Source organism: Anoplopoma fimbria, chromosome 7, assembly GCF_027596085.1.
Source record: "Anoplopoma fimbria isolate UVic2021 breed Golden Eagle Sablefish chromosome 7, Afim_UVic_2022, whole genome shotgun sequence".
Taxonomy (NCBI): Eukaryota; Metazoa; Chordata; class Actinopteri; order Perciformes; family Anoplopomatidae; genus Anoplopoma; species Anoplopoma fimbria.
The window spans coordinates 14873148-15016738 of NC_072455.1; the positions used below are offsets into that span (position 1 = coordinate 14873148).

Genomic DNA, 143591 nt, shown 5'->3' on the forward strand with positions numbered 1-143591 from the left:
ATGAATAAATTATCAAATGTAGCAAAATTACATTGTTACAGGCTTGGGCAAAGCAGATATATATGCAATCACTTCTTTGATTGCATACATCTCGTTCTTATTTCCACAACAATGTTAAAAGTCGTGAACACACCAGGCATAAAAGGAAATTAAATCTTTATACCATACTCGATTGGTGGGTGACAGCATCAGAAGGCTCATTAATTTAGCACTGTAATAAATTATTCGTTTTAAAACAAGTCAAAAACAGTCCCCTCGAAATCATAGCATCAACTTTAATAGAACACATCACCTGACACATTTTAGTGCAGAATTAAAAATTCTTAGAAATATATTTAAAATCAATTTTTGGTGCCAGAACTCAAAAAAATGAAAATTCAACTAGAAGACTACCAATTTACAATATTAGCAAAAAGACCAATATGTACATGTCAGAGGCCATTCACTGAAATAAATTACATCGCAGTGTGAACCAAGCCATTTGAGGATTAATGCTTCCTCCTAGTTACAAGCCTCTTGTGAAACAAAATTGTACTGCAGATGAGGAAGAAACTGCAGTAAACAACAATTATGGGAACACTATATCCGAATCCTGTAAAAACTCCCTGCCTCATTAGTAGCGGCCATGATGGCCATATTGACCGTATCGCAGTTGTGTGTACGGAGCATAGTGATGTCTGGCACGTCGGCTCCTCATCACGTTCTGTTGATGGTGCTTGTTGTTGGGCGGCCTGTAGTCGAACCCTGCAGAACATACAGGACATGTTAATAGGCTCTAGAGAAGACATGGCAGCTCAAAGACAATTCAACTAACTAGAACAGAAGATCTGCAGATGCATTGGTCTTAAAAACACTTGCCATGTCTGAGGTGGGGTGGTAGGCAATATGCATATGGCTGCGGGATGTTCATGAAACCAAAAGGCGGGTAATCAGGGTAGAACTCCTCTCTGTAGCCATTATAATATCTCCTTGATGGGTGTCGCTCTGTGAAAGGGAGACAAGCGAGGTTGGGGTGGCATAAGAGACAGACACTTTGCGATTATCCTGTTTTTTTAAATTACTTCTACTGCACAAGAAACTGACATTTAATTGTTGATGCCTTAGATGACTGAGACATGTTCTGCAATCACAGTGCATTATAAAGGGTCTACAATATCTTAATGTGTCATTAGTTTGAATATTAATATTGAAGTAGTTTTAGCAGTACTTTGAACACAATCAAAGAACACAGCAAATCCTTTCTCGTTGTAGATGTTGGAGGTCTTACCCATGTTGGAAAAATTGTTGGTGGGAGGATGGTAGCGGTTCTTAGGAGTACGTACTGCTCGATGTACTCCTGAAAAAACAGTATTACATACATCAGCAAACAGATACGAAGATTAGCTGAAGGAAGCGCTTTGTTTACAAGATACAAGACACTAACATTGAGGTTTTTCTCTAGACTGTAGTTTTACCAACATGTATCCAGGTTCTCTGAAGATTAAAGAAAAGCCCAATTTATGTTCTAGTAATATATGCTATTTAATCTGTTAAATTTATTTAATCCCAAAATAAAAACAAATAGAGATCAAAATCAACATTTAACAGGGAATATCAAATACCACTGGGCAACATTTACTGTCCACCATTGTAATTTGAACATGGATATAAAACATTTTTTTAATTGTTAGTTAAACAACTGATTGTATACTTCAAAGCTATAATAAAAAAGATACATTCCACAAGTAATAGGATGCCATATGCAAATCACATTTCCTTTCTCCATTTGACTGTAGATGACAGTCATCTTGATGGACAATAGAAATAATCCAAATCACATCATCATAATAATAATCTGTTTTACCTTTAGGTTTGGAACTTCCATTGGCTGGCAGCTGAGCAACCTCAGTATGCTCTAAAGAAATAAAAAAAAAATAAGGAACATGTCAACATAATGAAATCAAATATATATATTCTTTAAAAAAATAAAAGAAAAAAAAATAATCACAGGCTCACAGCTGTATGCCTAAACCACATCCTCTCTTAAAGATTTACTTGTCTGTCTGTGTGTCTGTGTGTCTGTGTGTGGAAAGTATTCCTCCTCACCCACACCAGACAGTGGACTGGGCATAATAACACCCCAGGCCTGTGCAGAGTGCTCCAACAGCAGAGAGGTTATCTTGCGGTGGGCAAGGGCGTTCCAGTGGACTCCGTCCCCCATACGATGTTGCAGGGAAAAGCGAAACTGGAAGTGGAAGTCCAACACGTCCATCCCATAGGCATCAGCCAGAGTACCGCTAAAGAAGTTGGCGTCAATCACATCGTAACGCAGCTGAGAAGCCTTGTGCTCAATCTGAGGTGGGGTGAGGGAGAAGAGGACACATTTTTAAGGCTGAAAAAGCAGTCAAGAAATAAGCTTCTTATCCTCCATCAGACAGTGTGGAGAAAAAAAAATAACCAAACTAGTTTTAAACATTACTATGGTCTCCTGTGTTCAGTTTTGGTAATGCAACTCACTTTGGTGATTTGTTTGAACTCCACAGGCACCTGTTCAAATTATAAAAGTCTTCTGCTGTCTGTCTGTTGTGAACTGATGAACTACATTTATAATCATTCCAGTTTCACTATAAAATGACTGTGGGCATGCAGTATGATCCTGCTGTGGATGGAGACAAATAAAATACACATTGTAATTTTCTTGGTCCAGTTTGTCCAACTGTCATACTGCTATTGACAGGACAGCTGGTTCGGAGGACAGGCGATGTGGATTGAATGAATGTATGCCTAAGTAGTCTTTACACACCACTGGTGTCTCGTATTGTTAATTCCCAGGATGGTGTAAAATGAAATACAACATGTTTTGACAGACTGTGCGCCAATTTGACACCACAAGGTACAATTTCCATGTCTACTTATGATGCAGGTGTTTGGCGATGATGTACCTCGGGCACCAGGAAACCACCTCTGATCGTCTTTCCTAAGGGCATGGTGAGGTTCCATATGACCAGTGTTTCCTTCGGCAGAATCTCCCTAATCTCAGCGAAAAATGTGTGTAGGTTCTCTTTGTAGTTTTCTAGCGAACTGGAATTGTATCTACGAAACCCAACACAGATACAGAAGGACAAAAGAGAGGACAAAATCACTATGCAAACTAATCAAGAGAGATTCAGTGACACCATAAATGAGAGAAAAGGTCAGGCAAAACCTTTTACATTTGAGCTGGGCAGCGCTTTGTCTTCCGCCACTGCTGTCTCACAATCACATTATTATGCACCAAATCTGATCACTTAAATGTTGCAGTGACTTAGAAAGTATTGAGTCAGTGGAAAAAACACTGCTACACAGTAGTAGAGAGCTCTTCCCTCTCGGTTAGATAAAGAAGCAAGGAAGGGAGACATTAATACTGAAGACTTCAACCTTTTGGAAATGTAAATAGTTGTGGCCTATCAAAACACACATCTTCACCCCACAAATTGGCTCAGTAAAAAATGTGGTTGTATATGACGGGAGGAGTTAGCTAGGTGAATAATTTTGTACGTGATTAAATAAATGCATGTATATCTCTCGAGGTCCAGATTTGAGTCTTCAAAAATGATAGTTAATAAAAAAAAAATACTCAAAAACCTATTTTGCAGTATATTCCAAACATCTGAGCAGACAGCAGCTAACACAGGATAAGATAATAAAATTATCTTATACTTTTTTTCCACTATGCTATTAAGTAATCTGATCTGTATCAACATCTCCTGGTAAACAGGTGGAATTGCATGAACAGCTCTTGAGCACAGTCACCCCCAACCCCTCTAACCACCTTAAAATTACAGTAAAGTCGCACCTGAATGACCGAATGTTCACTGAACAGATCACCAAGGTAATTAGTTCTACCAGTACTATTACTAGTTACTCCTTCACCTACCCACCTGGAAATATCCCAAACACAGGAGTTGAAGATGATTACATCAGGTTTCAGGTCACGGCGTAGGTCTTGTAAGATGCTCCGCATATAGGAAGAGTAAACTCGAGTGACAAAATAGAAGCGGACCAAATGGTGGGCGGACTGGAACTGGCGTACCTCCCGGTACTCAGTTCCATTATGCATTGGATGAAAAGTACCACCTTCCACCAGGCAGTCTTGTTCAAAATTCTTCTCTCCCTGAACGAGAAAAACATGTGTGAGAAAAACAGGAAAAAAACGATGAGGGGTACACAAGCTACCAGCATGGGGAAAAAGTATGCCCTGGGAACCACTAAATAGTCCAACTATGTTCCAAGTTGTGGCATTGAACTTTCTAGGATCACAGCTTATAATAATAATGACATTAAAATGGCAATCTTAAAGACGTTTCATTAATAATCATTTAACAATTGTCAAAGTCTCTGTCTATTGCCGAAGGAGGTAACATAATGGTGATTAAGCCTATGGCCGACTGATAAAAGTATTGCAATATTTATTACGAACTGGTTGTCTCTGGTGATATTCCCTGGGGAAAATGCTGTATTACAATATGTCTTCACTGTATACACACCAAATATGTAACTATGCACTGAAAATTCCCATTTCATTATTGAATCTCCAAATTTCCAGACTGTGAAACTCTGAGCATTTTTTTTAACTTTTTTCACTCAAATAGTTATTCTAAAAAAATCAACCAGGACTGAAATCTTAAGGATTGCCACTTCAAACAAAACCTCGTAGTTTCATCTTTTAATCAGTATGAACACTTGCCTTGCTCTTCAGTTGTCTTGGGGAGAGATATTTCTCCTTCTGCAATAGAAGAACTAGGTCCTTGTAGACTGACCTCTGAACTACGGGTGAAAGAAGGCGGGCATCAAACATATAGTTACAAATGTAAATGGATTAGAGTCAACATTAAATGGGCTGCAGTAAAAGTTTAAAACACAATTATTACTTTCCATTTTATTTTGAAAATGAGAGTAATGGTTACTACTACTCACTGGAGTCGCCCAGCACCACCACGAACTTGTTGTGGAGCAGCTGGCTGGCCTGCTGGTGGCTCACACACGTCATGATCTCCTGCTCATTCACACCAAACACGCACGCTCAGATAGTGCACGGTCTCAGGTCTCGGGTCACGTGACAAACAAACAAACCAGCGTGACGTTCCTTACCATTGTTGAAATAAGGGTCAAGTTGTAGAAGTAGCGTTATTCAACGGTTGAGGCGAACTAACGCTCGAGGTTCTAAAGCTGACATCAACGTTTTTAGTTCCAGGTTCCAAAACCGCAAAGACTTCACCAACTGATCCCCGGTCACCCGAAACGTTCTAAGTCACTGACGTGCTCCACGCCGCCGTTCATGAGGTTCGACCGCAAGTTTCTCCAATTTGAAAATGAACTTAAATGAAGTTTCCGTTCGCGCCTTGAATCGCAGTCTCGCGAGGCTAACTTGATAAAATTCAATCAATCAATTGAAACGTGGTTTTGTAGTTTGATTGACTTTGCCTGTGTTTATTAATAATGGAATTATAAATTGATACATTTTTAAAAAAAAACATTTGACACATCCTCTTTATAGAAAAATCGATCTGTAAAAAAACGTTTTTTTGTCTTCATATGATTAATTAATAGTTAAATTTCAAATTTTAAATGCTAAAAAAAAGTTTTTATATTTTACTTAGCCCTCCATGCATTGTGAACTGTTTGCACCCTGTTGCCCAAATTCCCTTACTCAAATGATATGCCAAGAGACCAACCAGTCCTGCGGTGGAATAACACAACCTGGTACCAGGTCTCAGTTGGTTAATGGTGTGTTGATTAAACCCAAATAATGGAGATAATCAACAATTTTAATATGATGAAGAACTCCATGTGGTATGTCAAGCACTTTAAATTCCATCTTTCCGAAAGGACAAATTATCAAGATCATCATCTGTTTAACATCTCTCTGGCAGGAGACAATGCCTTTACTAAAAGTTGGCTCGTATATGAAGTCTAAAAATAAAACATTGTGTTACCCTCAATTTTAAAATAGGATTAAGAAACATAATTAAATGGTATAACTTTTTTGAAGAACAATACACAATCATGTAAAGTTCTTTGCTTTGAGTTTATTTGAGAAACAAATATACCCACCAAAATTATACTGAGAAGACACTGTTAATCAGATACATGGTAAAATGTACTGGATTCACTTGGAGATTGAAAGACATGCACATCAAATTTATAAAATCCATAAATAAACTTCAAAGAACAGCATCATATGCATCTCAAAAATGCCTCTTTATTTATTTGCTTTGGGAACTGTTAAAGAACAGGATACATACAGTGAAAGAAAACATCTTCATACAGAAGGCAACCTCTCTGTTAATCTCATACTTCAGAAGTCACTATCATCATCATCATCATCTACCACTATTTGATCTTTTTTCTTCTCTTCCTCTTGCTCCTTCAATTCTTTTTCCTCCTCATCCTCTTCATCTGTGTCATCTTCTTTCTTCGTCTCTCTTCTCTGGTGAAACTCTTGGTATATCCCAGTCAGAGCTTTCGCTGCTTCCAGAGATACTTTCAGATTTCCTATCACCTCCTTGTCTTCATCCACACTCACCACTGGAGGAAAACAGAGACAGAGTGACAGGCCGACTGTTAGAAAACTTTATGTTTAACACATTGCCCTCATGATCGATTTGCTTTAAGAGTCTTGGTATCAAAAGTAAGACACATATACAACACTTACCATCAATTTGTTGGTCGCTGACATCATTTCCAGTGAGGAGCAGTTCCTGCAGGTCCAGAAAGGCATGTCCGACGTCCACACACTCCTCATCGTCGTACATTGGCTCACTGACTACTGTGAACTTTAACCTTGCCACGACACACAGACATAGACAATTTTGATGACATCCATAAATTGCAAAGAAATAAAATGATGTATTTGATCATATTTTAAGTTGTTAAGGTGACACAAGAGACAATAATGACACTACCTGCCCTGGTTTGGATCAGTGCCCTCCAACATGGTGTAAAGATATTGTCTGAGTGGAGCTGACTGTGAACCATCCACGTATATCACTGACAGAGACAAACAAGAGGATTTGGGGGGTTATAAAACAATTAAAACTTTCTTGGACAAATATACTCAAAGCTCACCCACTCTCACCTCGTGTGAAGTTGTAGTAAATCTCCTCTCCCTTTGTGGGTTTGCGGAGGGACATTGGTGTTTCTGTCGTCTCCATCGGGACGCCCAGCAGCCGGTATTCCACATAAACACGCTGCACTGACTTGTCCAGCGCCACGCGTGAGGACGGTTCGAACGACAGGGACAGAATCTCCACTCTCAGCTTGTCACCCTGAAACATAAAACAAAGTCACCTAGTTTTATCATAATATCTGACCTTATATTAGATCCAAAGATATACAGATGACAATAATAACAAAATCCTACTTTTTTCTATTTCATTCATACATTTTCTCTCTCTCACACAGTTACTTCGTTCCTACCTTCCTCATTTTCCGGTTTGGTGTAATGACAATAATGTCGCTTTGTGAGGAACTTGACTCTAAAGACTCTAGAGCTTCATTGTCTTCTGCAGGAGCTGTTTAGACAAAAAACAGAAAGACCTGGATTCATTATGTTTTTAATTTGACTGGCTGGGCTGAAAACAAAAGCTCTGTCAACATACGACAGCTTCATATGGGTTCGAGGTATATTATCAGTAAGTAAATATCTCTAATTTGTAAATGTTTTGAGATCAAATGGGTTCTTATATAAACCTTTTTTTGGATTTTTAAACAATGGCATAATGAGGATTCAAATGAATACAAGAAACAAAATGCAGGTGTGTAGGCCTACAATGTATTCTACATGAATAGTTACCACTCTCACTCCTCTCCTCTTCCTCCTGTTCACCATACATTGACACCTGATCCACAGAGGGAAGGTCCTGAGAAAAAGAAATCTGATATGAGCCCATTCATCAGTCAATTATTTCTAATTACCCGTGTTTCTCATTCCACAAAATTGCATAAACATTTGTTACCAGATATTGTGTTCAGGACTGTTGAGAGAGAGAATGAGCTCCTACCTGAGTCCTGGCATCGCTGGCAGAGCTTGTCCTCGACAGCGTTGTGGGTGAAGATCTTAAAAATGATTAAAATAAAATAATATGAATACAATGATTTAATTAAAATGAAAATCATTTGCACAGGCTGGTATGATTTGATTTTAAATCACTGAAAAACCAGAACCATTTCTAACATTTAGATCTGTTAAAACGTTTTGTAATGGCTGTCTCTACAATGGTTTCTCTTTTTGTCCTTCTACACTAATCCTAAAACTCCTAGAACTCCATCAAGCTCATCAAGTTCTACAAAAACAAGATAAGGAAGGGGATTTTTTATCAAGCAAAAAAAATTGTAACTTACTTTCTTGTCGGCAAATGAGAGGGTGTGGTCAGTCTAGGCTCAGGCGTGAGATGCGGTGTGTCGTGGTAAAGTTCAGGTGACCTCTTGGTGGCTCTCTTCCTGCCATTGGCCAGCAGTTTCACCAAGGTTGGTTGCTTTGGTAGAATGTTATGTGAGCTTTTCTGTTTTACAGCTGGAGGCCGCGGCTGTAAAACAGACGAATACACAAGTAAACAAAATAGTTCCTATGCTTAAATAATGATGAAAACCAACAGTTCAGCTGTAAATTTGCAACTTTTGTTTGTGCTTAAAACCTTACCAAAGCTTTAGTTTCTTTCTGCAGTGCTTTGGTTTCTCTTGGATCAAGTAGCTGAGTCTGCGGTAAAGCCACAGAAGAACAGGCATTAAGCCATGGCACAGGAAACTAGTAATTGAGCATATGATACATTTTAGCATTTACACATTGATTTTTGACGAAATCTCTACCCAAAAGTTATAACATGATGTCAGCAAATTGAACGCTCGTTCGAGGTACATTTACTTTAAAAGAGGGTTAAAGGTGACATTGCTTTTCATCAGTTCATACACTTATTAAACAAATGTTCATGAAATAAACCTGCAGCTCTCCAGAGCATTATCAGTAACTCCCAAATCTTTTCACTCACTAAAATAAATAATATCACCTTACTCTGGGCTTGGCTATAGGCCTCTGTGAAGCTTCAGCCTCCTCTCTCCTCCTCTCCTCCCTCTCAGATATTTCCTTGTCCTGTCTTCCCTGTCTACCCAGCACAGTGTCCACCGATGGTTGGAAGGGGTACTTCCACTTTATCAAGACCCGGACCATGCCTCGGGGTCCACCAGCCGGATCCCTCAGAACATAGTCACCTGGCCAGACAGAGAGAAAAAAAAGATAAAAACACTTCTAAACTGATGATTGGGTAGTTAAGGTTTTAATATGTGATGTAATTATGTGAATATAAGATGTTGGCTTCCACTTTCATCACTTTCATCTTCATGCTTCCTCTAGTTGTAGATGAATAATAATGATGTAATTGTTTTACTCTTCTCTCTCCCTCACCTCTGATCTCCCTGCCAGTAGCCAGGGCTCGCAGTGGGATGGGGGTCTTAGCCAGATATGCTGGCGGTATCTGGTCATCACTGTCATCAAACACATACACCCACAAACTGCTTGACCTGGACAAAAGGAGGAGTTGAATATTGTCAATATTTTTGCAGAGATAGGGATTTTCTAAAGCACTAACTTTTAAAAAACTGAAATATTCAGATCTTTCTCAAGTTCATTTTGATACTCATTAATTTAACCAAGTAGTTAAATTATCTGCTAAAAGAAAAACCCAGAAAGAAAAACCTTAAAAATGTAAGAAAGCTGTGTAACAACAAGCCAATGCCCTCTTCAATATTATCTGAATTTCTAACATATTTTCAACATATATATTCTTTCAACATACCTCAGGTAGTGCAACACATCAGCTGTTACTGCTAGTGGGTAGCTGGTAGTATCACTGAACACCGGGTCAGCGGTGGACTGGACTGTTTGAGAAACGTGAGGTGGCAGGTCGTAAAACCTGTATGTCAGGTAAGCATCAGGAAGAAGTCCAGGCCAGCGAGCATTAAGGCCCACACAACGTTCCAACATAACCACCAACTCATTGGGGATTCCCCCACCGTAGTCATGTAACTCCTGCAAACAGCATTAAAGAAATTTAAATAAATAACTGTTTCCAAAATAACATATACCTAATACACTGGCTAAACCACAGACCTCACTGCGAACAGTTTTCTTCCGGTCTATTCTTTGGTAGAAAGAAGTTTTTGAAAATGTAGAGTCACCGTTCCTCTTTTGAAAAAGTCACAGTATGAAGAGATAACGGCAAAACGATCTCCATGGCTACCCACCACTAAAGGTAAGTGATAAAATATCAACCTATTTTACCTCATGACCAGCATCCTGCCAGCCAAGAGAGATGTGCACAGGACGCCTCTGTGCCGCTGTTCTCCTGTCAGCTCCTCTCTCTGCCACAGTGTCTATGGGCTCTGCAGGATAAAACAGGCGCACCCAGAAGTCCACAACACCAACAAGTGCACCCTCAGAGCCTTGGACGGAGACAGACATACAGACACATTTGAAGACAATTAATTATCAAGTTAATGAATATTACCACACACAGTGCATTATGTCATAAATAAGAGCATTCCAACATAATATGTAAAAGAAAAATTACAGGAAATGTATCTATTAAGGTATAGAAACATAATATCGGCAATCATTGCATGTTAAACTATGTGCAGAAAAAGTAGCATCAAATCCAGTATATTACTTTTTTAAAAATTCCACACTCACCTGAGATATTGACATGACCAACGACGCGCTCCCCTCTTTTCTCCATAGCACCCATGAGGGACATCTGCCCACTTCCATGTGTCAAAAACCTGACCCCTCCTATCGCCTGGTGGAGCTCCACTCTGACCCTTGACCCCTGACCTCCCAGCCTGCCCAGATCTCGGGCTGTTAGAGCGTAGCGTGACGTGAAGCCGTACTCTGGTTGGCTGCCTGACACCAGAGGGGTGGAGTGCACCTCAAAGTCCAAAAGGCTGTAGGTGCAGAAGGTCACAATGTCTTCACGCTGGATGCTGCCCATGGTACGAAGCCCTGCTGGGGTGAAGGTGGCGGCCTGAAGGTGCAAAACAAACAGATTTCAGCCTCATGGGAAACTTGCTCCAAATGACATTGAGTGGAAAAACTAACGTCTGTTTTTTTTTTTTTTTTTTATACCTTAAGGTGGATCTCCAACAGTGACTCCCCAGCTCTCAGCTGAGAAAAGGACATGTCCTCCTCAATGGGCTGTACCACCTCCTGGTCTCCAGCTAGCCAGGTGTACTGCATTGGTATGGTCCGCTTGCAGTTCCTGGGGCTGTATGCTATCTCTTTCAACTGAGCTTTAGAGTACAAGTAGAAAATAAATAGTTTTGAGATTCTGACACTGACTACCCAGATCTTTTTCTCAACAAACTGCAAACACCTCCTGCATGTCAATAAATCAGTGATAGACAGCACAGAAGAAAGTGATTAGTAATTATATTGGGTTATCTTGCCTCTAGTGGTACGAAATTAGTGTTGTTCATACCTTGTAAAGCGTTGATCTGAAGAGCTCTTTTTGATAAAAGTTTGTCTTTCTCTGACATCCACCTCCTGCTCTCCTCCCTCTCTCTGTCCATCTTCAGGTTGACTGTGTTCAACTCTTCCTTGGGAACAAGAGTTTGATCAGAGACCAGTTTAGTTAAAATAGGAGGAGAAACAATGCTGATTACAATTTTGTCTAGTGTACATTTATTTGACAAATGTGTTTACTGTGTATGTGTGTGTACCTGAAGGTCTTTACTGATATGGTGCTCCACCAGTAGAAGGTTTCTTGTTTTCTGCAATTCCAGGATAGTCTCAGCATGCGATGCCTGGATGTTTACCAGCTCACGGGGCAAATCCTCCACCTTCCCATCAGCCCAGAGAAAACCCAGCCCCACCCTGCTCTCCTGCTGCATCCTAAATGCCTGTAATTGGAGGGAAAGAATGCAAAAAGGTTTAAATGCTATTAAGTTTGCTATCAGTTCTAACAGAGGTAAATAAAAATAAAAATGAGTGTGCAAACCTTGATCTGTATAAGAGTTTCACTGAGATCCTCAACGCTCATGTCAAACTCCTGGAAGAGAGAAGAGAGATGATGAAAAGTGTGATTAAAAACAAGACAGCAACAATAAGAGACTGATGCTGTTCAACAGTTTATTATTAAGTCCTTCATCTCTGACCTTTGTGACAGAGTCCAGTCTGTCCTGTAGAGCAGAAATCTGCTTTCTGTACTGGAGAACCTCCTGTTCCAGATGCTCTCTCTTGTCTATCGTCATCACAGAAGAATCTAAATGGCATAACACAGGACACATAAGTAAATAAAAGGGATTGTAAAGTAATGTACTGTTTGCTTTTGGCACTGGAAGAGTTCAGTGCTTCAGGTGTTGGGGTCTAATTTAAATAAAATGAAATAAAATATTTCCTCCTTAACCAACTCCACTCCTTCTCATTGTCAAACTGCAGCAGATGCAGTGCCACCAGTCTGAAACTCCTACCTTTTTCTCGCTCCCACTTCTCCTCCAGTATCTCCTTCTCTCGTCTCAGTTTCTCTTTCTCCAGCTCCAGCCGGCCTCTCTCCCCCCTCTCTGCTTGCAGCATTTCTTCGAGTCTCTGGATGTCCATCCTGCTGATGTGTTCTCCCTGTTCCTCCCTCCTCTGGTTAACTTCTCTATGTTGTTCCACCTTGCCATCCTGATTGCTTTGCACTGATAAAGTACTAGGAAGGAAAATGGTGAATATAATCATACGAGGTGAAACACAAAATGACGTTTAGAAGTAATTCTCATATGTTAGGACTACTGTAAATGTATATGTTTTCATATCGACATAAACCTGTTCTAAAGTCATGTTCTGCTGCTCCTGCAAGGCAACTTGCATTTACTGTGCATCTCAATTTCCAGAGAAGTCAAGGTATGATCCCTCAAACCTCTTGGTTAATGTGCACCATAAGTTCTTAAATAATGTTTTTCAGGGCCTAGAAGACTTTATCTCTCACCTCTCGATTAGAGTGTCATAGTTATCTTTTATTAGATCCCTCTCTCCCTCCAGGTCCGATATACGGTCTTGTAGCTGAAAGAGAGAGAATAATCATATAAAAAAACTGACAACACGTTACATAACATTAAGTCTTTCCTAGTCGGGATTTATACATGCCAGATGAAGTACCTTGTCCAGGGTCTGTAGAGACAGGGTGGAAGTGGTCAGTTGTCCCTCCAGTGCCAGTGCTCTCTGTCTCTCCTGCTTTAGCTGTTCAGTCAGCTCCTCCACTTTCTCCAGCAGAGCTCCCTGGCTTTCCCTCAGTGACCGCTGACGCTGGGGTGAACACATGACACTCAAAATGAATATGAGTTAAGTATCAGACTACTACAGGTATTCATAAAGCTGTTTGTGTAACGGGGCATTTACCTCCTCAAGCTGATTCTCATATGCCTGGAAGGAAAGAAGAAAAGCACATTTGTCTTTTAAGGACCAATGCGATATTAATGTAAATGACTAAAGTACTGATCCCAAATTCTTATGCTACTGTAATAACAAAAAATAAATTATAAATGTATAAACAAATATGGTCATCTAACCTCCTGCAGGTTGTTGAACTTCTCCTGGGTGACTCTCAGAGCAGTGCTCTTGTCTGAAAGCTGCTTTTGAAGACGGATCAGATCCACATTCTCTCTAATAGTTATTCTGACATGGAGACAACAACAGGATTTATTATTTTAATTGACATGGATATTGTATAAGCAGCTGCCAAAAAGAGTTTCAAGTGGTAGAAAGAGCACTGCAATTTCCTGCTTATGTAGTATAAAACAGCTTTCAATCTAGATTGTTTAAGGAAGAATATTGGCAGTAGAGTCAGATTAGGCTCCTCCTCTTGCCTGGCTGAGCATTCAATGTGAATGGCCCAACAGTTCTCCAGTTTCTGAGTATCATTTTGAAATGTATTCAAACCACAACTAATTTATAAATTAATAAATATACAAAAATGTACTTATATTAGTAGTTGTATGTCTGCTGTAGCTACCTTTGTCTGTCAGCCTGTTGTTTCCTTATGTCTCTCACAGTTCCCTCTATCTCTTTCTCCTTCTCTCTCAGCGTGTCTCTGAGCGCCTGGGCAGTGAGCTCCAGCTCTGCAGCCCTCACCTGCTCGGTTACACTGGACCTGTTGGGAGGGTAGAGGGAGGTCAGCATGGAGTCATGAGGAGGTTTGGAAGTAAGGGTGGGATAGAGGAGAAAGAGAGAGTCAGGTAGCAGAATGAAGGGGGGCTGATGATATGATCAGAGGTTAGAAAACATCTGCTCAATGTTCTGTACATCACACACGTACAATCTCTCCATCTCTGCCCTGGTGTCTTCCAACATGGGGCCGTAGCGGGGCGGAGCCGTCTGGGCTGCCCTCCTGACTCCCCCATCCACTTCCATACATTTACCTGACAAGTAGGAGAAGAAGAAGAGAGGGAGGAAGGTCAGAGATGGAAAAGGAAGCAGTAGTTACCCTGGCTTACAATCATGTAAATATATACACACCTTTACTGAGCTTGTATGGCGTGCTTCCCCCAAGGTCCATAATGTGCTGCTTGGCCAGGCTGAGTTTGTTCTGCAGCAACCCTTTCTGGCTCTCCAGCATTGCCACACGGGCTTCAAGCTCCTGTATGGTGTCCTCCATGTCCCTCTCCTTCACACCGCTGGATCCAGGACGAAGCTGACGGAGACGCATCAGTCTGGTAGACATCCTGAGTCAAGGAGGAGGAGTGCAAATCAGCCATATTAAGGGGACTTGTCTTTATCATGTATATCTTTAAATCACATCCTAGAATCAACAGAGACGATTGTAACAGCTACAGTGAGATGGAACATTGATGTGCCCTGTTCTGCCCAAATGTCATGTGTCAGGTACAGTGTCAATGTTTCAGTTACCTGCGTAGCCTCATCTCCTGTGTACGAGTGTGTTGTCTTAGCACACTGTTTTCCTCTTGCAGTCTAAGACACAGGTCCTCCAGGTGCTCTCTGGGATACCTAAACAGGCGCTGAGGATCTGCTGAAGAAAGAGAGCAAGGTAGCCAAAAATAAAAACACTCATTCTGTATGTTTATGAAGAGGCACTTTTGAATGCTTTTGATTGAAAGACCAAAAATCTGAGTTGGATGAACTGAAAGGGTGAATATTATATGGTGGTTTTACCTTTTGTCTTCATGGCATGATGCTTCTTCCATGTCTTCACATCACGTAGAGTATCTGGAGAAAACATACGGATTCAGTCAAGACCGTCTTTGTGTATTTACACAAATATAAACAAATGCACTTCTATTGCAGAATTCAGAAGGACCTTTGACTCAATAAATTCCCTAAACCCATTACTTTCACTTCTACAACTAAATACCCCAACTTAACCTTAACTTAAAGTTACTGTAGCTCAGTGGATATTTGTTGAGAATATACACATTACTGATCCTCAAAAGATAATTTGCTTTGTTGCTCTATGGTAACACTGTCCCATTATCCATGTTGAGTGATATAGACCAGCTTTGTTTTGTTTACAACATTGGCAGAATAATACTTCATATTTATAATGTTAAACCCTTCCAATTTCCACAGGAAATATATGTCATGGGTTGAGGTTGAAACAAGTTATAGCAAAGCAGAGCAAATAAATGTATATTTTCTCATATTGCCAAAAGACAACACACAAACCTGGTACAGTTGGCATCAGTCCCGATCTCATCAGTCCAACATCTCTGACTGGGAGGTCTCCGGCTGTCTCATCCATCCCTGGCGACATCACACCTTTCCACTCAGCTAATCAGAAAGTGCCGGCCTTTGAAACGTCACAGCAGTAAACTTGTCATATTGATATCCACTGCTGATTTGGTGGCCTCCATCCAGGTTAAGTTACATACTGGAGTTTGGACTGAAAAACAGTTATATGAAAGGTTCTTAGGACTGCAGTTAAACAGTGAAACCAAAATTCATTATTGTGACCATAACTTGTTACATTTACATTTGTATAATTATAGGGCCTTAAAAAAACAATCTGTCCTAGTCTTTCATGCAATGTGGGTCTTAACAGGATCCAAGAGATTGGAGGCAGTTCTTTCTATTACACAACTACAGATATACTTAAACCCAGTTAATGGCAAAGGCAGGAAATTAAGGTCTGTATATTTTCTCAGGTGCATATACATTTTTTTAAACGATAAGCACTTTGCTCCTGTGCTTGTTGTCATCCCCAAGCTTCTCTGTTACTTTCCAATTAAGTTATCAGCAAAATACAGCAATGCCTAATTGTGTTTGCTGTTTTAAGGTCTAAATTGCTGCACAGTTAGTGATGAACGCCAGGAAACCTACTGGAAGGACATTGATTTACATTTTGATATTCCTTCCTACAGTAACCAACTTCAACATAGAAAACTACAGTAACAAAATATTTGACTTACCCTTGTCTGTCGGCCATCCAAAGAGGTTTGAGGGGTGCTCTCGCTTTAGTATGGAGTAAAGTGCAACATGTAAGCTCTCTACATGTGTCTCCGCCCTGTGCTTGAATGGTAGCGGTTTTAATCCCTCTTCATCCCTCACTCCTTCCACGACACCTTTTAGCTCTCTCTTTACATACGTTTCCTAATTCCTAAATTCTTTAAGGAACTCACAAGAGTGTTAAATGCAATTACTTGCCGTCACTGTGTGTTCGTGTGCATGCATTTAGTTTAGTGACATACCTGTGAGTGTGCAGTACTCTGTGTGTGCATAATGCTGCCACCAAAGACTGAATCCTGAAGCTGGCTCAGGGCTCCATCTGCCTTGAGGCTAATCCTATCCATGTGCTAATCTGATTAGCAGTTGTCAAACTGTACAATCTAAGAACTGGTCTGAAGTCAGTTTTGAGGTTAGCCTGTGATGACTGAGGATGGTTATTATTGGAGTGAGGCAGGCCTAAGATCTGTGCTGGGCTCAAGTTAAGGGAAGAAGAAAGAGGAGGAGGAGAGGTAAGCACATACAAAAGATGCATCAGTCAACAGTTTATTGGGGGGGGGGGGGACAGAAACACTGTATGTATGATCCATGTGTATATGTTTTTGTTGTAAACAGAACACTTATTCTCTAATTAGAAAAAAAAGTGTTCACATGTACACAGCAGTTTTATACTGTTTAAATTAAAATACCATAACATATGAAAAGACACTAAATATACATTTCACATCATATTGTAATGTCTTCTAAATCCCTGCCTCCATTGATTCCACTAAGTGGGCGGACGATAAGTGGTGATGCGTTGCTGCTGTCGTCACACATATCTGGGTTAAAAAAGGGAAACATGGCCTCAGTGAACTGGAACTGTGTGAAGGAGTAGATGTGTGTCCTGGCATCTGCATTGTAGAAGGACACCGTGCCGTCCTCGTAATCCAGAAACACCCCAACAACCTGGGGCCTCTGAGAGAGACACAGAAGCTCTGCCTGTCCTGCACATGCCCTGTACTCTCTGCCCTTCCTCAAGCAAATAGTCCAATAGCCGTCCTCTGGACTCAGTGTGACCACACCCTTCCTGTTGATTGACTGCCGAGCCACACCCAAGTCCCACGCTGTTTTATCTCCCACGTCTACCTCCCAGTAGTGCCTCCCTGTGGTGAAACCCTGCGTAGCAAGAGAGGCTCAGGTCACTGACACTGTTCATCTCTGAGAGTGAAGCAGAAAGACATACAAGGATAAACACATACAAACCACATCTTTATTTACCTTGGTGGCGAGGACACATGGTGCCATGTCAAAACGCTGTGGTGTGTCCACTAGGTTCTGTTCAACATGTCCATCCCAGATCTGTCTCCCATCCTCTGATAGAACCAGCCAGGGGTTGGCTGTCTTGGGGTCCAGATGAACATCAACTGTTAGACAGACATAGGTATTTGAACTTCATTATCTCCTTTCTCCAAAGATTTAATCATTCTTTGTGTTACAAATTCAGGTAATCTTCAGTTGCATGCCAGTAGGCAGTATCTGTAAGTATCCTGTGGTATGCACTGGAAAAATGATCAAGTAAGAATCATTGTTAATTTGAGCCCTAAACCTTTTCAGATGACTTGTTAATGATATGTCCGATTTCCAGTCCACTATTCTCTAATTATTGTCTTCTCATTGATACAGTATTTTATGGTTTTATTCAAGGTACATTATGTTTTAATTTAGTTGGGAAACAGGTAAAAAGGTATAAGAGAGAGAGAAAGAAAACACTGACATGCTTAACAATGTGAGAGACTATTTTTGTTTTACTGTCTAACTGTACCTGCATACTGCTGCATCTTCTCATGCTCTGTAAGTAAATAAAAACACATGATACAAAATGAAACAAATGCTCATTGATTGATTAAATGTAAGTAGATGTTTTCCTACAAAATGCAGAGATGCTGACGAAAAAATCGTTTTTAGAAGTTGACCTTGAATGGAAAGCTTTTTCAAAGCTGATTGAAGCTGCTGTTCAATGTTGGCCACCTCTCTCCTCACAATCCCAAAACATGTGTCTGCATGGACGATGATGTCAGAGCAGGCTTTAACAGGTGAAGGACAACTCAGAGCTGGAAACCTCTGACAAGTCAAAAAGAGAGAAAAATGCAGAAAAGAGGCCAGAACAAGATGAGATGAGAATAAAGATAAAAGAACTTTACTACAGTCCGTACATTTTTTTGATTACTCTTTGGATCTCTGTTTGTGGGACGTTTAAATATCTTGCTGTGAGACGACTCATCACCTTCAGCAGATCGAAGTGGTCCTCAGTGTAAGAAAGCTGCTCCATTTCATTTCTCTTCCTCTCCAGCTCAGTGATTTCCAGCTCCAGCTCTTTGATGAGCCTCTCTGCCCTCTGCTCTGCTGCTGCCTGCTTTCTCTGGATCACCTCCACCAGCTCTGCCTGACGTCTCTCCAAGGAACGAAACAGAGTGGAGAGGACCTCCGTGCTTTCCACTATGTCCCTCTTTGAGCTTTCCTGAACACATTGAATAATGAAAAAACATTTGACTGTTGAAACTCTCAAAGGGAGAGTGACTTCCTTCTCTGCTCACACCATATCTTTACATGGATAAAAGTTGTTTGCTGCTATATTTATGTTCAGAATGTTAAATACAGCTCCTTTGAGTAGAAGCACTGGCAAAACATAGCACACATAGAAGTAGAACTAGTATAAATACATTGTTTCTGAGCAGAATAATGATACATTAATATAAAGATGTTATGCGATTATTACTGTGGTGGTACCAATTTTCTTTTTGCGATGCACACACTCTTGAAAGTGTTCAGTCTCTTTTCTTACAATCTTATAGATAAGCTGTCCTAACTGTTTTGCAAATGCCCAATTTATCCAACAGGAAACATTCACTGAAGCTGTTCTATGATCTTATGTCAACTTACTTTGCTGAGCTCCACCAAGCGTCTGATCTCCTCCACTTTCTGCAGTCTGTCCTGGATCATCTGCTGAACATCAGCCTCAATCCTTTTTATCTCTGTCTGAACATTAGAACGGGTATTAAAACCAAAAATAAATCAAGGTACTATGTATTTGATGGATTGAAGGCACAATGATAATGAGTAGTTTAGGACCTCACCTTCTTCTCATTACTCTCTCGCTCCACTGGGACGGTGTCATGACAGCGGTGGTCGGTCTCGGTGCACAGCACGCACACACACCTCTGGTCGCTCCTGCAGAACAACTCCAGAAGCCTTTGGTGCCTTTGACACATCCGGTTCTCTAACATTGCAACGGGTTCAATCAGCTTGTGTATCTTCAAGGTGGCAACTCTCAGATGGGGCTCCAGGTGACTCTCACAATATGAGGTCAGACATACAAGGCAGGACTTCAGGGCCTCTGTTTGCTTCCCCACGCACACATCACATAATATGAATTTTCCTGCCGTTGACATCGCGCCGTTCTGCCTTCTTGCTCGGATCTGCTCTGACATTTCCTTGGCAAAGGAGTTTTCACAAAGCTCTGGGCGGCCCTCGAAGGCTGTCTGACATTTGGGACAGCTGACGATATGGCTGTTGTCCCAGTGTGATGTGATACAGGTGAGGCAGAAGCTGTGACCACAGGGGATGGAGACGGGCTCAACGAAAACCTCTAGACAGATGCAACACTTAAACTGCACCTCTGACAGGAGAACGCTGGAGGAGGCCATGCCCTCAGAAAGAGGATCTGTTGACTGATTATGAATACGAAATTAATTATTTACATTCTGAGTCACAGAGGAAAAGTGTTTTGGTGAGATTTACAAACCTCTCAAAAAAAGAAATCTACAAAACATACAGTATAGGCCACAGAATCTTTCAGTGCTTTTGTCCTTATTGTCTTAATCTTAAATGAAGGTACTGTAATAACTTTAATAAACGGAGACATCTTAACTTCTTTATCATTAACTTTTAAGAATTCAAAGCACACTGGCCAAAGTCCAGCTACACGGTCACATGACTCAGCCTCTCTCTAACTCTGTAAATCTAGCTTGAAACATGGATTGAACAGATCAAATCAAATGACTAACATGCAAGTGTTTCAAAGTACCACACTCCCATAATTCACTGCACACCACACCAGGGGATATAGACTAATGGCTTCAAATATAAGTCCCCTTATAGTCCATTTAATCTGCCTGACAAGACAAAAACTGAAACATTCTTGAAATTATTCTATTTGTTTAATCAAATTTTCAACATATACCCATCTGTGATTTTGTCTTGGTCTTACCTTGTAGCTGAAAGTGAAACGTAACCTCTGAGGTAACAAAGGCAAACACTGGCACTGCGGTTGTGAAGCCAAAGTCCTCTCGGGTTTCACTGTTACCACTCCCTCTGGAAAAAAAATTTCCTCTAGAGCTATCAACCACCATGTTGTTCCAGGGTGGGAGGAGTAATGCCGAGATCAGGTGCCTGACTGGGTTTGTATAGAATTCCTTTGTAATTTTTTGTATAATATGTTTGTATTGTATTGTTTTGTATTGGACTGAGCGACAACAAGGAAATACTTGAATAAAGCTCAGTCACATTCATCACTTCACCATTCCAAGGCTCTTTGTTTCAAATGGACAGAAACATACAAGAACAAAAAAATCACACACATTTCACAGATCTGTAACAATAGGGAGACTTTTAATAAAAGATATTCAGGGTATTTTGGGGGAAGTGGAAGTTACCACTATATTTACATGTATGATTCCAGTGAAAAATTTCCAGCGAGAAACATGCTGTCGTCATTTAGAAACCATTTGTACAGAGGAGAACAGAGGACTGATAGAGAGCTTCATCACATTGTGCAACAACAATCACCTGAAGCTAAATATCAGCAAAACCAATGAGCTTGTGGGAGAAAGCAAGATGAACAGGTCCTTGTATCATCCAGAGAGAGGAGGTGATGTGGGTGGACTCATACGTACAATTACCTTGGGGTCCAAATCAATGAACAACTGGACTGGACTCACAATAGTGAAGCCCCCTTCAGAAGGGACAGATCAGAGGACTGGGGACTAAATTAATACCATCTTGGATAATCCTTCTCACCCTCAAGCTGGAGCAGAATGGCAGCTTGTTGCAGAGAGAAGGATGAAGGACAAGATTAAAGCCTGGGAATGTTCCTCCAAACAAAAACAAGATTATTCTTATAACTATTGAAAGACAGCAATTCAGCTTCCTCATAACAACAGTTGAATTACTAGTCCATTACAAAGTAGCAGTTAGATTGGCAGTATAAAATGATAATAGTATGTTTTGTGTCCTAACAGCAAAAATATTATAATATGATGATTAGTGTGTAGTACATGGGGTATAGAACTGTTATGCAGTAATTATATGTATTTTGGATGAGCCATGTCTTAAATTTAAGAAAACTCTCCAAATAGGTCAAACTACATTGCACTGGAATCTGATAAAACAGATTTTTATTTTAATGCGCAAGCAAATAAATTTCGTTTTTATATTTTTTTGCAAAGCAGACTGATTCACCTCCATTCAATATGGTCTTTGTTCCACTGGTCTCATGGCTTCACAGATTGAACCTTCAGGGAAAACTGTGGCGACAATCCGTATTGTTTCAAGAACTAGATTTAAAAACAAAAAACAGGCAGCAAAAAAACACTGTTCATATAGAGCATAATGATTTGTACATTGTTTGAATTAAGTGAATACAAACTAGTCATGAAACAGCAGTTAGTCTCACCTCCATTGTCAAATTCTGCACGTCCAAGTCTGACAGCTGAATGAATGACTTGAATCTGATGTTCAATCCAACAACATAATCTGTTGACACAAAAACATAAAATAAAAAATGTGATGATAAAATGGAAAGTTTTCCATGAATATAACTAAGGTCAAGATCATTTTAAATATAATAACAATTAATTATTTTGATTAAAGAAATTATGGTTACAAAAATGTATGACACACATCAAATGTTTGTACTGTTGCCTTGCTAAACACGTCTGACATATTTTGTGTACACAATAACACTTTAAAAACTTTCCAATCACTTTTAGGTTTTATTTATGGTCTAATGTAAACCCAAAGAAGAGCAGCCTAGTTGCTCTTTTTGGCAACAGTTGAAGTAGATCCAAACACATCATAAAAAAAATTAAAATTAAAATGAAAACAATATATCTGTGATTAAGATATCAATGAAAATCAAATGAAAAAATACTTACAAGCCCCTTTTGTTGTAGGACACAGAGTCAGAGAAGTTTTGGCAAGATGATGTTTGTTTACAAAGAAAGAGGAATACGTTAAGATTAATTGATATTTTGTTTAGAAACCCCTTGAACATCTGATATATTAATTCCTCTATATTAAAATATAATAATTTATTGTCCAAACTTTAGTTTCATGATGTATTTACCGAAAATAAAATGAAACATACTTTACATTTCATACTTTAAAGAACAAGGGAAAAATAAATCACATTTCGTTTCAGCTTTTGTGGCTCCAAACTGATTTTAACAGATGCCACTTGAACTCATAAGGTGGTGGCCAATACTACACTGTAACTAACCCTATTAACCATGAGATAGCCATTAAACCATTACAGTGTTACACTTGCCATTTAAATGCATATTTCATCAGCAGGTATACTGGCATGTGTGAGAACAACAGTGTTACGCCTAGTTAAAAACACATTGATAAAGTGACATGTCTTACCAGTGACTGCAGTAATGTTGACTCCACTGCTTCTGACGCTCTCAAACACAGAGAAGAGAGTGAATGTGTATTTAGTTCCAGCAGTGAGAGATGAGACTGTGTGAGTCACTGGTCCATCTCCATCTGGTGCAGAGATGTTTGTCTCGTTACCATTAAACTGGAGAATAAAGCTGACATTGGTGTTCACTTTATTCCACTGCAGAGTGACACTGGTCTCGTTTTGTCCTGTTGATGTGAAGTTTCCTGCGTTTGGAGGAGCTGGGACAGAAAAAGAGATGGGAATGAATTTCTCAAAAATGTCCATCAATAAAAAAATATTCATGCACCATCTAGCCATTTAAGTTGAAACATTTTGCATCCGTTCTTTAATTGAACACATAGGTCTTCATGATAGAAACAATTATCTTAGATTGATGTTTGCATTGGAAATAATCTTGTTCAGTTAGATGTCACATTTCACACCTAACCAGATCATGTTATGTATTTGACAAGACAGAATAAGTAAATTAATGAAGAACTCAAAAACTCAAAGGACTCTAAGTTGGACTACTTTGAGAAAAATGAGTTTAATATGTTGGCTAATACAGTATATGTTTTAAAATGTAAAAACTGTATAAGTACAAAAGCAGGAAATTTATTGACACAATGGCAGATGGAGCAAATGCATTTTGGTTTTACACTGTAACACTGAAAATAGCGTGATGGTTTAATGAGTTCCAACAGTGCATCTTTTTTAGGTTGTATATCTCACCAGTGACTGCAGTAATGTTGACTCCACTGCTTCTGACGCTCTCAAACACAGAGAAGAGAGTGAATGTGTATTTAGTTCCAGCAGTGAGAGATGAGACTGTGTGAGTCACTGGTCCATCTCCATCTGGTGCAGAGATGTTTGTCTCTGTACCATTAAACTGGAGAATAAAGCTGACATTGGTGTTCACTTTATTCCACTGCAGAGTGACACTGGTCTCGTCTTGTCCTGTTGATGTGAAGTTTCCTGCGTTTGGAGGAGCTGGGACAGAAAAAGAGATGGGAATGAATTTCTCAAAAATGTCCATCAATAAAAAAATATTCATGCACCATCTAGCCATTTAAGTTAAAACAGAAAAAGTCCCATTTTTAATAGAACAAAAGGTCTTCTTGTAGAAACAATTATCTTAGATTGATGTTTGCATTGGAAAGAATGTTGTTTTGTTAGTTGTCACATTTCACATTCAACCAAATATTGTTGTGTATTTGACAAGACAGATTCAGTCAATTAATGAAAACTTAACAATTTTCCAAAAGGACTACTAAGTTGGATTACCTTGGTAAAAAGAAGTTTAATATGCTGGCTAATACAGTATATGTTTTAAAATGTATAAACTGTATAAGTAGAGAAGCATGAAATGTAGTGACACAATGGCGGACAAAGCAAATACATTCTAGTTTAACACTGTCACACTGAAAATAGCGTGATGGCTTAATGAGATCCAACAGTGCATCTTTTTTAGGTTGTATATCTCACCAGTGACTGCAGTAATGTTGACTCCACTGCTTCTGACGCTCTCAAACACAGAGAAGAGAGTGAATGTGTATTTAGTTCCAGCAGTGAGAGATGAGACTGTGTGAGTCACTGGTCCATCTCCATCTGGTGCAGAGATGTTTGTCTCGTTACCATTAAACTGGAGAATAAAGCTGACATTGGTGTTCACTTTATTCCACTGCAGAGTGACACTGGTCTCATCTTGTCCTGTTGATGTGAAGTTTCCTGCGTTTGGAGGAGCTGGGACAGAAAAAGAGATGGGAATGAATTTCTCAAAAATGTCCATCAATAAAAAAATATTCATGCACCATCTAGCCATTTAAGTTGAAACATTTTGCATCCGTTCTTTAATTGAACACATAGGTCTTCATGATAGAAACAATTATCTTAGATTGATGTTTGCATTGGAAATAATCTTGTTCAGTTAGATGTCACATTTCACATTCTAACCAGATCATGTTTGTGTTTGACAAGACAGAATAAGTCAATTAATGAAAACTCAAAACATTTCAAAGGACTCTAAGTTGGATTACCTTGATAAAAAGAAGTTTAATATGTTGGCTAATACAGTATATGTTTTAAAATGTATAAACTGTATAAGTACAAAAGCAGGAAATTTATTGACACAATGGCAGATGTAGCAAATGCATTTTAGTTTTACACTGTCACACTGAAAATAGCATGATGGCTTAATGAGTTCCAACAGTGCATCTTTTTTAGGTTGTATATCTCACCAGTGACTGCAGTAATGTTGACTCCACTGCTTCTGACGCTCTCAAACACAGAGAAGAGAGTGAATGTGTATTTAGTTCCAGCAGTGAGAGATGAGACTGTGTGAGTCACTGGTCCATCTCCATCTGGTGCAGAGATGTTTGTCTCTGTACCATTAAACTGGAGAATAAAGCTGACATCGCTCTTCACTTTATTCCACTGCAGAGTGACACTGGTCTCGTCTTGTCCTGCTGATCTGAAGATTTCTGCGTTTTGAGGAGCTGAAAAAGAAAAGGAGCATTGAAGGATTTTATGAACTCACAACCTCTGGTCGTTAAAATAATTAATTTAGTGTCACCTGAAACTGAATGGCCACAAAGAGAACAGAAAAAGTGCAACAGGGGGTGAGTCGGCAAAAATCTTCTATTTGTAGCATAGACTTGAACAGATATTGATTCTTTTTTGGTGGGCCTTTCTTTTGGTGGCTGAAATCAAATTAGCTGCTGCTCCAGTCCACAGCAATATATTGCATTGCTTCCGTGAGGTAACTCCTGTCTGCTTCTCCAAATGGGAGCTTGCCAACTATCATCTACTGTATGTAATACACTGATTATTGATAAACACCTCACACAATCCCATTTCCAAACACCAAAACTATCCTTTAGAGTTTCATAACTACTGGAAATTACAAGGTTTATTGTGTTGACGATTGTAGTGTTTGATTTGAAATTCATATTCTTTGTAAGTAGAGAAGCAGGACACTTATTGACACAATGGCAGACACAGCAAATACATTATAGTTTAACACTGTCACACTGAAAATAGCGTGACGGCTTAATGAGATCCAAACGTGCATCTTTTTTAGGTTGTATATCTCACCAGTGACTGCAGTAATGTTGACTCCACTGCTTCTGACGCTCTCAAACACAGAGAAGAGAGTGAATGTGTATTTAGTTCCAGCAGTGAGAGATGAAACTGTGTGAGTCACTGGTCCATCTCCATCTGGTGCAGAGATGTTTGTCTCGTTACCATTAAACTGGAGAATAAAGCTGACATTGGTGTTCACTTTATTCCACTGCAGAGTGACACTGGTCTCATCTTGTCCTGTTGATGTGAAGTTTCCTGCGTTTGGAGGAGCTGGGACAGAAAAAGAGATGGGAATGAATTTCTCAAAAATGTCCATCAATAAAAAAATATTCATGCACCATCTAGCCATTTAAGTTGAAACATTTTGCATCCGTTCTTTAATTGAACACATAGGTCTTCATGATAGAAACAATTATCTTAGATTGATGTTTGCATTGGAAATAATCTTGTTCAGTTAGATGTCACATTTCACACCTAACCAGATCATGTTATGTATTTGACAAGACAGATTCAGTCAATTAATGAAGAACTCAAAAACTCAAAGGACTATAAGTTGGACTACTTTGAGAAAAAGAAAGAGTTTAATATGTTGGCTAATACAGTATATGTTTTAAAAATGTATAAACTGTATAAGTACAAAAACAGGACATTTATTGACACAATGGCAGATGTAGCAAATGCATTTTAGTTTTACACTGTCACACTGAAAATAGCGTGATGGTTTACTGAGTTCCAACAGTGCATCTTTTTTAGGTTGTATATCTCACCAGTGACTGCAGTAATGTTGACTCCACTGCTCTTGACGCTCTCATACACAGAGAAGAGAGTGAATGTGTATTTAGTTCCAGCAGTGAGAGATGAGACTGTGTGAGTCACTGGTCCATCTCCATCTGGTGCAGAGATGTTTGTCTCTGTACCATTAAACTGGAGAATAAAGCTGACATCATTGTTCACCTTATTCCACTGAAGAGTGACACTGGTCTCGTTTTTTCCTGTTGATCTGAAGCTTTCTACATTTGGAGGAGCTGAAAAAGGAAAGAAAGATTTTGCTGCTGCTCCTTACCACAGCAGTATATTGCTTTGCTTCCGTGAGGTAACTCCTGTCTGCTTCTCCGAGCTGGGAGCCTGCCAACTATCATCTACTGTAGTTTATACACTGATTATGGATAAGCAATTTACACAATCCTATTTCCAAACACTCAAACTATCCTTTTAAGTGTCATTACTACGAGAAATTAAAAAGTTTATTGTGTTGACGAATACAGTGCTCGATTTGAAATTCCTATTCTTTGTAAGTAGATAAGCAGGACACGTAGTGACACAATGGCAGACAAAGCAAACACATACAGGACATGAGGCAACAAATTGCCCCCCAGACCGTGTTTTACATGTCAGTAGGGATATTCTTAGTTATTTTAGCAGTTTTAATCCTGTATCGCTTACTATTCAACTGAAACCATATCCCGTATGAAATCAACCACGTGCAGCCTTGACTTTATACCAACTAAATTTCTTAAAGAGGTTATTGATACAGTCGGGCCCAGTATTTTATTGATTATTAATAGATCATTAGCAACAGGAACTATTTCATCTACTCTTGGACATACTGATGTCCAACCTCTTTTAAAGAAACCTAATCTTGATCCCTCGGTTCTTAGCAATTTTAGGCCAATTTCTAAACTTCAGTTTTCATCAAAGGTTTTACAGAAGGTGGTTTCAACCCAACATTTAGCTTTTATGTCTTAATAATGTGTTCGAGAAGTTTCAGTCAGGTTTTACAGATTTACACAGTACAGAAACCGCCCTCCTCAAGGTATCTAATGACCTCCTTTTAACAGCTGACAGGGGGGAGAGCTCGATTTTAATCCTTTTAGACCTAAGTGCAGCCTTTGACACGGTAGACCATGCCATTTTAATCAACCGTCTTAAAAACTGGGTTGGCATCAAGGACTCTACACTTATTGACACAATGGCAGACAAAGCAAATACACTTTAGTTTTACACTGTCACACTGAAAATAACATGATGGCTTACTGAGTTCCAAACGTGCATCTTTTTTAGGTTGTATATCTCACCAGTGACTGCAGTAATGTTGACTCCACTGCTTCTGACGCTCTCAAACACAGAGAAGAGAGTGAATGTGTATTTAGTTCCAGCAGTGAGAGGTGAGACTGTGTGAGTCACTGGTCCATCTCCATCTGGTGCAGAGATGTTTGTCTCGTTACCATTAAACTGGAGAATAAAGCTGACATTGTTGTTCACTTTATTCCACTGCAGAGTGACACTGGTCTCATCTTGTCCAATTGATCTGAAACTTTCTGCATTTGGCCTAACTGGGACAAAAGGAACAACTTATAAGACATTGAGTTGTATAACTGAATAGTATGACCTTCAGAGAAGCATTAACCCTATGCAGATAACTTGTAGCTTAGAAGTCTGTGAGCAGCAATAAGATGCATTACCTGTTGTGTAACAGATGAATGGGAAACTGATGGAGAAGTTATTTGCTGACCACCGTCCTAAGTCATTGAACACCGTGGTGACACATCCCTCTAAGCTAGAGTTTGGTTGCCCGTTGGCCCAGTGTCGAAGCAGAGAAGAGCTCCCATCAGACCACAGTTTTTCCCAGTGCAGACCGATCCACACAAAGTCTGCACCTGCCAGAATGGTGATGATGTCATTGTCTGTCTGATTTCGTATACTGAAAGAGAAACACAGAAGCATGATCATCATCATACCTTATGACTCATGACCAGGCTACACATTATTTACAGTTATATAATTAAAGATTAACCTAACTTAGAGGCAAAGCAAAAGAGAAGCAAGAAAAACAAACACAAATGAACAGACACAGGAAGAAAGTGATTAAAAATGGAAAAATGATTGTACTGTACCTAGCTAGATCCACATAATTCTCCCTGCAGAATCTCTGAGCTTCAGTCCAATTTGAAAATGTGTCAACCTTAACAAAGGATGATGTGTCATTTACCGTACCTGGATATATATGGATGAAGAGGAGTTATAACAAAATATCAGGATGAAATCAAAGTCAACACCCTGTTTTTTCATTTATATTTGGATTCAGTGGGATAGAATAATGCTTATGTCACCTCCACATAACAAATACATAGAATGGGCCAGATGTTTCTAGAAATGTTATGTAGTGGATCTATTCGGCTTTCTCTTAAGTCTAAACGCGGTAAGAAAACTCACCGTTGTAGCAGACAAAGTATAGTGGTTCACTGTAGTTAGTGTCTACCCAAGTGCCAAGGAGCAGATTCACAAGCTCCACACAGAACTGTTGCCCTCCGAAATTGTTGGGCTGTTCAAGATACCAGCTTCTAAACTCTGTCTCTCCTTCCGCATAAAAGCTGCCGTCATTCAGGGACCATCTCCAGCCGCTCACCAAGTCATCATGGAGACCTATCCAAGCCTCGCCTGTTCAAAGATGTCCATTCCACATTATAATATTTCATAATTTTATCAATTCGTATTAAGTATATAAAAACACTTTCGAAAACGATTTTTACTTGACTGCTGTTTATGTACGTTCTACACATACTGTATAAACACATGATGAATATGAAACCAATAATGACAACTTGCCTGTGTAGTTTGATGTGGTGCTGATAACGGCACTGATGTCCGCTGTGCTTTCTGTGGTGGCCAGGTCGGTGTAGAGGTCTCTGCAGACGCTCTCAGCTTCCGTCCAGTTCAGTGGCGTGCTCACAAAGAAGTACTGACGAGATTGTGCCGAGACAACATAGACCAGTGCTCCTTAAACAAAGCATATTCAGCTTTTTTAATAAAACTTCAGTACTGCAGTAAATATGAAGAGAAACTACACATGGGATGCTTTAGATGAAATATTTGTAAGCTAACACTCATCTACAAGTTACAAGAAAAGTAAACAAAACAAAAGATGTATTCCTACACTATACCTGTCCAAGTTTCTCATTTATTCATAGTTAAATAGCTGAAAAAAATAATCCTCCCTCCCCACCATTTGTATGTCTACATTCAGGCATGGAAAATAAAATCAATGCCTAACTTCACATTCCAAAAATGACTCACTTTCTGTCAGACAGCTTGAGCTGAATCAAATTTCAGTCTGTCTCAGTGAAAAGGTGTTTACTGTTCATCAATGACGACAAAAAGAGAACCAATTCAAGTACCAACGGAAACTGAACTGATAAGGCACTGGACTCCAGTAAGATTTTTTTAAAAAAGTTATAGTCTATTAATTGACTTTCTTTGTCACTGTACCACAATCTTCATTTCCAACTGTTTGTTTAGCAAAACCTGTAGATGTCTTCCTGGATCTATCTATATTTTTGTCATCCTGATTGTCCATACCGGAATTTTCTTATGTTGGATATTCTGTAGACACAACATTTATTGCATGTTTGTCCATCCTGGAAGAGGGATACCTTCCTTGTTTTTCCTCTTTTTCTCTTGTAACAATTTTTTGGGTAGAGTTTTCCTTATCTTAATCAATGGTCTAATAGAGCGAGTCGTATGCTCTATGAAAAATAAAATAAAACATTTTCTGTACCCTAAAAATGTGTATATAATATAATATATAATTTATATAAATATAAATATATGTATTATCTAAAACAAATGATTAATTAACAAATTAATTAAAATAGCAATTGTCATCATTAATGCAATTTCTACATGACAAGTTTTTTTTTCTCAGTTCAACCCAATGCAGAAATACCTTTATGCAGCACTAAGTGAATACTGCTTAAGTTAAAAAGATAGCCAGAATAATCAAACAAGAGGCACCAACCTGTGAGCACAAAGATGATCAGTCCATAATCCATGAGTTAAATCTTTGAAAAAAACCAAAACATGCATTTGAAGAGCTAAATAATCTTAATCACTCCTTTTAAACTGTGGAGACCAACTCCATTCTTCATTCATTTGAGATACATTTAGATATAGATGCCAAATACATTTCCTTGCAGAATATGGTATAATTTTTGATTCCACTTACCATTTACTCTTTTACCTCTTCAAGCTTGAAATTCCAGTCATTCAAATGCCCCTTTGTTCCCAAGTACTCGTTAGATGTCTATCGGTGCTTGGCTGCTATGCCAAAGACAAACTTGTTTGAGGAAACAGGAAGTAAATGCTAAGCCTGAAAATTTGCTTTGTTCAGGATTTTCTTTAAAATGCACAGATTAAAAGATATGCAGATCTGGCCCAACGTGTCTAGATATGAGTGCTTATCCTTTATATCATGCTACAAAGCACAGAGCGTGTGTCTTATGTAATTAACAATAACTGGTTCTCATGAATATCATACATTTCACAAAAAATACATTAAAGTAACACTTACTTAAGTGAAATGTCTTTCTTTTTACACTTGATGTTGAATAGTACTTAAATATTTCTTGCAAAAACGTCATGTATACGAAAGCTGTACTCTGAATAAAGTAATAATTAACCTACTATTCAATTTCTTAGTTCTATGCTTAGAGGAAGTAATTACCCACAGATACCATGGGATTTTCCCCTGCCCCTCGCTTAAAAGTTAGTGAGGGAAAAGGGGTTTTCCCATGAGACCTTCTGATGTGTAAAAACCGAACATAATTATCATTACTAATCCTCTCTAACTAAAAAGTATTCTTATTTTGACAGATTCTTTAAGATTTATTTTGATATAATAACAGACTTTTTCAGTAACAGTCATTATGGTAACACAAATTGAAACTATGAAGCAATTAGTTTGTTGATCTTGTGGTCCTGAAATGTTACATAATACTTTTTGTTTTATCTATAAATATAAAATATTTCTAATCATGGCATTTTAAATTTGAAAATAGGTCCAACATTTTCAGATGTTTGCACTCTGAGATGAGGTATGAGTTACAGTGCCTCCTTGTGAACTACATGCCCCCTAAAACACTGTGGACTACTTTTATGGAAAACATCCACAAAATATACTTTATTACATTGTACAATACGTCTATGATTCCTGTTCAATATATCATCAACATGTTATTATATTCTGTACATAACTTTTAGGAGCAGCTCTGTATAGGATTCTCCATATTTATATGTTCACAGTTTAATGATATTGTTTTTAGGGTCACACATGATCACCATTACTGTCCAGTGAACACATTTTCTGTTTTGATGCAGACTTTTTTGTGGTTTTATTGGTGCATCGTAATTTGATGTAACATAATGTATGTGTTACTGAGTCCAACATAGTTTGTAACATATCTTTACAGTATATTGTCTCCTTGAAACTGTATCCATCAAGGCAACTGGATGAAAAGTAAATAAAGACCAGAGTGAAACAATTATTAACGTTTTTTCACATTACACAAGACTTGAATGAACTAATGCAGTTTAATGTCTAATACCAACATATATGTGTTGTGTCTGATGCTCTACTGCCTCTTGTGGTTAACCCTGGGTCTGCATTTCCCCCTTTACATTATGGGTACATGCCAAGTCTCTTAAATTGCCTCCTCGATTCCCTCACAACCAATCGAGGAGAGAGGAAACGAGGAAATGTGTTTTAAGAGACATGAGACGTCCTTTCCTCTGTAGCGTCACGTGAAGCGACGTCTGTTTCTGATGACAGCTGATCAGCTGTCAGTCTGCTCTAACAGCTGGAGAGACTTTTGATTTTATGTCTGCACACATGATCACTGTACTAATATTAATAAAGACACAAAGTAATCATCACTGTACTAATATTAATAAAGACACAAAGTAATCATCACTGTACTAATATTAATAATGACACAAAGTAATCATCACTGTACTAATATTAATAATGAAACAAAGTAATCATCACTGTACTAATATTAATAATGACACAAAGTAATCATCACTGTACTAATATTAATAATGAAACAAAGTAATCATCACTGTACTAATATTAATAAAGACACAAAGTAATCATCACTGTACTAATATTAATAATGACACAAAGTAATCATCACTGTACTAAATGTAATAAGCCTGTTAGTTTAACAAATCCATTGAGTATTTATACTGTGTTCTGAGTATTTATACTATGTTCTGTGTATTTATACTGTGTTCTGTGTATTTATACTATGTTCTGTGTATTTATACTATGTTCTGTGTATTTATACTATGTTCTGTGTATTTATACTATGTTCTGTGTATTTATACTGTGTTCTGTGTATTTATACTGTGTTCTGTGTATTTATACTGTGTTCTGTGTATTTATACTGTGTTCTGTGTCCTGCTCATAACTGCAGCGCACCGATTTCTACCGGCGATATGCGTTTGTCTTATTTATGAAATATTAACGTCTGTATGTTTTGAAATTGGGATTGTGATGTCATTATTAAATAATCCAGAATATGATTATGTTTTCTCCTAAACAATGGAATTATTTTATTAGGCTCAATGTTTCGGGGTAAATTGGAATTACATAACTCATCAACCCGACACTCAGGATTTATTAGCCTCATGTGAATGAATGGAAATGAAGATAAATTATGTATAAAGTGTTTCTACTGACAGACAGACAGACTCTCCAACTCTTTAACTCTCTCTAACTTTTTAATCCATTCAGTCTGTGATCTGTCATCACTCTGGTATTAAACTCCATTGATGATAAACTATATCAGATCAGTATGATCGGCTGCAGCGTCCAATCAGATAACAGATGAACAATGAGGGGGGTGTCGGCCCTCACAACACTTCCTGGAAGGATGATCTCGTGCATCCTCGCTCATGGCTCCTCGGAGATCCCTCCTCGCTCCTCGGTGCTGTAACAAGAGCTTTGGGACGGCCGTCAATATGGCGGAGCAGAACGACTTCTGGTTCAAGCGAGGATCGAGGAGCGAGGAAACGACAAATAAGAGACTTGGCATGTACCCTATGTATCCCATAAAGTGGCAGACCACTGGTCACGGTCAGCCACAAGATTTCCCAACAATTCAAGGGGATTCACTGTCTTGCTTAAGATTACTGAGAGGTTAAATCAACAGACTGAAGAATGGTCTGTGAGGACAACGAAGCATCCTGCATATGATGTTGTCTTAATGTGTTTTCCACTTCCTATGTCTGTTTTGTACTCACCCTGTTTGTGTTTTTGGCAACGTTGCTGAAGCATTTCTCCGAAGAGAGCAACCTGGCCCATGATGGCAAAGACGGTCTACTCATGCTTCATGTAGGTCAAAGCTTCTGATTAAGGTCCTGATACATTCACACACACACACACACACACAAATATAGATTGATGGACACATGAAAGCCAAAGAGTACCCATACCCTTTGTAATAAGTACAACATTACAAAATAAGAACTATAAACAAAAAACATCCAAGTGTCCATAATCATGTAAAAAACAAAAAACAAACAAAAAAAACAGGTATATGTTCATACACGGGTTGAACGCTGGTGTAATAGTAGTGGCTAGTATTGTTCTATTTCAGGGCTGCACTGCCCGTCTGTGTGGAGTTTGCATGTTCTTCCCACGTCAGCGTGGTTCCCTCCGTGTTCTCGGGGGTCCTCCTGCAGTCCAAGGACATGCAGTTTAATTGATGACTCTCAATTGCCCGTAGGTTTGGATGTGAGGATGAATTGATGTCTGTCTCTACATGACAGCCATGCGATAGTCTGGCAACCTGTTCAGGGTGTAGCCTGCCTTCGCCCAATGTCAGCTGGTATCGGCTCCAGCCACCCTGCGACCCTGAACAGGATAAGCGGCTACAGATAATTGATGGATGCTCATATACAACGTGTATTATTGTTAAATGTTAAATGTTATTTTACAACACCTCAATGAAATGTTTTTACTTATTTTTTGATCAAGTAGCTCTGGTTTAAGTCAAGATGTTTTGCATTTTACAATTCATGCTGGGAAAAAGATTTAAGATTCATGCTCTTTTCAAGGGGAAAATCTTTACACTGAAATAATTTCACTCATTCAAAGAAAGATTTACAGAGAAAATGTAATTATTTTACATTTATATACAGTAGCCTACATGTATTATGTGTTTATAGTATTTCATATCTTTAATGTGTCTTTTTGTCTGCTGATAGGTATTATGTTTACGTCAACATGATACAAATTGTAGACAGTGTCTAATATAATATTAATGTCATCTAGTAGTGCACATATATAAATAAACTTTCAAGCTAATTTTGTGTATTTATGAAAACGTTTTTTGCTGTTTAACTGACCGGGTCTCCTCCATGACAAATGAACATGACCTTTTAGGGCTGGGCAATATATTGATAATATATCAATATCGTGATGTGAGACTAGATATTGTCTTAGATTTTGGAGATTGTAAAATGTTTATTTTAACACTACAATATTGTTGCAATAACAACATCAAGGTATTTGGTCAAAAATATTGTGATATTTGATTTTTTCCATATCTCCCAGCACAATGATCTGCTTCGATTTAACCCTTTGATGTGGCACTTGTGTAATTCATTATAATTCCAGCAAGGGGTGCGAAGAGTCAGATTTATACAGTATCCTATTTATTCACAATAATACCATAGTAAATGTACAAAGATATTATACACATATCCAGCAGTACATGTATTTATTAGGCTACAAACACATACTACAAATCAATACTTTCGTAAGTGTACAATAGTTTGTAAAAAAAAAAAAAAAAAAAAGAAGAGTTTTAATAGAGTATTATAATACAAAGGGCGGAAACAAAGACTGAACATTAGCTTTCTCGTTTAGAGTATTACAGTTCTGGGCCTATAATCTTAGTTAGTTAGATATAGATAGTTTTTGAAACAGTAAAGTAAAGGTAATTTGCATGTACAAGTGTCTATTTTTCAAGCATCCAGAGCACAGATAAAGATCAATTAAGCCGTCCTACCGACACATTACCTACATCTGAAATCGTGCCAAATTATTTAGACATGAACAATGAGGCTGTGACGAAATGGCCAATGACTGTGATTTTCAAGCTACTCACTCACTTTTGCACACACACGTACCTTGCTCATCTTGCTTACAGGAGGACAGTGCGCCTGTGCGGACTCGAGACTGGAAGAGGAGGCAGATGCTGCCTTCACGGCTCCCAGAAAAATCTGAATTATGAGACAAAACCCTGAAATGACAGAAAGAAACGGTAGATAGATGAGCAAGTCAGCATTTTCTCTGAACAGGAGTGTGTCTTGGAAAATGTATTGGGCCGCTGTTACATTGAAAAATTGTAAATTGAAGCAAGAATTTCCAAACACACTTTAGCCACAGATGAATCATAGCTAGATGCATTGATTTTATGAATAACTATTTGTATGAAACAATATTGGAATCATGTTGAACGTGTATTAGACATTTTGTATAGAAATAGGTTACTTATAGAAAAAATGTTTTCTGAATGGTAAAAACATGTTTCTAGTCTCTATCATTAAGTAATGTTATCTTTACATAGTAATGTTAATGCAGTGTTCCCTTCTGTTTTAGCTTTATACTGCCATTTTTCTCTTAACCAAATTAGCTTTCATATAATTGCAAAAGGCTGTATCAAAAAATTACAGAACTAAACTCGTTAATTGTTACAAACTAAGCGTTACCTTCCAGAACTAAACGCTGGTAGATAAAGTTGACTCTACCTGGAGGAAAAGTCAATCATATAGCTAACTTCTGCTAATGTAACAATAAGTAAAAGACGAGGACTTTTGCCCAAGGAGAACTGAGCTATCTTCGGTCAGTAAATATTGTAATTATATCTGTCATGTAGCCAGAAACCCTACTTCAAAAACAACAGGATGATAATGTTGACATGTGTGCATTGGCTATATTCAACTAAGCCATGTCGGGAGTCAGGGCTGTGGCTGGCCACCTGTTTTGTTATTGAGTTATTCTGCCCCCTGTTGTCCTAAATAGAGAAGTACAGGTCTCTGTATGGTGTCAGAGACATAGACAATATTCCCAATCATAGACGGCCCCATTAATGTCACTAGATTCACCTGTGCTATTCAGATGTCAAAATATCTGCCATTAAATACGTGTATTGCCTCGCATTCTTTAGGGATTTCTGTATTTCCATAGCACAAAGAACTATTATTATTATTAGGCATTAGTGTAGCTAATCACATGACAAACCGTGTCATAATTACTGTCTTATGCTTTTTCATTTAGGGTATCTGCTCTTAGCCTCATTACATTTTGAAAACGTATTTTCACGGTCATTTATTTTAGCATTTTTATTGTTTAATTATGCGTTTTTATTATGAAAATACTTCACTTTGTTAATATATCTTTTATACCATAACGTAATATTTAACAATGAACCCAACTTCTGTCACCACAGCAGAAGGTAGGATAGGATTACCTCTATTATAGTGTTGATTTAACTTAATTAACCACCAAAGCGACCTCTTCTTCTTGGCTTACTTTTGTTATTAGGAGCGTTTAGTGTTAGAAAACAGGTGCTTCCGCTGAGCACCTGAACGCGGCACGACAGCCCCAGCGTTGTAGAGGGGAGGAGAGGGAAAAGGAGGAGTTGGAGGCAGACCGAGGAGAAGCATGAATTATACCCCCGGTGTCTGAGCCAACAGACGGGGAGAGCATCTCGTCCTCCGTCGCTCGTTAGGGGCCGACTGGAAGGATGGAGGAGAAGAGGCAGTTTCTTTGTGGGGTGGTGGAAGGTAAGAGCGGCCGACTTCATAATTGACCTCCTCTTAGATCATGTGATTTTTTTCTTACCTTGGGGACACGATTTTGAATAGACCACCGTTTGACCTACATTTCAGCGTTGTTTTGTCAATGTCTGCATGGGAAGAGTGGCGCGGGAGTGACAATGTGTGTGTGAACACTGACGTGGATAGGATGTAAAGGTCTTTATGAGATGTGGTGAAGATCAGCGAGGCTTGAAGTGGAGATCAAAGGATTCAGTAATGTCTGGCTCCAAGACTGCAGCCTAAGGAAATGAAAAGTACTCTGGGTGATGGCTGGTGGAAATTAAGATGATAGTAGTGGAAATAAGGAAGATGTGATGATATTGACAATAGTGGTAAAGGTAAAGATGATGATTGAGATGGTAAGTATGTTAATGATGGCTGGAGACTGTGATGATATTGTTGGGACGGTGATGGAGATGCTGTGACAGGTAATCGTGGTGATGATAATGATTAGACTATGAAAGAAGACAGTTTGAAAGCCTCAATCAAAGAAAAAGTGGATTGAAGATTATTGATTATGTTGAACGTGATGAGGATAATGCTGATAAAGAACAGGAGAGGATGACCACAACAGAAGCAGTGTTGAAAGTAATAACATCAATGAGAATGACAAAGCAGAATGCAATTACTGCAGACAATGGTGAAAAGAAGAAGAAAAAACTGATAATGATAATTGCAAAACAAGGAAGGTGGAAATTGTGACATACCTGTCCCTTTACCCAACCTCTGACCTCTCAAGGGCGCACGCACGCACGCACACACACACACACACACACACACACACACACACACACACACACACACACACACACACACACACACTAACTAAATATGAAGAAATTATACTGAAAACTGAAAACAAACTGAAAATAAATATTGTTTTCTGTGATCTAAAGGAAGACAACAACAATAACAAACCAGAATCCTGAATAGTGAGAATAGTTGATAAATCAGATCTTTTCTCATAATTTCTTTCAGAACATCAAAAGACTGCGCCATTCGAAAAACAATATATATTCATTGCTAACTTTTGTTGCTTTTTATAGTTGCAGTCATTACACCACGCTAAACCTGGTTGAGTCATTATGTAGATGATTATGTGATTTCATGTGATCACAAATTGTCAGAAAGGTGCCTTGTCAAAAATGTTAGCAATGGTGACAACAGATCCATATAATGCTGAAAATGAAGTTGAACTAAGTCTGTCATCTTTTATTTTATTTCTAATATTTGAACAATTAAGTCTATCAAATGTTAGATAATATAAAAAAAAGCACATTTCAAGTTATCAGAGCCGAAGGTGGCGACTCTAAATGTGTGGTTTTGTCCGACCACCCAAAACCCGCACATTTCCAAATATCCAATTAACACAGTGTTATATAGCAGGGGAAATCAGCAAATCTGCATGTTTGGGAAGGTAAAATGCATGCAAATGTTTTGCATTTTTGTTCGTAAATGACTTAAACAAATATTGATTCCTAAAATTGTTCCAAAGTGTTTCAATTAAATTGTTTCAGCTCTCTGTTTGTCCATTTTCCAGCTCTGTAGTTCTCAGATAATCGTTTTTTTACAGCCTTTGGGATGTGTTCATTGTGGTCATTCACTTGAGACGATATCTAAAGTATGACAGATGATGCAGTTCTAACACATACAAACACATCTTATTACTAATTCTTATGCCCCCTCATACTTATGTGTTTCTCAGTCCAATGGGGGCTTCTGACAGAGTTAGTATGTAGATCTGGCTAGGAGCACTCACACACATATGTCAGACACATGCACACCAAAAGGCACACCCCACAACATGCATTTAGGAGAAAGCAGTCTGGATTGTTGGTGGTTCAGATTTACGTCTCAATATGGCCCACTTACTGTACGCACATGTGCACTCGCATGCACACACACACACACACACACACACACACACACACACACACACACACACACACACACACACACACACACACACACACACACACACACACACACACACACACACAGTAGACTTATTCAAAAACACAAAGGAGGGAGAGGGACACTGGAGATGCTCCCATTTCTAAATATAGAACATGTGATGGAGAGTGGAGCTGGAGATGAAATATGCCTCTGCCAAACACAGAGGGGATGTGACCAAGCAATCGCTGGAAGAGCTTGCATTATTTATGTGCCCATACATTCAGAATTTTATCAGTGTGTGTCCAGTAGCTGATAACTGTCCAGTTTGTGATTAATTGCTGCAGATCTTGGAACTAAAACAAATGGTAGAGTCAAAATATGATGTATGCTACATAATGCCACAGTGCATATTCAGTGATCATGCATATGTCTGTTTGCATATGAAATGTGTGGGGAAATTTACATTTGCAGCAAAGATAAAGCGATATGTATATTTTTTCTCCACAGGTTTCTATGGGCGGCCATGGACTATGGATCAGAGGAAGGTTCTCTTCCAATGGTAAGTCCATAAACTGTAATGAACCTGGTGTCTGTGAGCCAACTCCTGCATAGTACAGGTGTCTATGCATATGTCTCGTTAACCTGGTCGTGTGGTTGCTTTTCGCATGAATAGCGTGAGAGCTCAGGAGCTGCTGACCTGACGCCTGTGGGCTGAATCCAGTTGCACGCCTCTATATCAGTGCCTGGCATACCTGAGAGAAATCACTGATGCAGAATGACTCCACAGCAAAGGGCAGGCTCATCCTCAGTCCGGAGGCTCAGCCCTGGATGACAGAAAGGGGAGAGGGAGGGACAGATGGTGCATTTTGTTATAGTGGAAGGAAAAACAGGACAAAATATGGGCAGTCCAACTGTCAGTCGGTCCACCACTTTGGTCCAGACGGAAATATCTGAACAACTACTGCAAGGATTGTGATGAAATATTGCACAGACATTCAGGATCCCCAGAGGATTAATCCTTATTGATGTTAGTGGTTCCCCTGACTTTTTCTCTAGCGACAACATAAGGTTATGATTTGCGGTACATTCTCAGTCATTTATGTTCCCCTTTAGGATTATTTGTAATCCCTTAATGTAGCATCTAGTGCCATCATCAGTATATATCTATAATTTATATTTCTAGGTCAATTTCTATAACGTACAGCCTCAGCTGTAGCTCCAGACTTTTGGATGTTCAGAATCTTAATTTTGTCCATTTAAAGAGACAAATATTCTCTGTATCCTCCAGAATGTTATTCCTAGGGTTGACAAGCCTCTTAAAGTTTAGATGACCATAAATCACTAAAACTCTGCAATGAAACGTGCCTATTAAATGCTAAGAAACTCTAGCATAGATGGTAATAAAAATAGTTTTTCACCATTCACCATATTTATATCATCCTAAAACAGAATGCCTGTGTCCTCGTAGTCTTTACAAGACTTTGCTGTGCCCGAGGTTCTTTATTTAGCGACAACAACCTTTTTTTCCATGCAGAGACCTTCACACCTGGGAGCTGCTCAGCACAACCACACTCTTTGTGTGGAGTGATACCAGGGAAGTGCCATAATAGGCTCTCTTCTGCAAGCATCATGGCAGCATAAAAAATGCCATTTAAACCAGATAAAATCAGCATCCAAGATAATACAATTTTCTATACAGGATCAGTGCTCCAAGATAAGGTAACCCACATCATCCCGTTGGGTCTTGACTAAACAAAACCAAGGCAGCTCCTTATTCAGACTGCCACAGTTTCATTAACTAAAGAGACACAAGCTCTTTCAGCTTGAATCAGATAGCAGTGATTTCCATGAATACTAAAATATAATTTCCTAGTGTAAAAAAATATCTCACAGTCAAAGTGGCATTAAAGACCCATTCATGAAAACTACGGCAGTGAAGTTCCTGTCTAAAAGAGGCCTGTCTGGAACAGGCTTGGAATCCAGTATTGCTGCTTGCAGCTTTCTCTAGATCCGCTCATTCAAACAACTTCACACTCGACACTGCGCTACCTTAGGTCCTGAGCAATACACCCGCCAAGTGTGAAATCGATCAGATGAATGGTTGTCCAGAAAATTGAAGGATATCCATTCATCCACAGACAGACGGAGAGACAGACAGACACTCCGTTTTAGGTAGATGAAAACATGAACATATTGATAATGGGACAAGTGTATGTTAAATATGAACTGATGCACGAATGAAGGATGAGGCATTCTCTTTTCATGTACATTTATATTACCCCATGTGTGAACTTGTAGTTAGTAGGGGACCAATTAAATGTTGATGACACACTGATCTTACAAACAAGTGAAGGGACGTAAATCCCTGTTGGGAACTGTGACACAGTTTTGGAGTTCAACAGCCAATAGTGACAGCCGACTACATCCCCAGAGATAAGATGTTCCCTCTGCTCTCTGTGCTTTCCTCTGCTCTTAAAGATACAGACAAATCATTATCAAGTTATGATAAACAGTATAATATATATCTGTTATAAAAACATACGATAAGTAACTAGAATTAAGTCACTAAAATGTGGCCCTAAATGTCTTTTGATTTTCAGGTGAGACATGCATTATTATGAGGAACTCATTCAAACGAGTGTGTGGGCTCCAGGCTTATTTATAGATGATCTTTTTTAGAATTAAGTGTGGGTCGCAGGCAAAATTCATACAATGAGTGTTGCATAAGTTTGGCTGATTAGGGCTGAGAGTGTTAATGTGTGTACAGTATGTGTGTGTGTGTGTGTGTGTGTGTGTGTGTGTGTGTGTGTGTGTGTGTGTGTGTGTGTGTGTGTGTGTGTGTGTGTGTGTGTGTGTGTGTGTGTGTGTGTGTATATGATTGTGTGTATGAAAGAGGTAGGTTGCAGCTCTGTGGAGGCGACTTGCATACCATCTGTCCAGGAAGAGAAGCAGGGAGAGAGTGAGAGCACAGTCCACCCACAAATGACAAGGGCTGGTCCATGTCCAGAGAGAGCAGTAGTCCTGCTTATGTGTGTGCGTGTGATGCAGCTATTGTTTCACTTCGAGTACTATACTCTATTTATAATTCAGGAGGTCATTTCCTGTAACTGAGAAGGCCATGGAGCCACACGATCGATACAGTGGATCTATTTTCTTGCTGCTTGTTGTTATTCTGTTGTTTTTTTTCACTCCTTCTGTCATTGCAACCCTCAGCTTCTCCTCACTCTCTCCAGGGCTCTTACAGTACATGACCAAGCATATATATATATATATAAAATTTTATTTTATTATTATTTTTTTTTATTATTATTTTTTGGTTAAATAGTTTTCAAATAGTGCTTGAATCGAGCTACTGTCAACAATGGTTACTGAAAAAAATTATTAAAAAAATGATCCCCCCCTATTGCTTCAGTAATAGGTTCCCTCCTCTTACCTCCACTGTTCATGTCTTTCTGTGACAGGATGCAAAGTTGGGGGTTGAACACCTACTTGTACGGCCCGAAGGATGACCTGAAACACAGACTGTTGTGGAGAGAAGTCTACTCTCATGAAGAGGAGGGTAAGAATATGTGTACATACATATTAAATTTGAAAAAATTGTGGGCTGACTGCAGACTAGAGCCTACCTTGTTTCAGATCCGTACCAGAGCTGTCCTTGGACATTCTGTCTTCAAACAGGGGTCAATATTAACTGCCTAAAATAAAAAAAATAACTGATTGATGTTTGGCATGTTCAGACTTCTGTAATTGTACTTTTTGGAAAACCCTGGCTAATGAGTCTCATTCTGTCTCACTTTAAATTTGAAATTTAAGTTATTTCCTCTCCTCCCCTCCTGCTGCTCTTAGGTCAGTTGCGTACTCTTATTAAGGAGGCCCAGTCGAGAGACCAGAGGTTTGTTTACGCCCTGTCTCCTGGTCAGGACATTGTCTTCTCATCTTCCTGTGACCTGACGCTTCTCAAACGCAAGCTGAGACAAGTATGTGACACAATGAGATAATGATTACAACAGGAATGTAACTTTTTATGATTTGAGTCCCTGTTTGTTTTTCTCTCTCACACACAATCTCTGCTCTCCCTCCAGGTATCAGACCTGGGTTGTCAGGCATTTGCCATTCTGTTTGATGACATCGATCACTCCATGTGTCAGGCTGACAGCGAGGCCTTTTCTTCATTCGCCCATGCTCAGGTCACTGTAACCAATGACATCTATCGCTTCTTGGGGGAACCACCTGTCTTCCTATTCTGCCCTACAGGTAGGAGCACTGAGCAGAGGTGAATTAGAATGTTTGTGGTGTACAGGATCATGTAAAATTTGATACAGGCTGATACTTAATGAAATACACCTCTGTTTCTCTCTCCCTGTAGAGTACTGTGGTTCTCTGTGTTCTCCCAGTGTATCAAAGTCTCCCTACCTGCAGACTATTGGAGAGGACCTGCTTCCCAACATAACAGTGATATGGACGGGTGAGACACATATGAATTTCAGCATTAATCAAAATCTATTATTGATGATTTAAACAATTGTAATTTTCAGAAATCAATTATTTAAACTACCTTGCTTACTAAACTGCATCTTTTGGCTGAATTCGTGCAGACATGAACCAGAGTCAGTTTTTTGTTTTCTATTTTTTCTTCCTCATTAGTTGACCTGCAACATCTTGGTTAATAACAGTGCACACTGGAAAATGCAAATAAGTACAGGCTAAAATCCACACACGACATCCTCTAAAGACCAGAAAACCATTTAGATGCACATCCACCCACACCATATGGAACTACCGTAGAAACACACACATGTACGCACTTGTCATCTACTCTCTTTTAGTTCTGATGAAATTTTTCTGCTTGTTTTTATTGTTCTAACTCTTTCTAAGCTAGGGGAGGTAGAAAGAGTAATGAGCCCGAATGTCCAAACCAAGAATTACATTTCCATAGCAGGCACTCGGCAGCTTGTGCATACAACTGATTATGAATAATAAACAGCCTATACCACCACATTCCTCAGTGAAGCCTCACTAAAATTAACCAGAAAAAAAGACAAAAGTCAAAGCGATTAAACATAAATGAACACCTAATAAGTAATCTTTGGACACCACAGTGGCTGCAACATCATTATTAAGCTACATCATTTTAATAACCTGACCGTTCTTATAGAATCAACAGCAGTATAAGACATCACCAAGGCAACAACACAGAGATGTATACACAGTATAAACTCCACAGCGCCTGCAGCCACAAACACACATATTACAGTAAAAGAGAGACTGCACAGTTTTTACTGAACGTGTAGCGCACACACACAACAGTATGTTGCATGGCAACAAAGCAGTTGTTGACGTCCTCATTTGCAGAGAGAGTTCAGTGAGTTTGTTGTACTCACCTTTCTGAACGTCATCCTGTGAGTCTTGAGCATCAGAAAGACCTCTTCAATCTGGTCTAGGTTCAACGGCTCGACTCATTCATTCTCATTACATAATACAACCAGTCCACTCAGCCTCTCTGGTCCCAGTATAACCAGTCCCAGGTTCCCTGTCCCACTGCACCAATTTGTTAATTTAAGTCCCCCTTTGTCTCCTTCAGATTCGGATGTTTCTTTACATTTTAGGGTTCAACTTTTTCCTTCCCTTACCTCTTTTGAACCTTTACCCTTCCCCCTCGGCCCCACAGGCAGTAAGGTCATCTCTAGGAAGCTGTCTGTCGACTGCCTGGCCGAGGTGGAGTCCGTCCTCCAGCGCCCCCCACTCATCTGGGACAACCTTCACGCTAATGACTATGACTCCAGACGTCTCTTCTTGGGGCCTTTTAAGGGCAGAGAGCTTCAGCTGAGGAGCCACCTGAGAGGCCTCTTACTCAACCCTAACTGCGAGTTTGAAGCCAACTACATCCCTCTCCATTCGCTGGGGAGCTGGTACAGAGCTGGAAAAGAGGAGAGGAAAGGTGAGGGGATCAGTAGACGGAACAATGGGGAGGAAAGGCGAAAGGATTAATGAGCAGTTGGAAGGGAGGAGGAAGTAGCAGTAATGAGACAGGAGATGTCCCAAGTTAATAAAGTAATATTGGCTCTGCCAGATCACAGCCATGTACAGTTAGTCCCACTTGCTTCCGGGAAAAATGTGTAACGAGCCAGTGTTGCTTGGCAACTAACACAATTTTGTCTGATATTATTTAACAAATAAATTAACTTGTGGGAATAAAAGCTCCATCTGTTGTCCTTGACAAAGTTACTCAATAAGCAATTGTAGTTACAGAGAATAAAAAAATATTTCCCAAAATACTGAGTTGCACAATTCACCAATTGCATCAATCTTTATTTACTCTCACAGCAAGTGTATCTATTTAAAGGACTTGTTAAGAGATCATTGCTTTTAGATATACGTATATACTGCATTGTTTTATATTTGAAATATACTGTGAAACCTTGAGTTCTCTATGATACTGGAGCTGTAATAGCCCATGTATCATGGACATTTAGTTCACATTTGCTTTTGATTTTACTGTGACAGTCAAATACATGAGAATTCCTCCAGAGAAACAGAGAGGAAACAAGGGAGTTGGATCAAGAAAACCACTGAAGCGTGTGACGTTGTTCTGGAAACGAACATGGAAAGGTGGTGATGGAGGAATAATTGTGTAGTGTAATGAAGGAAGAAACGAAAAGAGAAGAAGATCCCTCTGTGGAGGAGAAACAAGACGGAGGGCTGGAGGACAAATAAGCTATATAGCAAGGATGAGAAAAGAGAGGAATGCTTGCGATGTGGATGGAAATAGAAGAGGGATTTTAATGATTACATGAGAGTGAGGGGAGTGGGGGGTAAGAAGTGTGTGAAATAATTACTAGATTCAGTCTTACTAGATTTTTTGTGCGAGAGGGATTGAACTTTATGATTTCTAGTGCTGTCCTAATTTGACTAAAATAATCTAAAAAACATGAAGCGCAGACTAGCAAACACAACATAAATTGTGTATTTTCTTTTCTAATCATGCATTAATAACGCAGAGAAAGGAGAGCTAAGTGTGGTATGTGTGTGAGGGGAGGTTTTTCCTCTGAAACGTGTCCAACTGGAATGTAATGAACATCAAATACTGAGAGCGCAAAGAAATTTAAGAATGTTTTTCTCTACTGTGTGAATATGAGTAAATTAGGAAACTCGTATAAAATAACACAATGCTGTTTGTGCTCTAGATGAGGAGTGTGAATACTGTCCTGATAGAGCTCTGTCTGCTGCACTACATGATTGGATGGAGGAACTCAACCAACCTCTACTAGCAGGTAAAACATTATGATTTGGTGCTGCGTCACAAATGATTGACCTGCTCCGTCACTGTCATGAGCCGGTCTATAGCTTAACTGCAGTATTTCAGCACTTTTGACCACAAAGTGAGATTTGGAAGGTTGCCACATATTAAAGTTTATTTTGGTTTAAATGTAACATTTGTAATTATTAACATCATTACAGGTCGGCAGAGCACACGAGCGGACCAGCGTTCCTCCGCTCCAACATCTCGCTGCAAAACTCCTGACGCATCCGACTGCCCTTCCAACCTTAGAGGACCATCTGCCGTGGCCAAGCTCCCTGTTTTCCCCCTGGACTCCAGCTCACCTCCGTCATCACCGGTCAAGGGGGAGACGCAGGGACGAGAGGGGGAAAGGAAGAGGTCAAACCAGCCAAGTCAACCCAATCACCAAATTCAAGGATCCAGGCCTGGCGCACCCTCTGGCGGAGGCAGGGGACAGAAGGCCCAGGGTTGGGGGCTCTGTGGTGGGAAGGGCCTACTAAGTGAGTCCCAGGTGCGGCTGCTGGTTGGTCTCTATTATCTGCCCCATGAGCATGGCCTGTCTGCCCAGAAACTGCTGCAGGACCTGGCCTGGCTGAAAGCAAACTGCCACCTGGTCAGCGCTAACAGCAAGAAGACAACGCCTCAGAAGGTCGGCGTGTTTTTTGTGTAGATTTGGTGTTGGAGAAAATTTAAATTGTGCAGTGCATGATTCATAAATGTGAGTGATTTTGTACTTGTATGTGTGTCCTCAGATGGATGAGTGGCGTGGCCGCTCCTCCAGGGTCCTGTCCCTGTGTGAAGACATCGCACAGCTCCACTGCAGCGTGGTGGGAGGGGCCAACAGGGCTGTGCTCTATGACCTTTACCCCTATGTGTGGGACCTGAGGAACACGGCTCTGGTGGCAAAAGCATTCATATGCTGGTTGGGTGAGTATAAGAGAATAAGTAAACTACGGGAATACAGACTAATATAATTTGCTTGACTGTATTGTACTACTACAATACATATACTTACTTGTACTACTACACTTGTACTACTACAACACAAATAATGTAAACACTAATTTTTTTTATATATATATATATATATATATATATATATATATATAAAATTAAATTCAATATTTCTATTTTAAATGCCAACTGCGCAAAAGAAGCTTTTTTTTTTTTTTTTTTTTAACCAAAAATGTTGGGGGGTCCATTATTAAAAAAAAAAAGTTTGAGAACCATTGTACTGTACGATGGTATACCAGTAGCATGCTTTGCTATATAACCCGTTTAATATTTTGCCTATAGTATGATATAGTACAGCACACATAATATATATATACACATATAGTATATAGAATAGCATAGCATGGTGTAGTATAGTGTTTTATACCAAAAAGTATGTTATGCTGTTCTACTCAATAATACTTTGCCTTTGGCATGGTGTAGCATATCATAGTTTAGTACACTATCATGTTATGTAGTTTAGTATACTATATACTATGCGCTTCTATTCTTTGTTATTCTACCATACCATTCTATACTATATTCTAACCCCACCCAATCACTTATCTTACTTAGATGGACGAGTGTTGAGTGACAGCTCCACCCTGGGCACCTGGAGGAACTGCTTCCACTGTAAGTAGGCATGAACTTCTAACCCCTTGTCTCCCTGTTTATACCTTACATAACTAACTACAAGTAGCCTCTGCTGCACAAATCATTCTTATCTAAAATAAATTCAGTTTAAAAAGTTACCTTTATTAACCCAACATTCAATCATTTTTTTCTAAGTACTAGCTTAGTCGATGATGCAAAACACTGAATTCTTACTCTGGCATGAATATGTAAACCTGATTTACCTGTGCAATAATTTTCTATCTGCACTGGTATTCTCATTAGCCCGAACCACATGATGTCACCCTACTGACATTTGGTTCTGGTTTGTGGTAGGGTGTGGGAAGACCACAGGGGCAGAGCTGCTGGGAGTGGAATCAGAACCGTGGGCGTTCAAAGGGGGCGTGTCTGGGGAGGTTCAGGTAGGGTTTGTGTTTGTATTACAAGTCATTTTCCATGGATTCTATACATTACTCTTGGTTTTTTTATTGTGCATGTTTGTATTCTTAATATGTGTCATTGAAGTTCAATCCTTTCCTAACTGCTTAACGTCTGTAATTGTTTTGCGTGTGTGTGTGTGTGTGTGCGTGTGTGTGCGTGTGCGTGTGTGTGTGTGTAGATGCTTCTCCCAATAGGCAGCAGCAGTGATCTCTTTACTCATCCTCCTCCTCTCTTCCCTACCTCTCGTCTTTATAACATCAGGCCCTACCACAGTAAGGACAAGGTATACCTACACGTTATTGTTTCACACTTCAAGCCACAATTATTTATGGAATATAATGGAAGTGAAAGAGGTGTGTTCAAGATAGGGAAAGTCATGGAATACTTTTTAAATTTTGTGTGTGTGGCTGTTCTCTGTGTGTGTAGTTGGAGTTGTATCGGATGGTGCGCCAACTCCACCTGAGGACTCAGGGTGGCCAAGAGTCCAGTATTGCTCACCCAGATATCGTTGGAGACCGGTATGTGTTTGAGAGACAAAGCGAGAGAAAGAAAGAGATAGAGTAATAGTCTGCATTGCAAAACACATCCTCAATGAATATTTATCATATTTGAATACTATACTCACATATTTTTAAATGAGTAATGTCTTTTCATTTCCATAGATGTCTTGGGCCGTGCCTGGCGTTGTGCCCCGAGTACTGTTTCATCCTGGAGGATGAGCTGGGTGTGTGTGGCTGTGTGTTGGGCAACTTGGATGTCCGCTCGTTTGCCAAGCGGTGCCAGGCCAGCTGGATGCCTGCCATGAGGGACAAATACCCACCTAAAGGGGGCGCCACACAACCCAACACACTGGTGAATATGTGGAGTAGAAAAAGTCTTTAAACAATTCTTTTTTTTTTATCATAACTATTCTGTCGTTCTGAAGGGCACAGGAGTGAAACGGGCGGGCATGCACGCACACACACACACACACACACACACACACACACACACACACACGCACTGTTGAGACATACCTGTAGTTACACTATATGGATCCCTCTGTGATGGACTAATAACCCACTGTGAAGTGAATGACACACAGAGGTAAACAAAGAAAAATTACGTGCGCACACACAAACACACTCACACATATTAGACTTTATCGACCCTATGGGGTCATGGCCACCAGATTTGGCAATGATGTTGCCAGGTGCATGTAGTACAATGCAAGAATAGGTGGTTGTTATGGTAGTGGTGAACATCTGTAAATTATTTTTTACTGTCTCACAGTAGACATGAGTGAATGTAGGCCACTTTCATTAGTACACTATAATTGTTGAAAATGGGAGAAAACAACCTAATTGGTAAAACAGTGTTTCTGTTGCTCATCATGACAAACCGATCTCAAGCAAAGAGCCGAACAGATCCGGTGGTGAGCAACACTGCCGGCCCTGTCAGTCCCTGACATCTGTGGAGGACTCATTTGCCCACTCTGTGCGTCATGGTGCACACTGACATCACTCACACTGCAGCCACATGTATAGGTAGTTTGAAGTGTTTGCATGGCATCTGTTCCTGCTTCATCGGCCAGGGGAACATAACAGCACTATTATATGTAATTAGTTATTACCATTTTACCGTTTTGTGAGCATCTCAGAAGGAAAGTACTTTAAGCGAAACAAAGAAGACTGTCTGAGAATAAAAGCAGCAGATACAGCAGAGACAAGAATTTACAATGATTATTAGTCTCTGTACTGTCTGTATTTCATTTGTTGTGAGGTTGCTGGGTAACTTGAAAATTGTAGGCATTCCTATAAGACGCAATCAGTCAAATATGGCTTATTAGTAGCATCTAGTGGCAGCTGTTGAAAACTACAGCAACAAAGGAATATGCATGACAAACACTTCTCCACAACCTTCCATCTAACGAGTAGTGACAAGAAAAATGCCCAATCATATAAGCTGAATAGAAAAAAGTTAACTTCCAGGACTTTACCTCTCATCAGTTACACATTGTTGTCGTTGTGTCTCTGCTTTCCTCTGTGTAGGACTTGATCAAGCTGATGGAGGAGGATCAGGGAGAGTACCCAGACTCTCTCCTATACCACTTCCCCTCTCAGCTGCGACTGGACGCCCTGCCGGAGCTGGTGGACGTCAGCGTCAGCCGCACTCTGCTCACCGCCCTCCTCACTGCACTCAAGGCCAACGGTAAGCAAAGGGTGTAGAGTCATTAACCATCTCTTCCGACTAAATTAAAGTGCATTTTATAGTACATCAGGAAATGTTGCGGTAAATATTTACATACCTCTGTGCAGCATGCAAAACCTTCTCTGGGGGAATTAAGTTTGATATCAGGGCTAGTGCTCACCGGCTAAAAGCTAAACAGAGGAGCAAAAAAAATATTGAGGGTCAAAACAGTGTCGTAATACTACTTCATATCAATGCGAACAGGGGCGAAGCTGCATGTAGATGTTTTCACACTATTACATTCAGATGTTTTAAATTATTTATTTTCTTGCCTGCTGGGGTGCTGGTTTTAGCCCTGAATGTTGAGTTTCTGTGTTTTTAAAAAATGTCCATGACAGACTTCCTCAGACTGACAGGTTTTCTATGATGCATTTATTTTATATGAACCTCTGCCTTTACCTTATGTAAAATAGTTTTGTTGGTGCATTTTGTTTTTTATTCTGGGGGCAAGGTCTTTATTTGACCTTACCCTGTTTCATGACCATTTCTTCTCCGTGTGTGTAGGTTCTCAGGGTGTGTTCTGCGAGGTGCAGCCGACAGACCGTCAGAGGCTGGAGTTCTTGACAAAATTGGGCTTCCTGGAGATCCTCAGAGGAGAAGCCAGGAGCAGAGAGGGAGTGGTGCTGGGGAGGCTGATCTGAAAACACACACACACACACACACACACACACACACACACACACACACAACACACACACACACACACACACACACACACACACACACACACACACACACACACACACACACACTCACACAAACGGAAGATACCCAGAGGCACTTGCAAACACAGAAACACACAACGTCCAGTACAGCATAGGGACACAGGATCTGCATTTTCTCCATCAAGAGGAGAAGCCTTTTTTTTTTTTTTTTTTTTTTTTTTAAAGGGACATTCCTGGATTCCTTTAAATCTGTGTGGCAGCAGTAACGGGGAATCACTCTGAGCTTCCTGAAGGATTTACAAAATATAAAATAAGCTTTTTAATTCAAACCTTCAGCAGAGCTGTGCTAATCGTTCTCAGATTCAAACCCCTTGCTACGGATTACAAGATTTAGTCACCTTACAAGGAAGTCAACAACTGAATAGTTTGAGATGGGAGCAGAGCAGTAGATCACGGCAGTTATGTTTTGTTGAAGTGGCTTTAATCAATATTTTTGCATTTCATACTGACAATTGATCACACTTTTTGTATAAGTAGTCTCTGAGAGTCATCTCCCAACTCTGCATTTCCTCTCGGCTGCATTTTAGCATCTTTCAGCTCATTGTTTTGGTTTCCCGACCCACTCTTTGTAGCTCTTTGTAGGAACTATTCCTTTAAACTGACATAGGATAATCCCCTCCTGTACACAACCACGGTTAACATGCCACAGTCAATCTTATGCTCTGCTCCTTCTGATTGGTTCATAAATGCTACTATTTTTCTTAAAAGTTAGGATGTTGATTTCTAGCTCCTGTCCTGTTGGTTAAATAGAGTCTTCTAACCGCACACTGGACCCAGGCACAGCGTCACTGTTTACACTTGATTAGTTTAGATGAATGTTTACATGCATGAAGAACAAAACATTGTGAAAAATCAAAGCATTCACATAGTAGGATTACATGTATACTGACATCGACACAAACAGACATTTATTATTTCAATGGAATGCTCTATCCTAGCAACGCTAATTAATGAAGATTTTTTATTGGACTTTTCTTGCTCCTTATAGCTATAAAGAGAACACAACAAAAAAAAGGAAGTGCATGCACGCTAAAATTCATCAGAAAAACTAATTTTTTTTTTCATAAAGATTTTGCATGCAAACAATTATGCGGATACATAAAGTACATTAAACACACAAAGATACACACACACACACACACACACACACACACTTATCTGATGTTTACACTGGGTTCAATTGGATATAATTGATACCTCTCCCTAACTTCATTGTTAGATACTGTAATCGTCACCAGTGAGTATGCATGGTGTATGTGTGGGTACTTGGTATATGGTGTGTATGTATGTGAGAGTGTGTGCAAACATACCAATTAAGACAGTTGTATTATTCTGCCTTTATTCTGAACCATTATGAACACAAGCGAACACAAGCGCGCACACACACACACACACACACACACACACACACACACACATGCTAAAAGAAGCACAAGAGCACTCACAATCAAATCTTCAACTGAAAGTACGTAGAACTACGAATGTTCATTTTTTTTATATATATTGCAGCTTAAAAGATACAAGTACTGTTTGTGCAACTGTTTATATTTCTACTTTTTCTTTTTTTATTATTATGCTTGATCAATCACAGACTGAGTCACTTTTGTATGTTTAGTCTCGATTCCAACCTCATCGACATTATCTGTGAGGTAGTTCGTGATAAAATAATTTTAGAACTAAAAAACATGTAGACAAAAAAATACCTGAAAGCACTTAGGTAGAAATGCATGACGTAAAACACAAGGACTATTTGTTTGTGGAAGAATGTCACTTCACCCATTTCAATGTTAAATCTTTTTTTTTTTACGTGAGACTGGGGTGTTTGGTTTGTGCGTGTATGTGGGCATGTGTATGATTGGGATGATGGATGTTGATGGGAAATATGCATAAAAATAATCTACACAGGCAACATAAAGCACTGTGATAAAAAGACAAAATATATTAATGAACTGTGGAACACTTTCATTTAAGATAATTTATTATTATAATAATAATAATAATAACAATAATAAAGTATCAAGATTCAAACAGTTGCCTTTAACTTCCTGGCTTAGGCAGCTGACAACTCCGTCTATTGCAGAAAAGCATCACATGTCATCTGTGTGTACTCACTGTCTGCCTGCATTTAGATACGTGTTCATGTCTGTTTTTACAATGAGTCCCAGTGCGTGCTTTGTCGTAGTATGTCTATGCAGGGTAATGAAGGGGTTAAAAATAACTACTGTTGAATTAAGTTTGTGTTTTTAATTGCCAATAACAGTTCAAAAGAATGATTTTTTTTTTTAACTGACTTTGTTGATTTCATGCCTATTAAAAGACGCTTTCTTTCCCCTTAAACGGCTGTTTATTTGGCTTTTTTGAGGGTCATGGTAAGTAAAATTTACTTCCTGAAAAAAACGAAATGGCAAAACTTATTTACAGAGGCTTATATAACAACTGGGATACCTCAAACATTTTCATTATTTCGCTGCTGAACATACATTGCCACATTTTGGACAAAATGTGTAGTGTAGGCTTCCTCAAAGTGTAAAAAACATTTTTCTAGAGTCATTTGAGAGCCTATTGTGGAATGGGGGTTCATTTTTTCAAAAAAATCTATTTATAAAGTGTTTACAATAAAAGAGTTTCTATGTTTGGTCCAGTTCATCCTATGGAGAAGTTAAAAGTTCTAGTACAGTGTAATACGTTACACATCAGTGCTCTCCCTGTCTGCAGTTTTCCCAGCTTCCCATTGGCTGCGGGAGAGCAAGTTGCGTTCAGGGGCCATGACTTGACCAATAGGGATGCGGTATACTGCTAAACTGCCGGTCAGCAGCAACATCAGAGTAGCTGTCAGAGTTGCTGCCCAACTGCATGCTGGGAGACCAACCTAGAGAAAGAAAGGGAGAGATTTTAATGAAAAAGAGAGAGTGAAGTACAACAGCTTGAGAGAGAATAGGCTACACATGTAACATTTGTTAAAGAGTTTAAGCATTAGCCTCCTTCTCCTGTTATGTTGAAAAGGGCTAAAAAAGATAGTATGTGTTTTAACTAATTCAATAACTACAGTAATAGACATGTAAATGCTACATTTGGAAAAAAAATCCACTGTATAATGAAGCCTGTTTATCTGCAGTATTCTACATTTTGCACTACAGTCTGCCTCGGCAAGAATAAACGAAATAGACAGGTCTATGATACACCAGCCCCACCGCTGTTTTATGTGAAACTGCTGTTCAATTTACTATTCTGAATTAAATAATACCAGAAAGTCAAAACACTGGTTGAAAATCCTGAAAGAGAGTCGCGCATAAAGCAGTCTTACCGCATTCAGCCCAGAGAGGAAAGTGCATTGATGCTTTTCTGTCATTTTCATCACCCTTCAGCATATATAGTTCCCACCAGATGGTAGTTTGATATTGTTCTGCAACCACGCTTTTGCTATTGCTAAATTTGAAGCTAATATTGAATCATCCTAGACTTAAAAAAATGGATAGGAATTTTGAAGGCTACTCAGTGTTGCTGCTTCACACACACATGGATTGAGGTGTGTGTACTTACAGTCCCCAGCAGATTTCTCAGAGCGATGTCAGCATAAGCAGAGAGGAAGGCTGTGTGCAGAGGAGAAGATGTTAGGCTTAATATATCTTCGACACACTCACTCTCTATTTTTCTCAAGGGTGCTGACGTATTTACACTAACAGGTACGGAGGTTGGCTGCAGTTTACTCTGTTACAGAGACAGACTAAAAGCCCCAATTAACACCACTTTAACTAATGTGAATAGCTCTCTGGCAAACAGGTCAGCACTAATGTCCATGGTGCTTCAGCTGCAATTTCAGATATGTTAATGTGTTTTAATGTTGTCAGTTTGTCTGTATTCATGAATGAGGACACAATGAGACAAGACAGCCCAGTCGAAAAAAAACTATTAAATCAAGCTTTATTACTGACAAAATGACCGGAACTGTCAACCAATTACAACCATTTGGCACAGAGAAATTGCCAATCACGTGAATTTAAATATATTCCACAGACAACAGCCATAGCAATGCTGCTGCATTGAGTCTCATTAAGTCTAAACTGAGGGTATTTAAATGAAATATTTTGAAACAATTAAGTTCAAAACGACTTGTAGGTGCATAAAAGGTTGAGTTTGTAGGCTTTTAACGTTTTTTTTTGTTCAAGCAATCCTGTCTGATTGGTATCTATGTGATATATATCTCTGCATTGCGTTTGAGTGTTTCAGCACCATGGACAGAGGCGATATGAAACACACAACAAAGCATGTTGAAGCAGCTTGTTGGTTTATGTCGCCCTCTAGTGGCCGCATCTCATAATGACAGGAATAATGACAAAAGCAAAAGGATTTGGCTTTACTCTGCAGTCGGTTTAATATTCCTGCTAAACAGTAAGGTTAACTCATCTAAAGAAGAAACCTGTATTAATAAAAAATATTCACATGGCTTTTGTTTTTCTGCCAAAAACTATTTAGAAAGCTATAAAGTATACTACACAGTTAGTCCAATTTTAGCTTTAAGTATGACAAAAATGTGGGGCTTCAAGAAAGAGTGGGTTGCGCATTCCTTCCAATGGTTCTCCATCATTCATCGATAGAAAAAGATTGTTGTTTAGCAAATGTCTGATAAATATACTGTGCAACATGTCATGACTGAAAGTAATACCACACAAATCCTGAGTGAAAAGCAGGTTTTCCTGCAGGATTTTTCTTTTGCACAAGATTTTGGAGGAGTAGTTGGACAAAAACAGAGAAATAACTAAGAGGGATAAACAATGATAATGTAAGAGTTCGACATCGTTATGTTAGTTATGTGTTGCGAAGGGATGCACAAATCCATTTTGTTTTTACTCCTGATACTGCTACCTGGGCTTTGGTTATCGGCTGATCCCAATACAAGGAACAAATTAAATATAGTTTTTTATATAAGTGCTATGTTTGTACTTGATAATTCATTATCGTCATATGTGAGATCACTAACATCGTCATTATTCACAATCGATAGCGACTACTGTGTGTGCTTGTGTGTTACCGCTGGCGATGGCAAAGAGGTGGGTCCTCCAGCTGAAGGTGAAGAAGAGTCCTCCAACAGCCATGCAGCCCAGGGCTCCATTAAACCCCGACAGGCCTGAGTACAGAGAATCATGACGCACCGCCATGGATAAACCTGTAAAACACACACACACACACACACACACACACACACACACACACAACACACACACACACACACACACACACACACACACACACACACACACACACAAACAGTGAGAGTTAAACCTTTACAAAGTCAGAGTCACTGCTGTTGACAGATCTAGGAATCACACATACAGAAACACACACACACATACAGAAACACAAACATACAGAAACACACACACAGACAAACACACACACACACACACACACACACACACACACACACACACACACACACACACACACACACACACACACACACACACACACACACACACACGTACTAGAATCATCCATCTGGTGGCGCTAGACACACACTGTTGTGGGGTTGCCTTCAATTCAACTTGTAATTTGCATGCACTGTAACCTAATAAGGAAATGTCGATTTCCCCTCTCTACTCATCATATCTAAACAGAACTTGTGTAACAGTGTTTCCAGGATATGATGCTCCACTAAGGAGGAGCTGATACGTAATTAATTTGCTTTGTCTATTGGATCTTCCGCTTTGGAAAAGAGTAGTCGTGTGATGATGGTGAGTAGGGCTGAGTAGGGGAAGTGCTGACAAAGGCCCTCACTTCTCCACTAAAATAAATGGTTTCAGGTTTTTTAGTCTTTTACTGTAATGAGTAACAGGAGAAATGAGTACATCAATCACAGGAATAAGGAACATTTAAAGTTGAATAACAAATGATTTACACAGTTCCTAAAATGTTGGTTCTTACATAAACAACTTCAGTATCAATGTTTTATTTTGGGATTACATTTTTCAGTCCTGATTCCATCATCCAGTTTCCCATGTGTACTGCTGCAGAGCATTGATGTAGGAGGCGGGTGGGTGAACAGCAGGTCAATGTCTCATGTCAGTGCTAAGCAAACACTACACTATGAAGCTGAAGCTTTATGCAGACTGCACAGGGGGCACGCTGACCCAAATAAATCTCATTGAGGCCAGAAGCATTGACCTTTTCTCTGCTGGCCTTAAGCACTAGCTGCACCCCACAAGTGAGGCAGAATGACGATGTCATCAGAAAAAGAAGGGCGACTGAGTTCAGCTGCAAAAGCCAGCAAGCTTCATTGAGAATCAGCAAGGAGCATAATGCCTTGCAAAAGTAGATACACAGTGTCACTGATGGGTTGGGTCAGAAGTGTTCCCTGTTGCACCTATAACCTCACCCACAGTGTACTGACACACCCTTTTTTATTAGCTTCTACATCACTGCAGCAAGGTGAGAAGTTAAACAAATAGAGGTCAGTAAAATGATGATTTTCGGGAGCTGTTAAATAGATCTGTTTGTTTGTGTTATTGTGTGATATTTGGTGTTTAAAAAGGTGCCCTGTCCACAGCAGTACATTGCTCTGCTACTGTGCTGGTACTCCTGTCTATTTCTCCTCTTCAAACAATCCACACTATCTCTAAGTTTCTCTTTAATATGTGAGTTTCCATCCACCTTTTTTATGCACATTTCTAATTTATGCATTACAAAACAAGCCGAAAGAAATAATGTGAAATATTGCAAATTTAAAACATGAAATCACCTTTATAATAGTTTCCAATACAACTCTGACTTTGCTAAAGAGAGGAGTTGGTTCATCTGGTAATTTATGACACATTATAATTCACAAATATGTAATGTACTGCAGGGCTGGATGTATTGCATTGCTTGCAATTTTACAGGTGTAGCTTAACCTATAAAACTGGTAACCCTGTGTAGTTGAGATGAGTATCGTCTATAAGTTGCGCTTTTGGGCATTTCTTTGCTTCTTGCCCCCCAAAAAATAAAAGGGACAACACTGCATCTGTATGCGTGTGTTTGTGAGTGTGTGTGTGTGTGTGTGTGTGTGTGTGTGTGTGTGTGTGTGTGTGTGTGTGTGTGTGTGTGTGTGTGTGTGTGTGTGTGTGTGTGTGTGTGTGTGTGTGTGTGTAGAGGCCATCAGCCCTGTGGCCCCACCCAGAGCAGCTGCCACTGTTCAGCTGCGGAAAGACAGGAGCTTTAAAACTGCTTGCTGACAGTTTCACTGATATATTCAGTATTTATTTTTATGGGAACATGACCCCTACAGCAGAAATGTATTTTTACTTTCTTTGGTAAGAGCAACATCATGAAAAATTACTGAACACTGTCTGACTCTGCAGAAGAGTGACCACCAGTAACCCGGTATTTGCTGTAACAGCTATGTATTATTAACACACACACACACAGACACTAAGCTCCTGGGTGAGTAGGAAGGAATCATCCTTTACTAAATAGCCTGGTTAAATTGTCATGTCACAACTTTGTCATTTGCATTTTCACACTTTGGTTAGGAGAAGCTCTCTCAAACCCAACACTACACACTGCATTGCAGCCAAACTTTAAGCCAGCCATGCTAAACAAAAAATAAATTACTAGAAGGTTATAAATAAAAAATGATCATCCACGCTTCTCCCATGTATTAATCGTTCATAAAAGACCTTCAGGCTGTTTTGTGATATATTCCCCTTATTACCAGGCGTGATCTGCAGTTTAGCAGTCTGGTCCTGTAACACACTGACCACACCCCAGTACTGCCTCCTCACTGTGTCTCTCTGGCATCCTCTCCCTCTTTTCACTCTGTTTTTTTGTTGCCTCTTTCACAGCTACCCTCTTCCGCAGCCTGCCTGTAAACACTCCAGCTCCCTCTGCACTCATCTCGTTTCTCCATCATTCCACATTTCATTATCTTCCTCTCCATCTTCCTGTTCACTGTCCCCATTTCCCCTTTGTTTCTCATTCCCAGTTCTTTCCTCAGTCCCTTCTTTGCTTCCTTCATCACACCCTCGCACTCTGCTGTCCACCTCGTTCCCCGCCCACATAAGGGTATCATTAAAGACTAATGGCATTGTGGGAGTGAGGCCCCAGAGGATACTATTTTTTTTTTTACTGTTTTTCTAATTTGTGTGTATGTGTGTGTTTGAATCACTCCCAGTGTGATAGTGTCTATGCTAATAGAATGAGTCAGAGAGCTCTTATCATATCAAACCCAATATCTCCTCTCCTCTTTTCCAGTTGCTGCCTGCATCAAACCACAGTGAATAGCAGCAGACTAACTGGAGGTCAGTGCAATAGGTTGGAATGAACAACTGAAATTAACTGCACATAATGCATTGTTTTCCAGTGTTGACTTTGCATTTGGCTGACTTTGCATTTGGGCCTCATTCAGCTGGTGAATCGCTCATTCTGTCATTTGAAGCCCACGAGGGATAAACTGTGGATACAGCTAAATGGATAGCTCTCTATGTGGACTCATTTGTTAACTTTATCCAGAAAACAGATGTTGTATAGGCCTGTTTCTACAAACCTCTTCCTCTGTAAATGCTTATAATGCTTTTAATCATGTGTGCTAAGAATGTGTATTTTATCATTTAGTTTCTCTTATATAAAATCCTTGTTTAACCTACTGTATAGATGCTGGTGGCTCTATGAGGATGTATTAGGGCACAGTGGTGCTCTCAGCTAAATGCTAATATGAGCATGCTCACGTGCTTGCAATGCCAACATGGTGATTTTTAGTGGGTAATGGTTACCATAGTCACCATCTCATTCAGTGTGTTTGATAAATAGTACTACAGCTGAGACTGTAATTTTGTTTTTACCTAAGAATACAAATTATAGATAATGAAATGTAGACCTGATGATGGCACTAGACAAAAAGTTAAGGCATTTGCTTATTACTTAATACAAAGTGCAGCAGAGGCTGATGGGAATGTTATTCGTTTCGCTGGCATTTTGTCATAACAAAAATGATTATTAAACAAATAAAAGAAATGGTCATGATTTTTTTTCTCTTTCTTTCTCTTTGAGGGTTCCACCTTCCCCCATAACCCGGCTATACGTGTGTTTTACATTACGACATTGCCATGTAGTACTGGTCATAAATATACATCCGAGAAAATATTTTCTTCATAAGAGCGGTAGCAGACTGAGAGCCCTCTGCTTCTTCCTTTATGATGCTGCATCTACGAGATGTCAAACCAGGTATATCTGTTGTCACATGATAAATACAAAGTTACTTAAAGAACAGTGAACCCAGGTTGACCTCTCCAACAGCTTTACCCTTTCTTCTCTCCTATATTCTTAATCATGTGTGCTAAGAACTCCTATGCATTTCTACAATTATTCTACAATAATGTGAATGCAGCAGTAGGTGGATGCTCTGGCCTACATAAAGCCCCTGATATCCTGCTCTGGAAACCCCTTATGGGAATGGTTCACACCACAATGCTTTGAGTGGCAGCTCTAAATGTGGCTTCACCCTCTGCCTGTCCCAAGTCGATGTATTGTCTCTTCCCTCTCTCGGCCCATGCTACTGTATCTCTGTCGTTCTCGCTCCTTCTCACAGTTAAAGTAGGCAGCATTAAGAGGTGATGAGGCTGATTGCTAATAGAGAGTCACAGTGATTTCCCCTGCCTGTCATCGGGGATCCACACATCCCCAAACATCTGCTGTCTGCCTGAATGCCTTTGGTCTCTCACCTCAGCGTCATCCTTGAAAAAAAATGATTAAGCTGATGACAACAGCACCAAAAGTGGAGATGACTGAGACAATGACGAAAGTAAAGACACTTACTCATGCTTTCTGATGATGGTAAATGGAAACAATGATCATGATGGTGAACATAATGAAAAACAATTAGGATTATAATTATGACTGTGGTAAGAAAGATGATGATCGTGATAACTGATTGTTCCATTCATGCTTTCTGTTGTCGTACAGCACATATTAGTTTTAAAACAAGAAGCCTGTAAAAAGGGTCTTGAGATGCATTTAGATGACATGGAAAAGCAGCATTGTATGTGTATTGCAAAGCAAAGACAGCCCTAGTATTCCAATATAGTATTATGAATAAAAATCTAAAATGATTTGTTCTAACATAACTTGATTGTTTAAAAAGCTCACTTTAGATATTGGTTCAATTTATGCTTCACGTTATGAAACAGTGTGGTTGCAGGATGACTTGTGAGTCTGGCAAACAACACTGCAGTAAACTCACTATCAACTATTTTCCCTAAAAATCAAACCAGAGAACTGTTACACTCCCCATTTTGTAGGCAGTGAAGGGTAATGAATGCAGAGCACCAATGGAGAGAATGATGATAGTGAACAGAATGATAAGAGAGGTTTTGAAAGCTGATAAGAAGAAAGGATTAAAAGGAGATGGAGAGAGAATAGAAAGAAGTTCAAGGAGGGGAGGTAACACAGATGAAGAAAGACAGAGCCAGGGGCTAAACTAGTGGTCTGAAGTGTTAAAGAAGATGGTTGCCAATTTAATAGACACAGACACACACACACGCACTGTTAGACCTCTTGATCATGTAGGGTGTCGTATTTTCTTCTTTGATATATTTATTAACAATTTTCACCCAGTTCCCTCTCTGGCACTTTTTTTCCTCCCTCACTCTATTCATGTCCCCTGCTTTTTCCTGAACTCTTTATCCCTTTTCTCTCCACCATCTCCATCTGACACTTTCCTTTATGTCTCTTGACAATGATATTTCTTTTCCCCTCTGGTTCTCTGTCAGGCAGGATTACGTTTTTGAATCTGACCTTGTATCAGTTATTCCCACTCTTTACTGTGTTCCGCTCCTTCATTTCTTTCTTTGTGTGGAAGTGCATTTACATGTATTCAGCCCTGATTGGATATCCACATAGAAGGTGCTGAATTTTCCCTTTAACATATTATGCCAAGGCAAGGACAGAAGAAAAGACCCAGAGTTACACCTGCCTGAGGATCTCAAGCTGCACAGTTCTTTACAGAGGATTATAAGACTGTATCTAAAATGTAGAGCTTTCGCAAAGCCTTAAAAGGATAAGGTTGGTATGATTCTATATTTTTGTTATGGCCTACAAATCCCATAAAAGTCAGGCTCTCAATACATTTGGATTTACCTACTGTCTGTGGCACTCAGCCCTGAGCCCATTTCTTCATACTGAAGAAGTCACATATATATAGTTTCATTAAAAAAAAAAAAAAAAAAAAAAAAAAAAAAAAAAGGCTACATAATTTGCTAAAACAGCTCTGTACTTTAGATTATGCAAATTTTATTTAGACAGGAGTAAATAGTGTTGTTGGTGATTATTTACATCTGAGGATTAATACACATTTGGTGCTCTAGTGAACAAGACAGCGTATGTGTGATTGACTCAAACTGTAACTACATTGCCCATGTTCATCATAATGAAGGAACATCACCTTGTAGTTTCATGTGTTTTTAGTAGTTTTTGAACAACTATGGAATGTTAAGGTACAGAGGAATAAGCTACTGTGTATCAGGCGTTGGATACAACAACATTACTTAAGGATACAAGGTTCACTTCTTGATTGGGCCTTTGAGGAGCTCTGTTGACAATATTAAATGTATAGAATACTGTAAGCCTCATCGTTAAGACATTCAAAGTAACAGTAACTTAATCATTACTTAAACTCCCGGGCAACCAGAACAGAGGAGTCAGACTTAATGTAATGGGACCTTGTTTCTTTGAAATAGTTTAAAAAGAGCCAATTGTCTCTGGTGGAGCCTTGAGTTACAATCATCCAAATGGAAATAATCAAACTATGGCTGATTTTTGGAATATCAATGATGTATAGCATGACTTAATTTGGGCTAAAATGGTTAAGAGAAAAATAAGCAGTGGAGAACAATGGACAATGATAGGGCAAGGAAGACAGAATGCACAAATGATAGCATTGGAAACCATGTCTGCTCTGTTGTTTGTTTCCCATTGTTTTTGTTGTTTCTCATCAGCTGCGTTGCCTTCAAAATCTCATTTCAGTCACGTGTCTTTAAAGACTTTGTTGACACAGCAGTGTGTGTCTGCCTGCTACTGTTTGCATGTGTCCACGCCACAGGTTTGTGCCAGTATGTGTATGTATGAGCTCACTCCCATGCCTCTGTTTCTTACAGTATGACTCATAGCTACAAACACACACACACACACAATCACAAACACATACACACATCAAAGTATTTTAGGACACTGTATTGTACTTTTAGCTGCAGACGGAAGCAGGGGGCTGAAGTCTTTTAAACTCCTTGCATTTCTCATTCTCTCTCCCTGAATAGAGTCACAGTGAGGCAAATATACACACACGACAAACAGCCACAGGTGTGTGTGTTTGTATATAAGCCAGTGGTTATAAGTGCTCACCTAATTGCCCTCTGTCTACTGAAGATGCCCACAGGCTGCCACTCCCTCTTACAGTTTTTATATTTATATTAGCTGCTGCCATGACAGGACTCACATTATTTAAAAAATATATTCTTTGTATTGTTATAAAAATATTTATTTTGGGGTGCCGGTTTTGCTGATTGCTGTTCCTATTTAATATATGATACAAAGGGATTGCCTCTGTTTACTAATTTCTCAAAATTGCTGCCAATTGGCAACCTTATTGTCAAGCACTGCATTATGTTATTCATTATTGCCAGAGGGGTTAATAAACCTCACCAGACTTTAACCATGTTAAAACACAAAGTACTGTAACAGTTGCCATGCATGGAGCTAAGCCTGCATTCTATTTGAGGTCCTGATTGATGGTTTAATGAATGGAAGGTTTATACTGCTACCTTAGGCAAAAGTTAATGATAGGGACTATGGCACTAGCATTGTTGTGATGGCTTGTGCAACTTTGACAGCCGATAATACTTTCAATAACTAAATAAAGCAAGTATGCTATTACTTTATATTTATTGTTTAGTGCTTATTCTTCCCCTCCGCCATTTGCAACATATACTTTAGAATTAAAAATAAACAACATGAAATGATGCTGTTTGGCTTTAAACTGTAAGTTTGTATATTATGGCTGTAAAGGAATCACAATTAATGTTGCAAATTATGAAATATGTGTGAATAGTTGTCTGAGTATATGCGTCAGTCTGGCACCCTTTCTTTTGCCCATAGTCAGCTGTGCGACCCTGCATAAGGTAAGAGGCTAGAGATAATGGATGATTTTTTGAGCTTGGAAGCTCACAAGAGACAGATTAAAAGACAGAATGGGGGCGCCCCTGTGGTTTATGGGTTGAGATGCTGACCATAAACTGCAACATCCCCGGTGACCATCCCTCTCTCCCTTGTTTCCGGTACTGTCTCTGATATGTATAACAAAATGCACAGACACACTTGGGAATGGTGAAAAATCTAAACAGCAGGTAGAAAAGAAATCTGACTTTAAGTCTATAGTATATATCAAGCTCTAGAAACACTGGATCCTACCTCTGCAAACTCCACACCCACCTTTCTTATTCCAGGCTTTTCATTATAAATGTTGTTTCCCTGCCCAGGCTGACGTAACAGTGATGATTCATTAGGGGGTTATTTTCTCAAAACCAACAAAGCTTCTCCAGAGCCACAAAGGACATTATTACACAACTGTTTTTCAAAGGCTGAGAAGTACTCCCCAGGCCAAGTGTTATACAGTGAGACTATTCACCAACATTGGAAATGTGTGGAGACCATGGACACTGAAAAATGTGAAACTTCAACCCTGATTAGTTCAACCTAAATGACACCAACCATAGCATGAAGTCAATACAGTAAGGTATGGCCTACAACATTCCCACCTTGCTAATGCTTCCACTCCTCCAACACAGACATGTGAACACTCAGATGGAGACTCACCAGCCAACGTTCCCACTGCTGATCCCAGCAGGGCATGGGCGGCCAGCAGGGGGGAGTAGAGCAGAACAGCACCCAGGATGAGGAGGGAGGGCCCCAAAGCTCCACAGGCGAAGATCTGACCCACACCCAGGAGGATGCCACGCGTAACCTGGGCAAGAGAGAGAAGTTAATAGGAGAGTTACACAATGTAGCATATTGTAAATTATTATACACAGGTTTTATATGCAAGTATACAAATCCAAGAGCAGAAGCACACTCACAAAAAGACTTTTTTTGACTGGGATTTTTTTGTCAGAGGGTGAATACAGGTACATTATATATAAAAACATGTTTCCAGCATGTAAACATGTTCAAGAAGAAACCCAGTATGAAAGTATGAACCTGGAAACCAGCATATGTCCCCTTTAAACACACGCACACACACACACACACACACACACACACACACACACACACACACACACACACACACACACACACACACACACACACACACACACACACACACAAAGGCAGCATTCCCAACAGTCAGTCGGTAGTGAAGAGTTTCCATGGCGACGGGAAGGGTGCACCTGCCTGTCGCGGTTATTTACAAGAGTCATAAATGGTGTTTAATTATATTGCAGCGGCGCAAACTCTTTGTGCGTGTGTGCTTTCCATAGAAGTGTGCAGAAATATTAAGTACACTGTTGTGGTAGTGCAGCCAGAGCGCCCTCCTCAGCAGAGTGAAAGCTGAAGACATTAAATATAAATAGGACCTACGTCATCCCCATCTCTGGAGAGAACCAGAGGAAAGACGAGAGGAGGAGGAGAGAAGGAAAGAGGAAATGGAGATTGGTGGAGGAAAAGAAAGGAGGGGAGCAATAGAAAAGAAATATGGGATGAAAGAGGAAAAACAGAAGCAGAGGAGGAGGAAGAGGAGATTGTTTCACATAAGAGACTGTATCAAATTTTGGGGGGATTTTATTGTGTTGTCCTTGAAAATGTAGTTACAAACTGTTTATTGTAAATTGAAATAGGAAAGAGGAGAGCAAAGGAGGATGAAAGAGGTAGATTGAAAAAGTGATGAAGATGCAGGATGTGGGCGACAGAGGAAGGATAATTGCATGGCAGAGCAGAGACATGGGTAGAGACTGGGGAGGAGAGAAGCAAAGACATAAAAGGAAGGATTTAGAGGTTTCAGATCTCCCAAGCAACAAACCAAAGGGAATTTATGAAGTGAAAAGGAAAGCGTTTATAAAGGCGAGAGACAGACGGATGGAGGGAAAAGAAAAGAGGGAGAAACTCTTATATAGGAGGGAAATAATCTGAGGCCGAGGGGCTGAAATTTGTGGAAAGTCATTATCTAGTGCAAGGGACATACTGTGCCACGGGGCACAATGCTTGTTAATAGAAGGGTGTGTTAATCTTGATCCAGGACACTTAAAAGCACTGAGATGGTTACGCTGACTAACTACATTAGTCAGTTTGCAAATCACTGTGAGCAGGAATACACTTCCCTCAACACTCCCGGCTCATACTGTGCATCTAAAACACACAAATGTCACGTGGTAAATAAATCCGAAGACAAAAAGTTCCTCTTACAGGTCTAGTTGGGTATCGTATCTATCTTCAGTGTCGTGTATTGGACATAATACAATATTATGGTAAGTGCTGCTGAAATACAAAATTTGAGCAGTGAAGATAGTGGTTCATTATACATGTCTACAGGAATATGCATAGTTTGTTGTATCTGTATGTGAGGTTATGTTGTCCATGTGATCAGCACATACTGTCAAGCTGTAAATTGTCAATACATATACGCAAATGTTAAAGAGTAATCTTAATGTACACTCATTACATTTGGAAGAAGATAGAGTTATTCTGATTTGGATCACATATTCTGTTCTGTCTGTTTCCAAACAGCATGGTGATTTAAATTCAGTTGCTCCTTAAGCATCGAGATGCCAGCTGGCTCTCAGAGATCTAAGGCAGACTGCAGCAGCTGTTGAGAGTCTGCAGTCTTTTTGCCAAAGTCTCGTGAGAAGCCGTTCAAGGCGAAAGCAATACACTTCAATTTGGTGGATCGAAGCAAGCTATCCATTTTTACAGCTTGCATTTTAATCAAGGTGACTTTCAGCAGCATAGATATAGGCCTGAAGGTTTTATTGCTAGTTTTTGTTCTGTCTGGCTTTACAAAGGTGAATCCACCTCAATATTTCCTTCCTGGAAACGTGACTGACACTCTCTACTATCCGTTTTGAATATTGCTCACAACCTCAGACACTTTATCTTGAATCTGCCTTACCATAACACTATGAGTTTCAATCACAGATAATTGTTAATTAAAACAGTTTGGGCTGATTATATTTTCCAAACAGGAGCTCCATCTGTAACTGTTGCTTGGTAACTGGTGAGTCATAGCTGGCTGATCTTATGCATATTATGCTCCAATCAGTTACTTGTTCACTCTGGCTGCAACATGGCAGACACACAAAGGAAAGCTGGCCTTAATTCAGCTTGGTGTTTGTCTTTTAAAAACAATCCAGTCACTTCCAATAGTTCCCTTTGAGACTTCTAATGATCTGCACCTGTTTTTGTGATCATATGACTAAATGGACTGTCTCTGTTCAGTTACACCTGCAGATGAGGTGCAATGCTGATAAAGACAAAATGCTAATTGGGTAATCTTTTCTTCCCATCTGAGCAGGGAAATGTGTCACACAAACAAAAAAGAACTGAACAGAAATGAATTGTCTTATTAACTATTATCCACCAAATAATTCATTTAGTTTTAAGGGTCTTAAATCAATCAATTGACAAATTCCTAAACACAGGTGCAGGTGAGACTTTTGTGTGGCTATAGTTACCATACAATACATGGGATGCAATATAGTGACAGCCCAATAATGTTAAAAGGATCATTTATGGAGTTTACTGAAACAGCTTAAACTTTTGTTGTGACTTGTTGGATTTATTATTTAAAATCTATGCAATCTGCAATTTAAAAAATGTACTAATTGTAATATACAATGTTATTTCATTAATGCTAATGGAGCATAATGTGTGGAGTTTGTGAAAATTGTGCCATAGAAAACATAGTGAACGCTGTACTAGCAAATAGTGAAATCATAAAAGATGACATTATCTGCCCTTGAGAATAGAATAGAATAGAATAGAATAGAATAGAATAGAATAGAATGCTGGATGTAACTGGATCGCAACTAGAAAACAGCAGGGTTCTACAATGATGCAATACTACATGTATGTTCCGGTCACATGAATAAATTAGAATGTTGATGTGTCATTTTGTATATACAGCCAGGTGCCTGTGCAAATTAACCTCAGTATCTTCAACACCTCCACAGAGAACACTTGGACAGCTCTGAGGCTGCGGCAGAACCACCGGTCAAAGCGTCTGCAGACCGTCACATATTACTCTGACGACGACATAGCATGACGCTAATTTCTTTTCGTTTTATTTTATTTTCCTCGACTGTGCTCAGGCTTCCTGGAGGGCTCCCCACCCATCTAAGTTCCAAGCTTTTCAGATGTCTACAACACGTTACATTTTTAACTTTGTTTCTACAGCATTTCACTGAAATGACGGAACAACAGTTAAACTGTATGTAACCAACCCCAGTAAGTACTGGTGATTTTGAGTCCAGGTGTCTAGGTTCAATGGTGGAATAGTCTGTATCTTAATGCATTGACTTTAAGCATTGTACTTTGTCTTTGTACATTGTACTGCATCTGTGTCCAATGTAGGATGCTGTGGTAAGATACTTGCACCAAACTCTTGCAGTATAAACCCGTAGCATATCTGACCTGTTACTTTGGATTCACAATAGACTTTTACTGCTACCACTTTTAATAATTTGTCTCAGGATGTTTTGTGCCACCACAATGATTTTAGGATTACCAAATCGCTCCTTGAATATCAAATTGTTAAACATTTTTTAACATTGATTAATTACTAATATTATATTATAGTATTCATAATGACCCTCCTCATCCCCATTCACCATCACATCTGGTGATGGTTATTATGTTATTTCAAACTAATTTGCAATCATAAGAAGCGTGGTCTTTGTTGGTGAAATGTTTTTTAAACACAGACAGAATGTTAAGAAAACCTTGACTTATCGTAAAACTCAAAAAATATAGTAGAGTTAAATCTTTTAGATGAGTTTTCTAGACTTGCACAGGTTATGAAAAAAAAGGAGGAAAAAAATAATTTTGTTGACTTTGGAAAAGTTTTACCAAGCTCCAAGATCTGAGAGACAATAATAATTTGAGAGTCTGTTTTTGAACAGCAACCTCCTGGCAACAAACATTTATTAAACGTTGGATTGCCTCACCTCGACTGCAATGAGCTTGGTGCCATTGTGCTCCTGCAGCCCCGCTGGCGTAGCCGTGTGGTGCGGGAAGTAAGGGTTGTCTGGGCCGGTACATAGGAGGTAAAGGACAATGATGATGTTGAAAGGAAACACTGCGACAGGCAAGTCCCAGCGGTCCAACAACGGGGAGAGACCACTGTACAGAAAGACACTGGAGATGGGGACAGGGGGTGAGAGAGTGGGGGCGCTGATCATTTTGAATGAAATGGACCTGGTTTACAAGTTGTTTGCAGACACATGTTCACATTCACACTAAATGCAGAGCCTTTCCAAAACGGCTTCACTGTGGCATCAATTTATCTCATACTGTATGTTGTAAGTGGAGGCACACCTGGATGGTGTTGTGTGAGGAGGGCCATTGGCATATTTTGGAGTATTCAGTGTGCAAATTACTGAACTATGTGACCTTTTGTACTAGGTGAGATTCAAAAGAAACATTGCCAAGAGATGTCAGTCCAATTACATCATATAAATGGGATCACCAAATCAGGTTAACTACATGACGGAAAATTATACTCCATATTATACTCCTTTGTTTGCAGATTTTTGGTGATGTGTTCATGTCATGACGCTCTGAACCATTAAGGTAAAACTTTCCCTCCTGAGCTGCCGTTATCACGTTTAACTGTGATTGGCACTGCTGTTTCAGAGCCATGAGACCAGAGATGTGACTGGGAGAGAGTAATTAGGTGTGGTGTATTTCATTAGGTAAGAAAAGGAAGAGGAAAGATGGCACTCAAAATTATCATCAGCTATTCACAGACTGTGTGACCTAAAAGGCACAAGAACCCTAATTCTCCTTCACAATGATAATAATGTAAGGAGATGACTTTAGATTAAAATATAGAATATCCGTGTATCTTACCATATAGCTGACCCAAAGCAGACAGGCAGCAGCAGCCACCAGTACCAGTCTCCTGCAGAGCTGAACACTCCCATCAGCAGAGACACCAACATGCCGTTAAAACCATGGAGACCTCCTGACACCTCGGCACTACACACACACACACACACACACACACACACACACACACACACACACACACACACACACACACACACACACACACGCACAACATGCGCACAAATGCGCGCACGCACACACACACACACGCACACACAAAAATAGAGAGAACAGAAAGATTCACATTACATGATCACAAGATTGCTTTCAAGATAAAAACACACAAAAGCTTTTTATGTGTCCCCATGAAACACCCTGCCCCAGGGTGACACCAAATGTATTCAGCATATCAGATTAAAAAAAAACATCAGGAGCCCCAGCTCAACTGGAATTATTCAACAACAAAAAGGTTGCATATTAGCATATTATATTGTGCGTGGCATAGAGTAAATATTAGGACATTACCTAAGAGAAGAATTGATAGGCAGTGGGTGTGGGTGAACACAGGCCCATCAGTCATGGAGGTGTTATTCTCATGAATTTTAAGTAGAACACTCATTCAACGTAAGTCATAAGGTGGTGCAAATTATAGGCTTGTGTTACAGGGTCAGCTTCAAAGCAGACAGACCGAATTGAATGAGTGTTTGATTATTAGAAAAGGGACATTTTTCTGTTGTGTGGGTTTAAGATGGACATATCATTAAATATGTACATACAAATGTGCACTTTTATGAGCTTCTTTGCCGTTAGTATGAGAGTGTTTTTCTGTATGTATGCATATCAGTCCACCTGTCTTGCCCTATGATGACAGCCGTTAGCGTAGAGGCCAGTACACCCAGAGTTCCCAGCAGGCCCTGCCAGGGGGAAGCCCAGTACAGTGCGGCCATAATGAGAGCACCGCTCAGCGGGTTGTTGGCTAGGATCACCCTGCTCACCCCTCTCAGGCCCCACATTGCCAGCTGCAGCACAAATTGTTTGTCTGAGGACACAGAAAGAAAAACATGAAACATATTTTTCTTGACAGCATTTCCCTCCAAAACCTTTTTGGAAAAATATTATTCCCAACCTCAAAGGCAATCTGCAAAACAAAACCATGTTTCTCTTGATGCCAATACAGGGTTTTATTACAACCAAGATGGGATTTTAATGATTGTTAGGTTTCATGTTGGAGAAAGAGTGCAGCAGAATTCCCCGTGGGTGTTGTGTAATGATTACACCTGTATATTTTAATGGCAACGTAAGCGTTTCAGATTCATTTGTTAATGATAATGGCATTTAACACCCTCCAAGTGTTTGGCTACTTGTCTTTTTGAAAAGTTTTGTAACTAATCGCATTATGAAAAGACTGAGCATTTATTTATTATGAGTTTTCCAAACACATCAAAAGGTCATAGATTTTATCCTTGGGTTCCAGATTAGAAGCAAGAAAACGTGTTGGGATGTAGCAGTGTATTGGGAGAGTTTTCCTACCCTGCATGTACTTATCCAGGTGCTGCATGTCCCCAGTACACAACAGCAGAACGCTCACCACACGCCGACTGAGGCTGGCACGATTCCTGCTGGCCTCCTCCACCTCCGTTTTGGTATCCATCCACATCCTTGCAGCTGTTGGACCAAGGCACTAGAAAATGGATAAATATGTTGTAGTGATGTTGGAAAAACACTTGTCACTTTTCTTTGTTGTTTCTCTTTAGTTCCTATCGCTCCTCTTTTTGTTCTCCTGTTGCTTCTTACTCCCCTTCCTTCTCAGTCATCCCTTCATTGCCTTTTCCTCCTCTCCCTCTTTCCTCTCCAGTGAGGTTTAAGGGGCTGACTAATAAACTAGTGGGCCGGCTAACATATTCACTCAGCTTTGGACCGGCGGTGCCGCAGAAGAACAAAGTCCAACGCCATCGGGACTGGTCTATGAGAACAATACCGATGAGCCCCTTGCTTTTCCTCTTATACTCATTTCAAAATCACCTCTGTCCTCTCCTTCCCCTTTCTCTTTCAGTACCACTGTGACATCTCTTCACCTATTGTTTGTCCATTTAAGCTAATCATCCACCTTTTACTGCAGCGTACACATGGATGTTTGTCTTTCTGCCTTCACTAGTGTGTGTTGTTCTATCTGATGTCAAAAGGTGTAATATATAACCCAGTTATCTCTGCTGCTTTGCCTTCTTTGAGAAAATGGATGTGGGAGAGGAAAAATATTGGAATCAGAATTTCTCTCTAACATCTGAGGGGGCACTTTTTTTATTTAACTTTTTGTTGACATCAACTTTAACAATCTCCTCACACTGCTTCTGAGCAAAGACTTTTTCCTTTTCCTTTGTTCCCCCTTTAAGAACAGTTAAGAGCACTTGGAGCTCAGAGAAAAACATGTTAAGATGTTTGTGTTGCGGATACCTGCAACTCACCGTTCTCCAGTGACACATTACTCACTGAATGACCCAAGTAGCAGAGAAATGCTTTGATTGTTTCTACTTGAGAAACACAAAAATGTGTTCCTCCTGAAAGATGTGTGCATTTATGTGTGACATACGTGGCCGCTGGTGCACATCTGTTAGTAGACTCAAAGTGCAATAAGTGCAGGTAATAACAGCATGTCAGATACGATCACAGAGAGATTATTTTCACTCTGTCTGAGGCAGTGCAGCGGGGATGCAAAAGCCTTGTTTTTGCAGGTGGAAACTGCTGTGCCGTCTACAGCCTCTCTCTCTCTCTACCGCTTCTTAAGTCTCCCTCGCTCGATCCATCGTTTATTTGCTTCAATAAATACATCCGCCTCCCTCTGTCTCTGCTTCTCGGCTCATTCCATCAATCTGTGATGAAGTGATGCAGGTGAACGTTGGAAGGTTACACATTGACCTAAGAATGTGTTGGTTTGGTTAAGAGGAAACACACAGACACACGCTGCTGCACATACACACCACATTAAGGCAAGCCACCATACTGTAGCTACAGTCAATTTTAGTGTTCATTCAATATTCACGGTGTGTGTGTGTGTGTGTGTGTGTGTGTGTGTGTGTGTGTGTGTGTGTGTGTGTGTGTGTGTGTGTGTTTCCATTCCAGACTCGTTCTAACAATGACCAAAGGTCACTGAATGCATTACATAGTACACACAGAGGGCTATAGAGTGAAGTATACAGTACTGGCTGCACAAATGTGTTACACTGTACCAAGTTCTGACTTTACATAGACCTTTGTTCTGAAGAAAAAATATTTTCATCAGTCAGTTTTCTTTATATATGTGCAAAGAAATATTTTGAATGCTCAACACATGCTTGCTTTATAACTACACAAATATCTGCACCATACAAACCATAGACTTTTAATTTACAACATATCACATGTATAGATCTGTACCGGATGTCTTAGTTTTTTTTTACTTTCAAAGCTTCTATTTTTTTTTAAAAATGCTCTGGAGTTATTGTAAATGTTTAGATCACACGAGTTGTAAACAATCAACTTTACAGCCACTGCAATCTTATTCTACAAATAGTATAATACTAATTATATCAGTGTAATATAGTATCTGCAACTGTGCAGAAATACTGGATCATGTACAACTTGAATTAACAAATGTTGAGTATAGGATTTAATCTTTTTATGGCAATCTCACCTCATTTTTAGCATAGTTTTTCACCTCAATATACCCATCAAACGACAATCTATACGGACGAAATCGGAACGACCACGTCCAAAGTTTCAGTCAGGCCGATGCAGCAGACCCAGCAACAGAGGCCGAAAACTTCTCCGCTGCATCCGTGCCTGACATTCTGCTCTCCTTATTCCAAAAGACATTATAGTGATGTGGATGAAAGATAATGACAATAAATTACAAAAAAACGTCATTAAACAACAAAAAATTTGGATACATATTTGAGTTATTTTGACAACAGAAGTTGACTTAACTTTGAAGTTCAAATGAAAAATGTAGCTCTTTTAACACATGTGCATGTGCAGTATTATTCAAACCCAACAGTAGTTTGTGGCGCATCCTTTAGCTTTTATAACTTCTAACAAACGTTTTCGGTAAGTGCTGACAAGCTTCTTACACCCATTCTTCACGTGCAAAAGCCTCTAGCTCAGTGATGTTTGATGGCTTCCGTGCTGCAACTGCCTTCTTTAAATCCCACCAAAGATTTTCAATTGGATTTAAATCTGGTGACTGAGAAGGCCACTTCAGGACGTTCCAGGATATTTTTCTCAACCAAGCTTTGGTTGACTTGAGGTGTGCTTGGGATCATTGTCTTGCTAGAAAGTCCAATGATCACCAAGGTTTAATTTGCCAACAGAAGGCATCACATTCCTCTTTAAAATGGTCTGGTATTTCTGGGAATCCATGATGCCAGGTACACGATCAAGATTGCCAGCCCCACGTCATCAATGACCCACCTCCATGCTTGACCGTGGGGATGGTATTCTTCTGGTCATAAGCCTGGCCTTTCGCACGCCAGACATACCGCTGGTCCATATGTCCAAACAGTTCCAGTTTGGTTTCATCAGTCCATAGAACTGTCTCCCAAAACTATGTAGTCTTATCCAAATTCCTCCTGGCATATTCTAGTCGACTTTTGATGTTCCTTGTGGTCAAGAGTGGAGTGCGTCTTGGAGTCCGGCCATGAAGTCCTTGTTTAATCAGTGCACGTCTTATAGTTGCCACTGAAGCACTTGTACCAGCCTTCATCAGGTCATCCTGTAGGGCCCTTGATGAAATGTTGGGCTTTCTTCCACGGCCAGGCAGGTTTGCAGCTGTTCCATAAGTTTTGAACTTCCTTATAATGCTCCCAAGGGTGTCTCTTGGAATATTACATTTTTTGGAAATCTTTTTATACCCAAGGCCCTTCAGGTGTGATGAAATAATCTCCTCTCAGCTTTGTGGAAACTCCTTTGTCTTTTCCATGATTGCAACTCGAGTTGAATACCTTCATGGGTGGGGTTTATATATGCATCACAGCTGAAGCAAATGAAGGATCATTATAGAGTTCCCAAAGGCTTAATTATGTTTCAACTCCACTTTAGGCCATAAAAACTGTCAGACAGCTTTAAAAACAATATTATATAGGGGTTGAATAATTGTGACATGGCTATCTTAACAAAATATATGTTACACACAAATACTACATCATGCATTTTCTGTGTTGATTTTATGTATCACTCCACTCATAAAGAAGTCATCCGAAGCGGAGTCTTGCTCTTTGAAAAAACTTTAATTGATAAATCCTTAAAATCTTTGGGGGGTTGAATATTTCTGATTGCAACTGTATGTATACATTAAAACCTACCTAGTTAAGCTATGTAAGCCGACAAGACAATACAGAAACGTATTGCGATTGCAGCAATTTGCGGTTATCCCTATACAAATAGCATACAGCCTCTCAATTCAAGTAAGTGGTTCGTGCTCATTCATTGGTTGTCCAGCTTCCAAAATTTCAAATGACTGCTCCATTTTTTCCTTTCCATGTTTATTTTTATACAGACAAGTATAGCATGGACTAATGTCACATACCAGCATTTATAGCTCAAGCTAGTTCGAAATGCCCGTGCAAAGATAGGACTCACACAAATACACAAAACGCCACAAGAAAATACAGAACAGCAAAAAAAACAGCATATATATTTGCTTTATTTTATACACCTTCAACCCAAAAAACATACAGTATTTGTAAAAGTAAAATTCACATTAAAAGAGTTAAATCAATGCTTTTCGACAATCTAATGTCTCTTTAGAGCCACAGTGATACACCTAGGAACGCAGTGCATGCCATTTGTTCCCAAATATAGCAATCTACCAAAGAGCATTAGCATCACAGACCCAATTTCACAGAAGTACCAACTACTGCTCAGGACTTCAAAAGGGACACAATGTCTTTTGGTAGTGTTATCTTATTGACCTCAGGCATAGTTTTTAATAAAACTATGGTGAGAATTTGGATCAGTTCACAGAAACTCTGCAAAAGCCACTATAAAATTTAATTACTGACTGACTGGTTGAAAAAAATCCAATCTCCACACCAAATGAGGCATGAGGCCCTAATGATAACGTCACAAACGAGGTGCTGAAATTACAGACCATCTGGACTTTAAGATGCAATTTTCACACTGCTCATCGTGGTACTTAGCTTAGAACCATCTGACCTCGTATATTTGAAGAGCCTGGGCACTCCCTATACGCCCCATTGTACCGATTTTGGTTGTAGTTCCATGAGACATCCACTGGGAGTGATCGCGGGCGAGTCCAGATTGAATGGGAGTCTATCGGGCTAAATAGAATGCTAATTATGCCTCTTTCACCTGCTTGTCGTTGAAATACTAAATTTTATTGTAGCTCCAAAAAGTTCAATATAGATTATGGTTCAAAAGTCAAATGAGTGAGTACTTATTCCTTTCGATTTCTTACAGTTTGGGCCGGTTGTTGGCTCTAAGGATACGCTAGCATTCTGCTAATGATGCTGATTGGTCAGGGACGGAACTGATTACCAGAGACCCCTCTTGACGGCATCTGAAGCTGAAGCGCATCGGAAACATTATCTTAAGGAGGACTTTATAAAGTTATTTTTGCGTACTGTATTTATATTATATATATATATATATTATACTATTATATGTTAATAAAAGGAAGTGCCGAAGTGATTCAGAAACTGCCGTAAAGCAGTACCTCTGACAGTGTGACGTCATCGCATTTTTTGAACACCTTTTTAGAACAGATACGTGACCTTAAAAAATGCAATATTCAGCTGAGTTTATTATTTTAGCCCCACCCTTTGATAGCAACTTTAAAATTACTTGACAAAAAATTACATCGTGAGAAAAGTGGATTCTGAGGATAAAACCCCGTTGGTCCCATTCATTTGGACATTGCTAACTCCACATCCAGCATGGTCAAAGATTATTACTGCAACACAGTCCGGAAACCCTGGAACTAACCCGAGAGTGCCACTTCTCCTCATATTAGACATTCTCTGGTGGTCTTTTTAACTTAAAGCATCCACCTCAACGTTTGAAAGATTTGCCAGAGGCAAGTATAAGCTTTGCCATGTCTCCTCCTGTAACTCAAAGCTTTATCAATATTACATTGTAACTACTGATAATGTCTCTTGGCGTAATTGTTATAGAATGTCCAGTCTTGTTATTGACAGACTTCTATATATGTTTCCAAAACACAGATGAGAATGGGTAGTGACAAAAGTGTTTCTGGCTCAGCTCCAAAAAGGTGTAATTAACATTTATGTCAACAAATGTGTAAATGATTGTGTTACACAGGTAAATTACATTATATTCTTTTTTTTATATTTGACCGGAAGAGACTTGGCTCTAAGGATATAGATTTGACCTTTACCATCAAACAAACTGGTAACAAAGATTATGACCCTTTCAATGCAGTTCTCTTATATATATAGATATATCTATATCTATATCTATCTATCTATCTATCTATCTATATATATCTATATATCTATCTATCTATATATATCTATATATATATATATGGATATATATCTATATATATATATAGATATATATATCCATGGGTGGTTATATTTGGGTCACTTAGCTTGCTGTCCAGGTGTGTGCAATCAATTAAGATAGATTCAACTTTGTTTTTTTAACTATACAAAACTGCTAAAGTTAACCGTAACCCACAATGACTGATTATTAATACACTTACTGCTAGCACCCCCGCGCATGCTCGCTCCACCTGGCGCCGGGCCAGTGAACGTGACCGTGAACGTGTATTGTTTCCGGAGCGTCGGCTGAGATGGAGCGTGACCTCTCTGCAGCTCCGCCCTCCTGCGGCCACAGACACACCTGCAGCTTCCTCTCTGCTGCAGCTCCTGATCATGTCCCTTCTAATGTGAATTAAATGTATTAAATGTAGCTTATTTCATGATGCATAACATCTTAACCTTTTTTAATTTTCTTTTTTAATTACATATATATATATATTATGTTTCTGTCATAATGGTCTTCTAAATGACAGCATGTGTTTTTTAAGCACATAAACAACATAGTAAATAACACCCAAGGTTAACATAGCGCCATCTCCTGGGATGTCAAGTCCGTTCTATGTATTAGGGTAAATGGCACAAATCCATGCTTTCACCTTTTTCTGTAGTGATATATTATAGATTTAATACCAAATCTGAAATTAATTTCCGATAATTATTCATTTTAGTTTTATTTATTCTTTTAACCAGGCGATATCCATTCAGTTCATTTTTATCTTTTCTTTAAGGATATAGTTTTTATTTAGTTTCACTTTACTGCTACTACTAACAATAGTAGTTCACTAAAATAACCCTGGTACCAACAGGATATAGTTAAACTTTTGCATCATCCACCTTGTTAATGAAATCAGTGGGATATTTTCAGGAACTGCATCATGACAAAAATGTTACCCTCCGCTAACATTTGAAGTTCACTGTCAAAACATAAACCAGATGACACTATGACTTGTGGATTATGATGACCAAATATATTCATATTTACAACATTCAAGCTGCAAACCTTGCATCTAACAGCTAAAATAGCTAGTTACTAACTACTTCATATCCTTCAGAGGTGGTCTCTTTTTCTTTCATTTTCTTACTCATACATACACACGGATTGTTTGCTATTGATTTCCTAGAGTCATTGTATGTGCTTACATGCATGTATGTGGTAATGAATGATTTCTCGCGTGGCATAGTAAATATTTTACTGTAGAAGCCCAAGAACTCAGTATTGTTAGATGGTGCCTGTTCCCACAGCCACAGTAAATATAATCCGGTTTGGGCAGCTATGAAGAGTGTTTTAAATATAGCCCTTCCTCACTCCATATTTCTCCCTCAATGTTGGCCTCCTCGTTTTGCTGTGCAGAAATGACAACAACCAAACCATATCAAATCACATTGATAGTCGGCTCAAGAGGAAGCAGACAACATGGAGGCTGTGAGTGACTGCTGTGTGTTTTTGACTCACCACCTGGGACTACGAAGCACATCATCCTGCTGTGATACATCGGATGTGTGTTTTGCATACAGTGTGAATGCATGGATTAGCTGGGTGTTTTATAAAGGCATGAACCTGTTTAACCACAGTGACACCAGGGATGATGGAATGAAGAGAGGTCAAACTCTAAAGTGTGTTTTGGTCAAAATGTAGATCAGGTAAAAGCTCTTTAGGGTCGGTCGGTTGTCTGTCTTATCATTTGTATGTATTTGTACTCGCAGTAAGCGATTTGAAGGGGGGGAGTAATCCCCCTTATTAGCAAAATGACCAAAATGAATGCCCCTTGTTAACCTGCCCTCCCAGGGGTTGTTCAGTTGGATTTGTAAGATTAGTCTGATTGACTCATTGATGACTCTTAAATATCTGTAGCCTAACTGCCCTGTGTATTGATCCATCCATGTTGCTGTCTGTAGTGCTGAAGTAGCAGAGGAATTTGTAATAAGGAATTATTCTCTGAATCCTGCCCTTCTGTCAGTTTTGACTTGGATCTATAGTAGACAGAGCAAAGCTAGCTGTGTCCGGTCTTTATGCTAAGCTAAGCTAACTTAATGCTGGCTGTAGCTTTTTAACGTACAGACATGAGAGAGGAATCAGTCTTCTCAACTAACTCTCAGCACGCAAATACGTATATCAACCAAAATGTTAAGCTATTTCTAACTTATCCTCAAAAGGAGCATTTCATCCAGTCATCCTCATTTCATCTAGTTTCATATCAAAACTTGCACAACTTTATATTGGACATTTTGTGTTTGCTCTGTTACTGTGTAAAGTTGACTCTAAAATAAATAATCTATCTATAATCTGTTGGACTTTATCTAGTGCTGAAATGGATTTAAGGATCCAATTCACTCCCTAAAGTTAAAATAACAGAAGCCAAATTAAGCCAGACCCTTCCCAAAGAATTTTGAAAAAAAAAATCCCTCAAGTGCCCTTGTGCTAAACAACGCTTGCCTTGTAGAAGGCTAATTGCTCCTTGCAGCGTTGTGGTGCCAGTGCTTAAACAGCGTTTAATCATAAATGTAGACTATAACGTCAATGAATGTACACTAAATTGTTCTGTTCCAGTTAAGGGGATTTACTTTGACATTCAAAGAAGAAGTCAGCAATGCATCCTGTTGGTCCTCGCTTAAGTCCTTTACTCGTGAATCCCAGAGTGGGTTCAGTTTCCACCTCTTCAAACGTGTCCTTGAACATGAATCCAATCAAAGGGACCCTGACCTCCCCAGTGAAACTCATAAATGTTTAAATCTCTTTAGAAATGACCATATAGTTCAATTTGTTGGTGCAGCAATCCGTATGACATCAAACTTTAAAACCTTTACTTTAGTTTATCACCTCACTTCTTCGGCTTTCTCTTATTTTGTTTCACTACAAGTTGTATTTTTTGTAAGATTGGTATTTCGTAGCATTGTAATCTGCTAAGTCTTAACAATGTTATAAAATCTCTATTGAAAGAATAGACTGGTAGTTTGAACTAAGTGTTTTTCCTTTAAATAACTCAATAAAACATGTGCTACAGTGTCTGTGTTGTGACAAACTTAGACTTTGCTCAGTCTAAACTGTTTATGATGTATTAAAAAATATCTAGCCATCCCCCGTGGCTTGTCGAGGCTCAGAGCCTCAATATGAAGTCCTTGATGTTAAAAATATATTTTTTATTCGAGTTTATGTCAGCTGTTTGATCTCAGTCTGTGAAAACAGCAGTTTTCTGTGAAAGCTTGACAGGGAGTTTGGGATGCTTTCCCCCAAAAGACACCGTGTTAGATCAGCATTTTATTTTCCTTCCTCTGAGCTGCTGCTGAAAAATAAAGCTGAATGGAAATAAATAAATAATCTGTAGCTTGTCTGGAACATCCCCCGTATTGGGTTTTACTTTATTTTCGTGTATTTGCAACCCGTTTATTCATTTCACAAGCATTTGGAATCCTGAGAGGTGAGATGTGTACGATGTTATTGCCCTCGAAAAAAACATTTCCTCGCCTTTCCTTAAAAAAACATTTGGGAAGTGGACAAGAAAAGGTAACTTTGAAGACAATTTTATTACTGAGGTGTATTGCCAGAGGACAATGGCACACACGGCATTTGCCCTCTAAAATAAATTAAGGTTATGCTGTCATACAAGACATGCAATCCATCAAATTACCAATGAAAAAAAAAGCTTTTCTTCTCCCTCGTTGATCTTATATCACATGTTGATGAACTCCAGTTTTTGTTACAGTATCTAATCATGTATCCACTTTCAGCTGCAATTATCATAGACAGAAACAACATGCTCTCCAAATTAATTAAACTTTCTTGTGACCTGGTTTTATTCACTACTGCGCATCTAAAAATATGATCTGCTCACCTAGCAGATGTATAAAAGCGTGACCACATCGTATCATAGCGTTACTGTAAACGCCCATAACAATTTCTACAGAACACCACAAAGAGATGCTTTAATCTTGCAGTGGCCCACCCTTTTGCTTCCTGCGAAGTGATGTGATGAAGATGAGTGACACTGCTGTGTCAAGCCGGTCGATAACCTTCCGTCTTCCCTCCAGCGGCTGAGCAATTAACCACCAGCAACAGATGAAGACAAGGGATCATTACGGAGGCTAAGCCCGAACGATCAACTCTGCATGTGTTTGTGTATGTGTGAGTGTGTCAGTGATTGTCTGCTTGCTGTCTTTGTGTCTCCTCCTATGTCAGTAAATGTGTAGGTTGTGCTGCCATTGACACAAAAAAATCAATAGCCCCTGTTCAGCCTTTCCAACTCCAGATCTTAGATAGTCTCTAACCCCGCACTCCCTCTTGATGCAATGCTGGATCCAATGCAATATCAACATGGAAATTAATTTAAAGTGTGGCATTTAAAGTGTCATATTTAATGCCTGCATTAGGAAAAAGAAGGTTGAGAAAAATGTACCTGATATCCAAAGGTTAATCCCATTACATTTCAATATAGTAGGAAAATACAGATTTCTCTGCCAGACAAACCAGCATTGACCTTCTACTAAGCCTGCAGAAGCTTCCTGTCTCTGGGGTTCCTCACACAGACTTAGCCCCTCAAATCCAGGTTGCCTCGGCTAAATCTGGAGAACAAGAAGCAAAGGAGGAGGGTTTAGGGGTGTCAGAGTGAGAGTAACCAGGACCACGAAAGAACCATCAATTTGGTTTTGTGAGAGATTTGACTGTAAAATCTAAATTGGCTGATCTATTAAGCTGCACAGAGAATTGCTGTGAGTTCAATTTGTTTTTTTTGTTGTGCCTCAACTGCTTGAGCTGAAAGTTTGAAAGTGCACCATTTTGTTCTCTTGGAATTTTATCCAAACGCAGTTGTAGCACAAACAGCCTCTTCAACACCAACTGCAATAGCATGCTTCAGCTGCTAATCCCCAGCGCCCGGCATCCGTGAGCTCCAAAGAGCCTTTTATAACGGAAGCGATCTGATCTGACCTCCACAATGTCAGACCTCCCAGCAATCACTTTGATGGCTTTGCATTGTGCTGCATGTGAAAACACAGGAAGTATTTTAAGGATTAAGTTAAAGCAACACATAAAGAGAGACTTATTGCCATGAGTCTGTTGCCCCGGTTCATGCTGGGAGGCTTCCCTGGGACGCTACAATATAAACACATACCTTTACAGTTACATTTACAAAGTTACTTATGTCAGCCTCACCATCATTTATAAATTGCATACTAATTCAGTCGGTTCACATTTATCTAAAAGGACAATGACTTCTCCCCTTTCTGCTGAAATAAGGTTGACTCCAATCAGACTTTTTTATTATTTGGCAATTAAAATAATTAATTTATTATTTGTAAATGTAGTGAAGTTAAACACTACAGGTAAGACTAGACAAGAATTAACTTAATACACATGGGTGACATGACAGGGTTATATCAGCACCAAATAAACCAAATAAGAAAAACAACCAAAAAAAAAACTAAAAAGACAATAAAAATCAAATATTAGATCTTACAGTGAGGGATGAGTGTGTTAGCAAATGTGCAGGGCAAGCGTGTTGTGTTCCTGTGAGTGTGTAACCAAGTGCTCAGGAGCCATAGAGGGGAGTGTTTTTAGGTGGAGAAAGAAAATATTAAATACAAAAATCATAGATGAATAAAAATAAGAGAGAGGGAAGAACATATTGAGTTTTTCCTGGCAGGGGAGGCTATTAAGATCCCATGGTCAAATCATTTTATGGTATTTGGTATTATGGTAGTTTTGTCTTTATTTTATTTTTTTCCCCCCATACTGTGTTATGCTGAGTGAGACAGTGGGTATCCTCCTTTAGGCTATTTGAAGAAAGCAAGCAGAAACTCAGATTACACACACAAAGAGGGAGAGCGACTTTATTCTCTGCTCAGGTAAACATTACCCCTCTATACCTTTACATAGATAATAGTTGTTTGCTGTTCAGAATGTTAAATACAGCTCCTTTATTGCTTTAAGATGGTTAAATCACTCTGTTAGTGAGGACATCACATTCTGTGTAATGTAAATAAAAGTAACCATTAAGAACATCAATAATCAAAATCAATGAATGTTTACCTGTGATGGGATATCACTGCAGACCTTAATGGAAGACATGACGTTATTAACTACTTAATATCTTATGTTGGGACCATTTGATCCATTTCACTGCTTATAGTGTTACTTCTTTTTTACATTTATGGATTTAAAATACACAATTAGACACAAACTGAAGACAAACACACACACACACACATGCACTCAGAGTGAGTGATAGGGAGTCAGCAAAAGGTTAAGCAGCTGATTGAACTGAGCTTAGCCTTAAACATGGGCAGAATGTAATATGTGTTGAGCAGTGTGTCTGTGTGTGTGTGTGTGTGTGTGTGTGTGCGTCTCCACATGATTTACGTAAGTTGTTACGAACTCTGTATCCTTCTTAAGGTCAATTTTTACATCAGAGATTGCGTGTGTGTGTGTGTGTGTGTATGTATGTGTGTGTGTGTGCATCCATGTTGTCAAATGTATTATAGTGCCGTGCTTTGATAAGTGAGTCATGTTGTAGCATGTAACGTCAGTGTTGTCAAGTGTTTGTATTTAATCATTTATGTTCCTTCATTTAAAATAAAGGAATATCATATTGTATGTCATCTTATAAAGCAGAGTGTATGCGTGTATATGTGTGTGCGAATCAAACAGAGAGTCAGATGGAGAAAACGTGATGAAAAGACTTACAACGGAAAGACGGATGAGAAGTGAGGGGCAATCGATTGACGATATACGAACTCTGGTTTTTACAACATTGAAGGAGAGAGGGAGGAGAGCAGGGTCAGAGATCAAGGATATGTGTGTGTCTGTGTGTGTGTGTCTGTTTGGGCGTGTCTGATGGCTCTCCATGGCAGACCACGACTGACCACAGGGAATGTGGTGAGAAGGGCAGGGAGAGCAGAGTGGTAACGAGAGCTGCAGCTGAAAGAGGACGCTGTGAGCAACAGGATAGGATGCTCGGAGAATTGCACAGGGTGGAACGAGAGCGATAAATAGAAGTAAAGAATCACAGGGAAGGAGACACCGAGAGAGATGGAGATGGAGGGAACACAGGGGGGAGAGAGGGGGGGTATGGGAGAGATCAAAAGGAAGTTTTTTCTCTCCCTTCATCTGTTGCCGTTGGCTGTGAAATGTTTGTTAACGACACTTGAAATTTGCACCAATCTCACGCGCTCACACAATCCACCGTGTTCAGATTTGGTTGCTCACTTGATCTTCCTCTGCCTTCCTCCCCGCAGACCAATCAGCCACGCCTTTCATCCACCTCTGCACGCAGCTGTGGAAATACAAGGCGATAAAGATGATGAGGGTCTGTCGGACTGGAGATTCAATCTGAGAAATAAATTAGGCTGTTCATTTTGTTTACAGATAAACGTCTACGGCGAATGGTTCTGAAGAATGTAATGACTGCTGCTGAGCACATTCACACATATCTGCAAAAATGTTAGATACTTTGTCTTTATTTTGTTGGACGTTGAGTCGGATGTTGGACTTTCTGATTATTCAATGCTAATAATGATAACACTAGTTATATTTTAGGTACATTAGGGTTCTCATACTGGCATGATATTAGATAAAACAGTTTCTACAGTTCTAAAGAGGAGCCAGAAAGATGGTCATAGTAAACCCAGATCAAACTCCATGGATTGTTTTATGAAATATTAGCATGAAGAATGTTACAGCTCCTTGCTTTAGTCCAACCAACATTATTAAACCAACAATTTAATAATGTAGCCTGAGGCTATATGTGGTCCTTAGTTAAATTAGAAGTAGGTTGAGGAAAGAAAGCTACAAGACAAGCAGGACTTTTTAATTTGACTCACAAAATGGAGTTGTTCTTGATAGAGAAATCTACAATCAATCACAGAAACAGATTCATTGTAAAAACTAGCGACAGATCGTCAGCTCTGGGAACTGTCAGAGAAAACAAAAACTCAACAGTGCAGGCATGCCAGCCTTTTCCTTTCATTCCCGTTATCTCAAGCTGCCTACTCTCGTTTTCTTCTGCCTCCTTGCCAGGCTGACAGAGCGAGACCGCTCAGTGATCCACCCCCGCAGTCCCTCCTTCCCACCTGTTTCCCTGCTCCATCAATCTCTTGCCTCCTGCCCGACATTCCTCCTGCTTCTCCCCCCCCCCTGTCTCCCATGCTCTACAGCACCCTCCTACCTAGGAACCACCACAGCGCTCTGTTGCCATGACAGCAAAGGTAATGTCAAGGCAAGAGATTGGCGAACCTTGCATGCACGCACGCACACACGCACACACACGAGCTCCAGGCCCCAAGTGGCTGTAGCTTTCATAGGCTCTGTGTCGTAAACCCAACAGGATCTTGTTGTCTAGCTCGTTTGTCGCCTTTCTCAAGGATAGGCACCTGTGGCCTTCGTGCCGTTGCTATGGAAACCTGTATGGATCCCTAACTTATTCCTTCACTGGTTGAAATGCCCCAGGTTGTGTCTTGAGTGATTAAATGAGGGAAGGGTGCAATTCATTAACAACCTCCACCAATACCTTTTGGTTGGAATGTTTTTTTCTTCCCACCGAGGGTGACAATGGCTATTTGTCATGTTTGTTAATGATTCTGCACAACATCACGTATTCATTCTGTTTAACATTCAATCTTAAAACAGTTAAGATACTAATAGTACTCCTCCGAGGCCGCAGAGTCCGGATCTTCAGTCGGGTGGGTGGAGGGGGTCTGGAGGAAGGGTTCTTCGGCCTCGGGGGCCTCCTGGATGTTTCTGGCCGGGGTCTTTGTCCTGGTGCTGTCGATGGAAGTCTGCGATGAATCGATGGTCATAAATGTGACGAGCAGTGACCCATGACCTCTCCTCAGGACTGTATCCTTCCCAGTCCACCAGGTATTGAATGCCCCGACCCCAGCAGCGAGAGCGAAGCAGGCGATGGATGGTGTAGACAGGTCCTCCTTCGATGAGACGAGGAGGAGGAGCAGCTGGCATCAAGGGGCTCTCCCGGACTGGTTTCACCTTGGAGACATGGAACGTGGGATGGATGCGCATGGACCTGGGAAGCTTGAGTCTTATTGCCGCCGGGTTGATGACCCTTTTGACCTCGAACGGACCGATGAATTTAGGACCCAGCTTCTTTGATTCTACCCGAAGGGGTAGGTCCCGGGTCGACAGCCACACCTTATCCCCTACTTGATAGACGGGGGCTGGAGTGCGGTGTCGGTTGGCCGCCTTTGAGTAGCGGTCGGCGGACCGAAGCAGGGCTGTTCTGGCTCTCGTCCAGGTCTGTTGGCAACGGCGGATGAAGGTCTGGACCGAAGGGCAGGAAACCTCCTTCTCCAGTGCGGGGAACAAGGGAGGTTGGAAGCCGTATGCGCGTACTCCACCCACAACAGCTGTCGGGACCAGGAAGTAGGATTCCGGGAAACCAAGCATCGTAGTGCGGTCTCCATTTCCTGGTTCTTCCGCTCAGTCTGACCATTGGACTGTGGGTGGAACCCAGAGGACAGGCTTACGGTGGCTCCCAGCAACGTACAGAACTCCCTCCAGAATATTGAGGTGAACTGGGGACCCCGGTCAGAGACGACGTCGACCGGGATCCCATGTAGGCGGAAGACATGGAGGGAGAGGAGTTCAGCGGCCTCTTTAGCAGAGGGGAGTTTCGGCAGAGGGATGAAGTGGGCCACTTTACTGAACCGATCGACCACCGTCAGGATGGTGGTGTTGCCTTCAGATGTGGGCAACCCGGTGACGAAATCCAGGGAGATGTGTGACCATGGCCTTCCTCTCCGCGGGGGACAACCGACGAGAGAAGAAGGCGCAGGGATGCAACTTCTGGTCGGTGGCGGAGCGCTGAGACAGAACGCCTCCAACTCCCACGTCGGAAGCATCCACCTCCACTACGAACTGCCGGTCGGGGTCGGGGACTTGGAGAATGGGTGCTGAGGTGAATCTGGTCTTGAGGTTTTGGAAGGCCTTTTCGGCTGCAGGGGTCCAAAGGAAGGGAACCTTAGAGGACGTTAGGGCGGTGAGCGGAGAAGCTACCGAGCTGTAGCCTCTGATGAAACGTCTATAGAAGTTGGCGAACCCCAGGAATCGTTGGAGCTGCTTGCAGGAGTCCGGAGCAGACCAGGTTCACCAGCCTGTCCCTGGTTCACTAAGGTTTGGTGAACCTCGGCAGTGGTGGCGGCGAGCTGAGTCCCGTGTCTCTGGATCGCCTCCTCCATAGACGCGAACCGAGCCAGTGGCGAGGTGTCGTGTGCTGGATCCATGTTCTGGCCAGATCGTACTGTAACGGGTGGTGTGTGGACCCAAGTGCAGTACGACCAGGAGACAGAGTAAAGTTCTGGAGCTTTATTCAAAGCGGAACAAACAGCAGACAGACAGGCAGGAGATAGCTCACGGGGTATATTCCACTCGAGCGAGCGCTGATCCGTCAGCAGAGCAGGCAGACAAAAACCAAGAGGAGCGAAGGCAAATCTCGTGGTCGGGGACAGAAGGCTGAGTCGGTTAACCGGGGCAGAGGCAAGGTAGGAATACCGTGGTCTGGGACGGAAGGCTGAGTCAGTTACCGGGGCAGAGGCAAGGCGGAGAAGTCCAAACAAGCGGGGTCGGCAACGGGAAATCAATCCAGGGAATAACGCTGGAAGGTCTGGCATAATGCGGAGAACGATCTGGCAGTGAGTGTGTGTGAGAGACTGGGGTTTAAATACTGCAGGGTGTCGGTGCAGCAGAGTGAGCAGGTGAGAGTGATTGTGCTGATGAGGTGGGTGTGGCAGACAGGTGCACTGCATGAGGTTGATTAGGTGAGTGAGGGAGAGTGTGGTGAGAGAGTGGGGGCTGGGCTGTGAGCTGAGAGAAATAGTGCAGGAAGAGTGAACAGGTGTGACTGTGACAAAAAGTCTTAAAGTATCTGATATTTACTGTACTTAAGTATCAAAAGTAATTTTCTGATATTAAATGTACTTAAGTATTGAAAGTAAAAGTACAAGTAAATGCTGTTAATAAAAAAGCAAAGGGTCAGAATTTTGAGAATTATGAAGTTTATTCTTTTAAGTGCTGTGGCCACCATGACCAAGGACAAGGAGTTGTGTTGAAAATAATTGGGTTGGCTGTGATCCATCCAGGAGCAACAATGTTCAACATAATATATTGTACATAAGTATACTTTTGCATCTACTATGAACTTATCATCATAATTCTCCGAAAAGCAATATGACACTATGAAGGAGTTGTAACAGTGCGTTTATAAGTATGCTCATTCCGACTAGAGGATGTAGAGGGCAAATGCATAATATTGTGTTCAGCAAAAAATATCAACTTGATGCATCAGGTCAGTGTTTTGAGAAAGGACACCTGCCTTGTAAACTCCTATGGGCCTGATTTATGAATAGGCAAAGGTTTTGCTCAAGCTGAATCTGCAATTGGGCGACTGCTACCATCATAACTCGATCTGATCATCCACAAAATGACTCAAATATCAAAACATGATCAATACTAAAGCAGCACCGAAAGTAACAACCCAGTCATTACTTGAAACTGAAAAATGTCCTGTTCATCTTCAAAAGAAGTTGGTTTTCAAAATTGCGAGAATTCAGTCTCGCTCTTCTTGGGCTGAAGACTAGTCCTGCGATGCTAAATAGCCTTTCAGAGGCCGCTGAGGCAGGTAGAGGTGTGTTCAGCTTCACAGACAGCTTGCGCACAGCTGGGAAGGATTTCAGCAAGTTTATGTGATCTGCTGAACAGGCCAAGTATCCATCCAGTTGTTTGGTGCTGTCTTGTGCTTGAGACGACTGCAGGGCAGAGAAGAAGTCATCTTCATCAGATGAACTGGACCTGGTGGCATCACCTAGCTGCAGGGAGGGTTCTTCCATGTGCTGCTTGATGTAGTCCATTCCTGAAATATAGTGAGGGTGAAAATATAAATGATAGGATTAATACAACTTTCTAACATGTCATGACCCCAACCTAAGGTTTTGTACTAAATAGTTTGTTTTCATTTGAGGTTTATACATTTAGTTTCATGCACTGTCCATGCATCCATAATTGATTTGTGGATTTGCCAATATTATAAAGAGTCAAAATGTACACCCATACACTTATTTTTCACTATCCCCATGTTGTCTTACCCATTCTGATTGTGGCATCATCCTTTGTCCAAGTTGTTCGAAATATTTGATTTACGATAGCTAGCGAACGTTAGCCTAACATACACCATGTATAGCTAATATATATTGTCTCCCCCGCCAAAGATATACTCCAATCCTGTGGGAAACACTGCTAGATATCTTAACAGGTTTATGCTAATTATGATAACTAAACATTAACGTTGCGGCTCATGGGATTAATCTTAATTTATGTGTTTCCTGAGGTTGGATGGGGAGTTTTTGAATGCCAATATTTCAGTAGCTTTGGGTAAGCATAAGAGGCACTTCATCCGGTACGAAGAATCTTTCACTCCAACATAAGAAAACATTTCTCGCAAATATGGCCACGGGTGTTGGTCTTCGTCACCACCGTGGTTTGTTGCGGGAGTAGCAGGTGCTTCCGTTTCTGCTTCCATCATGAAATCAGTCATCCTAGAGTGGAATTCTACTCATGTGGGCATCACTGGGAATCAAAAAACCGCGGCTTTGAGAGCACTTGTTTGCAATTGCGCATTAACGTGATTAACCAATGATTTAACTTGCAAGCTAGGACCACTGATTCGCCAAACCTGCTTGCTTGCAGTCTGTGTTACACCACAGTCCCCAACGTTCATTTTTTTTCTAAAGATAGATTTGATTTTGTAGCGAGTAACGGAGGTTTCAGGGGAAATGTATCGGAGTCAAAGTATCAGTTTTCTTTGCAAAATGTAGTGAAGTAAAAGTGAAAGTCAACAGAAATATAAATAGTAAAGTAAAGTACAGATATCCAAAAAAACGACTTAAGTACAGTAACTGTACACCACTGCATAGATGTCAACCATAGGTTTCTAAAGAGCTGTTGAGAAGAGCCATCTTGGCAGTGAAGACACAGTCTAACTCCAGACTACTCTAAAAATGTGATGAAGTTGATGGAGCTAGCTAAGGGGGGCCTGAGTGACCCAGAGGAGGGATCAGTTGGCGGCAGCGAGCGACCTGAGACATCACCCACATATCAACTCTCAAAACGGCCTTATTATGCATAACTTTAGGCCTTAATACAATGGGTGAGTAAAGTAGCAGTTTGAGCTGCAGCAGTGGCTGTGACACACAGCTCACGGATGCAAATAAGGTACTTTAAAACACTGATTCCTGTTTAAATAAGGGCGGTGCAATTATCTCGCGTGGGGACCCACAGTTTCAGACTTCTGCTGCCCAGGAAGGGGTTGATAGAGGAATATGTGACAGGAAGGTATAGCCAACCATGCGTCGTGCACTGCCCAGAATCCTGTGGATTATCATTTCAACCGAACACAAAAGCAGCTGATTAGTTCCTCCTTGCAGTGCTGTTAATCATTGAGACTGTGACGCCAGCACCAATACATGGCTGCCAACCGCCAGATTAGTAGCAAATTTAAATTTAGCAGTTGCATTCACATTGACTAATAAAATGTTGCAAAATTGAAAGAAACAGTCAAAGAAACTAACTAACAAATATTTTAATGTGCAGTGACATTCTGTTTGACACATGTTCTCGTCTGTTGAGCAGCTACTGTAACTCCCCAAAAGCGTTTGTTCGCCTTCACATATCAATGCTAGCCTTTTCCCCTCTAGTGCTTTCAACCCCAAATGAATCTATATCTCTGGGCTCTCACAACCTGACTAATAGGCAGCCTTCAATCCCCATAACAATGAGGTCATTAGGGTGTGTGTGTGTGTGTGTGTGTGTGTGTGTGTGTGTGTGTGTGTGTGTGTGTGTCAGATGCTTAATGTTATTGTCGCTTTCGAGTCGATGATCATGGTTGCACGAAAATTATTTGTAATAGTGAATGTGTAGAGATATACATGTGGTATGTGCTGAATGCTCACCTGTGTGTGCGTGAGCGTGTGTGTGTTTGTGTGTGTGTGTGTGTGTGTGTGTGTGTGTGTGTAGGTGAGACGTGAGATGTAAAACGTAAAAGGTCTCAGTAAAACTTGTTAATTGTCTGTCTGTGTGAAGGTCATTTCCACAATGACTCATCCCCTCAGTTCCACGGTGCATTGGGGACAGATTTCTCCAGACAGACAGACAGACAGACAGACAGACAGACAGACAGACAGACAGACAGACAGACAGACAGACAGACAGACGGTTTTAAGTAGAGCACACAGGCAGATTAGAATGGCTCTCGAGGACATACAATAATGATAGTGACTCAGAGTGGGTTGAATCTTATACAGGAGGTAGCTGAGGACAGGGCAACACATCATTAGTAATGTGAAGAGAAAGGAGCTTTTATAAACTATTAACACCTATTTATATTGTACCTGTAGTGATATCAATAAGAAGAAATCAATTGGAAGTAATTGAGCTAACAACAGAGAAAGACTTTGGCAATTAGAGAAAGATGGAAGAGAATTTGTTTTTGTTATTGAACGTACATCAAAGCCTAATTTGAAATAGAATATATTAGAATAATAGCATTCTTACAAGGATATACATCTATATCATATAATCATCATGGATTAGTGTCAGTATCAGTGTCACAAATGACAATATGATCATTTTGTCTGGGAAAACATGACATCAGAGTTATGATCTTTCTGCTGCACTGTTCTTATACCCAACTGAACTCGTGCTCTTAAAATGTGGGGTCAAATCCACAGAGGGATCACGCCTCATCCAGTCAAAGAAAAAAGAAATCAATACAAGAATACACATTATATACAGGTTGCACATCGGTCTGCATAACAGAAAAAAGGCTAAGTTATCTCTAGTGGTCTGTTTATTTGTGCAGCCCTGTGATAGACTAACATTGTGTGTACCCACAATATGCACCATGACATAAGTCTTGGTGCCAAAAATCCAAAAGATGGACGGATGGTCTTATGGTTTCTCCGTCCTATTGATATTGAGCGATGCGTGTGTGTGAATGTTATGTAAGATTTTGTCTCCATCCTCATATGCCTTCTCCTTTTCCCGCTCTATCTCTCACTCTCTCTCTCTCCGTACAGAGTGCCTCAGGTAAAGACAACACTGATAACAGGTTGTATAAATACAGCGTTTCCCTACTTTAGCACTAGTCGTCCCTTTTGTTTCTCCTCGGCTGTCATCACAATAAGGCAGCCTTGAGGGGGAAGTGTTACATGAAATTAAATATTGGATATCTGAAAATGACTGTGCATACACAGACAAACCATGGCCTCCATTACATCTTTCGTAACTAAGCGGCCTTACAGATTGGCACTTCAATATTTGAGAAGCAAAAGGTAACAGATGTTTATTAGAAACCATAAGGAAATGTGTTAGCACATTTAACAAATATTGCTAGAAGAAAAAATCAGTATTCGATTGAATACAACCTCCCAGCAAAAATAAAGATATAATTATAATCATAACAAACAGAAGTGTGTTACACTAAAGAGCACTCTTTCTGTCCTTCAGCTTTAAGCTTAACGTCACCAGGTTCATGTCTCAGTCATTCAGCCTCTTCGTTCACTTTTCCTTGCCGTCGTTTCATCATCTGCAAACGACCCTCTGATAAACGACTTCCTGTAAACCCACACACATCAGCTTTTCAACCACTCATCTCACCGCGGCCGCAACTAACTTTTCCCCTGCTCATCTTTCTCATTTCTGTCTCATCGCCTCGACTTCATTTCTCAACACGGCACTATGTCATCCTCCCTCCATTGCTGTCAGGCTGTACGACACTTGTCTCCCCGTCTCCCCTTCTCCCCCCTCAAGCCATCTATCTAACCCCTCTTCCACTCATGCAATCTCACTTTGAAAACTTTCCTCGCATCAGTCAATCACTCTCCTCTGCAGATTGTTCTTTTAGAGGTGTGCTTCAGAGGACTATCAGGCATACGTACATGCACGCGTGCATCGACCATACGTGCACGAGTGCATCGAGCATACATGCACTTCAATCTCAGATTCAATCAGATGTGGCTATCTATTTATCTTTTGGCACATTTCAGAGACCAGGAGCCATAAAATACAGTATGAATTGGGTTCGACCTTATTTGACCTGACACTTAATCAAAATGCTATTCAATAAGGATGCAAACTGGTTAGAATTCTAAATTACAATGCAGAAAAATAAAACACATATTACAGGTAACACATTAGAGAACGTCATGCTAATGGCATCAGGGTAAATGACTAAAGAGCATCATTTATGTTAGCAAAATCTTATATTTCCCACTCAAACAAAAATTCATATTACCAACTCCAAAACACACATTTGAACATATAATAGCTACATTAACAAAAGACTGAAAGTCAACGCTATTGGTCTCGATGGTGTTATAAGACAGTGTGCCAGTGGGGCACTCAAACAAGGATTCACATGCACTAACACACACGTGGCCAGACCCGCTAGGTAAGCAAAGCACAAAGAAACTCGGATTACACCACACTGAGGTAATGTGACTTAATTCTCTGCTCAGGCAGACATCACCTCGCTATATCTTTACATTACATTTTTGCTGCTATATAAATTCTCTGAATTTCGAACGTAGCACCTTTAAGTTTAATATATGATGCAGTGACTGTCTTAACACTGTTGATTGCCTTTGATTAAACAGTGATACAAATGTTTCTCAAATTTGCACATTACTAAGACATTTATACGTTTTAGTGGTGCAGTGCCGCCCAATTAAGTAAATCAATTTAGTTTAGTTTAAAACTTGCTAATAGTTGAGGAAGAATTTCAGAAAGACTTTTCACACTAAGAAATTAATTTACAAATAGCTGCTGCAACCCAGTTCAGATGTTATATTTTCTCTCTCTTTGAATTCCCATTTGCAGAGTCTCTAATTCACCCAAAAATCTTTTTCTTTTAATCACTAAAACATGAGACTGTAGCAGTATTAAAAGCGTAGAATAATTAAGAGTAAGAGGAACGTTGGTAATGAGAGGCATTAATAGGAACATTGTTATCTCATTTGGTGTATTTGCTCTCCAAAAAGTTCCCTAATTAGGACAAATCTCCCTCTTCTACACAATCATATACACACGCACACACAAACGTACACGCACACACGCACGCACACACACACGCACACACTCTGTTCCTACCTCTCTGTATCGCATTGACTTGACATCACAGGGACAGATTAAGATATGTTAACACACACCTAAAACAAGCACATACACACTGAAACTGTAAACACGTAAATTGAAACTTTGCACTTACGCACTGAAAATGTAAACACTTACACTGAAAATTTGCATAAACGCACTGAAAACATCACATAGGCACTGAAAATGTTCCCCCATCACTGATAATGTTCACATAAGCACTGAAAATGTAAACACACACACTGAAAATAAACATGCACGCACTGCAAAATGAACACATACGCACTGAACATGTTCACACAGGCACTGAAAATAAGAACAGCCCTCTAAAAAAGGGCTGTTGATGAATATTAACACTTTCCCATGAAAAAATTATGTGATAATTGGACGTGATTGTGGTATGGACAACTCTCACTACATACTCAGGCACAGAGCATTAAACAGGAGCAGAATACTTACCAGTGGCAGGGTTCAAAATCAACAAATCAAAATACTTTGGAGGGAGTCTAATCGTGATGTTTCTTACCTTTACTCTGACCTGTTTACACTCATGCAGAATAATGGCATACTCTCAATTTGTTAAGTTTGCACTAAATTAACTTGCGACTGATTTAAAAGGGCTGTCAGGGAATTTAGAGACCAATGAAATAACTGTGCACCATCTACAGAGAGACACATAACACAGCTGTGAGCAGTGTATTTGAGGCTCCGCTGTCTTGCCTAAAATTCATCTTAACAACAATGTGGAGGTGTATGAAAACGGCTTTCATTTAAATGACACCAGCATGGGGGAAATCAACCAGGCTATAGATCCATTCACTGAGAATGATTCTAACATTAAATCAGTTTATTTGTGTTACTTGTACATTTTCTTGAAACACAACAGTCTGTGTAGACTGATCTTAGTACCAGTGCCACAGAAATAGAAATAGCGCAGTAAAGAATGGTAATCTATGGAAATCAGAACCCTGAACTGAACTGATGGCTTTCATTCAAATGGAGCTGTGTTTAACAAAGAAAACCCAATATCAAGTTGTGAACCGATGTTTAAACTGTTTATAATTCATTAATCAAGGATTCTTCGTTGAAGAAGTGGAGGCATGCAAGAAAAACTATTTTCTTGAAGAAGCCAAGGTAACACAGGATTAGGATTTGATATACAGATGATCATTTGTGGGTGAAGTATTCCTTTAGCCTGACTGCACCTCAAAGAAAAACAATGAGGAACTCTTCCTTGACACTGACTGATTGAGGTTATATAAAATGGATTAAAATGTATCTTTGTAGGTAAAACGTGCAGTAAGGTCTGTAATGCTCAATGGTTTGTGAAGAAAACTACAAACATACTAACATTTGCATAACAGATTAATTGTGAACGCTAGGCTACCTGAATTGTTGGTTTTCACCAAGAAATGTCACTAACAAGGTTTAGAATTTTTACTCCATTCCAAAACCCTGAGGGTTTCTGTTAGCAAAGTCAATGTTAAGTTTGAAGTCCTCATAGGATTGGTGAAGAGGTATTCTAAGACAGTTTATACATATGTTTGCAACTGGATATGAAAATGAAAAATCAAAAACTAATTGCCAACCTGAATGTACATAATAAACTGGAGTTTTTGAGTGTTTAAAGGAATCTATTGAGTCTACTAATCTCAATGAACAAATGAGACGTATATTTTTTATAGGTGCTACTTAACAGTGGGGCGACTACAAAATAATTTAACAGGTTTCATAAGAAGGATGCTACACTCACTTCATGCCACAGCTAAGGGTTTCCACCACTCATATCACAGTATGGTATGTTAGTAATCAGAGCAATTATTTTACACTGTGAGTGTATAAGAGTCTGTGTTTCTAGATTCCAGAGTAACTCCTTAAAATGATTTACACAAAGGCAGATGCACTCAAGTCTGACTGGCTGGTGGGCATGAAATAAAACCAAACACTAATAGTTCTGCCAAATTTAAACACTTTTTCATATCCATATACTGGCTGCAAAGTGATGTCAGGTCACAAACCTTACCACTACATATAACGAAACATAATGACCCGACTTCAGGTCCATAATTTCAGAAGTCAGGGTCCCAGGGCTGTAGCACAGGACAGGACGAAAGGCTTTAGGATGATGTTTAATTTTCCCAAATGGTTGTAGAATATTGGGCAACTGGTGACATAAGCAGAGTTTGTATAAGGAGTTGCTAGTTCTCAGCATTAGTTACTACGGTGATACAACCTGATAGAAAGAGACATATGATACCAATGTGACATCAGTTTTTTATAGTTGTCTAACATTAATCCCACTTTGTGAGATGGACTTCAAGCCTCTCACTAATTTTCCCTCTGCTGCTTACCTCAAGGGCTACTGATGGCCTTCAATACACCGGAGCTCTACTGAAGATCTTGTGCACCATAGAAGCATCTCACTGGTGACCTTTGCCCAGTATTGGTGTAACCAGTTTGTTCCCACATGGCATAAGCATCGCCAAACTGGGGAAAAAAATAAAACATGTAACGTTAGTCATGTCCACACAAACAATTATTCACATCAACCACAGCTTTACTTAACAACTGTAAAACAATAATTACTTCACAATATTTAAAAATCAGGGAAAACCAACTGTTGGTGGCTAAATGGTAACATTACTACTGTTTAGCAGCCAGCTAATTAACATAAGGTTTGTTTAAATTTAGCTGACTAGCTTCCTCATTTCAGCTAAAAAGACCATTGACTCTAGGTAGCTAGGTTTGATATCAAGCAAGCTATGCCGACAAGACATAAGGTTACCTCGCTCCAGAGGGAAACTTCCCATGAAATGCCTCGCGCAGTCTGAGTGTCAGGGCCGAGTGGTCCCGTGTTTGATCCAGTGCCAGCGCACTCAAAATGTTTCCCTTTTCATGTAACGTTGCCTTCATTTGTTGCTTTGGGACTTTATTGTCTTGGGGCCTGCAGAGCAGCAATACATCCTTTAAAAATTACGGTGGCAATATTTTGGTCTGGAGAGTGGAAAGAATGAACAGTCGCCATTTATGTTAAATTGAAAGCCAAGGAAATAATTAAGAAAACCAGTCATGTAACCCATCTTCTCTTTGCTTTCGGGCCGTCCCAGTTACTGAACCGCCTGGTGTGGAAGCGAAGTGTCTGCACTTGTTGAGCCACGGGGGGGCTGGCTCTTCATGTTAACATTTATGTATTGGTTTGGACTAAACAACAAGCTTGTCTCATTATTCTCATTGTTGACGGAGTTTCTCATCATTCCAGAAGCTTCTTGGTTCACTGGACAGTTCATGAGGTATGGTGAACCAAGAAGCCTCCGACTGGCTGTCTGCCATCGCTACTGTCCTGAAGTTTGTCTATTTTGTCTCTAATGAACTTGGCGGTCCACCGGAGATGTGAGGCGCATGTGCACAATTTACCAACGTCCTTCGAAGATATAAACCACGACTGATCTGGAAACCACCCCTTCCTGTCCTTCAAAATAAAATCCGGGTAAACCATGGTAAGAACGCAAACATGATAAAAGAAGAATTTGTGAGCAAAGCCTGTTTACTTTTGCTTGAGTGAAGTTTGAATGGAGGGCTGAAGATCTGAATAATTTGTCCATTGCTGTTTATTCAGTTACATTATTTTAGCTAAATTAATTTTTATGATGTCCATGTATGTTAATTACTTTTATTCATCTATTTATTGTCAAAATTGCCTTTCTGATTTTTTTTTAATGTATATTTTATCATTAACTTTCAAAGGGTTAAAGTTCTAACATCAAATCAGGCACAACATCCAGACCTGACAATGCCGTGCTAGAGACCCGTGAACCACAAGGCAGCCACACTCTAAAGCATACCTGCTTTATCAGCTATTTTTCTCTAAATGGGAACATCATTTACTAAATGAACATCATGGTGTATTGAAGACGACTCGAATCTAGCGATTGAGATGATAAACTCATATTTACAATGTTTACTGTGGTAATAAATCAAGTGAGAAGTAGGATACATTTTTCTCATATACTCTTATAGAAAGTCAGTAACATATCTTCACAGTCTTATAGTTCAACAGTTTTACGATAAAATTAAATAGTTCTTGATGTGCAAAATGATGTGCTAATTTGATGAACATCATATGTGTGATTCATGGCACAATTCAAACAGAATCAAAATCATTATTTGTCTCTCTACATTGACTACCTTCCTTTTTTATTTTTCAAAATTAGGTCCCATGGTGATCAAACAGGATGAGCAGGTCTATATTAACAGTGATGCAAAAAAAGAGAATAAAGAATTTGAACTGAACACAGTGATTACAATCAGCAAAGTGATTTTCCCAAAAGTTGAATTTTTCAAATGTTTGTTTTGTACTGGTTGTACAGTGAGATGGCAGCTGGAAGGAAGGACCTCCTGGTGCCGTCCTTGTCACAGCGGAGCTGGATCAGTCTCTTACTGAAAGTGCTCCAGGGTTTGAGGAAGTGGTCTGTGCAGGACCCTCCTCTCCACCACCGACTTCAATGGTTCCAAGATGGTTCCCAGAACAGAGCTGGCTTTTGTGATGAGTTTTGGTGCCGGGCTCTGGTACCACTACTCTAGCACATTGCAGCAAAGAAAATTGTGCTTGCAACAACAGACAGGCAAAAGACCTTCAAAGAGACGTGCTGAGTTTGAAAGTTACAAGATGACCCTGTCATATCATAATTTCATTTTGATATTGTTCAATGACTCTCAATCTATGGACCTATTTGTCATGTATGTACCTGACAATACTCTTTTACCTGGACCTCTGTTTGATGCAAAGTAAAAACACAATTGTACTTTGTAGTTATTTACTATGTAGTTTCTTATTTTGTTATCATCCATGCCTCTCCAGTGTTGGTAACTTTTATATGAGCATTTAAAAATAAACTACAGCGGTATTATCAAAATGATATTAATTAATTAAGTTCCCACATTGTTTTACCCCTAATTCATTAACCTTTTGTTTCCTTGCACCTACATCTATGTATCATTATGCTCTGTACTGGTACACAATCAGTAAAGATTACAATTAATTTTATTACATTTGATTTTAATTAGGAAGAATTATGATAATCTAAAGCTTTTCACATTTTATTCATATCAACATGTTATATTATGAGTATCAATACTAAATAGTAATAACAGTAATGCCTTTCATGAATTGCACAATATTTATTGGATATCATATAATCTGTGTTCTATGTGAAAAATTAAATACTTTAAAGCTTTTAGAAATATTATTTCTCGTTCAGCCTGAACGGTCTGTCTCCTTCTTGATTTCTGAGCAGATGCAAAGAGCTGCTGACAGCTTCCTGTGTGAGTGAGGAGCTTCCCAAACCCACCAGCACAGAAGAAGCAGATGGAGACAAACCACGTCCTCTGTGCTGGTGGGGACGGGACGCTCCTCGTCCTCTCGGCTGGTGGGTGGGGCGGGTGGTGTCGGGGGTCGGGGTGGAGGGCCAGGGAGGACGTTACCGTACTCACTGGGTCTCGGACTCTCTGGGGTGCTGAGATGGTTCAGTGGTCTGCAGTGGGTCTGGGTCTTCCTGGGATGATGGGCTGGTTGACGTCCACTCTCAGCTGCCCCAGGACTGAGACCAAAGCACAGAGGAGTCCTGCCCTGTGAGACACAAACGCAAGTGATGAATACTTTGAACTCAACTATACAACCTTTACATTGTTGTGTTGAATCTGGCCTTCAATGATGGAATCTTATTACTAATACTTCTGTAGTCCTAGAGAGGGATTACTTACTTAGCCCTCTGAAAGAAAGCCGTCCGCCGCTCTCCATCTGGTCCTGTAGTCCTCCATCCTTCTCATCTGGTCCTGTAGTCCTCCATCCTTCTCATCTGGTCCGGAGTAAACACATCTACTTTGTTGTTAAGGAGATCCTGGATGTAGAGGTTGGTGCAGTGTGTATAATCCTGAAGGTCTGTTATAGCCATCGATACCTAAGTTAAATAGACTTGGAAGACTTTTCTTAATGTTAGTAATTATTACTTCACCTCTGTCTGGTACAGCTACCTACACCTAACTATGAAAAAAGACAGAGTGAGTTAAATGAACAATCTTTGAATTACTGTTCAGTGAGACTTTCAGGAGACTTGTGTTAATGCTGTCATTAAGTGCTGACTTACCTTTGTCTGGTATAGATATCTAGACTTTATAAAGAAAAAAACACAGAACAACCACCATTCATAATAAACTTACCTCTGGTATCTGCATCTAGCATCATCAACTGTTATTCAAAAGGATAATCCATAAAAAAGAAATATTTAAAGCTCTGCTTCAAGATGCTACCTTTCGCCAACCTCGCCAGATGCGAGGGAGGCTGTCTGGGGCTTTATCAGTCCTGCCAGACGTAAAGGTTTTACAATCCTGCAGCAAACAGGCTGTCGGTCTCAATCCGAGTCGCTGTCTTCATTCCACTGCCAGTATCTTCTGACTGTGGGGAAGCCAGGGCCTGAAGTGGAGGGTGGTGACCATCTGTAGTCCTCATCCCGGCTCTTCTTTGCGGAGGGGCCGAGACCTGAAGTGGAGGCGCTGACTCCCTGTAGTCCTCTTCTCTGGTCCTCTTTGTGGATGATCCGAGGCCTGAAGTGGAGGGAGCTAACGAAATGTAGTCCTCTTCTCTGGTCCTCTTCGTGGAGGATCCGAGGCCTGAAGTGGAGGGCGCTGCGTCCTCTTGGTGGTCCTCACAGTTCCTCTGCCTCTTCAGACTTACCTGCACTGTGCAGTCCTCTTCCCTGCTCTTCTTGGTGGAGGAGCTGAAGCCGGAGGTTGAGGGTGCAGACTCTTCTGACCTTGGATGAACTGGGGGCGGAGCTTCATGAGGACGTTCCACACCAAAAGGGAGGTAGAGAGGAAGGCCAGCTGGGCGAGGAGGAGTAAACCCTCGTCGCAGCTCCTGCCAGAAACTCAGAGGAGGGAACCGCTGGGTGAGAGGGGAGCGAGGTCTGATGCCATCTTCATCGTCTTCAAAGTCCTCTTCTTCCTCCTCTTCTTCTTCTTCCTCCTCTTCATCCTCTTCCTCCTCTTCCACCTCTTCATCGGAGGACATGGAGTCGTACCCGGAATCTTCGCTCTCCCATTCGGAAAAGACCTCTTCATCCACTTCATCCTCTTCCTCATCAGAGTAGAGCGGGGGAATCAACTCACCTGCACCTCCACCCATAACGACAAGCCTGACCTGACCTACACCCACAACATCAACAATCTCAACCTCACCTTCCTCTTCCTCATCAGAAGAGATGTAGATCGGGAGATTACCTTCATTGATGTTGAGGATCCTGATGACTACAGGGAGGCCATCTTGTGCAGGACGTTCCATGATGTAGTTCACACCAGCTGAGCGGGAAAAATTTAAACTGTAAGGATTTCTCAAGACATTAAATATTTCTGGATTACAATAAAGTTTAATTTAAAAAAAACGAAACCTTATTGATAAACTAACTACACGAGTCACAAAGTCACCAACACACAAGAGGCCTTTTAACAGTAATATAAAACACAGTGCAGTTCTGCCTCTGTATGTTTGAACAGATAAGGGAATGATAATCAATTAATCCTGCTTTCATGAGACACTTAATGATAAACATAATCATTATTATTTGTTCATGTTGGGGAATTTTATTTCACAAAGATGGATATTTTGACGATATATATCATAAGTCTATTCAAATATTTTTTACTCATACTGCAGATTAAATATAACGACAATAATGTTGTCGATAGTAATAATAATAACAGTTATAATACATATGATTATCCTTTCAGTATTACTACTTTTGTCAGAAGCAACTGTGTAGGGTTCTGAATAAAAAAGTTTTTTATCATTAGTTGCACACAAAGAGCGCTTCATAATTGTTGTACTGGGAGTAGATGCGCACGGCTTTTACAGACAGTTGCGTTTCTCGTGAGTCAAAGACATTTATTCTGCACCAAACAATTGTAAGGACTCCAGTGTTTGTGTTAAAAAAACCATCAATAGTTTGCAGTAAACAGCGTGAACGTATTTAATAAGCATTGCACTACGAGCCTCATGACGCACAGTGAAACATGGCGACATGAATCCAACATGAACACAGTTACATCTTTAGTTCATAACTCAAGGATTTACATTTTAAAAGTTTATGAGTTGCATATCACAGCGCGTGGAGGAGATGGTGTCATGCTGGACAGCACGCGCACATGCAGCCCCATACAGTTACTTTACATATCAAAATACCTCAACAACGAGTGCATTTCAATGTTAAATATTAAAGAAGTAGTTTATGTAATATTATTAAATAAAGGAGCAGATGTTTGTACAATAAGTCAACTTCCAACAATCAAAACCAGCTCAGGGTGGCCTCGTGCCCAGGTGTGATTCCACCTGTGCGTCATGACGTTCCTCCTCATCGTTCCATTTCAGCACATATTTAGCATTTTATGAAATATGGCCCAGGCGCCATCTTTTTTCACAAATTTCAATGTTAAATTTGGAAGTTTTGATGCCTTCAAACCAAAATAACAGTGTTTTCAAAGCTCTACACTACTTGTTATTACATTCCACAGATGTCCCGCCATATTTATGACATTTTGTCCCTCAAATATTCATTTTACACGACGAAAACGTCGACTGAGTGTCTCTTTTCACCAAATCTGTAAATTTTCCAGCAGGCCCAATAACTTAATGTGAATTTTTCACCTTTAAACTCCAAAAGTTTCACTGATTTCTAACCTGAGAACACTTTTAAGGATTTTAGGGGATGAATCAAGAAGAAAAATGCTAAATTAAATCAAAAAGTTTTCTTACCTGCACGGTTATCGTCCAGCTCACAGCCCACTTCTCTCAGCAGGTGCTAGTCAGACGACTCAGGGCCTTTTTCAGGCTCTTCTGTTGCCCAAGATAGTAGTGATCCAGTAGCTTTGTTCTCCAACAACATTCGTTGCAGTAGATTTTGTCTCGCAGTTAAAAACTCAAAGAGCTCGTTCTCCACAGTTTGGGTTCACAAGAGGTTTGCAGCTCGTGTTCAAGTCCAAATGCAAAGTGAGGTCAGAATGTTCTGCAGGTCACAGGTGACCTCGGTCGGGTCATCGCTCTGTTTCCATGGCGTTTACTGACGCGCGTGCGTGCGTGCGTGCGTGTTTTTGAGCAAGACGTAAAGAGAGAAATATTAAATATTTTCTAATATTGGTAAAAATATATGTTTTATTTGATTCATACTTTTCCGTGATTTGTTTCCATTCAGTTCAGCTATGAGTTGTAAACTTTACACAACCTGTCTCTGCAATACTCATTCTAATACAACAAATCCGAATTGGACATTTGGAAACGAAATTAAAAGAGAGAGAGAGAGAGAGAGAGAGAGAGAGAGAGAGAGAGAGAGAGAGAGAGAGATTAAGTAAACATGAGATGATATCAATTGCCAAACTTTTGTGTAATCCTCGATTGGAATCAATAGACCTGATCAGATCAGCTCTATCAGTATGACACAGTCTCTTTGGCCTCTACTTTATACCTCCATAATGATAAAACTGCAGCCTGGAAGCCTCTGTCTCCCTGTTAGTCATTCAATTTGATGCCATGTTGTCAAATGGGTCCATGTGTTGTCGGGCAAGTCATCTCATAACAGACCAGATCTGATGAACACTGAAAGCCAAACTGGATAGTAAATGAAATAGACTTTGTTATTATGCAATATTGTAGATATAATTATGTTAATCACACAGCAATTTGAGCGTTAGGGTTGGCTTAACTTTGGTTCTCTTAATAGACTTGTTGGTCAACTTCAAAAGCACCAACATAAAAGCATTTATGTTGCATTTTTTTCCAAAACACTGACGCTGTCACTTCTCAAGAAAAACTGGGTCGGACCCAAATACAGACAAAACAGGTAGACAGGATCTGTTTAGTGGTTAAATGAAGGTTTTTATTCTGTGTGTTGCAATACCCATACCACCATTCTATTAGTATGCCAGAAAAAGTGCAAATACATGGTATATAGCCTCATTCTGCTTCGCTCTGAAATACAACTGCTACAGATCAGTAAGTTACGCCAGCGCCATACATGGATGGACAAATATCTTTATTACATATGAGGGTGACATCAGGTACCAACTCTTGGATTGATGCCTACAACATCCTTGTTGCAAAATAAATGGAAATATAATATAATATTCATAGCTATGTTGTCAGTAGTGTATAATCACTTCAAACTAAGAACTGTTGTGTTTTCATTAGCTTAGAATGAGCCCTCCATATCTACATAGGGAGCGGGTCATTTTCACTGTCTGCCGTGTTTCACAGCCGTGTTTCTACAGTAGCCCTGAAAAGACAAACCAAACACTGACTCTAGCAAGAGCATTTCATGTGTTTACACTACCTAAAGGCCACTTTTGTTCTCCGACACTGAGGTAACGTGAGCCACAGAGTACAAAACCGCCTGGGTACCTCCAGCCGCCATCTGACTTCTGATTCTCCTAAAGTAGTGTTATTATTATTGTCGGGAGGGCATTACCACGGTTTTGCACTCTGTGGATCACGCTACTGCAGTTTTGGAAAGAGAGGTGTAAGTGGAAGGGTATTAATTTGGTTGCAATCTGTAACCACAATAGTGTTGTGGTAATACGTCTATTCATTTCGTTGTTTAAATTCTATTTTCTTGAATATGGCTATTTGGGATAATGGTAAAGTTAATGTATTATCAGTAAAATGATAAATTGCTCACTTGGTTTGAGATTCTTTTGTAGTATTGGTTTCATGTTATGTTTGTATTTGATGTTTGATTAAAATTTGTGAAAGATGCTATTTTTTATCAATAAAAGTTGAGCTGTCCCTCTGGTCCTTCCAACATGTCTGACTCTGCCAATGCTTCCATCAGCAGGCGTAGAGACTCTCAGCAAGGGCCACCGAGATCCACAGCCTGTTCCCTGGTTCCCCCGTCGTCAGAAAATGTTATGGACATCTTTTTTATTTGGGTCATAGGAGAGCCGTCTGAACCCCCGTATTGTTCCATCGAGGACTGCAGAACGATTGATGTTGTCACCGAGTTCACTCAGAATTTGAGTAATGGGGATGTGTTCTTTTGGCTGCCTAAAAATTGTAATCATAGACCTATCATTAACTGTGCTTGCATGAACAATGACAGGAGTCTTTAAACTTATCACTGTCGTATTACTGTAGTAACATATGCACAAAGTACTTACGTCTTATCCTCAGTACTGGCAATGACAGCACTATACAGGTCATCATCGTTATCCTCATCTGATGTCTCGTTTATGAGGTTGATGTACGTTTCATATCTGGTATATCTGGATCTGGTTACTTATGGAGAGCTGTGATGAAGAAGCTTGAGCTTTGTGTTGGGTGCTTCATGAAGCCTGGGCTACTGCAGTCGATGGGACATTGACTTTTGGTCTGGTGTTTGGCCAAAGATTAAGTGTCTGGTCACTAATGGAGGGCTGTGAGGAGAACGTTTACACTTCCTGTTGGGTGCTGCATGAAGCCTGGGCAATTGCAGTGGCTGGGATAAACATATCCTCCTCTTCCACCCAGTGATCTTCCTCTGTGTTTGAATCAGAGCCTTCCCTTGTTGCAGGCTGAAAAAACAAACAAATGAACTTGAATTCAAATTATTACTCCATCCTTCTCATCTGGTCCCCCTAGGGCGGCTGTGGCGTAGTGGAGAGCAAGGTAGTTCTCCAATCAGAGGATCGGTGGTTCGATACCCGACTTCGATGTGTCCTTGGGCAAGACACTTAACCCCAAGTTGCTCCCTGAAGGCTTTGCCATCGGTGTGGACTGGATGTTGCATGAATGTTAGTTAAAAGTCTGATGGTGGCACCTTGCATGGTAGCCCTGTCATCAGGTGTGTGAATGGGTGAATGATATGTAATATACTACTGATTGCTTTGGAAGTTGCTTTGGGTAAAAGCGTCTGCTAAATGACTGTAATGTGTGTAATGTGATGTAATTCTAACCCAATCATTCTGATAAATGACTGTAATGTGTGTAATGTGATGTAATTCTAACCCAATCATTCTGATACATCTCCGGCTTTACCCTTGAGGTACTCGTACACACACACACACACACAGACGTTCACAGTAGTCAATAGATCAAAGATTGTCAATAACGCGCAAAGTGACGTGCAAAGAATCAGACAGATGAACAATTAATTCAATCATTTAAACATCTCTCATTAATTTGCATGTAGACACACACACCATGAGCATGTGTGTGTGTAAAATGTGAGACAACATCCCCAAAGGTTAGTTGGTGTGTGCATGTGTGACGTTAGATAACTTGTGTTAGATAAGTTGTGAGTGTGACATCGGCCTTTCCCTGTGTGAGAAACCATCAAACTGGTGTGGCGAGATCGTAAAGTAAGTGGTTACAGCTATCATAGGGAGACGCGCGCACACACACACACACACACACACACACACACACACACACACACACGTATGCTGGTCATTCACATACAGAACTCTGCAGCTGCGTCAGATTCTGGAGGAGCTATAAAAAATAACTATGACACCTGAAGGACATGTGTATTTTATATTTGGCTAAGGTTCAGGGAGGCTAACGAGGCGGTTGCCATGGCACTTTCTAACTGTGTGACTCCTAAATCGATGCGAAAGACAAAAAGCAAGGACATGGTCGAAAAACAGTCAATGTCTGGGCATAATGGAACTTACATTTTTTGTCAAAAGAAAACATTGAGATCTTCTAAAAAAATCTTTCAGCAACACTATTATTTTTTTCATCTTTTGAGGGAGATATGTTGTTTTTTATTGATTCAATCTTTTTTTCTTCTTTTCATACAATAATGTATTCTTCACTCTACTATTTCATTTTGTTGCCTAATTCTCTCAGCATAAAAAGGGTACACACAACTGTTATAAGCCAAGGGAATTGAAAGATGAGCAGACAGAGAAGGGTTATAAAAGTATAATGTTTCGGTCTGTTTGGGAGAAATTGTTTACAAGTCAATCAATACGTCTTAACATTTTTAAAAGAAAGAGGGGGAATAGTGTGTTTGTGTGTTGGTGTGGGGGGGAAACATAATTTTCTTCATGTTGCAATCAATCTGCAAAGCCTCAGCTAAATGTCTTAACCCTGATTGGTTAGCTAGGGGAGGTGAGGAAGAGGGGGATGGCAGCGACGTTGCACAGGTCTATTTTAATTCCTCCAAAGATGACAGCAGGGGTTTAAAAATAGAAAGTAGTCTCATCGCACTCTCTCCCAGGCTGGGAGTCCCAGGTCAGAACCGCTGAGGGCAGAACATCACCCTTCTCGAGAGGCTTCACCAGCAAACACATGATGTAACTGAGTGTAAGACGAGAGAGAGCGAGAGAGAGATAGAGAGACAGAGAGAGAGAGTGGTGGGCATGCTGAGCCTGGTGTCCTACTGCACCAAACCACTTAGCTGATATTAAATTCTGACATGATGACTTCATCCTTGAGCACTTAGCCACTCAGCAGTTATTACATCATCAGACCTGGAAAGGGGCCCGATGATGTCATCCCCAGGGTGCTGAAAGTGAGGACGCAAAGACATCAATGGATTGCCTATGTAATATTAAAAGAAAAAAAGAGGCTTTTACCGCAGAAAAAGGATCTTCAGAGTGATTTTCTGTAAAATGAAGCTGTTGGATGTGACGATATTAAAAAGGGCTTAACTTATTCCATTAACCTTAAAGGAGCTAAATGCTTCTAGTGGTACTAGTGTACTTCTGAATACCAGACACTTAACTTCACATTCTCGTGAAATAAAAACTTCAAACTCGTGTTTTTTCTCAGAACTTGCCAGATTTTATATTAAGGTACATACATTTACATTTCAGCTGTCTTTGTGCTCACAGTAAGGGGGGACAAAACACCTACAGTAAACATGTGGCTCACTCTCACACACACACACTCTCTCACACACACACACACACACACACACACACACACACACACACACACACACACACACACACACACACACACACACACACACACACACACACACACACACTCCAGAACCAGCACTCTCATACACGCACATAAATGCATCCACAGTTAACTGTCCCCAGTGCACTCAGTCTGTTCCAGTCTATTCTCAAACCACCTAATTTAGGCTTTCTTGTACTTAATAAGTAATCATATATGAAATACCACTTATACTTACAAAACATGTTCAACAACTCAACCATAAGAGTACAAAACAAGAACATAAATAAAAACAATCTACATCTTTATGAAGAAAACATTGTCGTTATAAAATAAACTTTAATAATCCACATTTTTTACAGCATTGTCAGATGTGGTTCATTCTGGTTTTCATACGATGGTCTAGATTACTATTTATAGGAGGAAGAGCCGGAGAAAGAGAAGAAGAAGAGGGAGCAGAGGAAGAAAAGAAGAAGAGTAATAGCGACATTTAAGACATTCTGCACTGCACACGGTTACAGTGACAATTGGTTGTTGCCATGGAGATGACGTTGCATGTTACCAGGTGATTTTCGGTGACAGTCTTTGGGATCGTTTAAAGCTATGGGGTTCTCTTTGTCATGCCCCTCCCTCACTGCTGAACCCCAATAACTTCAAAGATAAGTGAATGGATGATTGATTGGATGATGACATCACTTCTGATGACCCTCCCCAAAACACCAAAGCCCCCCCACACTTGTTTCCCCCCTCGCCCTCACTGAAAGTCCAATAGGGATGTTAGATCCCGCCCATCCTCGTTCCAGCCCTCTCGTGGTTGGACCAGATCAGACATGGACGGCAGAATCCACTAACACTGCGGCGTTCTAATCCTCTGACAAGCCGTGCCACTTGGCGATCTGGCGACGCGGGTGGTCGCAGATCTCCCTCCAGTGCTCGCCAGGCGTGCCCACCACCGACGTTCCCAACACCAGGCGCCCGAGGACGGTGTTGGGGCAGCGCGAGTTGCCCGTGTCTGAGTCCATCAGCAGCAGCTCCACGCTGGTGTCTCTCAGGCCCTCGTCGGAGGGCAGATCAAAGACAAAGAGCTCGTTGAAGACGGGGTTGGGAGAGCACTTCTTCACGTGGGTCTTCTTCTTACACACGCGCTTCTTCCCTTGGTACATGTTCACCTTGACGTACGGATCTAGAGAAGAAGAATTCCAAGAGCAGAAAAACAAAGTAAGGAATAAAGCAAAAAAACAGCACAGTGAATATCCCTGCAGCGGTTGCAGAGTGGCATATAGTTCCTAGGCCAGATCAATACGGTAATCGATATAGCGGAAATGATGGATGTTAGCGATGGAGGCAAAAGAGGCTGGCTGTGTAAACACTGAGTGTGTGTGTGCTTGTCACTAAAGTACTCTCTATCACATCCTGATCAGATTACTTCAGTGCGGTGGCTGTGTCATTACTGCAACTACCGCAGCATCCAAAAGAGTCTGGGCGGCTTGACAGGAAGAGCAATATGATTTCCATCTCGTCCGTTTATGGTTAGGTGAAGGGAGTTTGTGCACACATGCATGGATTGTATTTTGAAAGGTTTCGCTAAAAGTGTACTGTATGTACCTGTAGGTCCATTGTTTTCAATCTTGGGCAGGTGGCGAGCTTTGAGGACGACCACGGTCAGAGTGTTGGTGGTGGACTGGTAACACAGGGAGAGCAGCAGCTCGCCTCGGCCCGAGGACTTCTGTGGAGAGACGGGGGAGATGTTAGGGCGAAACATGTTGTTCATTTATTGTTGGGTAAGGCTAAAACTATTCCCTAATTCTGCATTTATATTCTTCCTTTACGTTTAAACGAGTTCTACTAGGTAAAATGAGAAAAATAATGCACACATGTATTCAGTCAGACCTAATAGGGTGTAACTATTGGCTAAACTATGTAATAATAAATAACTTAGTAAACAAGTAGCTACTATCAAAGGACCTGCAGCTGCTTGTACTGCCAACGGCGTCAATGCTGACAATTAAATGGCTGCCAACTAAATAATCGCCCCCTGCTTATGTGGTGTACTCTCATATATTAACTAGCACAAACGGGTGAGAGAGAAGCTCCCTTTTCTGCGCTACATTTGTGATACACACACACATGCACATCTGTGTCCACACCAAGGAGAGCTGACGCCTCGGATGCTGCGATCACACCTAACGCGAAGTGACTCCTCCGCTCATGGTTGCCATGGCAATGAGAAGTAGCACACGGACAAAGACAACTTCTACCCCTGACCTGTATAAATACAGATGTGAGTGTGCGCCTCAGATGTGTTTCTATATCATTCCTCTCGTGTAGATTTATTATAGATGAGAGAATAAGCACACACACACACACACACACACACACACACACACACACACACACACACACACACACACACACACACACACACACACACACACACACACACACACACACACACAAATCCTTCTCTATTCTAATGTTTTTTGTCGTCCTCCAGGGTAAAAACAGGGCGGTGGCTAAGCTGCTTGAGACATGCTGTATCGATTCTCTGCTGTGTGCCCGCCCTAGCTTGATTGATCAGCCCCCCCCCCCCACACACACACACACACACACACAGAGACACGTACACATACGCACACCAACCCGCACAAAGCAGTGAGACTAAATTGGTGCCATGCAGACAAAGAGAGCCACCACCCTGTTAGCAAAGGGCTGCTTCTAATCAGATAGAACACTGTTTATGACTCATACTGAGAGTATCACCAAAAAATAATGTTCTAATGCACAGCATACTCATAACCACATGGAAATATTAAATACTAGATGTAATATAGATGAGTAAATCAGAATCATCTCAGATTCTTTGTTTCTTTGCACTCTGTAAAGCCCAGTCAATCCATCAAAAAAGGTTTGCATTTTTATTTAAAGTGGTTCTCTTTCTAATGCAGAAGAACTAGTATGTTCTTTTTAAATAAAGAAAACACTTTAAATATGTACAGCTGATACACAGTAAACCACTACAGTTAAGGTTGCCGAGCCGTTTTCTATTTTCACCCGCCGACATGAAATGACATAAAAGAGATCAGAAGACGATTCCCACTGCAAGGCAACATCATGGATTCTAAAACTAATTTCCTTTTGATTGCACTAAAAAGCATTCAGACACAGCAGACTCCTCCCTGCAGCAGAGGTTTATGAGATTTGTCTCTCCTGGGACCCGATTGAGAAATGGGAATTGAAAATAATATATGGTTAGTCTCAGCGTGGATAGAGCCAGCAGAACATAGTTTAAGAAATAGTATCCTCTGCTGAGGGAGAAAGAACATTTTATATTTTTCAGAATCTGAAGCGCATTTCCCAGCACTTCTCTAGAGTACTATATTGCATCAAAGATCTTTAAAGATATAACAGATAGCTCACTTTCCTCCTGCGAAGGCACAAATGTGCATGAACATATCCTCCCCCACCCAGTAGCCAAAGTGCTTCCATCACAATATCAGTCCACAAATCTATAATAACATATCATCTACCATTCCACCTGCAAATGGAGGAATGCTCATGTACAGCCAAATCATGTAGTACCAATCTATAGAGCGCTGCTGTATACTGGACCACAAAATCTATGATAAGGATTAAGCTATCACTTTACAATCCATCGTTTAAATTAACCAGTTCACTTAATGCAATGCAGTCAACCCTGCTGCCACAACCCAAGTTTAGTCCAATGCATTTTCAGGAAATATATATAATCATGGATCCTTTCTGTCACAGTGGTCACAGTACTGCAGCACAGCATATCAGCCCACATCTCAACAAACTGGTTTTGACACTGAAGCACATGACATTCCTCTAAAAGGAAAAACATCCCACTGGAAATGTGCTTAAGTACATTTTTGGTCCTCACAGTTGCCAGGAACAGCCAGTCAGGAGCAGATAAACCACAAGCCCATAGATCCATAATGGTGCGGTGTGGATTGCACGCTTTCTATTCAATACACTATTGGGAATGTTAAAATGTGAATTTGATTCCCTTTCAAATTGAACGTCCCTGTGTTACTGTTATAATTCTCTTCATTGAATTAAACACACAAATTAGCCATCATTTAGATTATTTGATGGTTTGCTGAGTTGCAGGTATTTTGAGAGGAAACATATTGTATGTATTACAGCTCTTCAGGAATGAGGTAAAATCAATCAAAAAGGGCTAGTATACAAAAACGATATGATTAACAAAAACGAACACCAAAGGCTTTCAGGCATCCAAACTGGCAGCAGCCCATTTAACAACAAAACAGATCTCAGTTGAAGCTTCTAAAGACATAATGGTATTACAGATCCCCTCCCCATTGGCTTTATTTTCAATAACACTTTTCTAACCTAACCAGTGATGGATGCAGTGAAAGGAAATTGCTTTATTGCATTTGCAAAATGTATTACTTGGATTCAAATTCAAAGAATTCACTCAAGGTGCTTATTATGCCATTAGAGCTAAATTAACACTTGAAAGCAGTATGAGTCAGTATGAGTCAGGAAAGATGCAAATGCATTCAGTTGAGTTAGAGAAAGCTCCATGATTAAAATATCATTACATCTTAATAGGTAAATGGATTTCAGGATAATTATGTACTGATTTATATGCTGGTTAATATCATATAATTGGAAGCATTTTTGTCACGATGAGAGAAATGCTGAGTCATTATTGGACCAGTTTTGCAATTTAAAGTAATTTATCGGTTAGACTTTTATATAATATAAATATGTTGTACGGTGCAAAATGTTTTTGAGACACTGTATGTGTCATAAATCGAAACCCAAAGATTGTGCACAAAGAAAACTGATAACTAATAAAAAAGCAGATATAAATATTTTATTTTAAAGGGTTGAAGCACCCGAATTGTTCCAGATCTTACCTTGACATTCTTCTTGATGATCTCTCGGCTCATCAGGACACGCCCCTCTGATAGGTCGATCCCAGACAAGGGTACAAGGGTCTCTCCGATGACCTCATCACGGGAGAACCTATCAAAGCTCAGCACCATGAAGTGAAGGGCCAACTCCGACACTCGGGTCAGCGGAATCCCGTAGAAGCTGAAGGTCTCGTCAAAGGCGGGGTCGAGAGTCTTCCTCAGGACTCTGGTCTTTACCCGGTGCTTTTTCTCCGGCAGCAGGGTCAGCTTGATGTAAGGGTCAGAGGTCAGCGACTGCTCATCAGTTGGAGTCAGGCCATGGGCTTCCTGGAATCAAAATCAAATCAATCCATCAGACAATAATGCATGAAACCATTTCTATCAATAAAATGATTGTCAAGACCCACAAAAACATTAAACCACCAGCCTAAACACATAGAGTACCTTGATATGGACGATGAATGCCTTCTTCTCTGGCTGGTATTCCAGGGAGAAGTGGAGGGTCCCTAATCCGCCCTCTCTCTCCTCTCCCTGGGGCTTGTCCACAGCGGGGGTGGGCGCCTGGCTGGAGAGGGTGCTAGACGGTGAAGGGAGGTCACGTCGGTCCATCACCCCAGGCTGGGTGAACCCTGCATGGGGAGAGGGTAGTTCCAGGTCCGGGGAGCTGCGCACCTTTTGGTTGTGGTGATGAAATGGTTTGGTGGTAAAGTTGCCATTCAGATCTCGTTTCTCCAGATCCAGATGCAGAGCGGGTCTAGAACCGTTTGGACTTAAGGCCAGTTTACCGTTGCTCATCGGACTCATTTGATCGGCGGTGTGGCAATTTCCGTTAACATCAGTTTTACCGGTGTCGTTTGTTGTCATGGTGGCGGGTGCAGCGAACTTCTTCTTGCTGCTGAGGCTCTCCGGGTAGATGTCCACCCCTTTGAGCATGTGCACAAACTTGTAGGGAGGTGTCTTCTGGGATTTGGCGTTTTTACGCTGGCAACAGATCCATGCAAATGCTGACACAGTGAAGACAAGGCCGAAGACACTCACCACAGCAACACCTGCTGGTACTGCCACTATGGAGGAGGATAGAGAGGGCAGGGGGAGAAAATAACTTTCATTAAAAATGTCTGAACACACGCCTCAACAAACACTGTGCAACAAGCAAACAGTAAACACGTAAAACATCTCTTCATCTCAACAGATTTAATTACTGCACTTAGACAATTGAAACCATTTTGTGAGTGTGGCTGACGCAGGCTGCAGTCTTGACTCAGATGGAGATGAAGACAACGCAATCTGTTCAACCCTGAAGAAGTACAGTCAGTACTGTGTTCATATTTCAAACATGGCTACAGTAAATCTACAGGAAACAGGTGGTGAAATAATGAACTGCTGGGAAAACCTCATAACCTCATCATGCGACTGATTTCTTGAAGGCAGGTTTCTAAAACTGTCTGAACTCAGAAGCAGAACATATAAAGTAACAAAACCACAGAGAGAAAATACTCCAATGACGTTGGAGGATTTTCACAAGCTTATGTATCATAGCAAAACAGATTCTTACAAACTACACTACATTTTGTGCAAAAAATCATGGTTCACCCTGATATCCCAACTGCAAGAATGGCATAATAGCCCAGACATGTCTGATAGGCCCTGTGTTATATTCATTTATATTCCTAATACATTTTCTCCAACAGTAGGGATACTTTAGGGACCTAATTCCTTTCAATGGCACTTTTGTCTCCTACAGCATCACTACAACATTACTATGGAGACATATTACTGGGATATTTTTGCCACTCAGTGCTTCGGTTCTTTGTTTTGTGGTCTTGAACTGTGACTCAACAACAATCATGCTGCCTTCTCATGCAGTCAGAGTTAATAGTTATATTTCAATGGAGGAAATGCGCACCATTTCCTGCAGTTAAGAGGGCGGCCCAGTGGAAAAGCACTCAGGTTACAACCCAACGGGGGGGGGTTATATCACTCATGTAGGCCACTTGTCATGTGAATCTTTTTTCATCTGGTTTAATCTGTACTGGGGTTAACTTCATCAGATCATCACATTTTTGATCACATATTTGCACTTTCTAATGCAGCCTCGTCCTGGGTGATTCTGATGCTCAAAGTGTTACACTCAGTTAACAACATATGTATACATTCCTTCGAATTTTCCTGTTATTGGCATACGGGACTCTACTTCACAATAGTTTTACTTCTTGGCTGCCATTTCTAATCATATAGGCCAATATGATATTTTCTATGATATTATTACAGAGGTGATTATGCCTATATATTAATTTCAACAGTATATAGGTGTACATTCCCCTGCAAAAGCTGTAGGCATAGAATCCATCTAAAATGTATTACTAACCTGAAGGGACTGCCGCTAAATAATGAGGACAGTAAGGTAATTTCAATTTCAGATCACAGCACTTGTACATCCTGTTTTCTCCCTTGTCTTGTCATTAATATTTCAGCCTTAATTCCTGGGTGGAGGGTTTTACAAGGCAACAACAACAACAGACAGATGGATGTGGCAGCATCCATCTGTCCTTCACTGCCGAATCCTCTCGATTCGGCAGTGAAGGAGCTGCCGAATCGAGAGGAAATATAGGAAACAAACAAATGTTTTCCGGAGTTCACATGTTCTTTGGTAAAACCTGCTGAAATCAAGTCCATTAATAATAAAAATCAATGAACTTATCTAATATTAATGTGGTAAAACATGTCACCTTCACCCTATTGGTTGGTTTTCCTGATGATTAGCTGTCACCCTTAAGCTAGCTGTAAGATGGAGGCTTGAGGTTTTCCCAAACACAAGGGGGGCCAATCATATTTTGGACCTGCTTTAGACACGCCCCTGGAAAACACATTGGACAAATCCATTGAAGTATTTTTTAATAGAATGGGCTAAACTAACATACCTATACCTATATTACAAAATCAAATCAAAATGAAACACATTCGCTCATTCATATCTTAAAAGGATTAACATACTAAGACTAATAACGCTAGCTAATACTTTTGAGACAAGTGACGTGTAATGATTATCTCTGTACTTTTTGTAGATGAACAAGCCCAAGTCTACCACTAACATCACATATTAAGAACAAGTATCAATTTAATGAATCAAACTGGTCACACTCACCGAGCTGAGCTCCTTCCTCCACCATTGGAGCCATGTTCGCTGTCCAAGGTGCTGAAACGGTCCGTCTGCTTTCACACCCAGCTCTCTTCTATACGGTGGTGAACTCGCTCTCCTGATGACGAGGCGCGGTAAATCTCCACAATATCTCGGCTTTGATTATGTTTAATAATGTAAAGGGCTTTCTATGGTTTCAATAATTGAAAAGGCAGCCTTGTTTTCCCAGAGAGAAGGATGGAGGGATGCTCTGTCCTCACACTGCTGCTGTTACTCTGTGATGCGCAAGTGTGTCTCAGAGGCGACAACACCCAGTTTCTTCTTCCTCTCTCTCTCTCTCTCTCTTGCTCTCTCTCCTTGTTTGCTCCATCTCTCTCACCCTCTGTTCAGCAACTCCTCCCCCTCCCTACCGGTAACGCTGAGCTCATCAGTGCTGACGCAGTAGTGACGGAGGCTGGCCGTGAAATAAGGACCCCCGGAGTAGCAGCACAACAGGGCTGCCAATTCACCTGATTGATTGGAAATGAACGGTCTTAGTCTGTATCGCTCTACTTCTAAGTGTGTGTGTGTTCAGTTGCATATTTCTGTGTGAGTAAGCCTTCTTCCTTTACTGTTTTTAAGATTGGTGAATGGATGTGTAGTACTACAGCCCTATAATTTGTCAGAGTAAGTTATAATTTGGCTGGTTTTATTACAGTGATGTTTTCCTCTAACATATAGATTTTTATTAATTACAATAACAGCTTTACTCTCACCAATTCGTTTAAAAATCTTTTTAGATTTTTTATATATATATTGTTTATAGTACGCTTTATTAAAAAACCTTCCAAAATACTGCAGATCAACAGTAACTAGAGTCACAGCTCAAAAAAGAAACCTGGTTGTACTGTATGTGCACATACACCCAAAGATGTTAAGGTAGGCCTACTGACGTCATGCAGATCCCAGTGTCCTAAATTGCACTGCTGGGTATAATTCAAATAATTTCACAACTAAGAACACAAGTTGGAACACATATTTCATAGCTTTTAAGCTGTTTGATGATCAACAGACTGAGGACTTTCATATCTTGCCCAAATGAAGATGGACCAAATTATTTGGCTCATTCAAAATAAACTATGTTAACATGCCACTTGTAATGTTTAATTTTAATTCAATGTAACTAACTGTAATCAATAAGTGGACATTTGTTATCTATGCAGGTAAAATCCTGCCCACAGTCAACATAAAAACACTGAAATAAATAGTTGAAATAAGACAGTATACACAAGTGTTCTACATCGCCAAAATGTTTAACATTTGATATAATCCAATACTGACCCCTGGTGTCCATAGTAAAGAAGGCATTTTCCGGGAAAACAACAGAGGCCAAAACAATCTGTGATATTCATGATTTAAGCAATAGCATTGGAATGTAAAAGCATGTAGACTAAACCAAGCACTCTGGACACCAAGAATTGGAACCGATCAAGATTTAAAACCCATATCAAAAGAAAGAAGATAGATAGATAGATAGACAGACAGACAGACAGACAGACAGATAGATAGATAGATAGATAGATAGATAGATAGATAGATAGATAGATAGATAGATAGATAGATAGATAGATAGATAGATAGATAGATAGATAGATAGATAGATAGATAGATAGATAGATAGATAGATAGATAGATAGATAGAAAATCTCTTGCCAGAGCTTCAGTAGGTTTATATGGAGAATAAATATGAAGGACAGTTGCATGTTTTCTTAGGCCTTTGTTAGTGTCACAAAACATGGTGGAAAGCAACATTGACAGAATCATCAAAACAAACTGTTTTTTATCAATCAGAGAGTCAAAAATATAAATGACCAACAATAAAAAATAAAAATAAGAATGAACAGACACTTGATAATGGCTGCAGCCCACAAGCACAGAAATTAGAGTAAAAGGGGAAACTGTAGTTTTTACACACCAAGGAGCCTGCACACTCAACGATGTTGTTAGGTTTTTGACATTCTCAACTGGAAACTGAGTTCCGTGAGTGTGCACCGCAAACTCCTTCACAATTTGCTGTAGGTTCAACTTCAACACAAAATATAACCAGTCCACCTGGCCTCTCTAGTTCCAGTATAACCAGTTCGAGTTTCTATGTTCATCTCTGCTTCTCAAAGTTTTCAAACCTGTTGAACTGAATAAGGCCTTACCCACCCCAGTAAAGGTAAAAGTTCCTTATATTTATCATTAAGTTCTTAAAGTTCTTCTTATTGTGTAAATAAAGGTTGCATAACATGTAAATGTATTTCTGAACAAATGTACCTACAGAGTATGCCTTCTCAATCGTGTGAACAAAGAGCATGGAGGTGGATATAAATATGCAGCCTTCTAAATCAGTGATTAAGGAAGATTCCAAGAGTCTGACCGTGTAGTGATCTGTAAGTGAGGGTGAGAATTTTAAAGTGTATCCTATATTCAACAGTGAGCCAGTGGAGAGATTTGAGAATGGGGGTGATGTGAGACCGTCTATTTGTCCTAGTCAGTAGTCTAGCGGCAGCATTCTTGATTGCCTGTAAACGGTTGAAGTGCAGATGTACTGAGTGAGGAGAATAGGGCGTTACAGTAGTCAATGTGGGAGGAAATAAATGCATGTATGAGCATCTCCAGTTCAGATTGGGATACAAGAGATCTCAGTTTACCAATGTTTCTGAGATGTAAAAAACAAGTTTAAGACAGCTGCTTAACATGGCGGTCAAACTTTTAAAAAATGACCCCTAGATTGCGCAGGTTGGAGTTGCCAGCAGAGCGAAGTGGACCAATACTGTGCTCGATAATAGGGACAACTTCATCCGGTGCAATAATCAGAACCTCCGTCTTATCAGCATTAAGTTGTAAATAATTTGCAGCTGTCCAGTCCCTTATAGCGTTTAGAAAGTCTAGAAGACTAGAAAGACTAACAGCCTCACTGGGTTTGAATGAAAGACGGAGTTGTATGTCATCCGCATATAAATGATATGCCACATTATATGCACTTATAATCTTTCCCAAAGGTAACAAATATAAAGAAAATAACAAAGGGCCCAGGACTGAGCCCTGCGGTACACCACATGACAGTTAAGTGATATCAGACACAAAGTCTCCAGCAAAGATGATAAAACTTCCGTCAGTGAGGTAAGATGAAAACCAGTCCAAAGTTATGCCAGATATGCCTACCCATTGTGTTTCACAGTTCCAGTATAACCAGTCCATCTGGCCTCCCTAGTTCCAGTATAACCAGTCACCTGTTGAACTGAATGAGGCCTCACCCACCCCAGTAGAGGTAAAAGTTCCTTGTATTTATCATTAAGCTAGACACAACGTGCACCTGTGGGCGATGCAACATAATGCTCGATTTGTTTCTTTTCTGACCTCACCATACATTTACGTACGTGGCTATGCAGCTAGTTTAAAGCTCCCATAAAAAAGTGGCCAAGACAGGAGCTAACTTGATGTCTAATAATTGTGGTTTGAAACTGAAACAGTACAAACAATGTGTAAATTCCACATAATGACAATATATTGTATTACTATATACATCACCATGAACATGAAATTAATGCATCAAAATAGATCATTTCCAGAGTGTCACCTCCTGCAGCTGCAGACACACCAGCAGTTTGCACCAGCAGTCGGATGTGGCTTAAAATGTAGTAAAGTACGATACTTGTGACAAAAAAGTACAAAATTCAGTACACAAATAACCAAGTTTGTTACAGTAACAAGAGTAATTGGTATTTGTTACTTCCACAGCTGCTGGTACAAAGTTTCTTCAGCGAAGGCGACATACACAGCATGTTTACAGCCTTGTTGCAATGACACAGGAAGCGACACACCACAATGAGTTGGTTTCGTTTGTTCAATAGCATTGGGGCATTACAAGAAAGTGAAACTATCAAGGTATAGATTAATTGACGAGTGACATTATCATGAAGTGGAAGTAAAAGTCAGGGATGGAGGAAGGGCAGGGATCCTTCAGTACTGAGATGCTATGGCAGTGAAGTATTGATTGTAAATGCTTGTTTTTGTAGTAAGTCAGAAAGGTATATGCAGACATGAGATTTCATGCTTTCTGCTAGGCTCTCTGCTTAAAACACACAGACACACACACACACACACACACACAAACACACACACAAACACACACACACACACACACACACACACACACACACACACACACACACACACACACACACACACACACACACACACACACACTCTGTCAGACTCTCCCTAACCTTTTTCCAGTTTCTGTTTCATATTTGTAATTTTCTATGTCATTGCACAAAATAATGATTGTATGGACTATTTTTTGTACAGTTTTGCTCTGGTTTCTTGTCTAGGAGTTTGAATTGTGTTTCCTGTATCTACAAAAACTGATGCTGGCATTTCCCTGTGAAGTAGAACGGTTAAGAGTTGACAACAGGACCATCTGGTTTAAATGGTCAAGTGACTGAAATAGAGCTTTAGGCAAATTTTAGATGACGTGAAGAAAGGAGCCTTTTGAGGTGGATCAGCAGATTTGACTACTGTGTACATCATTTGTAATGTCCTTGACTTCCACCAGATGGTTCAGTTTTTTTTTAATTGGTTAATTACGGTTGTAAGGATTTGCCATAGATCGATTACATTTTCTAAACCTTTATATCATTTTCATTATTTGCTTTCTGTCTGAACAAAACCTTCAAAGTCCCCAATCAATTTCACATTTGTAATGGATTGTATTCCACAGTGTTGTACTAGTTTCTATTCCATATTTTTGACTGGTGTTGAAATGGTTAGTTATTGAGTTGTGTTTCGTGTCTCACAGTTTCTACCTACAGGATGTTGATATAGTCCTTTGATGTTTGATTGCCAATACTATGTCTGTAAAAGTGAAACTTAAAGTAACAGCCTGAAATAGAAGAGAAACCTAAAACTGTGCAGTGGGCGAGGTGACACCAGGAGTATATAAAGCATATCGTTAAGTGTCATCTCATCATGTTTTTAATTCCTCACCTGTACCAAAGCTCTTCATTCATTAACATCACAGGTAAGTTCTTAAATTACAACTCACTAGAAAATCGTTATTAAAGTAGCCTTTTACATATTACAATTGTAAACATTTTCAATTGCTTATTAACCCTTTATGCTCTATAATTTACTTTTACAACAGCAATGGCAGCAGCAGCTTTGTCAAGAAGCAGAGGAGCGACTGGTGGCCTGTTCTTCATGTTCACTCTGCTGTGTCTGGTTTGCCAGACGTTGTCATGGATAGACAACGACAAACTGGTAAATAAATTGCTGCTTATCCCCCCATTGCTGTAGAAAACAAGTCAAGTCCACAGTCATTGTGATTCACCACAAGCAAAGTTCCTGTTGAAATGTTCTTAATTTCTCTAACTACAGGCATAGACGCATATATGCTAGAGCTGCTGTCATGCTTAGGCTATTATGTCCCCAAATGTCACTGAATGTTGATTCTCTCGCTGGGTTTGCAGAACAATCTCAAAGAAGGCGTTTGGAAAATAGAACAAGAAATTGAGAATGTGAAGGTGAGTCAGTCAGTTAGTTTACGTGTTGGGTGCTAACCGAAAGTTTGGATTAACTTCTGTGACAGAATACTTTGACAGGATGAGATAACTTATAATGCATAATGTAACAACATAGCAAACTGAGTTGGTGCCATGTCATGATTTGGTTTTAATTTCCCCCATTAGGCACAAAGGGACAGCACTTCAGAGCTCTTGAGGGAATATACGAGCGTTATTGACCCAATGATGGCATTTTGGGAGAAAATCTCAGAAGAAACAGATGACAACTTTCCGTCAATGGATGAAATTCTGAAGAGCAACAAGGGGTTCGTGGAGAAAATCAAAACATATCAAGAAGGGCAGAATGAGGAGTTGGATGCAAAAATAGCTGATATTGAACTGAAACTGGGCAAAATGAAGACATTGGTCAAAGCCCTTGAGGAGTATCAAGCTGAATTGTAATGTCCATGTCAATCAGTGTCTCTACTGTGTCTCTGATATTGAATCTATTATATCTCTTAGGTTTTCTTTCTTTGGTGCAGCTCATTGTGTTTCTTTGCACTGGCCTTTAAATCATGGATTCCTTTTAACTTTGTTATTATACAATTTGTAAAGTGGAAACAATTTCAATACAAAATGACACAACGTAATCACATCTAAATAATTTTACTTCTGTTTAGCTCAAATATTAAGGTGGGTAACCCAGGTGATTTGTTTTGTTTACCTTCAATCTGTATTCATGTTTTCCTGAGCCATGATTTTTTATTAATAAATGGTGTAATTGAACTATCGCATCAGTGTGAAATTAAGTGTACAACCCAAATACTTCTATATAAGGAGATTTGAGGTATCTGAAGCCTTTTTTCCTTACAACTCTAAAATATCATTGGTGCCAGAGCGGATGAGGCTGTTAACATAGCAGCGAAGGGATAAGGATGGTTAAAAAAAAGTTATTAATCTGAATAAATTGGCCATAGTGTCACAAATGTTTTCAAAATTCAATCCAAACATTTCTATAAGGCCTCCACCAGTTACTGTTTTATATTTATAATTTCGAACATTTAGTGTAAATGTGTGTATTCCATATTTTTAGGACATTTTTTCTCTGGTTTGTTGTTTGAGTTTGCATTGTCTCTCCTGCATCTACACCCACTGATGCTGGAATTTCCTTGAGAAGTACAACTGTCATTATATCTGAGAAAGTTAAACTAAAGAGGGAGTGTCAGGTAGATACAAAGGAATAACCTGCATGACCAGTTAAGAGTTGTGCTGTGGGCAAAGTCACGCCCACGGCAAATGCCAGCAGATATGACGTGTGTCACAACTGCATTATATAATTTGTGAAGTGGAAACAATTTGAATACAAAATGACACAAGGTAATCTTGCGATTTCTTTGGTTATTTTTTTTTAAAACACTGGACCATGGAAAACAGTTGAATCATACCTTCAAATACAACACAGTCAAATTCACTTAGAGCTTTCCAAGTTTTATTTCAAGTTTTAATTCCTAAATCTTAACATTAACTTAATGACTTCAGGGCAGCCAATAGAGAAAATTAATAAAAATGTGCCCTATTATTGTATAGCCCCTGTCAACTGCACACAAACTGACAGATTAAGAAATGTATGCCACTTAGGCTACTTTTAAACAATAAATAAAAGGTAAATTAAATAGAATGAATAAAAGTTTACTTAAAATATGAACTTTGAAATAAAGTTTATATTGGAAAATATAACAGACAAAATATTGATTTGGGAGGCAGCGATGTGACAATTGATAATTGATAGTGTGTTGATTTAATGGGTGAATGATTAAATTCAAGTGTTTCAGTGTATGAATGGGTGGGAATGGGTGAATGATTAAATTCAAGTGTTTCGTTATTTAAAACTAGTACTTATGTGTGATGTATCTATCTAGGTTGCTGGTCATCAACATAATGTGTTGTTTCTCTAGTAATACACTCAGTTATTATTACTTAAAGAGGAACATTGCAACAAAAACTCACCTCTTCAAGAAGTACTACCCTGAGCCTTCCTCTTATCGTATTCGTATTAGTTTGTTGCACTTATTGTATTCGTATTAGTCTGTTTCTGCACTGTACTTTTGCTCTGGTTTATGCTCTCAGATGCTTGTTTAAGAAAGGAGATGCACTTATGACTTCTGGTGACTAGTAGTTCTCTTGAATACCTATGTTGAATACACTTATTGTAGTGACATTATCATGAAGTGGAAGTAAAAGTCAGGGATGGAGGAAGGGCAGGGATCCTTCAGTACTGAGATGCTATGGCAGTGAAGTATTGATTGTAAATGCTTGTTTTTGTAGTAAGTCAGAAAGGTATATGCAGACATGAGATTCCATGCTTTCTGCTAGGCTCTCTGCTTAAAACACACAGACACACACACACACACACACACACACACACACACACACACACACACACAGACACACACATACTCCTCCCCCCCCATTCAGAGCTATATCCCTCTCCAAACACTGGACAGGATCCAACATCCGTCTTGAAGCAAGACCCAAAGAATTCAGAGACTTTTACCTGCTGACTGAGGGAGAGCCAGCGGAGGAGAGCCAGAGGTCCGTGAACCTTCACCCTCTTCCCCTCCGACGGACCCGCAAAAGGCATCCGGACCCCTCGGCACAAAGTAGGACCATTCAACCGTACTGTGATCCAGAGTTGGTGTAGGAGATATAGAAGCTCTGAATAATAATATAGATCGACCAGATAGAGCAGAGATAGGAGAAAGAGGAGACCTGCAACTCTCCTTCACTGTTTGATATAATATTGCCTGATTATTATTCATGTTTTGTATTGTTCTTTAATTAATAATCCTGTCGTACATTCATTATATTACCTTTTTAATAAATGACCCATATATCGCCAAGTCGATGTCTGTCATATTGATTCAGAAGGTTGGAGCTATGAGGTCACTGGAATCAGGGACTTACGCCTGAGATATTGAGACTGGATCATTTGTTACCAAATTATTGATCATATTTTTATTTTCATTTCTTCTATTCAGAAGTGGTGCCCCGCATTTTTTATCGTAAGCAATATTTTTATTTTAACGTAGTCATAAACAACGCTACAGTGATGTATCTATCTAGGTTGCTGGTCATCAACATAATGTGTTGTTTCTCTAGTAATACACTCAGTTATTATTACTTAAAGAGGAACATTGCAACAAAAACTCACCTCTTCAAGAAGTACTACCCTGAGCCTTCCTCTTAGCACTTATTATATTCGTATTAGTTTGTTGCACTTATTATATTCGTATTAGTCTGTTGCAATTATTGTTTTCGTAGTAACTTGCCTCTGCACTATACTTTTGCTCTGGTTTATGCTTTGAGATGCTTGTTTAAGAAAGGAGATGCACTTATGACTTCTGGTGACTAGTAGTTCTCTTGAATACCTATGTTGAATACACTTCTTGTAAGTCGCTTTGGATAAAAGCATCTGCTAAATGACTGTAATGTAATGTAACAAGTAAGAAGAGGCTTCAATTTAATTGTGGATTATGGAATCATGCTCAGTCACAGCATTATTTAAAACTATTACAAAATACTTTTACAGTAGGGACGGGAATCAGCAGGGACCTCCCGATACGATACTATCGCGATACTTAGGTGGCGATTCGATATGTATTGCGATTCTGTGGGTATTGTGATCCGATATTATGATTTCTTTTGGTTATTTTTTTTTAAAACACTGGACCATGGAAAACAGTTGAATCATACCTTCAAATACAACACAGTCAAATTCACTTAGAGCTTTCCAAGTTTTATTTCAAGTTTTAATTCCTAAATCTTAACATTAACTTAATGACTTCAGGGCAGCCAATAGAGAAAATTAATAAAGATGTGCCCTATTATTGTATAGCCCCTGTCAACTGCACACAAACTGACAGATTAAGAAATGTATGCCACTTAGGCTACTTTTAAACAATAAATAAAAGGTAAATTAAATAGAATGAATAAAAGTTGACTTTTCTGAACTGCTGGGGAGCTTACTGAAACATGTATCCAGCGTTCATTGTTTGCTGCTAGCAGGTTTGGCTTCCTCCGCCATTTTGTCTGTTAACTCAGGATGGTGTCGAGTGATATGTTGGTCGTATTACCACAATACTTTATCTTTCCGTGGCATAGTTTGCAGACAGCATTGCTCATGTCTAACTCATTTTTTCCTCGTAAATTATGAAAGGCAAAGTTCTTCCAGACGTGCGATTTAAACTGTTGAATCTCGGGACTAACGTCTGACATGTTTGCTGTCCAACATGTCAGCCTTTGTATTCCTACCGAGCTACTACGTGTGAAGCTGCGCTTCTAGCCGGAAGGAAATCATGAACGAATAGATTGCATTGCGCCTTGAATAAAATAATTAAAAGTAGGCTACAGACAAAATATCGATTTGGGAGGCAGCGTTTGCGATTTAAAAATCGTCACACACAAGAATTGCGATTCGTAACTGAATCGATTTCCCCCCCCATCCCTATTTTACAGTGTCGAATATTTTCTGCAGTAAGGTTTGTGTTTCTCTTGTGACTAGTATTGACACATTATTCATACAATATTTAATCAGGGGGAAAAAAGGGATAAGGACTTTTAACTTTAATAACTCAAGTGTCCGCACATTCAGTTTATTTTTTACTGTTACTGGTTCACTGTCAGGTCCAGCTGCCATGAAGGAAAGCAGATTATTCCTGCTGCTCCTCTTTGTGGGACCCATATTTCTCGTCGTGTTCACCTTTTACAAATGGGACAAGTCACAGGAAGAAAGAGGTAAAATATGTGTCCATCTGTGAGTGTGTGTAGGATTTTCTTACTGTTCCCGCTGTGTATCCTGGTTAGGTCTCTTAATCAATGCTTTGTTTGTGCTCCTCTGCCTGTGAAATGAATGAAGGATAAATAATTAAATTAGCTAATGGTAGAGCTGCGACCTCACCCTTACTTACTTTTCGATTTTCAATTTAACACTTCTTTGGCTGTGTGGCTTTTGAGACAAATATTTGGCCTTGCCTTTGGCTTTCATCAAAGCCTGTCTGTCCTAAAAAGAAAAGCTAACAAAGCAGAATTAGTTTAGCACTAACTGTTTTAGACTGTTACAACAAAGATTCTTATTTGTTTTATCACGGCAGAGGAGATCCATCGGATGCAAGAACTGAGAAAGCAGCTGCTAAGAAGTCAGTGTGATGGGGATGTAGGAGAATTTCCTGAGGGGAAGCGCAGTTTGGAAGACATGAGTGACCAAGAGCTGAGTAATCTCATTGTGGATGACAAACATGGCATCATCTACTGTTACATTCCCAAGGTATTAAAGACACGGACACAGACCATGACTTCAGTTTCAGAGCAAATCTACCAGATCAGTAATCTGCACTGCTCTTCCCAAACAATACTTATTATTTACCATGCCACTATAGTCTGAGTCTTGTTCTTATCTACAACAGGTGGCGTGTTCCAACTGGAAGAAGTTTTTCTTGGTCCTGAACCAGAGCAATCCAAATCTGGACCCCATGTCCATTTCCTCCGAGACAGCCCACATCAACATCCAGTTCAATCTCCTAAACAGATTCCCAAGATCAGAGATGAAGGTCAGTTCATGCAATGGAATCAGAGGTGTTCCTCAATTGACAACAGAAAGCGCTGATGCATACTTATTTGTTAACTACAGGAAAAGCTGAATCACTACACAAAGTTCCTGTACGTCCGGGACCCATTTGTTCGTCTCATCTCCGCCTTCCGAAGCAAGTTCCAGAAGCCAGATGAGCACTTCTATAAATTATTTGGCCGGGACATTCTTCGCATGTATGGCAACCAGTCTGATCTGCCAAAGACAGTGGAAAAGGCGTTCGCATCCGGTCTGCATGTCTCATTTTACAACTTTATTCAGTACCTGGTGGACCCGCGGACAGAGCAGCCCTTTGAACCCCACTGGAGGCAGATGCACAGACTGTGCCACCCCTGCCTCATACGGTAAGGCCATTTTTGCCAGCAGGGCTGTAAAAGGCAAAGTGGTGTTTCTGGAAATACGGACGTTTTTTGACCCGAGGATGGGTCTTGTATTATTAATAATTAAAGTTATTTCAAGACTTGAATGCACTAAACTGAAAACAAATTACCCACAACTTAGGTGTTTTTCTTACTATCTTGTGACTGAACTTGTAGTATTTTAAATGTGAAACGCTAGTGTGTTTTCATAAAGTTAAGGGAATTAAATCCTGACGTGTTGAAAAAATTAACGAAAAACAACAACCCCTAGACCCCTGGCCTGAAAGACATTGAATGTTACACAAGCTGAATAGTGCATTTCATGATTGGAATGCCCCTTTTATGTCCACAAATTACCAATGAATTAAATGTTAATACAAAACAATCCTCAGTTCAGCTGCAGTTTGACCCTGGTTTTCTTTACCTCTCAGGTATGATTTTATTGGCCACCTGGAGACTCTTCAACAGGATACTGAACAGCTGCTGGAGATGCTAAATCTGGAGGTCAAAATTAAGTTCCCCCCTTCCCATGTAGACCTGACTTCCTCTGATGCTTTGTCGGAATGGTACAGCACAGTGCCCCTAGAGGACAGGAGGAAACTCTACACGCTCTATGAAGAGGACTTCAGGCTTTTTGGCTTCAGAAAGCCTACTGAACTGCTTGATGGTTGAGATGAAATCATGATTTGCATTCTTTCCTACGCAGCGAGCGGCCATAAACACCCCAATATTTATTTATGAGCAAAGGACGATCAAGATAATTATCTTACTGTCTGGCTTTCCCAAATACAGGAATTATACGCACTGTTGTTACATGTATTTTTCTGCTAATTATTTCCATTTCTAGCTGTTCTACACTACACCATTAAAATCTAGAGAAAGTCCACCTCATAGTGAGATTTGTCTTCTTCAACTCATTTTACCCCTACTGATTGTTGTTTGTTTCCACTCGTTTGTGAACATAGTTGGCTAAAAGTATCAAATAAATGAGAAACGGATTATTGTGTTAGTAAAAAAACTGAGATCAGAGATCAGCAGGCAGCAGCAAATTGAGTGCTCTTTTGTCTTCCCTTTGAGTGATTGGAGCAAAGATGGAGACACACTCTTGGGGTGCGTCACAAGTCTCTTCATTGCATCGACGTTTCTTTTCCCTGCATGGAAGCCAGGAGCAAGGAGAGAGGAAAACAAGGTAACATGTTTTCAGAGGAATAAGGCGTCCTTTCCTGTGAAGCGTCACGTGAAGCTACGTCTGTTTCTGATGACGACGGCAGCCGATCACAGCAGGATCAGTCGTCTGTTGGCTTTAACACCTGTAGAGAGTTTGTGTCTGCACACATGTGACTGATACTACTAAAAGCACACAGTTATCACTGTTTTCTATCTGGAGCTTGTTACCTATTTAACACCTGCACATGAATAACAACCTGCATTCTGTATTTCTACTGTGTATATCCTGCTTGGCACAGGAACCATTTTTAATGGCAGAATGTGTTTGTATTATTTATGTTTTATTTGCATCTGTATTTATTGATATTGTGATTGTGACTCAGGAATTATTAGCCTCACATTACTGAATGGAAATGATGACAAATTATGTAAAAAGTGTTTCTTGCTGACAGACTCTCTCTGACTTACATTGTATCCATAATAAAAGTTATGGGAGAAATTAACAGAAGAAGGAAAAGACAAATCTTTCTAACAAATGAAGAAAGTAGTGTGTGGTCCTTTTGTTGTTCGGGCCTACAATTATATCACCATCTTTAAACCAGATGGTGATTAGAAAACAAATAATATATAACTTGGAAGTGATACAACTGAGTTTAATCTGTTATCTATCTTCACTCTGGTATGAAACTTCAGTGATAATGGGATATATCTGATCAGTCTGATCAGCTGCAATGTCCAATAAATAACTGATATCCAATTAGGGCGATGGGCTTTTACATTTTTAATAATATTAGAACATACTGCAGCTCAATTGGGATATACCTCCTCATAACATGGTGCTTTGAACTTTGACCATCTTGCTCATACTGCAAAATGTGACCATAGTTGAACATCCTGGTGTTTTCGGCATACTGCATTTGACATACTATGTATTGTGACAAACTAAATCTTTTACTGGCTTACTAAAAAGTATGGTGGTATGAGTAGAACGCACAGAAGAGCTTTGAGAAGAACTTCCACATGGCGGAGCGAAACGTCTTCCGGTCCGAGCAGGGAGCGAGGAAATATCAAATAAGAGACTTGGGATGTACCCTTGGACAATTCATCCTCTTACTAATTTGTCAAGGAGAGAGCTAAAGGAACACTTCACTGTCAAGAAATATTTTGTGTAAAATACAAATTAAGACATTAATACAGTTTCACTCAGGTAAATGACCAATCTCTGCTAGTTCATGCCTGACACAATGAACCTTTAACAAGTATATGTGTTGTTCCCAGTTACTTTACCTCAGCTGCATGGAATGAGTTCCCAAAAGTTTTTAGTGCTGCACATAAAAATGGTACGACAGCCAAAAAGATGATTTATTAAATAGCGAAAAGAAACCGAAGTCTGCAAACTTTGAATTCAAATTTAACATGCATTGACAGTTTAACATGAACGTTTCTATTTGAATATTAGTCTGTTCCGCTTGCCTCTGCATGATACGACCTGTTAGCTTAAAACATACCGCCTAAAATATAGCATACGGTCTGTAAACAGAAATCTAAAACAGCTATAATATGTTAATAAGTGAGCTTAAGAGAAGTTAGAAGGTGGATTTAGTTACCTTTGGACACAGCCAGGCTCCATATTTCCACCTCTTTCTTGTCTGTAAGCTAAGCTAGCTAAGCTAGCCGTCTACTTGCTGTAGCTTCATATTTACTGAGTGCAGCGTGGTATCAAGCTTCTCATACCATTTTTGGCAACAAAGTGTAATGCATTCTCAAAATGTCATTTTTTTAATGATGATGGTACTGTTTCTTTGGCAGCTGTCAAAGATGTTACAATTGGCTACTTTGCTTTGCTTCATGCTACCATTACCCGCACAAAGGTTATAAAGCTGAGACTCCACAGCTTCCATCAGTATAAGTCTTATCACTCTCTGACCGACTCACTAAACCAGCAGCCGAAGCTGAAAAAATAAGCCATGCGAACTTAGGTTTATGCAGCCATGACCAAAAATGATGTCTTACCTTTGTGTGTATGGAGGAGCATTTCAATCTATATTCCTCAAGCATAGAACAACCTTTCTTCAGCCTTGTATGTAAGAAAACGGTTTATGTCTCCCACTAGTGGATAAATCATAGTACTGCACATGGTTCGACTAGAGGATTTTGCCCTAATGTGCCTCTTCTAAAACTCTTCAACTTTGCTAAACTTTGCATCAGTTTGTGCACACGTAATGATCAGATGTTGTGATATGGTTTGCTAAAGTTTTTGAGCCTCAACTGCATCATTTCAAAGGGATATTTACTCTTAATGTGACAGTTTTGTAAGGCGGAAATTTTATCTTCCATATATGCTATGTTCCATCTTGATTTAGTCTGACCCACTACACATATACATCTCTGCAGAAATCTCACAAGTGTTACCTTTATTATGATACCAAGATTATTCAAACAGACCTTGAAGTTGCAGAGATACACTATTCATATTGGGAATGTCATTTTCAAGGGAAGGCCTGAGCCAGAGGCTTGGGGTTCAAGAGGTTGTTATGCAATGAATTTCATAAATTAAAAAGATACACTCACTCACCCACAGTCACAGACGACTTTACAAACACACACACACACACAGTCCCTTGTAAATAACATAATTTACAAACAGGTTTGGTCCATTTCTTAGGAGGTAAGAGAAGCACTCACCACCATGTTTCAAATCTTTCTCACATCCAGATTTTCAACAGACAGTATGGGAACAGTTAACAGACACTTTTTTAGGCTTTATTACAAAACAACATGACAAAAACAATACATTTTTTTAAAGTTTCACACTCACAAAACAAGGTGATGGTGACTGTGTCTGGCAAGGTCCATTCCAGGAGACTGAAATTAATTTCACATCTTTTGTCTCCGTAACTGTGAAGGTGAACAGTGACAGATCTGGGCAGCTGTCACTTGCATCTGCTGTGCAACTTAAACTTTCAACAATGACACAAATGGTGTAGGTGTCCTCTGTGAACCTTATCATCCTTATGACCTCTGTGGCAGTGTAGGCAGGGACAGCCCGGTAACGGTCACTGCCCAACGGCCCATCTGAGGGACTCTCTTTATGGGTCTATAATCTCAGAGAGGGACATCTCTGTTTGAAGACCAGGACCAGTGCAATCCGACTGTGCAGTCTATGGCTCAGCAGTCTCTTGGTGCCTTTGGACCCGAAAGGGTCTGGAGTTTGAATGGTGTGTCAGAGAGAGGAACATAAATATAGAGAGAAACAGAGAGGTGCTGAGAGATTCAAAGTGCACTTTTCTTTTGCAGTGCCATCAGGAGAAGAGGATGAGAGAGCAAACAACAGCAGTTAAGTTAAGGAGAAAGACAATATGGCTTTTCAATGTCTGCACATGTAGACATTTTATCTTTGATTCTTTTTAACATTTAAATTGAGCGATATCACACCCAGCTCCGTGTCCACAGTCAAGTTCAGACTGCTCATATTTACATTTTATATTACATCTGACACATTTATTTAGCTGTGGCTCTCCTCCTGAATGACTCACAACACTGTAACACGTTTTCTCTCTCACATGCTGCGACATAAAATTATCATATATTTCTCATATATCTCTTCAGGCCACAGCTCCCGTTCAAAGGCATTTGACACTAGCCATTTTGTAGTCCTCCCGGTTTCATTCAGTTTGTTTGGAGGATGCAAAATGGTGCGATCAACATTTGTATCTTTTCATATCGAACTTTCTTCACACTTAGCCAGTGGTGCTGGTGATTTAAACATGGGAAAGCTGGCCAACTCCTCCTCTAGTCCTTTTATTCCATCCCCTAACCCGTCCCCCAGCCCCTCATCCACCTCGTCGCCCTCCCCCGACTTCCTCTCTAGCGCCTCGGGCCTCCCCCTCTCCCCCGTCCTTCCATCCAGCAAGTCTGCAGCTAAAATTTCCGAGGTGAACTTCAGCCCGCTGCTACTTGTGTTGCAGTTGGCATACAGAGCATTCCCGTTGCCATTGCCGCTGTAGCTGTTGCCATGGTGACCACCATTCCCCTGGTTGCTTAGAAGCGTTGTAGTCGTGTTTGTAGTCGCCGTCCCGTTGCGTTTTTCTGTCAATCTGAATCCCTCGGACAGCAGGCTGGCACTGCTAGGAGACTGTGGCGTGGCTGAGGAGCCTAGCAAGTCCCGCCCCTTATCTGAGGACAGTGAATTATCCGGCAGGTGGTGACCCTGGCGGGCAATGCTGCGCCGACGTGTCACGAAGTAGAGGAGAAATGCACCAAACACTAAACCCACGAAGAAGAAAAGGATGTAGATGGCCAGGACGTGACGACCTCCTACTGCAGCCACGGTTCCTCCAGCACTGGGGCCTTCTAGTGTCAGCTGATAGGCTGCTCTGCGGCAGGGGGTGGGGTCTCTGCTACCTGGTCCCGCCTCCTGGAGCAGAGTAACATGACAGAGGACAGGAGTTGTTTGATTTTGAGGTGAATTAGAGGGGGAACACTTTGCATTTAGGGGTGGGAGTTTCCAACCTTCTAGGATTTCCATATCAGCAGTGTTTGCTGATAAAATGTTTACCACTAACACACTAGCCGGCACGGAAATCATTTATGATTACTTAACAATAGCAGGAAAAAGTGGAATAGGGTAAATATGCTGAGCTAAAAGTTTTGCCTGTGTACCTGGCATGTGCATATGTATTTTCCAAGGCTGCCCTCTGTGACAGTCACCTCCAGGTCAGAGTAGTGCTGCCTGGTGTGTCTGTGGGGGGGATGCTCCCAGCTACAGGACCGAGGAGACAGCTGGACACACAGCAACATGAGGCGCAGACCCACAGACACTCGCAGCTCCCTCATGGACGGGGTGCAACGCCCTGGAGGAGACAACAAGCAGGGAGACGGATGAGGGTTGAATGATAGAAAAAACAGACATACAGATAATGTACAGGATATATTGTTGTATCAAACAGGTTTGAAATCATCATCGATCATAAAGCATTGTCTTAATGTATAAACATGAGATGCACTTACCCTCCGCTATATCACACTTTCTCAAGGCGTTGTCTACGATATCACCTGGTCCAGGCCTGGATACACACAAAAAAAAGGAGTCACATTATTGCATCATAATTTAGTTGCAAAATTAATTCACTTTGTGCCTGATTTTTGTAAAGTATCTTCAAACAGATTAGTCCATCAACGTTCCAATTTTGATAAGTGATCACAATATTTATACGCAGAGAATTCAAAGATGTTCTTGTTTGTATGTGGTCTATGATTTTATTTTAAATTTTTTTGCTGTTGGATACACCAAAGAATCTTAAGACTGTAAGGTATAGGGAGAATAGAATAGAATAGAAAAGTATTTTTTAGTCAATCATTCATTAACATACTCTAAAGAAAATAGGTTAATTTCCACACATAACTAAACCATGTTTTAGCCCAATACAGGGTAAGGAAATGCTGTCTGCCTTAGGTTCAGATTTTTTGGAAGGTTTCCAGTTCTGTGAGATATTCCTGTAGTACTCACTCTGCTGTTGTGGGCTTGCAGGCTTCCTCCTCTGTGCTCCACACACAGCCCAGTCCTCTGGCTCTTGCACACACCACACAGCTGGGATACAGAGCACAGCCTTCAGCCTGGACACGAGCCAGAGACAGAGGGCTGCCCACCAGAGCCCGGCCCTGGAAACACAGGGAACCATTACAGAATCACTGAGCAGCATAATAGATATTTCTGGTCGCTGCAGATTAATATGTGCATGTGTGTGTAGTCGTGCAGTATGTGCGTGAATACATGGGCAAATACCTGGTGCAGCATTATGTTGTTGACAGGCTCTTCTGAGTCGAACAGAGAAAGCTCCTGCAGTAAAGTGGCGTTCTGACCCACTACTGCCACTTGGTGGAGCTCCCCGCGATCTGCAACACACAAACACAAAGTTTATATATTATTTTATATTTGCAACACTGAATTTAGTTTATTTCATATCAAAATCTAAACATATTTACATAACATGAGGAAGGTCATTCAGTTAAGCATTAAGTCTGCCATGTCCATTCACTGTTACATGTCTGAGTACAGCAATGCACTTCATATTCATATTTTTTTCTATGTTAATACAATATTCATCTGCATCAACTCTAGTTTCCACAGACAGCTTAAGTGTATCTTGTGTCCTTTCCTCTCCTCACCTGTTCCGAGGTGCAGCACTGCTCCCCTCCGCTCCTCTCCGCTGCCCGTCTGAGTTACAGCCAGCTTGGTGTATCGGATTCCCTTCCGGACCAGCAGGGGCGCTGCAGTTACACTGTTCTCCATCAGGGGGTGGTCCCTCACAAATGTCAACACCTTGTCGGGAAGTTTGAGGGAGGATTCGAACCCCTCAGCCTTCAAAGCATTGTTCAAACACTAAGAAATATGCGGGGGAGAAGAAAAAAAACCATGTCTGAGCTGTTCATATCAATATAGTAGAGTGTGATGATTGGATAATGAATGTAGAACGTATAAAGTAGACAGTCGTTATGTGGGTGCACAGTTTAGTACCTGGCCAGGCCTCGGTGTGGGGACAGGTTCAGGGTTGATCCAGTTCTCGCAGGTCTTCTTTAGCTCTTTAAAGGGGCCGTCCATCACTTTGCTGATGTCAGACAGACTGAAAACACACACTGCTGACAACTTGTCACGCTCCCTAAGAAGAGGAAAAAGAATGGTTACCATGAATCCATAGTGTTCAATCTCACAGAAATAGTTTGACATTTTGGGAAATACGTTTATTCCAGTTCATGACGAAAGTGAGATGAGAAGATTGATAACACTCTCATGCTGTACAGTAAATATGAAGCTACGGCAGAAGATATTTAGCTAGGAGAGAAGCGCTCCTCCTCAACTTACCACTGGGAGGTGAACAGCCCGTAGAAGTGTGTGCTGCTGGGATCGCCCGGTGTGTGTTCCGTGGTGAACACATCAGTTAGGATGTTGTAGCGCTGACCGCTCGGTTTGTCCTCACACACCAGCTGGGCCTTGAGGAAGGTGGTCCAACGTCGCTGCAGAGTCTTCATCCCTCCCACGTCAGACTGGACAGACAAGCCCGACAGTGAATTCACGTGATGCGATCAATCAGTCAATCGATCATTCAATCAAGACGGTGGGTTACCTTGCAGACTCGTGCCACCCTGGGCACCTTGACTTTGGTGTAGAGGTCATACTCTTTGGCCACCTCAGTGAAGAAGAAGTAGATTCTGTCATCGTCTCCTGTCGGGTTGCTGTCTGCAGACTGCTCTATGAAGGCTGAGCTCACAAACTCTGGGTCTGAGACAGACGCACACACAATCACACACACATTTGATGTTTTCCTGTGTGAAATTATGACTAGTCAAAGTGTGTTTGTGTCCTTGCATGTCTGTGCATATGGGGGTTTAGTGTGTGCATGTGGGTCTCACCACTCAGCCAGTTGATGGATCGCTCAGTTCGGATGCGCTCCTGCTCAGCGCCCGTTGCCCGGGAGATGTCGAACAGCGTTCCCAGGAAGTTGCTGGTGGCTGCTGTGTAAAGGGTACCACCTAGACAAAAGAGAGAGAAAGAAGTGAGTTAGTACCTTGGATGAGGCTAATATTCTGATCAACCAGGCAACAATAAAACCAGTAGATTCATCAATCTGTCCCACCTGCCATAACAGCTGTGTAGTGCTGACTAGGCTCAAAGGGACACTTGCCCTTCCCCGTCTCCATCTTCACCCCTCCATCCTCGGCTTTCTCCAGGGTGAAGGAGGAGATCTCCTGCAGGACAACAGGAAAAGAGAAGTTAGAACTACAATGACGAAACTGACTAAATAAAATGATTTAGATTAACCTTTTCAATCACAGCTGCCTTGAGTTTTATTATCTTCTTAATTACTGACAGGGATTTTTTTCCTTTGATCTCTACAGGTGTTCTGCTTAAAATGTCACTTTAATCAAATTGTCACTTGCAATAATACATCTAAAAGCTTTTTTTGGTTGACTGGCAGCAAAACTTTTTTTAATAAGTACTGAGTGGGGTGTGAGTGTGTTCAGAAAAAGAATAACCAGTTCACATGTGAATACATTCACTGCAGGGGTAGGATAACAGAGTGTGTGTCTTTGTTTGTGTGCCCTTCTCTGCCTGTCCGTTTGGTGAAGGACTTGGGGTCAATAAGTGTGGGAACTCGTCACAGAGATTCATTTGCGGCTCTTAATGCAAACACACACAGACCACATGTACAGGGACACTGGTGCAAGCAGACACACACCAGCTTGGAATTATAGTGCACTGCAGCTGCGTGTGGGTGCAGTGGTGGATAGATTCTACGGCAAAGATCTACCCAGTAACATCTCACTGTCACACATGCAGACATGGTCAAACAGGAGGAAGGCCTCACACACACACAGACAGACACACACACACACACAGACACACACACACACACACACACACACACACACACACACACACACACACACACACACACACACACACACAAATAAACTTACCAGGAAGGCACACTGGGGGTCAAAGGCGTAGGTGCCACACACGTAGATGCGTCCGTCGCCCATAAACTCCATCAGACGGATGTAATTGTTGCAGTCGACCTGCAGGGGGAGACAAACACCCAGAAATCAATATAAAGCCTTTACATCTTGGCTCAACTTCTGAAATATATATATTTTTTTACTAAACTATCTATATTGTCAAAGAACAGGAGTTTTCCTGTTTTAACCCCACTGGGCTTTAGGAGAAAGATTAAAGTGGATTCAGAGAACGGATGGAGTATCAATGGCTCTGAATGGAAATTGGAGACTCCCACCGATGGGAGAGACACTTGAGACCCCCATTGCCACCAGCAGAGACCATCCCTACTAACTCACATTAACACAGGCACGCAAACTGCAACTAAAGACCACTCTTCATGCAAAAACAATACGTCGAAATATGCATGTGTGATCCTCGTAGGTCTCATAAATACACAACATAGATGATGTATTTGTTGAGCTCCCCTCTCTTCATACGCACACATTTGGTCCGCAGCCGTTATGGAAAAACACCCTCATTGTTCCTCCTCAGTAACCATGAAACCATGACGCAGGCAGTTTCTAGTAAGCTTGTGCGTGTGCGTCTTTGTGTGCCAACTTGGATGAGCTCCAGGCCTGAGTCACCTTCGCCCCCCGGGACCTGATCCTCTCTGATGCCTAGATCATGTCACCCAAATCAGCCCCCACTACCACGACACCAACCTGTCCCTTGAGACGGACGGAGCGCCAGGGAGAGAGACGGAGAGCTCAGGCTGCTAACAATGGGATCAGCTTGGGATTAGCTGTTTCATTGGTCCAAATTGACCTCATTCATGCTAATAAGATTCATTCAAAATCTGGCATGGGGTGAATCGAATGACTCTATTCTGTTCAGTTCTATTTTATTCTATTCTGTGTGAGTGTGTTGAAGGTATTTATCAGACCTCATTATGTTGAAAGCTCTCTTTTCCTCCAATAGACTTGGTACTCCACTAGAATTTGATTAACCATCTATTAGCAGATCAAGTTATATTATCTTGCTTTTCTCATAAAGCTGTTATCATTAATATTTCCCTATTCTAAATGGATCCAATAACTTTGTGTTAAGTGAAAGTTGCTGTACGTAGTGACAAACTTGTTAGTAGCCTTTCACCTTTTTTGGGGGGATTTCAGGCCCATACCTGTTACGGTACACTCTCACTGCTAGCAACAGCAGGAAGAGAGATGAACCTACTGTGCATTACCTGTCCAGCACCAAATAGCACACAGACATCGTTAGAATCTAGCTCTGGTTGGGTAGACAAGAAGGATAATGATTGCGCGGTGTATGTGTGATTCTTTAGGTTGCCAGAAAATTTACTTTAAAAGTTACTCTGCGTCTGATGGATATGTCACTCTGCAAGCACGTTTGCCCCAAAGTGGCGTCGATGTTATGTTAATACTGATCATTTTCTGACTGATTTTCTGTCTGTAAACTTTCAGTGTATTTCTGTACCATAGTGAAATAAATTTCACCCTGAGAGTGCAAAAAACAATATTGGCCTGTGTGTCAATCACTCCAAACCTATTACTCTCATGTAATATTTTATGTGTTGAAAGGCAGCACACACCTGTGCGTACAGACTCCAGTCATCACCAAATAATCATCACTGTTGAGTCAACAGTTGTTGACACGTTTATTACATTGCTAGCCTACCTTTTTATTCTCACAAACAATATCTATGATGTTTAGTTATGTTTGCATCAGACTCCAGTGAAATAATATTTTATGTATTACAACACCTCCTGATCTCCTTTGTTTAGAAACAGCCAGCTGATAGAAGTCGAGCATTGTGAGACCCTGCTTGCCCGGATGTGTCCCTCTGAGTCTTTGCATGATTCACACTTCTACACACACACCACACACACGCACACGCACACACACACACACACACACACACACACACAGACACATACACACGTCTCTCTGGGTCAACTTCAAGGTAGTTTCTTGTTGAGTCTACTGTCTTGTCTGTCTAATCTAATTTCTTGTCTCCTGCACTTATCTCTCTCTCTCTCGTAACAATGCTCCTCATGCTTCCTTCCCATCCCTTCCATCCCCTTCCTGTTTCCTCCGCTCTCTCCATCTTCTTAATCATTCTGACCCACATGTAATCTTGTAATCAATGTCTTCTCAGAAAAAAACAACCCATAATCCTTCTATTTCCTGCCTTTATCAGTCATTCACCTCAGCAGAAACTACGCTGATGATGATTGCATGAAATGGGTCAAAACTAATTGCACTTTTTCTGTGAATACACTGTGCTTCCATGAGCTTTGTTTATCTTTGGATTTGACTTAATTTGCTGTAAATGACTGGACCAAAGTCAATTTTTCAGGCATTTTTTGAGCATTATCAGTTCATTAGAGGGCTAAATTATGCTGCTCAAGCTCTATTTAAGCCTTCCCCTTAAAACTGTCAAAACCAAAGAATCAGTAAGACATTTCTCGACAAATAGAGTTCCAGTGTACAGTTAGTTTACTGTAAGCAGTTTGGTTGACGTCTTATTGTTGTCAAAGCATAATGAGATGTACAGCTTGAGCGTACAGTACGCTCTATTTAATCAGTTACCGTATACAGTTACTAGGCATCTGTGACTTTACATACACCACTCTTATTCTCTATCAGTCTCTTTTTCTACACGTACACACAAACACAAACACACACACACACACAGGATTTGGCATGAGTCCCAGAACTTCCCATACGATGCCTAACAGCACGGGGTTGTGACACACACACACACACACACACACACACAGATACACGTCCATGCTGGAGCACAAAATATAGGGGTATGAAATCACACGTTTCCAATCTCTGAGGACACTTGAATCCAATAAATTATACTCGAACGAAAAAGGGAATATTACTATACCAGTCTGTGGATTTGTATTGTGTCTGAATCCTTTCAGCCCTTTATGAAATCTTTTCTAGCTTTTGAGTTAGGCTTACAACATTTTTTGTATAAATCTTGGATAAATAATTTCACATTGGCACCGACACATATTATCTTGGCCATACACCACTGGGCCAAACAACCTGTTCCTGCAGGAACTGAACATAAATTCAAGAGAAGAAGCTCTCACCTCCGTCTTTCCCTTTGCTACACAAGACCTCCTCTTCTCCTCCGGCACATCCCAAACAATCTGAGAGAATTGAAGACATAGAATATCAACACTGTTAATTATATAATGTGACAAATATAATGATGATCCTTTACTCAACACACACACATACACCCATCCTACCACTTTCGGTTTTTGGTTCAGCTTGTTGGTGTCCACAGCCAGTATGGCATCCCTGGCTCCCAGGAACAGCGTGCCTGTTGAACGGTCAAGTAGGAAGGTGCTGAAGTTTGCCACGCCCTGGAACTTCTCCGGAGTAAGAATGGTGTCTGTGGACCAAGAGAGAGAGATTTTCAACATTCAGGAGGAGTTAGTGCTGCTATGAAACTGGAATAACTATGATTAGCCTCCTTAAGTGATGTAAATGTAAGAATAAATGCCTGATAGGATGAGATGAATCCAACACCATTTTCCCAGAAAGAGGTTTAAAGAGATGAGGGATAGAGGGATGAGGAATGAGAGTAACCCGTGTTTCACCCTGCCCTCTTACACAATCAGAGCTACAGATTAACCCCTTTAATCCCTCTCAGTCTAAGTATTTTTATTTATCTCCCTGTTTTGTGACTTTTCCCCCTTTTTCTTAACAGTCACATTCACGACAAAACTCCAAACGTTCTCCTGGGGGTTTCTATCTATCTGCGTCTATTTTAATGTTTCCTAATATTGATTCAGAGTCAAATCCACTGCTGAGGGGAAATAACAAAAAAAATGAATTATGCATAATCATGGTATATAATAAATTATGTATGAATCTTATACATAATATATGATGTGTAATCTCCACTGTGTGTGTCTTTTTAATTTAAAACATATCACATTCTAGCTCGTTTGCTCTCTCAGTCCCACTCTATCCTACGCCATCATCCACTACAGGACCCATATATATGTGTGTGTGTGTGTGTGTGTGTGTGTGTGTGTGTGTGTGTGTGTGTGTGTGTGTGTGTGTGTGTGTGTGTGTGTGTGTGTGTGTGTGTTTATGTCCCAGCTGCTTTGAGGAAAGAGCCCAGCTGTGTGCTGAACTTCTTCAGAGTGTGTGTTTGTGTGTTAGTGTTAGAAAAGTTTAGTTTTAAGTTAAGTCCTACAGCCCTGATCTCTGTTGACCTTCATGAAAAAAGCCAGAAATGTTCAGGGAGAGAACAGAAAATACACAGAACGGAACCAGTGGTTGGTTTCTGAGTGGTACTACATCATCCCATATCACAAACACACACACACACAATAACTACTCATCACGCACTACGAAGGAAGGAGCTCATTGCACCACAGATTAAGTCATCCAGGGGAAAGATTAAATACTAATGCTAACCAATGAAGCCGTCATATTTTCAACCTCAAACAAACCAACAAGACCAAAACAATATACTACATATTAATAATTTCACTCGGTGTATTTGCACAATCAAAACCTATTGGAACGACGAATGACAA

At 40.3% G+C, this 143591-nt stretch overlaps 9 protein-coding genes across 11 annotated transcripts in view; 2 read left to right on the top strand and 7 right to left on the bottom strand.

Moving 5' to 3' along the window:
* The window catches only part of LOC129093595 (PC-esterase domain-containing protein 1A-like), a 5483-nt gene extending 124 nt beyond the window's left edge, over positions 1 to 5359 (bottom strand). Inside the window, exons 1-10 of the mRNA XM_054601660.1 lie at positions 5110 to 5359; positions 4936 to 5014; positions 4706 to 4785; positions 3900 to 4132; positions 2922 to 3072; positions 2086 to 2332; positions 1844 to 1894; positions 1268 to 1336; positions 859 to 984; positions 1 to 744 (exon numbers count right to left, since the gene is read on the bottom strand). The exon at positions 1 to 744 is cut by the window's left edge and continues 124 nt beyond it. Coding sequence (XP_054457635.1) covers positions 614 to 744; positions 859 to 984; positions 1268 to 1336; positions 1844 to 1894; positions 2086 to 2332; positions 2922 to 3072; positions 3900 to 4132; positions 4706 to 4785; positions 4936 to 5014; positions 5110 to 5112 — 1170 coding nt within the window. The 5' untranslated portion in view covers positions 5113 to 5359 and the 3' untranslated portion in view covers positions 1 to 613. The remainder of the gene's footprint in view (positions 745 to 858; positions 985 to 1267; positions 1337 to 1843; positions 1895 to 2085; positions 2333 to 2921; positions 3073 to 3899; positions 4133 to 4705; positions 4786 to 4935; positions 5015 to 5109) is intronic.
* An 882-nt stretch (positions 5360 to 6241) lies between these two features.
* rpgrip1 (RPGR interacting protein 1) lies at positions 6242 to 15698 on the bottom strand. Its single transcript, XM_054601846.1, has 30 exons — positions 15668 to 15698; positions 15158 to 15211; positions 14894 to 15011; positions 14504 to 14709; positions 14304 to 14406; positions 14001 to 14138; positions 13558 to 13663; positions 13388 to 13411; positions 13148 to 13294; positions 12978 to 13051; positions 12478 to 12698; positions 12163 to 12269; positions 12006 to 12056; positions 11728 to 11907; positions 11487 to 11604; positions 11135 to 11298; positions 10703 to 11033; positions 10295 to 10455; positions 9810 to 10042; positions 9419 to 9534; positions 9029 to 9225; positions 8660 to 8716; positions 8362 to 8546; positions 8022 to 8076; positions 7814 to 7880; positions 7438 to 7532; positions 7097 to 7286; positions 6924 to 7008; positions 6674 to 6801; positions 6242 to 6546 (listed from the first exon to the last, which is right to left on the bottom strand). Exons 1-30 carry the CDS (start codon positions 15696 to 15698, stop codon positions 6317 to 6319), a joined length of 3972 nt encoding a protein of 1323 aa, XP_054457821.1. The 3' UTR covers positions 6242 to 6316.
* Positions 15699 to 17004: 1306 nt separating this feature from the next.
* On the bottom strand, positions 17005 to 20755 carry btr33 (bloodthirsty-related gene family, member 33). The gene is made up of 8 exons (XM_054601600.1): positions 20694 to 20755; positions 19561 to 20154; positions 19367 to 19462; positions 18711 to 18944; positions 18400 to 18547; positions 18249 to 18275; positions 17705 to 17850; positions 17005 to 17602 (listed from the first exon to the last, which is right to left on the bottom strand). Exons 2-8 carry the CDS (start codon positions 20128 to 20130, stop codon positions 17171 to 17173), a joined length of 1653 nt encoding a protein of 550 aa, XP_054457575.1. The 5' UTR covers positions 20131 to 20154; positions 20694 to 20755; the 3' UTR covers positions 17005 to 17170.
* Positions 20756 to 22858: 2103 nt separating this feature from the next.
* LOC129093167 (receptor-type tyrosine-protein phosphatase H-like) lies at positions 22859 to 31057 on the bottom strand. The gene is made up of 12 exons (XM_054601085.1): positions 31024 to 31057; positions 29835 to 30005; positions 29564 to 29666; positions 28691 to 28929; positions 28304 to 28561; positions 26996 to 27253; positions 26241 to 26498; positions 25385 to 25642; positions 24633 to 24890; positions 23880 to 24137; positions 23129 to 23386; positions 22859 to 22863 (listed from the first exon to the last, which is right to left on the bottom strand). Exons 1-12 carry the CDS (start codon positions 31055 to 31057, stop codon positions 22859 to 22861), a joined length of 2358 nt encoding a protein of 785 aa, XP_054457060.1.
* Positions 31058 to 37819: 6762 nt separating this feature from the next.
* si:dkey-183c6.8 (protein O-GlcNAcase) lies at positions 37820 to 51983 on the top strand. The gene is made up of 17 exons (XM_054601759.1): positions 37820 to 37859; positions 40296 to 40347; positions 43250 to 43347; positions 43635 to 43765; positions 43871 to 44042; positions 44155 to 44253; positions 45457 to 45726; positions 46973 to 47059; positions 47247 to 47716; positions 47820 to 47994; positions 48637 to 48693; positions 49009 to 49094; positions 49292 to 49396; positions 49540 to 49631; positions 49776 to 49965; positions 51144 to 51303; positions 51847 to 51983. The coding sequence occupies exons 1-17, from the start codon at positions 37820 to 37822 to the stop codon at positions 51981 to 51983; spliced, it is 2421 nt and encodes an 806-aa protein (XP_054457734.1).
* Positions 51984 to 54141: 2158 nt separating this feature from the next.
* si:dkey-183c6.7 (urea transporter 2) lies at positions 54142 to 72783 on the bottom strand. The gene is made up of 8 exons (XM_054601805.1): positions 72657 to 72783; positions 71976 to 72165; positions 71148 to 71276; positions 70244 to 70433; positions 65904 to 66051; positions 57097 to 57231; positions 55608 to 55657; positions 54142 to 54936 (listed from the first exon to the last, which is right to left on the bottom strand). Exons 1-8 carry the CDS (start codon positions 72781 to 72783, stop codon positions 54754 to 54756), a joined length of 1152 nt encoding a protein of 383 aa, XP_054457780.1. The 3' UTR covers positions 54142 to 54753.
* Positions 72784 to 110621: 37838 nt separating this feature from the next.
* On the bottom strand, positions 110622 to 117841 carry syt4 (synaptotagmin IV). The gene is made up of 5 exons (XM_054601855.1): positions 117808 to 117841; positions 115107 to 115726; positions 114666 to 114989; positions 111364 to 111484; positions 110622 to 110941 (listed from the first exon to the last, which is right to left on the bottom strand). Exons 1-5 carry the CDS (start codon positions 117839 to 117841, stop codon positions 110622 to 110624), a joined length of 1419 nt encoding a protein of 472 aa, XP_054457830.1.
* An 8122-nt stretch (positions 117842 to 125963) lies between these two features.
* Positions 125964 to 131057, top strand: LOC129093282 (carbohydrate sulfotransferase 12-like). Its single transcript, XM_054601249.1, has 6 exons — positions 125964 to 125989; positions 128013 to 128123; positions 128480 to 128652; positions 128792 to 128935; positions 129016 to 129317; positions 129764 to 131057. The coding sequence occupies exons 2-6, from the start codon at positions 128024 to 128026 to the stop codon at positions 130002 to 130004; spliced, it is 960 nt and encodes a 319-aa protein (XP_054457224.1). The 5' UTR covers positions 125964 to 125989; positions 128013 to 128023; the 3' UTR covers positions 130005 to 131057.
* A 2191-nt stretch (positions 131058 to 133248) lies between these two features.
* sema4f (sema domain, immunoglobulin domain (Ig), transmembrane domain (TM) and short cytoplasmic domain, (semaphorin) 4F) overlaps positions 133249 to 143591 on the bottom strand; it is a 50682-nt gene continuing 40339 nt past the window's right edge. For all 3 annotated transcript variants that reach the window (XM_054600888.1, XM_054600885.1, XM_054600886.1), the window contains 14 exons: positions 142287 to 142432; positions 142125 to 142184; positions 138978 to 139076; positions 138134 to 138245; positions 137910 to 138029; positions 137624 to 137778; positions 137362 to 137543; positions 137017 to 137158; positions 136668 to 136881; positions 136285 to 136394; positions 136009 to 136160; positions 135510 to 135565; positions 135162 to 135352; positions 133249 to 134916 (listed from right to left, as the gene is read on the bottom strand). In XM_054600888.1, the coding sequence (XP_054456863.1) occupies positions 134218 to 134916; positions 135162 to 135352; positions 135510 to 135565; positions 136009 to 136160; positions 136285 to 136394; positions 136668 to 136881; positions 137017 to 137158; positions 137362 to 137543; positions 137624 to 137778; positions 137910 to 138029; positions 138134 to 138245; positions 138978 to 139076; positions 142125 to 142184; positions 142287 to 142432 (2438 nt within the window). In that variant the 3' untranslated portion in view covers positions 133249 to 134217. The remainder of the gene's footprint in view (positions 134917 to 135161; positions 135353 to 135509; positions 135566 to 136008; positions 136161 to 136284; positions 136395 to 136667; positions 136882 to 137016; positions 137159 to 137361; positions 137544 to 137623; positions 137779 to 137909; positions 138030 to 138133; positions 138246 to 138977; positions 139077 to 142124; positions 142185 to 142286; positions 142433 to 143591) is intronic.

What these genes read in the sequence shown, in the direction of transcription:
- si:dkey-183c6.8 (XM_054601759.1), top strand. Translation starts at nt 37,820, where the DNA reads ATGGAGGAGAAGAGGCAGTTTCTTTGTGGGGTGGTGGAAG. An exon ending in AGAAGACAACGCCTCAGAAG is followed by an intron (nt 47,717 to 47,819) that starts GTCGGCGTGTTT and finishes GTGTGTCCTCAG; the next exon opens with ATGGATGAGTGGCGTGGCCG. An exon ending in CCTACCACAGTAAGGACAAG is followed by an intron (nt 49,397 to 49,539) that starts GTATACCTACAC and finishes CTGTGTGTGTAG; the next exon opens with TTGGAGTTGTATCGGATGGT.
- LOC129093282 (XM_054601249.1), top strand. Translation starts at nt 128,024, where the DNA reads ATGAAGGAAAGCAGATTATTCCTGCTGCTCCTCTTTGTGGGACCCATA. An exon ending in TCTACTGTTACATTCCCAAG is followed by an intron (nt 128,653 to 128,791) that starts GTATTAAAGACA and finishes TATCTACAACAG; the next exon opens with GTGGCGTGTTCCAACTGGAA. An exon ending in TGCCACCCCTGCCTCATACG is followed by an intron (nt 129,318 to 129,763) that starts GTAAGGCCATTT and finishes TTTACCTCTCAG; the next exon opens with GTATGATTTTATTGGCCACC.
- syt4 (XM_054601855.1), bottom strand. Translation starts at nt 117,841, where the DNA reads ATGGCTCCAATGGTGGAGGAAGGAGCTCAGCTCG. An exon ending in TCATCAAGAAGAATGTCAAG is followed by an intron (nt 111,485 to 114,665) that starts GTAAGATCTGGA and finishes GTCTCTCCACAG; the next exon opens with AAGTCCTCGGGCCGAGGCGA. An exon ending in TGAAAACAATGGACCTACAG is followed by an intron (nt 110,942 to 111,363) that starts GTACATACAGTA and finishes CTTCTTCTCTAG; the next exon opens with ATCCGTACGTCAAGGTGAAC.
- LOC129093167 (XM_054601085.1), bottom strand. Translation starts at nt 31,057, where the DNA reads ATGGATTATGGACTGATCATCTTTGTGCTCACAG. An exon ending in CACCACATCAAACTACACAG is followed by an intron (nt 29,667 to 29,834) that starts GCAAGTTGTCAT and finishes ATCTTTGAACAG; the next exon opens with GCGAGGCTTGGATAGGTCTC. An exon ending in CAACATTACTGCAGTCACTG is followed by an intron (nt 25,643 to 26,240) that starts GTGAGATATACA and finishes TTTCTTTTTCAG; the next exon opens with CTCCTCAAAACGCAGAAATC.
- si:dkey-183c6.7 (XM_054601805.1), bottom strand. Translation starts at nt 72,783, where the DNA reads ATGTGGATGGATACCAAAACGGAGGTGGAGGAGGCCAGCAGGAATCGT. An exon ending in GTCATCATAGGGCAAGACAG is followed by an intron (nt 71,277 to 71,975) that starts GTGGACTGATAT and finishes GTGTGTGTGTAG; the next exon opens with TGCCGAGGTGTCAGGAGGTC. An exon ending in CCTCTTTGCCATCGCCAGCG is followed by an intron (nt 55,658 to 57,096) that starts GTAACACACAAG and finishes CTCTGCACACAG; the next exon opens with CCTTCCTCTCTGCTTATGCT.
- btr33 (XM_054601600.1), bottom strand. Translation starts at nt 20,130, where the DNA reads ATGGCCTCCTCCAGCGTTCTCCTGTCAGAGGTGCAGTTTAAGTGTTGC. An exon ending in GAAAAAGCTTTCCATTCAAG is followed by an intron (nt 18,276 to 18,399) that starts GTCAACTTCTAA and finishes ATTTACTTACAG; the next exon opens with AGCATGAGAAGATGCAGCAG. An exon ending in GAAGATGCAGCAGTATGCAG is followed by an intron (nt 17,851 to 18,248) that starts GTACAGTTAGAC and finishes TCTGTCTAACAG; the next exon opens with TTGATGTTCATCTGGACCCC.
- rpgrip1 (XM_054601846.1), bottom strand. Translation starts at nt 15,698, where the DNA reads ATGAGATCGGGACTGATGCCAACTGTACCAG. An exon ending in ACTGATGCCAACTGTACCAG is followed by an intron (nt 15,212 to 15,667) that starts GTTTGTGTGTTG and finishes TGTTTTCTCCAG; the next exon opens with ATACTCTACGTGATGTGAAG. An exon ending in CAGCGACCAACAAATTGATG is followed by an intron (nt 6,547 to 6,673) that starts GTAAGTGTTGTA and finishes GTTTTCCTCCAG; the next exon opens with TGGTGAGTGTGGATGAAGAC.